The 144179-nt window shown below is 44.9% G+C and overlaps 1 protein-coding gene, 1 long non-coding RNA gene and 2 pseudogenes across 2 annotated transcripts in view; all 4 read right to left on the reverse strand.

The window, feature by feature from the left end:
* Window positions 1-8783: 8783 nt before the first annotated feature.
* On the reverse strand, window positions 8784-115761 carry LOC117860113 (uncharacterized; annotated as a pseudogene).
* LOC140223062 (uncharacterized) lies at window positions 40935-43884 on the reverse strand. The gene is made up of 2 exons (XR_011898483.1): window positions 43612-43884; window positions 40935-42102 (listed from the first exon to the last, which is right to left on the reverse strand). It is a non-coding gene; the product is annotated as an uncharacterized lncRNA (long non-coding RNA).
* Window positions 81098-86664, reverse strand: LOC117861736 (uncharacterized; annotated as a pseudogene).
* Window positions 115762-143660: 27899 nt separating the features above from the next.
* LOC117861738 (probable L-type lectin-domain containing receptor kinase S.5) overlaps window positions 143661-144179 on the reverse strand; it is a gene marked incomplete at its 5' end in the record, with an annotated part of 970 nt that continues 451 nt past the window's right edge. Inside the window, one exon of the mRNA XM_072294723.1 lies at window positions 143661-144136. Coding sequence (XP_072150824.1) covers window positions 143661-144136 — 476 coding nt within the window. The remainder of the gene's footprint in view (window positions 144137-144179) is intronic.

Here is a 144179-nt window from a genome sequence, read left to right on the forward strand (position 1 = left end):
TCTCGTCGGTGCGACTCTCTGTCATGGCTTCGTCAACTTCTTCTTCTTCTGTTAACCAGGTGAAGTCCTGACCTCTACCTTCCCTTAGATCCTAGGAAGAGAATGTCCCTTCTTATTCCTTCTTTGTTTCAGCCTCAACGTCTTAGCCCGGAGCTCGTGCGCGCCATTGAGTGCATTCACTCCGAGGACCCGTTGACGTCGGAGGAGAAGGCGCTGATCCTGGCTCACCGAGAGGAACTCCAAGACCACATTACTACGGAAGCTCGTGTGGTCTTGGATTCTGTGGTGAGTGAAAGTAATCGTCGATCTCCAACCATCAGGAGCCATCATTGTGACGATCTTGAAGATGACGTCGCCACGGCAGCCCGCACGATCTTGGACTTCGTGGAGAGGAACGGCAGCCAGCGACCTCCCACCGACAGGAGCCATCTGCTTCCTCGGCCAGTCGTCCTTGCGGCGGCAGGGACTTCGCGCCTCCGTGCCGTGAACGAGTTGGAGCGGAACGGGAAGGCATCCAAGAAGAAGAATAACTAGTTTCTTTTTGTATTTTTTGTTCTAAGGGCGACTAGTGTTTTGTCGGCCGTGTAACCCATCGCCCGTACCGAATGAATGCAATCGGCCGATCCGGTCGACTATGTATTTGAACCGATTTGCATCAGTTATGCATTTGAACCGATTTGTATCGGCTAAGTGTGGTTGTGTCATGGTTAATTTCCTACGCCCCGACCCATATACTGGGGTAGTATCTTTTTAAGTACCTTCCGTTTAGAGCTCTAGTAAATTCTTCTCCTTCTATTGTTTCCAAAATGTAAGCATTTCCTGGAGCGCATCTGCCGATTTTATACGGCCCTTCCCAGGTAGGGGACCATTTTCCGAATTTAGGATCTTTCGACCCGATCGGCAATACTAACTTCCATACCAAGTCCCCGGGGGAGAATTGTTTGACTTTGACCTTCTTATCGTACCACCTGGCTACTCTCTTTTTATTTTCTTCAATGCTTATTAGAGCCCTCAATCGTTGGCCAGCTAAATCGTCAAGTTCTCTTTTCATAAGTGACGAGTAATCATCGGCCGTTAACTGGTCCTGGACCGAAATACGTCTTGATCCCGCTCTCGATTCCCATGGTAGTACTGCATCGTGACCGTACACCAACTGGTAGGGAGACAACTTGGTAGCCCCATGACAAGCCATCCTGTATGCCCACAGGGCCTCAGTCAAACATAAATGCCACTTCTTTGGCTGTTCTTCGATTTTCCTTTTGATCAATTTGATTATTCCTTTATTGGAGGATTCTGCTTGACCATTGGCTTGGGCGTAATACGGAGAAGAATTTAACAATTTGATTCCCATATCGGTCGTAAATTCCTCAAATTCCCCCGATGTGAACATTGTTCCTTGATCGGTTGTTATAGTTTGAGGGATACCGAAGCGGTAGACGATGTGGTCCCTTACGAAATCAGCCATGATAGCCGATGTCACGGCTCTTAACGGGATGGCCTCTACCCATTTGGTGAAGTAATCAGTGGACACCAGAATAAATTTGTGCCCCTTGCTTGACGGTGGGTAAATTTGGCCGATAAGGTCTATTCCCCATCCCCTGAACGGCCATGGCTTGATGATGGGATTCATGGCCGATGCGGGTGCACGCTGGACATTTCCAAACTTTTGACACTCCTGACAACCTTTATAATATTTGAAACAATCTTCAAGGATCGTCGGCCAATAGTACCCGTTGTTCCTAATCATCCATTTCATCTTATGTGCCGATTGGTGTGCTCCACATACCCCTTCATGGATTTCTCCCATTAGAGTCTTGGCCTCTTCTGTCCCAAGGCATTTGAGAAGGACTCCGTCAATTGTTCGGTAGAACAGGTCATCTTCGAGCAGTATGTATTTGGTGGCATGAAAACGTACTCGTCGCTCTACCTTTTAGACGGATCCTTCAGGTAGTCGGCAATCTCTTTACGCCAGTCATCGGCCGTGAGTTCTAGAGCCATAGTGCCTAGAATTGGCCGATACCCAGATGCATGCTGGGCGAGTTTGTTGGCATCTTCGTTGCGGTTTCTTGGGATGTGCTCGATTACTGCCGATCGGAACTCTTTCAAGAGCTATAAGCATTCTTCGTAATAAATTATTAATACGTCATCCTTGCATTGAGACCTTCCAGTTAGTTGATCCACAATAAGCATAGAATCTCCGAAGACCTCAACGGAATCGCCTTGACTTCCCTCAATAGTTGTAAGCCTTTTAATATAGCTCGGTACTCCGCTTGATTGTTAGTAGCGGCGGTTTCTATCGGCAGAGAAAAATCATAGCTTGCCCCCCGAGGCGATATGAGAACGATGCCGATTCCTGATCCGACCCCACATGAAGACCCGTCGAAAAATAATTTCCAAGGAGCCGGCTCTACGAGGGTAATTTCCGGTCCGCAGTGCTGTGCGACGAAATCGGCCATGACTTGACCTTTGACGGCTTTTGCCGATTCATACCGCAGGTCAAATTCTGATAAAGCTAAGATCCATTTGTCGATTCGTCCTTTCAATATCGGCAGTGATAGCATGTATTTTACTACGTCGTCTTTGCATAGGACTACACATTCTGCCGACAGTAGATAGTGCCTGAGTTTGGTGCATGAGAAGTAAAGACACAGGCACAAATGCTCCACTGGAGGATATCTTGTTTCAGCATCCAGGAGTCTTCTACTGACGTAATAAATTACCCGCTCTTTGCCTTCAAACTCCTGGACTAGAGCCGACCCAATAGCTTTTTCATCGGCTGATAAGTACAGTTTAAACGGCTTACCAGTTTGAGGGGGAACCAACACTGGTGGTGAGACCAAGTATTGCTTGATATCTTCTAGCGCTTTGCGCTGCTCTTCTCCCCATATAAATTCCTGGTTCGGCTTTAGCTTCAGAAGTGGCGTGAACGCCTGAATCCGTCCAGATAGATTAGATATAAATCTTCTGATGAAATTCACCTTGCCGATTAGAGATTGCAGTTCGGTTTTGTTTTGTGGGGCCACGACTTTGTTGATGGCCGCTATGGTCTTCCGATTGATCTCTATGCCTCGTTCGTGTACCATGAATCCTAAGAACTGTCCGGCGGATACGCCGAAAGCACATTTGTTGGGATTCATCTTAAGACCGTGTTTTTTGGTACACTCTAACACTTTTCGCAAATCGGCCAAATGTTCTTCGTGACCTTTAGACTTGACCACGACATCATCGATGTAGATTTCTACCAGAAGGCCAATGAGTTTGTGAAATATGTAATTCATAGCTCTCTGATATGTAGCGCCAGCGTTCTTCAAGCCGAAAGTCATCACCACCCACTCGAACAAACCAAGGTGGCCTGGACATCTGAAGGCCGTTTTGGGTATATCCTCTTCGGCCATAAGTATTTGATTGTATCTGGCATTTCCGTCCATGAAGCTAATGATTTTATGCCCCGCGGCAGCGTCGATCAGTACATCGGCCGTTGGCATGGGATAACCATCCATCGGTGTGGCCTGATTAAGATTCCTGAAATAACCGCAAACGCGTAGCTTCCCATTTTTCTTGTATACTGGTACGATGTTAGAAATCCACTCGGCATAACGACATTGCCGAATAAATTTTGCTTCGATTAGCCGAGTTATTTCAGCTTTTATGTCTGGTAAAATTTTAGGATTGCAGCGCCATGCGGGTTGTTGGTACGGCCGATACCCTGGTTTTATGGGTAACCGATGTTCAACAATGGATCGGTCTAAACCGGGAATCTCATGATACTCCCAAGCAAAACAATCCTTGAATTCCTTTAATAAATTTGTCAATTTACACTTGTATTCTAGATCTAAATTCGCACTAATAAAAGTCGGCCTTGGTTTGGTTCCATCACCTAAATCTATCATCTCTAATGAATCGTCCGATGTGAACCCGTGCCCTAGCTTCCCATCTTCTCGGGCGAACTGATCCATCTATTCTGAGTCTTCGGAGCCGACTGCTCGGATCGGCTGTAGGCCAAAATTGGTGACCTTCAGGAAATCGGTCTCCCATACCCTACCTGATATGCACCTGACGGTTTCGCAGCTCCACTGCTACGTGTCGGCTGCTGCAATGCTGTACGCGGAGTCGGCTTTGACCACCTCGATGTTATCGCTGACCCATTGTACGAGGCACTGATGCATAGTTGACGGGATGCAGCAGTTTGCGTGTATCCAGTCTCGGCCAAGTAGCATATTGTAGGATCCCTTGCCATTATTAATGAAGAAGGTGGTAGGAAGGGTCTTACTGCCGATGGTGAGGTCGACGCAGAGAGCACCGCGAGCGTTTGACACCTTGCCTTCGAAGTCCTTGAGCATCATGTCCGTCTTGTTCAGGTCGTCGTCGCTTCTCCCAAGCTTCCGGAGTACGGCGTACGGCATGATGTTGACAGCAGCTCCTCTGTCGACCATCAATCTGGTAAGGGGGCGACCGTCAACATGCCCTTTAAGGAACAATGCCTTCATATGTTGTCGTTCGTCATCCTCGGGCTTCTCGAACGTAGCCATCATTGGCTCCAAAGCCAACTGTGCTGTTTGTTCTTCTATTGCCGATACATCCTGTTGATCGGCGGGAGTCATGAATTCCATCGGCACTATAAAAACCATGCCGATCTCGGCTGCCGATTCGTCACCCGCCGATTCGTCGTTCCCTTTATCGTTTCTTTTGGGGCGCCACACCCGAGGCCTTCCTTCCTTCTTGTCTGTCGCGCTGTCTTCTTCCTGCTGTTCCCATTGGCGGAGACGTTGGATTCTTCGTTTTTGAGACTTGGTCAATCCGTCGGGACACCATCTAGGGTTTATTGGTCTTCCTTCTGACCTGGCGCGTTCCCACTCCGGTTCGCGTCCTAACGGGTTTTCATCCGTCACCCGAGCATCGGCCATCTCTTCGAGCCGGCTGTGAACGCTGGCTTTGTTGCCTGACTGGTCATGTCGATCAGTCCTGCCCCCCTGCCTATCGTGGCGTCTGTCTTCCGACCGATCATGTCGGTCACTTCTGCCCCCCAGCCGATCACGCACGGGAGGGCACTGGTCATCTTGGTTGCGCCAATTCCTGCTGATCGGTTCTGGCCTTCCGTCCCTGGAGCGACACCTGTTGAACGGCCGATTGCCACGATAAGGACCGTTACATTCAGGGCAAGTATCGGCCGAAGGTAGCCTGAGGTTATTTTCCCAACAATGAATGAAGAATGGGCATCTCCAGTGCTCTTCGTGCCGACGCATTGCTTCTTCTCGGGACCTTGATCGTTCATGCTGGCGTTGGTACTTCTGGAGCAGGAACTAGGAAGTAATGCGTGGCCCTTCTGACTCACCATCATCGTCCTCTATTCGCCGCTTCCCCTTGACGTCTTCAGGCGTAGCTTGATTTCTGGGATCAACGGCGCCACTCTTTTTGGCCGATTCGGACGTCAGCACTTTTGTTTGGAGTGAATTCTTCCCCGTATCAACCATGTTGGTAGGAAAGGGGTGTTGGTCAATCTTCATTGGCTTGGCCGATTTTGCCGGCACTTCAAATTTAAGTCTGCCTTGCTCAATGGCTGACTCTATCTGTTGCCTGAAGATCTTGCACTCGTTGGTATCATGGGATGTGGCATTATGCCACTTGCAATACTTCATCTTTTTTAATTGTTCGGCAGAAGGTATTGTATGGTATGGTGAGAGTTTAATCTGCCCTTCCTGGAGGAGAAGGTCGAAGATCTTATCGGCCTTAGTCGTGTCAAAACCGAACGCTTCCGGCTCCTTTTTGCCGAATGGGCATGATATCGGCTTCTTCCCCTTGATCCACTCCGCAAGTCCGACTTCAACATCTTCCTCATCCTCTAACTCTTCCAGGAATGCCACTTTCTTTTGAAAATTTCTCCGCGGATCGAAAGGATGCACCTCCTGTCCGGACAATCGGTGAACAATCTGGCTCAGACTCTCGAACTCCTGTGAAGCATACCTTTCTTTGATGTGGGGCAGAAGGCCTTGGAAAGCTATATCGGCCAACTGCGCATCGGTTAGAGCCAGGGAGTAGCATTTGTTTCTGGTTTCCCGAAACCTCTGTATATACGAGGATATCGGCTCATCACTCCTTTGCCTGAGGCTGGTCAAATCGGACAGCTTCATCTCATGCACCCCGGCATAGAAGTATTTGTGGAACTGTCTTTCTAAATCGGCCCATGTGATAATTGAGTTTGGCAGCAATGTCGTGAACCATTGAAAGGCCGAACCAGACAGAGATGACGAGAACAACCGTACCCGTAGGGCATCTTGCGTAGCTGCTTCTCCGCATTGGATGATGAATCTATTCACATGCTCCACGGTCGAAGTATCATCCATCCCCGAAAATTTTGTGAAATCAGGAACTTTATACCGATGGGGGAACGGCAATAGGTCATATGTAGACGGGTATGGTGTTCTGTAGGTATAAGTTTGCATTTTCGGCTTCAAGCCGAATTGTTCTTGCATCACCTCCGCAATTCGTGCCGACCAATCTGGCTGTTGCTGGTGAACTGTTGGCTGCGGAATCGGCACGTGCTGGTAAATCGGAGGCTGAATGAACGAAGGCTGATTGAAAGGTGGTATATGAGTGAAAGCCGGCTGTGTAGTAAAGGCCGGTTGTTTGAATGAGCCACTCGTTTCATCATACAGCATGATCTCTGCTGTCTTGTTGACCTCCGGAGCGACAGGCTGGTATGGCGGCACGGTTGGCCGGATAGCAGCCTGGAAGGATGTCTGGAATGGAGGATTCATCTGACTGGCCGATTGATTCTGACCGGCCGTGACTGAAGGTGCCCCCCAGGGTGATGGGTTAATTGGGCTGACCGGAGGGAATGGCGCAGAGGACAGTTGGATGGAGTCATATCCCATAGGAGCTGATGATGAGGAAGCACCGGATCCCCCAACAGAAAATTGGATCGGCTGCGAAGCTGAATTTGAATAAGTCTGATTTGGTGGAATCGGCTGAAAATATGTCGGTCCTCTATATCCTTGAGGTATGCCCCCGGCGAAGGAATTGACAACGGCGTTGTGCACCATGTTTGAAAGCACCGGAGACTGGTCGATGAAGGCGTGATGAATAGATTGTTGAATCATATCGGACATTTTATCCGAATCCTCAGAAATTGTGATCTGGCGGGGAGCGGGGAATGGAGTCTTTTTGATGGTCTCCCCGCTTCTGGAGCGACTGAAAGACTTCAGGCAAGCTTTCCGGAACTGCTCTGTACACTTGTTCAGCTCTTCCTTCTGGTCATCCTTCAGATCTGCTTCCGTCACCTCGATGACGTTATCTTCGGAGACCTCAGCAGCTTTCGACATGATGGCGGTTGTATTTGGTCCCACCGAGCGTGCCAAAAGTGTGTTGGCGCTGGAAATCGGTCAACCGAATCCAAGCGACCGGCACACGACCCGGGAGAATCTGCTTAGCTCCTGTTCGGGTGAATGCCCTGGTGCGGTTCGCGCGGCGTGCCAGCCAATCTAACCTGTTGATTGGCAAGGAAGAACACGTGTCAGGTCCAGAAATTACGATCGGCTAAGTTTCCGATTGAGAGAGTTTATCAGCGAATCGGCCGATTTACTGTGGTAATGAAATCGGCTATAAGACAGCCTGATCTCTGTAGCCTTGTAGACAGGAAATTGTTAAAGTGATCGGTACAAAGCTTATGATAGCAACACTAGGAACAGATCTAATCGGCAATAGATGAATCTAACGATAGAAAATAAAGAAAGCCGATACTACCGATTCCTAGCTGGATAACTGGTGATAAAGACTAGAAAAACAGGTAAAAACCTATGAATCTAGCAAATATCGATAACTAGTGAATAAATCTAAACGAAACAACAGCGATACGCTCGAAGTTAAAGCTTAGATATTACTCGATAAACGGAACTTACAGAATCGGCCGGAGATCAAGATGATGCAGTCCTGCCAACTCGCACGAACTCGTGGAAAAGAGAAAAGTAGTAGCGAAGTCGCTTGAAAGTAAGTACGAGGAAAAAAGTAGCTTGTTGTATTGATTGGTTGATGATTACAGATTTACAAAGGTAGCTATTTATAGCCCCGTACAGATAACTTCTTAACCGACTAGAATTCTATCCCTAATTCAAACAGAAAACGAATATCTACAAGCACAATTCATGCTAGGTTAGTTACTCCACGCTTCGTGGGCTGATTTCCACCTTATCCTTCTATCCCTTTCCAAGCCCATACAGGCCCAATTAGCCCATCCTCCTAATCGGCTGATTCCTTATCGGCAAAAGATTACCGATTGGGACCCTGGTGCATTCGACCCAAAGCGAGACAAAAGTCACCGGCCGATCTCACACTGTAGCACCGTTTGGCCGATTCCCAACTGTGCTTCTCCGATTCCTCCTCTTCCTTGCGCCGATTCTACTAGTGACGAAATCCGGCGTCAACAGGTACATGCTGTCGTTATATGCTTCAACCATATCGCAATGAAATATGTCATGGTTATATGCGTACAGGGTAGTACAACACAATACAGGTCGTGGTTATACGCTCAATGGATATCGCAACGACGGGAAAGCGTCGTTATATGCTTACAAGGTATCACAACGAGGTACCTGCCATCATTATATGCAACAACCATATCGCAATGAAATATGTTGTGGTTATATGCGTACAGGGTAGTGCAACACAGTATGGGTTATGGTTATATGCTCAATGGATATCGCAACAGAAAATATGTCGTCATCATATTTTTTTAATACAATAGAAGATCCAAAACAAAAATTAATGCCACATATATATCATTAATTAAATCAATCCATCATTCACACACACCATTCATGACAAAACAGAATATTTGACATATGAAAATACTTTCATCCACATGACTCCCAATAATAAAGTATGTAGAACACCTATATTATTTGTATGCATCTATAATCTTGATCACTCAAAGCATTCATGATGATCAACTTTGCTTGAAGGTCTGTTTGTAACCTGTAGGCAACCTTGAGTCTTATTGCCCCTCCGTAGCTTCACTAGCCTGCTGAAGTGAAGAGAAACAAACAAGTGAATTAAAACTTGTGAAGCTACTTTGTCTTGGAATCAATATGCAGCAATATTGAAAGCATAATTCCAGTTCGTACCTGTTGTACTTTCCTTTTGCCTTCTCGTGTTTTAGCACCAGATATAAGTTGTTGTGTACTAATGAATCTGGATCCTGCAATAGCTCCTGGACCTTTACCACGATTCTCATTGAACAGACCCTTTGCAACGTTGGCAGTTTTAGCATTTCTGGTTGGTGCCAAAGTGCTTTTTTCGGTTGTGACAATGGTGCTTGGAGCATTCTGGATCATAATAAAGTTCTTGGAACAATGTTAGCTGAAATTTAATGCAAAAAACCATCATAATTGGAATGCTTGTTCAATGTTGTTACCTGGTTTGATGTTTCTTGACTATGCACTACTTGTGTTGCAGCAAGGTTTTCCTTAGTGCTCCCAGCTTCATCGTTAGTTGTTTTATTGTTGGTTTGAGGGGTATGCTGCACAATTTAAAAGTGGGTAGGCAAGGGATTAGCGACATATGTATATATACTTTCAATCACAACCAATTATTGTCGATACCTGGTTCCTTGTTTCTTGGCTGTCTTGTACTGGCCTTGCATCAATGTTATCCTCGGTGGTCCTAGCATCAACTTCAATTGTATTATTATTGTTTGCTGGGGTACGCTGCGGATTTTAAAAGATGGGAGGATAGACATTAGCGACATTATGCAAATTTAGAACACAACAGAAATAAACATGCACAAATTATATTCTGGTTACCTCTCGCAGTAAAGCCTTACGATATGGCGCGATCATTGTAGCAACTTCCCCCATCAATTTTTGTCTAAGTGCGGCTTTAAGTTGTTCTATCTCTTCTTTCTTTTCAGCTTCATGCTTTTGTATTCTTTCCTATAACTGACGTTCTTGTTCTTCGAGCCTCTCTATTCTCTCCTGAATCATTCTCTCCTGAAGGGCTTCCTGCTTTCATTTTGGATTCGACAAGTAACCATGGCCACGTGACCTGCTGTATTTGGCTCCTGTTGTTTCCCTGTACGTTTCCTGGAAAACTTTGTCTTCCTTAGGAGGTCCAGAAGTGTGACTTGTTGGTTCTTCTTTATCTGATTGTGTTTGAGATAATTTTCTGGATGTACTAGTCTAATGGCAAGAAACAATTAATTGTAACATTAATTTGGTCATATTTTCATACCAAAAAATAGCTTGTAATGCTGAATCAATATTATGATCAAATTAGCACTCAGTACTCACATAAATACTTTCAGCCAGGTGATTTGTCCATCTTCCTTCCCTAGTGTGAGTAGTCTTCCAAAGTTTCAAAAGGGGTGGCTCAGCACCAGTTACTGAATCTCTCTATGATTGCAACATTAAATGCCATTAATATATCATTGTGTAATGTACTGAAAGTTGAGAATAAGTAAACAAATCTTTACCTTTTCCCAACTCCACTGCGAGAAAGGTTTGGAACCCCCCGAGTGATTTGTTCTCAGTTGGCTGCGATTAGAAGAGTTCGTGCTGCTCCTACTCTGCACAGTCATCCTGTAAAGTAATGGTTAGCGATGAAAAGTTGAACTCATGATTGTGTTCTTTTACCTACAAAAGAGGGTGTACCTTGAAGTCTTTAGTTCCAAAGTACATGTTCAAATAGTGCCACTCCATAATGTCTATGTCTGCAGGCTTATGTTTCATTCTCTCATCATAACTGTCATATGCCTTGTATGTAGAATGCAAAACGGATTGCCAACTTTTGTAGCGTTCATTGGCAACCTTCTATATCTTTTTGTTCGGACTGTCAGTGGTCTCAAGGTCCCAATGATCCTAGTGGGAAAGAAAACTTGTTATGTATGCTACATTCAAAATATATATTTCCAAGAAAATAGAGGGAACAAGACTAATATATAACATTATAATGCAGCATAAGGTGGCCATTGACATACCATTACAGATTCTGCGATATCATCCTTCACATGCTGACACACATCTTTCGAATTTCTAACTCCAATTAATGGAGCCTTCTGCTTTGTAATTAGAATAAGCTCATCTACAAAGGTATGTCTATTATCTCCACAAGGACCACCCACATTTTCGGAAAATTTGATTTTCAATTTCTGTGAGGAAGTCTTCGATCTCTTGGCCACCGCAACTAGCGCTTTCAAGCATCCTCAGCCCATTTTCTTGCCGCCTACTTACAATCAAAAAATAGAAACTTACATTAAGTCGTGCACAATAAGAGTATAAAAAACTGCAGAAGGTGTGAAGCTTTTAGAACCTGTTGTCTGCTTTGGTTTCCTAGCATGTGTTGGCCATTGTGATGGCGGCGTGGCGCTACTACCATTGCTCTCATCATGTACTTCTGTAGGCTTTGCTTGACCTCTATTATAAGCCACTGAACAAATAAAAAACAAGTGCACTTAGAGGATTGTACAATTTTCATCAAAAATAAGAATTAGTTCAGAGGAAAAAGGATTTACAAATATCTCTCATAAGGCCTTTCTACCTTAACCATTTAGAGTATGTTTTTGCTGTTTCTTCCCTGTGGTCATCAGATAAATCTGCAAGTTACCAACATAATTATGTGAGTACATTGTATAGTTATAGACACATGTGCATAGTGTAGTACAAACAGCATACATACCACAATCTGGGTCTTGGTCTTGAAGCCAATCTTTGTATTCATCAAGTGATTCATCATTACTAGTATCAGCATCAGTACCATCATTAGAGTCATTCGCCCTTGGTCGTTTCAGGGGTGTAATGTTGACAGCTCCAACCAATTCTTGTTTTGATAGTATCAACCTTAGTTTCCTTTCTTCAGATGAATCCATGTACTGAAACATGCGCTCTACATCTTTGGGGTAACCAGTTGACTGATTAGATGCATCAGCATTTCCTATTCTCTTCTTGTAGTAGTAGTAGTCCCACGCACCATATTCAAGTTGATGTAATGCCACAAGCTGACAAAGTCTAATTGTGCCCTATCAATATTAGCCTAAACCAGGTGCACATCTTGTCCTTCCACCCCCAATCTGATCTGTCAACTCATCTAATCTGTATGTCCACATAGATATCAAAACCCCCGCATCAATGAATAAAGATGTAGTACTACTAGTGCTATGTGAAAAACTAATCAGCAATAATCAGATCTGTGATTTATAAAAGCATGCGCCAATGAGGCAACATCAAATCGATTGTACATATTTAATGTGCAGAAATTTTCTGCCCTAACCCTAGAAGGCGTTAAAGGTGGATGCGAACCTGTAATGTTCATCTTCAATATTGGCTTCCTCGACTCTGACCGTACTTTTTCGTGTGCAAGGTTCTCCATCGTCGGCCATGGAAGGAGTTGCCATGGAAGGAGAAGGAGTTGCCATGGATGGAGTCGCTTGGGCAGAGAGGAGCCGTCGCCCCCCTGACGCAGCCGGTGCAGTTTTGGGGGCAAGTGGGGAGGTGGCTGAGATATTTGAGGGTTTAGGAAAAAAAGAATGGAGGAAACATTGCACTAGTACTAAAAATTTGAGGCACAACTTGGCGAGATGTAGTGGGTCCCACAATTGAAATCAAAGGAGAAATGAACGTACCCAAGTGTGGGTACTTTTTATAGGTGCATCATAACACCTATATACAGGGAGGTGTAAGGTGTGCTTAGACACAAAAGCACATTGCGAAAATACAACTCCATTGGATAGACAAAACCTTGTCATGACTACAAGTTGAGCCAAATTAACCACAAACATAGTAAGTTCCATTCATTGTAGAATAAGTAAATATTGAAGCAAATGACAAAATGTTAATACAAGGGGTCGGGTAACACAATGTAAATAAAACCACATGAAAGGGAAAAGTTGTCCGAGAAATTGGAAAAAAGAATCAACGGAATTGGACAACAAATGCGAAATGTAAACACGTTTAATGTTTTCACAATGAATCAAAATTAAAAAAGAAGAACACCATGAACCGAACTAGAGCAGCATATGAACCCGGCACCGACAAGTGGGTCCCACATGTCAGTCACACACCAGTCCGAAACTATGTATAACAAGGTTGAAAACCTAGAAGTGAAACAAAACAACCAGTAACTCAATGGTGTCTGCGACATTAATATAAATCGATGATCCAGCTTCGATCCTTGCCCTGCACCCTTTTTCCTTTTTTTATTTTCTTTCAATTTATATTCCTTCATTTTTCCAAGTTTTTAGTCCAAATTTTTTGCCAATTTAGGTTTATACAAAACCAATATATATTTTCTTAAGTCCTAATACAATGTGCATGATGGAATGCTATCACAAATACAAATATAAGTGTGTCACTAGCTTGGTGTATCACAAATACAAATACAAAGATAAGTGTATCTTGGTTTCACGAACCCAAACCGTGGTAAAGATGCCACGCTACAAAAAGAACAAGTACCTCAATGGTTTGTGCGATAAATCATGTCCTTGAGGAGATCGATTACCAATTTGCACCGAAACATTGTCTTTTAGCTCCCACATGAAATAACCTCAAGGCAAAGAAGGTGTGACATTGAACATGATACACCTATATGATATGTCATATATATGATACACCTATATGATACACATTGAACATAAAAAGATTCCAACTTGCCTATTCATAAGCCCCTAGTACGTTGGACACATTCGAAAAAGATCCATTCATTGTAGAGTAAGTAAATATTGAAGCAAATGACAAAATGTTCATACAAGGGGTCAGGAAACACAATGCAAATAAAACCAAGTGAAAGGGAAAAGTTGTCCAAGAAATTGGAAAAAAGAATCAACGGATTTGAACAACAAATTCAAAATCTAAACATGTTTAACATTTTAACAATGAACCAAAAAAAAAGAAGAACACCATGAGCCAAACTAGAGCAGCATATGAACTCGGCGCCGACAAGTGGGTCCCGCATGTTAGTCACACACCGGTCCAAAACTATGTATATCAAGGTTGAAAAGCTAGAAGTGAAACAAAACAACCAGTAACTCAATGGTGTCTACGACATTAATATAAATCGACAATCCAGCTTCGATCCCTGCAGTCCACCCTTTTTCCTTTTTTTATTTTTGCCGAAAATTGGGTTGGCGCCGGCATGTAGCCATTTACCGCCTAATAACCCGCCCATTATGCAAACAAATCGAATCTTAACCTCCCCACTTCCTCATTATCCTCCCTATCTCCTCCAATTCTTTCCTTTCCCTCCTCCAACTTGGTTTCGGAAGGCGCGCCCGAGGAATACGCTTCCTCATCAGCGCGTGTGGGGAGCTAGACCCACTACATCATATACACATGGGAACCGCATATCACTGGCTCTTCCTATGAAAAGTACTCTACGCTTTTAGAAACAAAATCTACTCATTGTCCCGTCCCATTCCTGGATGCGCCTCGTCTGCATAGTGACTCGTGTCACTATCGAGTGGGCCCAATTGCTACCAGGCATACACGTGAGTGATATCTGGCCTACATAACTGAAGGCGTGGACTCCTGCTTCCAGAGTATGCTTCCATAACTGAATGGCCCCTTATTCTCCGCCCCCTTTCAATGCCCACCTATCTCCCCCAACACGTCCCATCACAATCCCGCACGTGCGCCTGCTCACTCTCCTCCGCTTCCCTTCCCACCATGGCTGAGCGCAAGAAGATGCACAACTCTAGTTGGCAGCTGCGCGACAAAGCCACCGGGTGATTCAAGAAGATGATCCCGGGGATGGCTTCCACCATGGCTGTTGGGGAGAAGAAGGGACTTGGCACCTCCACCAAGTGTTGGCCGAGGCGCTCGATCCCTAAGGAGGTGATGCTGGAAAATTAGATTTAGTATACCACATATTTAATATCTTGATTCGGTGACATGTTAAACTTTATGATCTCATGATAGGCATGAGTAAGCAGTCCGCGCGACCCGGTCCGAGCCCGCCACATCTACACCGAGTCTTTTCCCTCCAAGGATGAGCCATACGTCCAATATGACTGGCCACACATGCCAGCAAGTCTCAAACCAGTATGTGTTCTTTATTTCGAATAACTTCTAACACTATGTGTTGCCATGTCATGATCCTATTAAAACTGAGCAACACTTTATTTAGTTTTGTGACCCTATTTTTTCTGTAATGAAGGTCGCTGGAGATACCTACGAGGTCGTTTTCCTAAAGATGTCATGTACAATGATACTCACTTAGGGGAGCGATTATGAGCTCTCCAATGGCCCTGAGCTGTCTAGTAGGCAGGTGATGTTCCTACCCTTTAAGTTAATCATCAATTGTTTTCTGTTATGTGCTATTTTGATTTATCTAGTCAGTTTATCTTTTTCACATCCTAAGTAACCCCCTTAAAAAATGTCAGGTGCGAGAGAAGATAGAAGAGGTTCGCGTTGCTATCAAGCACAAGCTGCGGAAGGGCCATTTATACACTGTGGAAGGTAAGGACGACTAATGTTGACGAGGGAGTAGTTTTTGTTGATGTTGAAGTATCGGTACTCTTAGTTATAAGAGTTATGTTAGTTGATCATGTCGTCGATGCCTCTTCTTTATTTTGGTAACATGAGAGGCATGACCCATGTTTATTTTGCTAACATGCTAGTTGATGTAGAAGTAATGGATGCCTCTACTTTATTTTGGTAACATAAGAGGCATGCACCTACTATATCAAACTAGATGCAGTTCGTACGAATTAAGTAATTTTTATGTATGAGAGCTCTATCTCGTCTGGTTTAGCATTTGATAAAGTTCATGGTTCATGGTATATATAATATCTTAATGTTTTCCAGAAATCAAATGCACATTAGTTCACGAAGTAAACTTTGCAACTCCAAATTACACAAAGAAAATATCTTTGTCTTCTCCAGGTATATTGACTGGAGCAACAACTCCATCACTAATGTAGGTGTCATCAGAATCATCTTCGTCTTCTGATATGTCCGCATGATCTGGTTCAGGCATGGGCACCACCTTTTGAAGTACAGATGCATCACCGGTTAACCCTTGCATGTCTGGCCTAATCCAGTTTGTCAAAGCCTCCTGCTGGTCCTCAACATTAATTTGTTCCACTCCTGTGATAACCGAGTCCTTATTGGTATCACCAACACTGCCCTTAACTTCGGCATGGCAAACAGGGTCCTAGGTTTAATTTTGAGGACACTGCACCATTTAGTACCTTTCTTCTCGCCTTTCACATAGCACACTTGCTCCGCTTGTGTTGCCAGGATGTATGGATCATCTGAGTAGCGAAACTGAGTGGTATCAATATTGATAATCCCTAATTTATCTTTACTATACCCTCTAGATTTGCTCTTAGTTGGTGCAGGAACATCATACCAGTCACACTCGAACAATGTGACTTCATGCTGGTTAGGAAAGTCAAGGATGATGACTTTTTTAATCACTCCATACCATTCCATGCCATCATTGCCCTTGACGACAACACCACTATTCTGTGTTGATAGATTTTTCTCTACATCTAATGTTCGGAAGAAAAACCCATTGATGGAACACCTGTTCCTCACACTAACTATTTGTTCTGGACCATGAGATAGAGAATAAATCATTTCATCTGCTTTTCCCTCTGCATGTAGGTTCCTGATCTACACTCAGAAATGTTTGGAAAATATGTTACGAACAAATATATTCAAGTGTGATGAATAAAATTAAACAGAAATATATATGACTCACTTTATGCTTGAACCAATGTACAAATTTAGCCTTGTGCCTTCTATCAACATTATGCGAGTTGGTGTTCCTCAATTCGTCCATGTGCTCACTGATGAAACAATAAATTTATGTCAGTTAGATAGTGAACACAATATAAAAGAACACATAGGATTACATGTAGCTTACTTTATCCATGGAGTGGCCTCATCACAGTTGGATATTATGTAGTGCCTTATCCTGCACAAGTCATCAGGAGAAGGTATCTCCATATTATGTCTATGACTACTTTTCTTTCTAGTGAAGTCCATGCTCGCAAATACACCTAGACCAGCAGGTGGTTCACTAACATTGCTCCTTTCATGACGCTCTGGCTGATTCAGCTTTGTACTAACACCTTCAAAGAACCGAGAACAGAATGTAAGGCACTTCTCCGAGATGTACCCCTCTGCTATTGAACCCTCTGGGCATGCTTTGTTCCTCACATAGTCTTTGAGGGTACATAGGCACCTCTCAACTGGATACATCCATCTATAGGAAACAGGGCCCCCGAGTTCAGCCTCCCAAGCAATATGAACTAGTAAGTGCATCATAATATCAAAAAATGCTAGAGGGAATATCATCTCAAACCGACAAAGAGTCTCTCCAATCGATTTGGTAAGTTCTTTCATCTTAGTTTCCTCAAGCTCCTTTGAACATACCGAACTAAAAACCTGCTGAGCTCGATAAATGGTATCACTACTTCTTCAGGCAATATTTGGCGCACCACCAAGGGTAAAAGTTTTTGTAATATAACATGGTAGTCATGACTTTTAAGTCCAGCAACCTTAAAAAACCATTGACATCAACACATCTCTTGATATTTGACGCACAAGCATCGGGCATCTTAACAGAATTTCCTTCTGATCATCACCTAACTTGTACAACGCTGGTGGCAAAGTGTATTTTCCTTTATTATTGAACAATAGATGTTGATCCTGCCTTATACCCAATTCTTGCATATCGAGTCTAGCCTTCTCACCATCCTTACTTTTACCAGCCAAATCAAGCATAGTCCCTAGCAAGCTCTCACATATATTCTTCTCAATATGCATCACATCGAGATTATGGCGTATAAATAGATAATCCCGGTAAGGAAGGTCAAAGAAAATACTCTTCTTCCTGCAGTTGTGCCATCTATTATCTTCATCACGTTGCTTCCTCTTCCTCAAAGTAGTCGCTCCAAAAGTGACTTTCTCGAAACTCTTGTACTGCTCCACTACTTGTGCACCACTGAGGGGCACTAGAGTCTCCCTCATTTCTACCTTGTTATTGAAGCTGACCTTGTTCCTCCACCACCTATGGTTCGTAGGCAAGAAACGACGATGGCCCATGTAGCAATGCTTTGAACCATATTTTAACCACAAGTAATCAGTATCCTTGTGACAATATGGACAAGCAAACCTGCCTTTTATGCTCCAACTAGACAACATCGCATATGCAAGAAAATCATTAATTGTCCAAAGTAGCATTGCACACAGAGTAAAATTTTCCTTTTTATCCGCATCCCAAGTATCAACTCCATTGTCCCATAGCTCTTTAAGCTCATCGATCAGAGGCTGCAAATATACATCAATGTTAATTCCTAGAGATTTACGCCTAGGAATTAGCATCGACATCATCCAATATGTTTGTTGAAGCACAACCAAGGAGGCAGGTTATAAGGAATTAGAATCACTGGCCATGTAGTGTAAGTCACATTCAACATCCCAAATGGATTGAAGCCATCCGATGCAAGTCCCACCCTAACATTATGTGGATCACTTGCAAATGCACTATACTTGGCATCTACGTGCCTCCATGCCTTTGAGTTAGCTGGGTGCCGCACTTTCCCATCTTTAACCAATTCTTCCTTGTGCCAACGCATATGCGCTGATGTGGTCTCGTTCATATATAATCTCTACAGTCAAGGAATAAGTGGAAAATACCTCAGTATCTTACGAGGTAAGAGCTTCTTCTTTACTCCACCAGTGCCATCACCACCACACTCTAAATATGTATCTTTCCACCTACTCTCCCCACATTTTGGACATGCGTTCAGCTTCTCGTACTCTTCTCCACGGAATAACACACAATCATTAACACAAGCATGAATCTTTTGGTAGTCCAAGCCAAGGTCTCGAACTACCTTTCAAACTTATCCAGGGTATCTGGCACACAATGGTCCTTGGGGAGCACATGGCAGAATAATAACAGTACTTGCTCTAGAGCATTGTTGCTAATACCGAACATGCACTTAATCTGATATAGCCTCACAATAAAAGATATTTGGGTAGCCTCCTTGCAACCTGGGTATAGTTCTTTCCTAGCTTCTTTCATTAAGTTGAAAAATTTTCTTGCTGACTCATTTGGCTCCTCAATATTACCACCTCTAATTTCACCATGTATGGCTCCACCAATTAGCGATGAAAGCAGTTTAGTGGATGAGACGCCATCACCATGATCACCTTCTTCACCTTAACAAACGTCCCGATCATCATCGTCCACAGCAATACATTTAGTAGATCTGCCAGTATGATGCTATTTTTTGTAATACGAATCAAACCCTCTGGTATTCAAGTGCAACTCAACAACTTCTTTATTTTGATATGCCATGCGACGACATCCTCTACATGGACAGGGTGCAGTCTGTCCTAGAAAGGTGCCATCAAAGGTATCTTCAATGAATTTAGCAACTCCGTGTTGCCACACAGCATCTGTATGTGACAATTCCATCCAACTATGATCCTCATGATCATGTGCCATATTGCAAAAAATCCAACTAATAATTTAAGCACATGTTTGCACTACTATACAACTCTTGAATAACCTGCATAAAATATAGGTTCCTCTATCAGTATTCTTACTATCAACAAGTATTATAAAAACTGAATGACTATATATACTAATTGAAGAACTCAAGTTTATCAGCATGCACATTAATTGCGATAGGTCTGGATCGATTTTATACCTTGCATTGAGAGGATGGAATCGGACAACGGCTGTGTCATCCCGCGTCGAGAGATCGTGGAGGATAAACAAGGGGACTCTTCCTTGGCACTCGGCAACTCGCGCGCTAGGGAAGACGACGGCAGGCGGCGATCGCGTGATGAAGGCAGCATGATGCGAAGAAGGGGAGGAGTCTTGCGAAGAAGGAGGGCAGGCAACGAGATCGTAAAGGACTAACAAGGGGACTCTTCCTTGGCACTCGGCAACTCACGTGCTAGGGAAGACGACGGCAGGCGGCGATCGCGCGACGAAGGTAGCATCACGCGAAGAAGGAGAGGAGTCGTGCGAAGAAGGAGGGCAGGCGACGAGATCGTAAAGGACTAACAAGGGGACTCTTCCTTGGCACTCGGCAACTCGTGCGCTAGGGAAGATGACGGCAGGTGTCGATCATGCAACGAAGGCAGCATCACGCGAAGAAGCGGAGGAGTCGTGCGAAGGAGGAGGGGAGGCAACTCTAGGAGATAGATCAGGATTAGACCTCTCAGCACGTGAAAGAAAGGCCTGCCATATGTGTGGGCCAAAATAAAGGCCCACCAACATAACCAAGCTGGCGACACCCACAAACTCATCTATTGCAACCATGCGTTCCCCTACATTGCAATGACTATATATTATTGCAATAGCTAGCACCTTCTGTCTACCAACAATTCGAGTGTTTGTTGTCATAACCAAGATTACTTTTACAACAATACCATTTTCGTTGCTATATCTAATACTAGCTGCAACGATTCATATTAGTGTTGCACTATCTAAGACTCATTTGCAACATTTTCTATTTTCATTGCTACAACCAAGATTTCTTTTGCAACAACACCATTTTCGTTGTAATAACCAAGATTTCATTTGCAACAACACTGTGTTCGTTGCTATATCTAAGACTTTTTTGCAATGCACGATGGTACTTATCACAACGTGTTATAATCGTTGCAATATGGACAACTATTGCCACCACTATAAAATAGCGTGGCAATAACGTCGCTGCAATTACAACCAACATATATTCATTGCGATATAGCGTACCTATTGCAACCACTAAAATTGTACTCACAACACTACAAAAACGGTGGCAATATGGCACCCTATTACAACCAACAAGGACTCTTGTCGTAATAATCCCTATGTATTGCAATGAAAATCGTCTGTTGCCAAAAAAAAACCGTGGCATTAGTGACAAAACCTTGTAGTGGTCATCACCCATCACTCGTCGTTGCGACCAAGAGGTGAAAGTGTCAATGTGAAGATGTGTAATCCAGGCCCCCATCTTCCCCTAGTTTGAGGGCCGTACCATGGTCTTGTGCTCCTCCATATATGGAGCCACCAGGGATGATTGTTGTAGGACCGTGAAGTCTGCTTTACAAAATGTACTCTCATCAATGTCCATCCGAGCTTTCCTCCCTAGTGTGCCCTTTCGCTTGAGTTTCCCTTCATGGCGTGATCCAGGGACTCAAATAGAACTCAAGTCGTCAATAAAGTCAACACAAAACTCAATGACCTCCTCTGTTCCATATCCCTTTGCGATGCTTCCTTCTGGACTGGTACGATTATGAACATACTTCTTCAGAACTGACATAAACCTCTCAAAAGGGAACATATTGTGTAGAAATACAGGACCGAGAATAAAAATCTCTTCAACAAGGTGGAGTAGAAGGTGGGTCATGATATTAAAGAAGGAAAGTGGAAAGACCGTCTCAAAGCTGACAAGGCATTGCACCACATCAATCTGCAGCTTTAGTAGATTGTTTGGATGGATTGCCTTGTGAGAAATCATGTTGTGGAATGCACATAGCTTCACGATTGCCATTCTCACATTCTCTGGTAGAATACCCCTCAGTGCAACAGGCAGCAATTATGTCATCAGGACGTGACAGTCATGGGCCTTTAGATTTATGAATTTTTTCTCTTTAATATTTATTATTCCCTGTATATTCAAGGAGTAGGCTGATGGGACCTTTATACTATTCAAGCAATCAAACATGTTTTCCTTCTCTTCCTTGCTATGAGTGTAACTGGCAAGATGCAAGTAATGTCCATCATCTCTCTTTTCTGGATGTAAGCCATCTTGTTGTTTCATATGTTTCAGGTCTCGATGTGCTTCAATTGTATCCTTTGCCTTTCCACATGTACCTAGGAAGACAAGCATGTTCGCGGAAAGATTTTTTGTCAGGTGCATCGCATCGATTGCATTACAAACCTCAAGGACTTCCCAATAAGGTAGCTCCCAAAATATAGACTTCTTCTTCCACATGGGTGCATGTCCGTCCTCATCGTTTGGAACTGGTTGGCTACTAGAGCCATTGCCAAATACTACCCTCACATCCTTTATCATAGAAAATACACGTTTACTATTACGGTGAACGGGCTTAGTACGTTTTTCTTCCTCCCCTTCGAAATGCTTCCCTTTCTTTCTTAACTGGTACCTTAGAAGGAAGAAATCGACGATGACACATATACACAACCTTCCTCTAATGTTTCAAATACATGCTGCAAGTATCATCTAAACAGTGCGTGCAGGTGTTCTTATTTCTTAACGTTCATGAATAAATTCGCAAGTGCACAGATATACCATTATAGCACTTCACCTGGAGAGTATTTAGGGTATCGCTATAATATTTTTCCAAAGGAACATATGTGTAAAAGTCTCCTAGCTAGTTCGTCCAAGGACAACAAGAGTTAGGTAGGTGAGGATAGAGAGGATTCCTATGGCTTTAGGGTCTTAGGATCAGATAAACTCAACCTCTATTGCTTACTTCAGGCACCAACCTACACCTGGTTTGCCATGTGTGTCCGGGTATTAGCTCTACGTCGAACCTAAACATGGAGGGATACAAGAGACGAACAAGACTGTCACCACTTGCAGCCTACCTCTCAGACCGTGGGGGAAGGTAGCAAACAAAGGCAACCTGAAGCCTAGACACAACGTCTATGGTATCGATTACTACTCTAGCTCAGGCCACACTCCGTCTTAGACTCAAGTCCTTAAGCTACAGCACCCGTTACAAGAACGAACGATGAACCCGCAAGCAGAAAAAGGATAGAACCTATCTTATTAAGAGATATTTAAGAAGTTGATGGTCAGATATGATATTTAAGGAGCGTCAACAACACCCCCACATTTAGCCCTTTGCTCATCCTCGAGTGAAGGTTGAAGGACTAAGGTGGAACATCTCCTCGTTTGGTATGATACCTGCATATAAGTTATTCCAAGCCTCACCTGTGCTTGTGAACTTTGAAGTGTCTACTATGCCATCTTGGGTGGTTGAGGAATGGAATGGATTAAAATCAAGTCACCTTTACCTCTCCTGCTCAGATAACTTGGGTTTTTGAAAGATTTTCAGACTATAACATAGCCTTGCTCCTCATATGATTCTCTCAAACCACTCAATGTGTATGGTTCCTTACCAAGGCTTTGATTTGCCTCTTTTCTTCCTACTTCTAATAAGGCTTTTTGTAGAGCTGAGGGTAGGGGATGAAAAAAAAGCATACTTGTATTACATATTTTGCAAAGTCAAAAACTAGATCCAAGGAGAAAACAAGTCATACAATCAGATCAAGATTGAACCTCATCCCACACACGTACACCTTCTTCCTTCCATAACACTAAAAGTTCATCAACCAATGGTCTTAGGTAAACATCAATGTCTTTGCCAGGTTATTTTGAGCCTTGGATAATTACTGGCATCATAATGAACTTCCGCTTCATGTACATCCGGGGCGGAAGGTTGAACATACATAAGGTCACAGGCCAAGTGCTAGGACCACTACTAAACTCATCAAATGGATTGAATCCATCTGTACTTAAACCAAACCATATGTTCCTTGCATCCTTTTAAGACTCCAAAAATTCTCTGTCAACTGTTTTCCACTCAAACCCATTAGCGGGGTGTCTGATCATTTCATCTTGCTTACGTTGTTCTTTGTGCCAACACATCAACTTTGCATGTTCCTTGTTTTGAAACAAATGCTTCAAGCAAGGTACTACAGGGAAATATCACATTACCTTTCCAAGAACTTTCTTCTTGCTAGCCTGCCCCTCAACATCACAGGGTCATCTTGCCTAATCTTATTGTTGGGGAAACCACCTTCAGAATCTCCTTCGGAGGGAGAAGTCCTCTCATCACTAACCATGATGGCTTGTTTGATTGTGGCAAACTTTGAGTGCAGGGTCGGGGAGGACAAAAACAAGGATCCTTAGGTGTAAGAAGGGTTCTTCGGGACACAACGGTGGCGGGATGGCCCTCAGGACTTCTTCGATGGAAGCTGCTGCATTTGGCCCATTTTCAGCACTGGTTGTCCAAAGAAGGAAGAGCAAGGCTACCCGACAGAAAAGCCTTTGACCTCCGAAGGAGCCAAGCGCGCATTGGAAGAGCACATTGGCCACCTTGTGGAATGAAGGAGCTGTACGAGGAGTCAGCTGGAGGAGTCCGTACGAAGGCCGTATTCCTTGTTGTACCCCGGAATATTCCTCAAATCTAGCTGTTGGGTAATGGTATTTTGTAATTATACTTTGTGGCGGTTGATCTCCTTATAAATAGAGGCGCCACTATAACTGATGGGACGGTTGGTCCGAAGTAAATGAAAGTTAAGGCCATTTATTGTATTTCTTTATATTTCTGTTGACGCCACATTTTGACATGAGTAAAATCAGCGTTATGAAAAGAAGAGATTGGAAGATGCGGCGAGAAACAAGGGCGATGATGGGAAATCGGCCGATTGGTGGTACAGTCAAGGATCGGCCAATTGATGCTACAGTCGAGGATCGGCCGATTGATCCTTGGAGTTCCGCCTCGCCCGACCCTGAAGCTTGGGATCGGACGCGCCCGACCTTCCAAGGGAAAATCTCTACCTCGCCCGACCCCTGGGGTTTGGGATCGGACGCGCCCGACCCTCCAAGGGAGGATCTCCGCCTCGCCCGACCCCTGGGGTTTGGGATTGGACGCGCCCGATCCTCCAAGGGAGGATCTCCGCCTCGCCCGACCCCTGGGGTTTGGGATCGGACGCGCCCGACCCTCCAAGGGAGGATCTCCGCTTCTTCCGACCTTAGTCCCCGGGGTCGGGATGAGTCTGAGCCCTCGATGTATGGGTCCTCATCGGTTACCCCCTTGCCAAAGAGGTGATCGGCCGATTAGGAAGTTGGAATAGTTGGGCCAGTGTGGGCTTAAAGAGGATTATAAAGATGAGGAAGAGGTCAGCCCATGAAGCGCGTGAAAATAGTACGAATCGTACTTGTAAATATTCGTTTTCTGTTTAAATTTAGGGATAGAGTTCTAGTCGGATAAGAAGTTTTTCTGTTTGAATTTAGGGATAGAGTTCTAGTCGGATAAGAAGTCGTTTGTAACAGGCTATAAATAGCCACCCGTGTAGATCTATAAACACAATAAACTCAACACAACAAACTACTTTTTCCTCGTACTTACTTTCAAGCAGGCGACTTCGCCAACACTTTTTCTCCTTTTCCACGAGTTCGTATGGGTTGGCGGGGCTGCATCAACTTGACCTCCGGCCGATCTTGTAAGTTCCGTTTATCGAGTAATTTCTAAGCTTTAACTTCGGGCGCATCGCTGTCGTTTCGTTTAGATTTATTCATCATTTATCGATACTTACTAGAATTCTAGGTTTTACCTGTTGTTCTAGTTTTATCACTAGTTATCCAGCTAGGAATCGATGCTTTCGGCTTTTCTTGTACTTTGCTGTTTAATCTACCTATTTCATGCATAGCCGATTAGATCTGTTCCTAGTGTTGCTACTCTAGCGTTGTTTAGATTACTCTAGGGCCCCGTTTGGGTCCAAGGAATTGGAATCTATTTAATGGAGTAGGCTAATTTATGTTGGAATGTGGCATTCCACAACTTTCCAAAGTTTAGATATAAGCCTATCTTATATTTATGGGGTGGGAGATGGAAATTGATTCTATAGATTATGGTTATTAGATGGAATTCAATTCTTATAGCACGCTCTTAGACTCGCTTCTCTATAGTAGAAGTGCAGCATACAAGTATCTCTCCCATATCACCAACTATAATATACAACTATATTCCACATACAATTATATTAGCTTAATTAATTTGTGTCTAAATTATGATTATTAGGATGGAATTCAATTCCAATGATCCAAACGGGGCCTAGTAGTTTTCTTCATAAACGTTGCCTGGTAATCGGTTGCACCATAGCCAATTTCCTTATTACTGCAAATCGGCCGATTCGCTGATAAGCTTTCTCAAGATCGGAATCTTAGCCGATCGCAACCCCAGGCAACTGACACGTTTATTTCCTTGCCAATCAACAGGTCAGATTGGCTGGCACGCCGCGCGAACCGCACCAGGGCAATCATCCGAACAGGAGCTAAGCAGATTCTCCTGGGTCGTGTGTCCGACGCTGGGAATTCGATCAGTGATTTCTAGCGCCAACACACTTTTGGCACGCCCGGTGGGACCAATACAACCGCCACCATGTCGAAAGCTGCTGAAGTCTCCGAAGATAACGTTATCGAAGTGACAGAGGCAGATCTCAAGGATGACCAGAAGGAAGAACTAGAGAGGCAGATGGCATACTACCGGAAGACATGTCTGCAGTCCTTCAGTCATACCAGGAGCAGGGAGACTATCAAAAATGGTCCGTTTCCAACTCCCCGCCAGATCACAATCACCGAGGACTCGGACAAGATGTCCGAGATGGTTCAACAATCCGTTTATCACGCTTTCATCGATCAATCCCCGGTGCTTGCTAATACGGTGTACAATGTCGTCATCAGCTCCTTGGCTAGCAGTGTATCTCAAGGGTACCAGGGGCCGGCATATGCTCCGCCGATTATGGCTCCGAACAAGAGTTATCCGAATTCGGCTTCTCAGCCGATCCAATTTCTAGGTGGGGGTTCTGGCGCTTCCTCATCATCGATCCCTATGGGGTTTAATGGCACGCAACACCTCCAGCCACGTCCCATTCAGTTGTCCTCTGCGCAATTTCCTCCGGTTAATCCAGCGCCTTGGGGGGCACCATCAGTGACAGCCATCCAGGATCAATCGGCCAACCATGGAAGTCCCCAATTCCAGGCGTCTTTCCAGGCAGCCGCTCGACCAACCATGCCACAGTACCAGCCTGTCACACTAGAGATGAGCAAAGCAGCAGAGCTCATACTATATGATGAAACAAGCGGTTCGTTCAAACAGCCGACCCTGAATACGCAGCCGGCTATGACACATCAAATGCCACATGCTTTCACTTAGCATCAAGTCATCCCGCCGCCAATATACCAGCACGTACCAGTACCTCAGCCGACGGTTTACCAGCAACAGCCGGACTGGTCGGCACGTATAGCAGAAGTGATTCAGGAACAATTTGGCTTGAAGCCGAAGGTGCAGACCTACACCTACAGGACACCATACCCGTCTACATACGACTTACTGCCGTTTCCCCATCGGTATAAAGTTCCTGATTTCACCAAGTTTTCGGGGCTGGACGACACCTCAACCGTAGAACACGTGAACAGATTCATCATCCAATGCGGAGAGGCAGCGGCGCAGGATGCTCTACGGGTGCAACTTTTCTCATCATCCTTGTCTGGGTTGGCCTTCCAGTGGTTCACAACCTTACCGCCCAACTCGATAACTACATGGGCCGATCTGGAAAGGCAATTTCATAAGTACTTTTACGCCGGGGTTCATGAGATGAAGCTGTCCGATTTGACCAGCCTCAGGTAGTGAAGCGACGAGCCGATATCCTCATATGTGCAGAGATTCAGGGAAATCAGAAATAAGTGCTACTCCTTGGCCCTAACTGATGCACAGTTGGCTGATATAGCCTTTCAAGGTCTCCTACCTCACATCAAAGAAAAATACGCCTCACAGGAGTTTGAGAGCTTGAGCCAAATCGTCCACCGATTGTCTGGTCAAGAGGTGCGTTCTTTCGATCCACGAAGAAACTTCCAGAAGAAGGTGGCATACTTAGAAGAGGTTGAGACCGAAGAAGATACAGAAATCGGCCTTGCGGAATGGATTAAAGGGAAGAAGCCGATATCATGTCCGTTCGGCAAGAAGGAGCCGGAAACATTCGGATTTGACACGTCAAAAGCCGATAAAATCTTCGACCTCCTCCTCCAAGAAGGACAGATCAAGCTCTCGCCATACCATACGATTCCTTCTGCCGAACAGCTCAAGAAGATGTATTATTGCAAGTGGCACAACGCTACCTCCCATGACACTAATGAATGCAAAATCTTTCGGTAGCAGATACAGTCGGCCATTGAGCAGGGCAGACTCAAATTTGAAGTGCCAACAAAACCAGCCAAGCCGATGAAGATCGACCAGCACCCCTTCCCCACCAACATGGTTGACACGGGAAAGAATTCGCTCCAAACCAAGGTGCTGACATCCGAATCGGCTAAAAAGAGCGGCGCAGTAGACCCCAGAAATCAAGCAGTGCCTGAAGACGTCAAGGGGAAACGGCGGATGGAGGACGACGATGACGGATAAGGGGGACCACGCATTACTTCCCAATTCCTGCTCAACAAATATCAGCGACAACATGAACGATCAACATCACGGGAAGAAGCAACGCGGCGACATGAAGATCACTGGCGATGCCTGTTCTTCATCCACTGTTGGGAAAGCAACCTCAGGTTGCCTTCGGCCGATAATTGCCCGGAGTGCAACGGCCCATATCGTAACAATCGGCCGTTCAGTAGGTCTCGCTCCAGAGATGGAAGACCAGAGCCGATCAGCAGGAACTGGCGCGACCAAGATGACCGGCGCCCTCCAGTACGTGATCGGCTGGGGGCAGAAGTGACCGATATGACCGGTCGGAAGGTAGGCGCGATGATGGGCCGGGGGGCAGATTTGATCGACATGATCGGCCAGAAAACAGGGTCAGCGTCCACAGGCGACTTGAAGAGATGGCCGATGCTCGGACATCGGACGAGGACCCTTTAGGACGTGGACCGGAATGGGAATGTGCTAGACCACAAACCAAACCGGTGAACCCCAGGTGGTGCCCCGATGGATTGACCAAGTCTCAAAAACGAAGAATCAACCATCTTCGCCAGTGGGAACAGCAGGAGGAAGAACAACAGTACACGATGAACGAGAAGAAAGAAAGGTCTCAAGTATGGCGCCCCAAAAGAAACGACAGAGGAAGCGACGAATCGGCAGGCGACGAATCGGCAGCCGACATCGGCATGGTTTTCATACTGCCGATGGAGTTCATGACTCCTGCCGACCGACAGGACATGTCGGCAATGGAAGAGCAGATGGCGCAATTGGCTTTGGAGCCAATGACAGCCACATTCTAGAAGCCCGAAGACGACAAACGGCAACACCTGAAAGCTTTGTTTCTTAAAGGGCATGTCAACGGCCGACCCCTCACTAGATTACTGGTAGACGGAGGGGCTGCAGTCAACATCATGCCATACGCCGTGTTCCGGAAGCTTGGGAAGAGCGATGATGACCTGACCAAGATAGATATGATGCTCAAGGACTTTGAGGGCAACGTATCTCCCGCTCGCGGCGCTCTCTACGTCGACCTCACCATCGGCAGTAAGACCCTCCCTACTACTTTCTTTATTATTAGTGGCAAGGGGTCCTACAACATGCTTCTCGGCCGAGACTGGATACATGCAAATTGTTGTATTCCATCTACAATGCATCAGTGTCTCGTACAATGGGTCAGCGACAACATCGAGGTGGTCACCGCCGATTCCGCATACAGCATCGCGACAGCCAACACACAGCAGTGGAGCTGCGAAACCGTCAAGTGCATATCCGGGAGAGTATGGGATACTGACTTCTTGAAGGTGTCCGATTTTGGCCTACAGCCGATCCGAGCAGTCGGCTCCAAAGACTCAGACTAAAATGGATCAGTTTGCTCGAGAAGATGGGAAGCTGGGACACGGATTCACGTCGACCGATTCATTAGAGATGATAGACTTAGGCGATGGCACCAAACCAAGGCTGACATATATTAGTGCAAATTTAGATCCGGAATACAAATGTAAACTGACAAGTTTGTTAAGAGAATTTAAGGATTGCTTTGCTTAGGAGTATCATGAGATGCCCGGATTAGACCGATCTATCGTTGAGCATCGGCTACCCATAAAACTAGGGTATCGGCCGTATCAACAGCCTGCACGGCGGTGCAATCCTAAAATCCTACCAGATATAAAAGCCGAAATAACGCGGCTAATCGAAGCAAAATTTATTCGGCAATGCCGTTATGCCGAATGGATCTCCAACATTGTACCAGTATACAAGAAGAACGGAAAGCTACGCGTATGCGTCAATTTCAGGAACCTCAATCAGGCCACACCAATGGACGGATACCCCATGCCGACGGCCGATGTGCTCATAGAGGCCGCCGTGGGACACAAGGTTATTAGTTTCATGGATGGCAACGCTGGGTACAATCAGATACTTATGGCCGAAGAAGACATACCCAAAACGGCCTTCAGATGCCCAGGTCACCTTGGTTTATTCGAGTGGGTGGTAATGACTTTCGGCTTGAAAAACGCCGGTGCCACGTATCAGAGAGCCATGAACTACATATTTCACAAACTTATCGGCATACTAGTAGAAATCTACGTCGACGACGTCGTAGTCAAGTCAAAAGGACACCAGGAGCATCTGGCCGATTTACGACGGGTGTTGGAATGCACTAAGAAACATGGGCTGAAGATGAACCCGAATAAGTGTGCCTTCGGCGTATCCGCCGGACAATTCTTAGGATTCATGGTGCACGAGCGGGGAATAGAAATCAATCAGAAGACCATAGCGGCCATCAACAAAATCGTGGCCCCACAGAATAAAACCGAGCTGCAATCTCTAATCGGCAAGGTGAATTTCATCAGGAGGTTCATATCTAATCTATCTGGGCGAATCCAAGCCTTTACATTGTTATTAAACTTGAAGCCCCACCAGGAGTTCATATGGGGGGAAGAGCAACGCAAGGCTTTGGAAGATATCAAGCAGTACTTGGTCTCACCACCGGTATTGGTCCCTCCTCAAACTGGTAAGCCGTTTAAACTATATTTGTCAGCCGATGAAAAAGCTATTGGGTCGGCTCTGGTCCAGGAGTTCGAGGGAAAGGAACGAGTAATCTATTATGTCAGTAGAAGACTTCTGGACGCTGAAACAAGGTATCCTCCAGTGGAGCGGTTGTGCCTATGCCTTTACTTCTCATGCACCAAACTCAGGCACTATTTGCTGTCGGCGGAATCTGTGGTCGTGTGCAAGGATGACGTGGTAAAATACATGCTGTCACTGCCGATTTTGAAAGGACGGATCGGCAAATGGATCTTGGCTTTGTCGGAGTTTGACCTTCAATATGAATCGGCAAAAGCCGTTAAGGGTCAGGTCATGGTTGATTTCGTTGCCCAGCACTGTGGGCCAAAGACTACCTTCGTGGAACCGGTACCGTGGACCTTATACTTTGATGGATCGTCATGTGGGGTCGAATCAGGAATCGGCATCGTCCTCATATCGCCTCGGGGGGCAAGCTATGATTTTTCTCTGCCGATAGAAGCATCCGCCACTAACAATCAAGCAGAATACCGAGCTGTACTGAAGGGATTACAATTGCTAAGAGAAGTCAAGGCCGATTCTATCAAAGTTTTTGGGGATTCCATGCTTATCGTGGATCAAATAACAGGGAAGTCCGAATACAAGGACGATATGCTGAGGATTTATTACGAAGATTGCCTGCAGCTTCTGAAAGAATTCAAGTCGGCAGTTATTGAACACATCCCAAGGAATCACAACGAGGATGCCAACAAGCTCGCTCAACACGCATCTGGGTATCGGCCGATTCAAGGCGCTATGGCTCTAGAGCTCGCGGCCAATGACTGGCAAAAAGAGATTACCGATTACCTGAAAGATCCATCTAAGAAAGTGGATCGGCGGGTTCGCTTCCATGCTACCAAGTACGTGTTACTGGAAGATGACTTGTTCTATCGAACAATCGATGGCATCCTACTCAAGTGTCTGGGAATGGAGGAGGCTAAGACTCTGATGGGAGAAATCCATGAAGGGGTGTGTGGAGCCCACCTATCGGCACATAAGATGAAATGGATGATTAGGAATAATGGGTATTACTGGCCGACGATCCTCAAAGATTGCTTCAAATATTATAAAGGATGCCAGGATTGTCAGAAATACGGGAATGTCCAGCGTGCACCCGCATCAGCCATGAATCCCATTATCAAACCATGGCCGTTCAGAGGATGGGGAATAGACCTCATCGGCCAAAATTATCCTCCGTCAAGCAAAGGGCACAAGTTCATTCTGGTGGCCACTGATTATTTCACCAAATGGGTGGAGGCAATTCCGTTAAGGGCCGTAACATCGGCCGCCATGGTTGACTTTGTAAGGGACCATATCATCTACCGCTTCGGCATCCCCCAGACTATCACAACCGATCAAGGGATGATGTTTACGTCAGGAGAATTCGAGGAGTTCACGGCCGATATGGGAATCAAATTGTTAAACTCCTCTCCGTATTATGCCTAGGCTAACGGCCAGGCCGAGTCCTCCAACAAAGGGATAATAAAGTTAATCAAGAGGAAGATAGAGGAGCAGCCAAAAAAAGTGGCATCTATGTCTGACTGAAGCCCTATGGGCATACAGGATGGCTTGCCATGGGGCCACCAAGTTGTCCCCTTATCAGTTGGTGTACGGACACGATGCAGTACTACCATGGGAATTGAGGGCGGGGTCGAGACGCACTTCGCTCCAGGACCAGTTGACGGCCGACGACTACTCCTCGCTCATGAAAAGGGAACTTGACGACTTGGCTGGCCAACGATTGAGAGCTTTGATAAGCATCGAAGAAAACAAGAAGAAAGTGGCCAGGTGGTATGATAAGAAGGTTAAAGTCAAACAATTCTCTCCGGGGGACCTGGTTTGGAAGTTAGTATTGCCGATTGGGTCGAAAGATCCTAAATTCAGTAAGTGGTCCCCTACATGGGAAGGGCCGTATAAAATCGGCAGATGTGCTCCAGGAAACGCTTATATTCTGGAAACGATCGAAGGAGAAGAGTTTACTAGGGCTCTGAACGGAAGATACTTGAAAAGGTACTACCCTAGTATATGGGTCGGAGCATAAAGGATCGACCACGATGAACAACACACAGCCGATACAAAAAAGTTTGGCTAGACAAAACACGTAATCATCCAAATCGGTCGATATATTTCATTCGGTACGGACGGTGGGTTACACGGCCAACAAGGTACAAGTCGCCCTTAGAACAAAAAATAATTAATCACGCTTTTTCTTACGCTCTCGCTCAGCCCGACCTAGTTCTATCAGAAGACGGATGTACTCTTCTTCTATCTCTTTCACCGCAGCCTCCGCTTCGACTTGACGGGGAAGAGGGTGGCTCCAGTCTATTGCCGGGCGTGATGTTCCTGTTGCTGCATCTTCAAGGACGATTTGTTGAGGAAGCAGATGACTTCCATCGGCTTGAGGTTGCCGGCGGACGTTGCCGTCCAGAAAATCCCAGATCCGTCGGATGTCAGCAGGGACATGCTCTTGGAGTTCATCACGATGAGCCCTGATTAAGTCCTTGTCTTCTTGCGGCAACGGTTCGTCGGAATGCATGAGTTCGATGGCTCGTTTGAGTTCAGGGCTAAGGCGCCGTGGCTGTGGAAAGCAACGATCAAAAAGGTGATTCCCTTCAAAAGATCTAAACTAAGAAAAAGGATGAAGGCAAAACTTTCACCTGATTAACAGAAGAAGAGGAAGTGGATGAAGAAGACATGACTGAAAAGTGCGCCGACGAAAACGAGGCATGGATCATCTGGATATTTTTGAATAAAACGAGACATTTTGGAATCAAAAGTCAAGGAAAAGATTCCAAGGTACCATTTATTTCAAAAGCAACGAGAGGTACAATGGGGAAGATGGATATACTGAAAATAAAGTTAAGGAAGAGATAGGTTTACAAGGATAAGTATGTAAGGAAAACATTAAGGAGATAAATGAACAGGGGATGAGAGAGCAGCAATATCACTAAGAAATCAAGGAGGTGTATTGCATCAAACAGGTAAGATCATTCATCAAGAAGGAGATGCATGATCAAGATCAAGCAGTGATCAAGGAGAGAGGAAATAAATAGACAAGGATTGAAGGTCTAACATTTCCAAGACAAGAAGTGCAAATGAAAAGAGCTCAAGTTATCAAGGAGGATTTGAGAAAAGAAAATGATCAAGGAGTGAGAATATTTTTCAGAAAGGTCAAGGATAAGGCAGGAATTGTTTATATAGTAAAACAAACCTTAGAAAATGACCATTGCTATCTAGGCTTACGTCCTACAGTCGATACGGCTCTGATACCACTTCTGTCACACCCGGTTTTAAAGGCAAAACCGAATGCTACCTATATGTATGCCAGGATCAAGTTTCATACATATAGTGACATCATAAGTGAATAACAGCAACAGTATCACGTAAAAAGATACAAATAAAGACTTACGAAACCATCAGAGATATACAGCTTAATTATGGAAACGGAGGCTCCAAACTTCACAGGCAATCGACTGGGGGTTGCGTACGCCTAGGACTCAGCACCATCTTCACAACAACTTCATAGCAGCTTCTTCTTCTGAGCAACGTTTTTATAGCAAGGGTGAGCACTTGTCGTACTCAGCAAGTGTGAGGAGAATATGAATGCAAGGGTTAAACAAGGAAAGGCTGACTGGTTGACTGCATTAAGCATTTTTAGTTGGTCAAATTTTATTAGCACCTGATTACTAAGGTATAAGTATATACCAACCCACAATTAATATAAACATAAATATAAGCCATAAGCATATGGCACAACCATAACCATAGCATAAACTACAATTTAAATCCATCTTCAAGTATATTAATCATGTGAGGGTCCAGGCTGCTCTTAACCGTGAGCACGGCTGATCGATCAGTTTTACACTCTGCAGAGGTCGTACATCTTTACCCACAAGTCGCGTAAAAGCTCAAAAGAACTTTAGACCCAACCACGCTTGTGCTGATCAGGCACAATACCACACTTCCGAGGTGTGATTGCATAGGGACGCTACGAGGCCTTTACAAAGATTCATTAGTCAGTGGTAACCCGCTAAGGTTTCGGTGTCTGGCGTGCACCACCCATCCCAGGTAAAATGCAACGACTCAGTCCCCCCTCTTGCCTCATCACGAGTAAGGTCACCCCAGACTAAGGTTTCTAATTAATCAGCCAAGACCAGAGCCATTTAGTCTTGTGGTAGCACTGTTTTCCTGGGTGGTTCTCCATGTTCCAATTAAATATTGTAATCTTGTATTAACAAAAGGTGTAGCATAAATAAAATAAGTTCATCATCTTTGTTCATTAGAACCACCGTAACCCAAGTATAGCAGCTAAGCATAGCTACCCAACAGAAAAGTAAACCCAGGTTGGCAAGGAATAATCACAAAAACTAGGCAAACCTTAATAAGACCCATCAAATTTAATGCAAGCATATGCAATAGTGATTAAACAAAGTTATTAGGACAAAAGCACAAGGACACACTTGCCTTTCTCCAGCGACAAGTTACTTCTTACTGCTCTTCGGCTCTTGCTCTCTTGAAACTCTTAATCTTCAAAGCTTTCGAACAGTGATCCTTCTACTCGAAGCAAACATCGGCACAAACATGCAAGCAACAAACAAGTACAACTAAGAGCAGTACGCCAAAATAAAAGACAGGCTTTAAAAGAGCGTACTAACGACAAGGCTCGATCTAAGGTCACGCGAACGTAAGGAACGCTTAAAACGGAACTATGGTGGAAAAGATAAAGCTATCGAGAGTTTTGAGTTATAAAAGAAAAATAAGAGCTACAAGCTTTATTTATTTTAGTTGAGAAAAGCAATGTAAAGATATTTCAGAGAAATATCCTTAGTTAGAATTAATCAAGTCATATTTATATTTTCATGAGAAAAGACGGTGTAAAGCTTACTCCAATTTTATTTATAAATATTTGAGTACAATTTATGCAAATTAAACATTTAATTTCAAAAATAAGATACATGTAGACATCTAAGCGTATAGCTTTACATCTCGAGTTCAACTAAGTAGATTAAATTAAAAACACATTCATATTTATGTTAGCCAAATTAATATTTAATTATGAAAACTCGAGATATAACCTATACAGATTTTATTTAGAAAACAAATTGAATAGACATTAATCAAATTGAATTTAATTTATGAAACGCCGAGGTATAACTCTAAGTGGCTTTTAATTGGAAGAATTATTTAGATAGGTATTAACCAAATTAACTTTAGTTTATGAAAAACCGATATATAACCTAATTGGCTTTTATTTAGAAGAGGGTATGAAGTAGGCATTAATCAAATTAACAATTATTATGAAAAACGATGTTTAACACTAAATAGATTTTATTTAGAGAAGAACTCGTTTGTCAGGCATTAATCAATTTTAATATAAATTTTATTTTCAAAAACATGTGTGAAGGAAAACATTACCACTAACGTGTAATTTACATCATTATGAATCTAACGCAACTTGAACGGACAAAAACGGAATTAAAACGTAGAATCTATGGGTTAAACAACGTTGCAGGGGTCTAAACGTAATTAACCGTAGACTTGGAGGGTTAGCAAGGAAAATTTGCAAGACACCAGGAATAGTGCTCGCAAATAAAAGAAATAACAGGGTTAGATCCAAAAGATTGTGAGGCTCGGTTTAAATTGAATGGGACCGGAAAGATCGAGGGGTTTTCTGTGAAGTTGCCAAGACACAAGAAATAAGCTGAAAATTTGAGTTTTCCTCAAGGGCCTAAAAGCAAAATCGCCATCTCATCTTCAACCACCGGCCCTCCCGGGCTTCCCGGCGGCACTGGCCGGCGACGGCGGCCGGGGCCGGGCCAGGCCAGGGGCGCGGCGGCGCTAGGCGCGCAAGACGCGGCGGCGGCGGCGGGCAGCTGCAGCGCACGGCGGGCGAGCAGGGGCGAACCAGGCGGCAGCCATGGTTACGTACTGCTCGGTTGTTTACAGAAACAGAAAAAGAAACAGGAGAGAGAAAGATGGGAAAAGCTGGAAACGAAGCCCGATCTCGCGCATGAACGGCAAAATGGAACGATATCGACGAGGCGAACAAGATGGTGTGCTCACCTTCGGCAAGAGATGAACAATGGCGGCGGAAAAGCTCGCCGGAGTTGGGGAAGACGACGGAGCCGACATCAGATTCATGCAATCCACCACACCACGGCGTAGAGCTCGAAGAGAGGAACTCCATGGTGGTGTCGGTTTTCGCCGGAAGTCCACGGTTTCGCCGGAAAAGCTCGCCGGAGTTTGACGAAGACCGAACTTTGACTTCAGATCTACGGAGTTAGGAGAGGCAACTCGTGAAAAGGTTTGTAGATCTGTAATCCTCGCGTCGAGACGAACGCGGTGATGTATATATAGGCCGGACTCGGAAAAAGATATTTTCGAGTTGACTTTTTATTTTCGGAATTTCTGAATTTATTTATCTGCGCGAAAACAATTCCAGAAATAGCCGGACTCGTTTTCTAAAGCGAGAAAAATACCTAGAAAATTCCGAAAAATCTGAGATAAATCTCAGAGATGGATTGGGATGCAAGGAATCCAAATAAAATACTTGGAGCTCGTGAAAAGGATTTTAGAACCTTCTGAAAATTAGATTTAGCTCTAGGAAAAGGAGAATAATTTCCGGAAAAAGATGGAAAATCCTCACAAGGGTCTGGGCAACGTCTAAACGCATTTTTCAAACTTTTGCACTCAAGAAACACCAAGATGCAACGACATGAATGCACAGACATAGAACAACATTATTTAATTTAGAAAAGCAACAATTATTTTTCCTATACTAAATTTCCTGTAAAGAAAATAAATGTTTGGAAAATTTTAAAATTATGAGAAAATCGTTGTTCAATTACTCTTTTTAATCACATCCTGAAATTCGAAAATTTCAGGGTGTGACAACACTACCCCCCTTAACAAGAATCTCGTCCCGAGATTCGCAAAGGCTAGCAAGAGACAAAGGTTTAGGTGGGTAGCATCCAACACTTGTTAGCTTCTTCCCAGATCGTTCATCCTTACATAAGCTTCTCAATCATGCTTCTTTATACTTCACAACATCACATATAATACTTCAGGGTTACTTAGTCTAATTCCTCTTTTAAGTATCATTTCCTTCCCTCTGCTACTTTGGCCCATCTTTGAAGAATTTTCTTCATTTCTTGGTAAAGTGATTTGAATAGAGCTGAATTGCTCCCCTCTAGCTCGACTGTCATCCTTCAAGTCTTCATACACATCCTTTAGTCTTCTTCTCCATCTGGTCCAAACGCTTCTTGGAACATTGTCTGATGAAATGTCTCTCTTATTTGCGGTAGAAACATGTTATTCTTGCTTTGGTACTTTGGCAACTAGATGTGGTATGGGAATTGGGCATTGGAAATTGGTGGCATTCTTTCTTGACTGAGGCATCCTAATTATTTGTCCTGACAAAGAGGCCAACTGATGTTGTCGGTTTGAATGCATGGCTATTGGATCCTTGGTCCTGGGGTTGATCATCCTTCTCTTTTGCATACCGACTAATCGAGATGTCTATTTTCTCCACACTAGAGGCAATACAATTTGGCTCCAGCGGACTTGGTCAACTTATGCTTTATTGGACAGTTATTGGCATAATGGCCTTCTTCATCGCATCTGAAGCACAATACTTTTACACATCCATCTTGGTTTTCTTTCTGCTCTCTAGTAACTCTCGGTGGAATAACTAGTGCATCAGGATCCTTATTGATGGGGTTACCATGTGGATGGTGAACAACTTTAGGCTGTGGTTGGTGGAAACTAGGCTGAGTATTGTTATCTGCCAATGGTTGTGGTAACTTCATCTTCTCTTGACTTGCTTTACTAGTTGGCTTCTTGGCTCGCCTACTCCTCCAGGGCTGAAATTCTTTGAAAGAGATACTCCAACCCTCAAGGTTAATAGTGTGAGTACTATCTTCATCTTGAGTGACTTCCTCTTGGTCTAGCCCTTGGGCATACAACTTCCTCTTCTTATTGATGTCCAAATAATAATGTTGTCTGGCTTCAATTGTCATTAAGCTATCTTCTTCCTGGAGACATGGAAGACCATGGTGTTCACAACACTAGCACGTTCCCGGAATCTTAACATCCTCATATTGCCTCTCCATTTCTAGCTCTGGCGCTATATGGCTTGGCTTGTTCCTTTGACGGTTCCATGCTTCAGCAACTTGCCTCTTTAGTGGTCCAGTAGAAATTCTAACCTTGGTCATTTCCATGTTATGAGGGGATGATGTGTCAGTCTGTATACTTCCTTGTAAGACTTGATCCTACATGGTTAATAGCTTCTCGTTGTCGAACGGTGGTGGAGCAAACGAAACGTGATGGTCATCACTGGTGATAGGGTTGTGGTTCCGAGGGAGTGAGGCTTGCTCTGTGATATACTGATGGATATTGACCATGGTTTGAGACATTGCTTGTAAAACCTGAGTTTGTGGTTCCATATACTCTAACATCTTGCGTTCGAATGATGCGACTACAGGTGGAATGTTAAGATCTCCTTCATTGGCTCTATCTTCATGATTTTCATTGGGACTCGCCATTCGGTTGGGTGATAAAGATAGGATCAGAAGAAAATAGGAAATGGATAAAATTGTAGAACAAGGTAGAGCACTTCATGATATCATCGTCTTTTCATGGGTCGTCATCTGAGTAATGGTAGAAGGAAGGATGGAAAGCAACAAGGTGGCAAGAAAACTAGGCTAGGGCCTTCTTTTCTTCGGCTTGCTTCTATTTCGACGGTGATGGTGGCGATAGCCTCCGCTTGTTGGCATTGTTGTTGCCTTCACTTTCTTTCTTGATGTCCATCAGAATTGGGAGATAGAATGAAAGATAGCAAGGATGTGGGAGGCACAAGCAGGTTCTAAGAGAGAAAAAAAAACAAAGAGGTGGGAGACAACAAGTTCCTTATGGCAGAGTGGATAGTCTTTCATCTTTACTTGTCGCGAGTAGAATCTCCCTGCTTTCTTCATCTTCTTTGGTTCTTGTAATCATCATTAGAGTAAGACGGAGATCAGAGTAAAGCCTTCTATTCTTCAATTTGCTTCTAACGAGACAGTGGTGGTGATGTTAACTTCTGCTTGTTGGTGTTGGTGTTGACTTTAATTCCCTCTTTTCTGATGTCCTTCATTGGCTCGGGTAGAAGGGAATGGATGACAAGGATATGGGAGATTCAAAAGAAGAACCCAGCTAGGCAACTGATGTCATTGTAGATAGAAGACCCACAATACACCAACAATCATTACAAAGAAACAAATCGGACAATTTCATCAAAACAAGCATCATAATGCAAGCACAAAATTTCACCAGTCAACACACAATTAGGGAACGACGCTAAACGTTGTTAGTAAGGCTGCAAGGGGGTACTTCCTAAGAAGGTGTTGTTTGGTAAGGCTTCAACATGCTTTGTGTAGGCATCCTTCAGCTTGCCCAGCATTGACTCCAACTGTTTGGTGCACGTTTCAGTTGCTCAGGTTTGAATTCTAGTGGTGAACTGGTAACTCCATTCTTCAGATGTCTTGCACAGGCTTTAAGACATGTGGCATGGATCATCTGGATATTTTTGAATAAAACGAGACATTTTGGAATCAAAAGTCAAGGAAAAGATTCCAAGGTACCATTTATTTCAAAAGCAACGAGAGGTACAATGGGGAAGATGGATATACTGAAAATAAAGTTAAGGAAGAGATAGGTTTACAAGGATAAGTATGTAAGGAAAACATTAAGGAGATAAATGAACAGGGGATGAGAGAGTAGCAATATCACTAAGAAATCAAGGAGGTGTATTGCATCAAACAGGTAAGATCATTCATCAAGAAGGAGATGCATGATCAAGATCAAGCAGTGATCAAGGAGAGAGGAAATAAATAGACAAGGATTGAAGGTCTAACATTTCCAAGACAAGAAGTGCAAATGAAAAGAGCTCAAGTTATCAAGGAGGATTTGAGAAAAGAAAATGATCAAGGAGTGAGAATATTTTTCAGAAAGGTCAAGGATAAGGCAGGAATTGTTTATATAGTAAAACAAACCTTAGAAAATGACCATTGCTATCTAGGCTTACGTCCTACAGTCGATACGGCTCTGATACCACTTCTGTCACACCCGGTTTTAAAGGCAAAACCGAATGCTACCTATATGTATGCCAGGATCAAGTTTCATACATATAGTGACATCATAAGTGAATAACAGCAACAGTATCACGTAAAAAGATACAAATAAAGACTTACGAAACCATCAGAGATATACAGCTTAATTATGGAAACGGAGGCTCCAAACTTCACAGGCAATCGACTGGGGGTTGCGTACGCCTAGGACTCAGCACCATCTTCACAACAACTTCATAGCAGCTTCTTCTTCTGAGCAACGTTTTTATAGCAAGGGTGAGCACTTGTCGTACTCAGCAAGTGTGAGGAGAATATGAATGCAAGGGTTAAACAAGGAAAGGCTGACTGGTTGACTGCATTAAGCATTTTTAGTTGGTCAAATTTTATTAGCACCTGATTACTAAGGTATAAGTATATACCAACCCACAATTAATATAAACATAAATATAAGCCATAAGCATATGGCACAACCATAACCATAGCATAAACTACAATTTAAATCCATCTTCAAGTATATTAATCATGTGAGGGTCCAGGCTGCTCTTAACCGTGAGCACGGCTGATCGATCAGTTTTACACTCTGCAGAGGTCGTACATCTTTACCCACAAGTCGCGTAAAAGCTCAAAAGAACTTTAGACCCAACCACGCTTGTGCTGATCAGGCACAATACCACACTTCCGAGGTGTGATTGCATAGGGACGCTACGAGGCCTTTACAAAGATTCATTAGTCAGTGGTAACCCGCTAAGGTTTCGGTGTCTGGCGTGCACCACCCATCCCAGGTAAAATGCAACGACTCAGTCCCCCCTCTTGCCTCATCACGAGTAAGGTCACCCCAGACTAAGGTTTCTAATTAATCAGCCAAGACCAGAGCCATTTAGTCTTGTGGTAGCACTGTTTTCCTGGGTGGTTCTCCATGTTCCAATTAAATATTGTAATCTTGTATTAACAAAAGGTGTAGCATAAATAAAATAAGTTCATCATCTTTGTTCATTAGAACCACCGTAACCCAAGTATAGCAGCTAAGCATAGCTACCCAACAGAAAAGTAAACCCAGGTTGGCAAGGAATAATCACAAAAACTAGGCAAACCTTAATAAGACCCATCAAATTTAATGCAAGCATATGCAATAGTGATTAAACAAAGTTATTAGGACAAAAGCACAAGGACACACTTGCCTTTCTCCAGCGACAAGTTACTTCTTACTGCTCTTCGGCTCTTGCTCTCTTGAAACTCTTAATCTTCAAAGCTTTCGAACAGTGATCCTTCTACTCGAAGCAAACATCGGCACAAACATGCAAGCAACAAACAAGTACAACTAAGAGCAGTACGCCAAAATAAAAGACAGGCTTTAAAAGAGCGTACTAACGACAAGGCTCGATCTAAGGTCACGCGAACGTAAGGAACGCTTAAAACGGAACTATGGTGGAAAAGATAAAGCTATCGAGAGTTTTGAGTTATAAAAGAAAAATAAGAGCTACAAGCTTTATTTATTTTAGTTGAGAAAAGCAATGTAAAGATATTTCAGAGAAATATCCTTAGTTAGAATTAATCAAGTCATATTTATATTTTCATGAGAAAAGACGGTGTAAAGCTTACTCCAATTTTATTTATAAATATTTGAGTACAATTTATGCAAATTAAACATTTAATTTCAAAAATAAGATACATGTAGACATCTAAGCGTATAGCTTTACATCTCGAGTTCAACTAAGTAGATTAAATTAAAAACACATTCATATTTATGTTAGCCAAATTAATATTTAATTATGAAAACTCGAGATATAACCTATACAGATTTTATTTAGAAAACAAATTGAATAGACATTAATCAAATTGAATTTAATTTATGAAACGCCGAGGTATAACTCTAAGTGGCTTTTAATTGGAAGAATTATTTAGATAGGTATTAACCAAATTAACTTTAGTTTATGAAAAACCGATATATAACCTAATTGGCTTTTATTTAGAAGAGGGTATGAAGTAGGCATTAATCAAATTAACAATTATTATGAAAAACGATGTTTAACACTAAATAGATTTTATTTAGAGAAGAACTCGTTTGTCAGGCATTAATCAATTTTAATATAAATTTTATTTTCAAAAACATGTGTGAAGGAAAACATTACCACTAACGTGTAATTTACATCATTATGAATCTAACGCAACTTGAACGGACAAAAACGGAATTAAAACGTAGAATCTATGGGTTAAACAACGTTGCAGGGGTCTAAACGTAATTAACCGTAGACTTGGAGGGTTAGCAAGGAAAATTTGCAAGACACCAGGAATAGTGCTCGCAAATAAAAGAAATAACAGGGTTAGATCCAAAAGATTGTGAGGCTCGGTTTAAATTGAATGGGACCGGAAAGATCGAGGGGTTTTCTGTGAAGTTGCCAAGACACAAGAAATAAGCTGAAAATTTGAGTTTTCCTCAAGGGCCTAAAAGCAAAATCGCCATCTCATCTTCAACCACCGGCCCTCCCGGGCTTCCCGGCGGCACTGGCCGGCGACGGCGGCCGGGGCCGGGCCAGGCCAGGGGCGCGGCGGCGCTAGGCGCGCAAGACGCGGCGGCGGCGGCGGGCAGCTGCAGCGCACGGCGGGCGAGCAGGGGCGAACCAGGCGGCAGCCATGGTTACGTACTGCTCGGTTGTTTACAGAAACAGAAAAAGAAACAGGAGAGAGAAAGATGGGAAAAGCTGGAAACGAAGCCCGATCTCGCGCATGAACGGCAAAATGGAACGATATCGACGAGGCGAACAAGATGGTGTGCTCACCTTCGGCAAGAGATGAACAATGGCGGCGGAAAAGCTCGCCGGAGTTGGGGAAGACGACGGAGCCGACATCAGATTCATGCAATCCACCACACCACGGCGTAGAGCTCGAAGAGAGGAACTCCATGGTGGTGTCGGTTTTCGCCGGAAGTCCACGGTTTCGCCGGAAAAGCTCGCCGGAGTTTGACGAAGACCGAACTTTGACTTCAGATCTACGGAGTTAGGAGAGGCAACTCGTGAAAAGGTTTGTAGATCTGTAATCCTCGCGTCGAGACGAACGCGGTGATGTATATATAGGCCGGACTCGGAAAAAGATATTTTCGAGTTGACTTTTTATTTTCGGAATTTCTGAATTTATTTATCTGCGCGAAAACAATTCCAGAAATAGCCGGACTCATTTTCTAAAGCGAGAAAAATACCTAGAAAATTCCGAAAAATCTGAGATAAATCTCAGAGATGGATTGGGATGCAAGGAATCCAAATAAAATACTTGGAGCTCGTGAAAAGGATTTTAGAACCTTCTGAAAATTAGATTTAGCTCTAGGAAAAGGAGAATAATTTCCGGAAAAAGATGGAAAATCCTCACAAGGGTCTGGGCAACGTCTAAACGCATTTTTCAAACTTTTGCACTCAAGAAACACCAAGATGCAACGACATGAATGCACAGACATAGAACAACATTATTTAATTTAGAAAAGCAACAATTATTTTTCCTATACTAAATTTCCTGTAAAGAAAATAAATGTTTGGAAAATTTTAAAATTATGAGAAAATCGTTGTTCAATTACTCTTTTTAATCACATCCTGAAATTCGAAAATTTCAGGGTGTGACAGTACTCTCGGAAAGGGGACCTAGGCCGGCGTTTATAAGAAAGGAAGGCGTGGATGTTTGGTAGGACGCATCCCATCGGAAATGAAAAAGGTAATAAATAAAGGGGGTGCCGCGAAGGACGGTCAAAGGGAGCATTAAATGTTCGTACAAAACACTGCCATTACTTTTACAGGTCACCCAGAAGGGCGTTAATAATTGTAATCGCTCGGCGCCGGATCTGATCGGCAGAGTCCAGGACGCGTTGGTCATCTTCTGCCGATCCGGGGACTTCTGACATATTGCGGTGGAGTTTGAGGGCTTCGTGAGCCAGGTGCTGCCTCTCCCATTTCAGATCGGCGATGACGGAAGGGAGTTCTTGAAGCCTCTTCTCTTCGGCGTCTATTGCCTTGGTCACCTGCTCTATCTCCTTGGCAAGCTCTGCCCTTCAGTGTTTAAGGCGATCTATCGTGCCGACGATCCCCGGGCGAGAGTCCTCCAGAAAGTGAATCCGTTGATGCACTTCTTGAGCTTGGCGCTTGTACGTGTCCTCTTCCTCACGGGTCTTGGTCAACTTGGCACGCTCGGCCATATGGCGCAGGGCTTTAAAGACCGGAATCCTCATTGACTCGATATACGCGGCCGGCGCCAAGGCCTCTTCCGCTTCTTCTGGTACTTGCCCACTGACGTCACCAAAGAGTTGCCAAATTGGCAAGGCGTCTTCTACTAATCGGCTGATGTCCTCTTGAAGAAGGGATCGGATGCTTGCGAGTTTGGCACGGACATCATCAGGAACGGAGGTCAAGGTGACCTGGCAAGAGACGACTTCCTCGTCATCGGAGAGTGCGACCGCAAACGAGAAGTGGCTGTTGTTGGGGGTGTCCTGCTCCTGTAAAATAGTAGGTCAAGAAGAAGAACAACTCAGCCGATGATGATAGCAAATCGGCCAAATAAGGGGGAGAAGTCTCTTACCTCCTTAAAACGAATTTCTTCAAGTTGCGTTCGGGAGGTTGTTATCCTCGATTTAGGGGCTGGTTCCATTGGTTCGTCATGAGTAGAAGATTCCACCATGATTGGTGCTTTGCTCGGGCCGGCTTCCTGAAAGATGACCGATTGGGTTGCTGCCAATTGTTGCGAATCCACAGGAGTAATTTGTGCAGTCTAAAATAAGATGAGTTAGTATGAGGATAGCAATTGGTAGGATGAGACAACAAGTTTACCTGCATAGCCTCCACCAGTAATGATGCAGCGGCCGCCCTAGCTTGCGTGATGACTTCAATATCCATTTCTCCAGCAGGTGGAAGGGGTGGTGTGGCCAAAGTTTCTGCCGATGTGATCATAGGGGGGTCGGCCGGTTCTATACGAGTTCGTACTCGGCGACTGGTCTTCTTGGTAACCTTCTTCCGCGCCTGCTTCGATCGGCCGGCAATCACATCCACGGAAGGGGCATCATAGCTGATAAGGGGGAAGATGGTGTATGGGTGATGATCCTCTATCGGCCGGCCACTCTGACTATGTGTTGGGGGAACGCGGTTTTCAGACTGAAAGAATAGCAAGATGTTAGTGTACATATTTAAATGCATTAATAAAGGAATGAAGGTCGGCTAGGGGAAAAATACCTCGGCGTTCGGATCAATGTTGGTTGGATCCAAGAGATTGCAGTATGTCAATGCAGAGGCGAAGAACAGGTACTGTTTCCATTCGGCCCACCATAACTTGAATTGTTGGACAGCAAAGGGGGCTACTATCCAGTCATTCAAGTCTATGGTACTGGAGTCTGGTATCTGATCTCGCAGCCGACTATAGTCAAGACCCTTGGTGAGCTCATCTCTGAATTTTGCTCGGCCGATGAAGTATGCCTGAATCAGCAGTTGACCCATGCCAAATTGCCGTGCAGCAACAGAGGGGTTGTAGAATTCATATGTAGGGGCATCTTTTCCTGAGAAGAAGTTGGCCGGTAAGATCCCCGGTTTAATTAACTCGTCTGTAAGATGTTCGTCAAATCGGCCGGTGGTTGAGTTGAAGCAAGAAGGGAGTTCAAAGATCGGGTCTCCGATAAGGGAACCAGACAGTTGCATCTTCATTGAAGCCATTATAAAAACACAAGAAGTATTCGGCCACCTTGGTCGCAGAGTATGAGCAACCAGAGAAGGCCGATGCCGCTTCGCCGAAAGACATACACCGGCGTTGGACAGTAAGGTTCTCTTCTGATTCGATGCTGGGGAAAGTCATATTTTCCACTCGCTGCTGAGAGATCTCGCTCATATACAAGTTCAGCCATAAGTTAATGAACCACCAGGGCCCACCTGGGTTTCCAATCGGCTCCCCTTGGGATAGCTTGATGCCGATTTGGTGAAGCATGTGGTAGACTGCTCCCAGTAAGTGTTTTCCAAGAGGCACAGAAGTCCCTATTGACAGTGCTTCGGCCAGAGCTTGGGTATTGGTAGATGGACCAGCTGCCCTTTTGTTGGCGGGGCTGCATCAACTTGACCTCCGGCCGATCTTGTAAGTTCCGTTTATCGACTAATTTCTAAGCTTTAACTTTGGGCGCATCGCTATCGTTTCATTTAGATTTATTCATCAGTTATCGATACTTACTAGAATTCTAGGTTTTACCTGTTGTTCTAGTTTTATCACCAGTTATCTAGCTAGGAATCGATGCTTTCGGCTTTTCTTGTACTTTGTTGTTTAATCTACCTATTTCATGCATAGCCGATTAGATATGTTCCTAGTGTTGCTATTGTAGCGTTGTTTAGATTACTCTAGTACTTTTCTTCATAAACGTTGCCTGGTAAACGGTTGCACCATAGCCGATTTCCTTATTACTGCAAATCGGCCGATTCGCTGATAAGCTTTCTCAAGATCGGAATCTTAGCCGATCGCAACCCCTGGAAACTGACATGTTTATTTCCTTGCCAATCACAGGTCAGATTGGCTGGCACGCCGCGCGAACCGCACCAGGGCGATGACCCGAACAGGAGCTAAGCAGATTCTCCCGGGTCGTGTGTCCTACGCTGGGAATTCGATTAGTGATTTCTAGCGCCAACAATTTCATTTATTGTTTTGGTGATCTTTGCATTGGTACATTAGAAGAAGAATGGATGGACACTTGATGCACTTCTCCCTACGAAGGGGGCCTTACACCTTCGGAGGAAGAACTCTTAGTCTATTGTGATAGAGTTCACTTCGGTACCATTTTCAACAAACAATTTTGGCACCCACCTCGTGGTAGCTTCACGGCCACATGGCTCCATCAAAGAATAAGGTACCAACAAGACCTGCAGACGAAGGAGCCATCGTCACTCACCTGGATGCCAGAGAAGAGTCAGAACAGGAACTGAGGTTGAGCACACAGCGGACGACAAACTAGAAGTAGGCCTAGAGAGTTTGGGAGGCGTGGCTGAGGACATTGTGGCAGTCAGGAGAATCGAGGCCACGGTAGCCAAAGCAGCAGCAAGTACACAGATAGCAGCGACGGCTCACTTGCCAACCTCTCAGGGGTGCACAAGGCAGTTGAAGGGCAAGGCGCTAGCTGCATCCAACGAGGCCGAAGAAGAAGAGTTACAGCAAGCACAACAAAGATACAGAATACTCTAGAATCAAATTGCAAATAGAAAGAAACAGCTCACCGAAGCAATACATTATGAAGAAGAGCCTTTAGAACCGTCGTCCGAAGCATAATTGTGGCAGTTCATATAGGAGATGCAAAGTAGACTGAACGAGCTCCAGCAAGGCAATCGTGCTCAAGAAGTACAACAACCACTTCATCAGGCGAGGGTGAGCTTATGGGCACAAAACAGGATCGTGAATGCTTTGACCACTCCATTGTCCCTCGAGTTGGAGGAAACACCATGGCCTCCGAGGTTCAACGCGATGACTCTTCCGCAATACGACGGTGACTCTGATCCGAAGGAGTTTTTGATGAAATACGAAGCAGTCATTGAGTCTAATGGATTTGAAGCAAAGGCCCACACAAAGCAAAGGCCTTTGTTATGGCTTTGAAGGGGCCCGCACAATATTGGTACACAAACATATCAAAGAGGCAGATATCTTATTGGTTTCAGCTTCGAAACAGGCTCTTGTCCAGTTTCAAGGGAATGCAAATGGAGGACCTCAATTCAAATGACTTTGTCCATGCATGTGTTCAGGGAGAGAAGGAAACACTACATGAGTACATGCACAGAGTTGTCAGAATGACAACTAGAGCTCCGAGGGTGTCAGAAGATAGTATAATTGATGCAACAATAGGAGGCTTGAACGTAGGACCCTACTAGGATCTTTTGGAGAGGCAACGGCCAGACACAGTTCAAGAGCTATTCAAAGTGATGCAAGAATACTGCAAGTTAGACAGGGGATGAAAGCGAAGAATTGATAACCTCGTCGCTCGAAAGAGGCACAGACAAATGCAGAACCATTGGGAACAGCCGAAGCCTTGGTAAAACAATACCCCAAGACAGCAGGGCAGGCCAATCAACAATGTCACAAGGGGGCACACTACTAGATTTTTGGTCTAATGCAACAGCGTAAAAACATTGCAATATGCCCAAAATCGATGCAATATCTAGCAATTGCAATGGCAACTGGTTGGTTGGCAGGCGTGGCAAGTACTGGCATGGCAATAGCTCTTTGCAACGTTTTTTGTCGGCCGTTGCAACTTATGGTAATTGCCACGCACATTTTTGTTGCATTATAGAGTATGGCAATGGAGGATTTCGTTGCATTATCATGTATTGCAAAGCAAGCAATCATTGCTATAGTACGTAGTTGCAACGTACAAACTCTGTGGTATTATGCTTTTTCGCAACGATTTACATGGTGGTAAGAGAATATATTGCCATGGAAATTTGACGTTGTGACATATCCTATGGCAACTAAATTTCTTTCGTGGAAATACACTATATTGCAACGGAACCATTTTGGTGGCAATAATTAGTTTTGCAACGGAAACTATTACGTGGGGACTGTTTCTATGGCAACACAACTGCTTTCGTAGCAATAACTTATATTGCCACAGAAACATGTTTGGTGGCGATAATTTGGTTTGCAATGGAAAATATTACGTTGTGACAGATCATATGGCAACACAATTGGTTTTGTCGAAATAAACTATATTGCCATAGAAACATATGTGGTGGTAATAACTCATTTTGCAACGGACAATATTTAGAAGCAAGACGATATGTTGCAACGAATTAGCGGTGAAGGTTATTATGTATTTTTGCAACTTTTATCTTCCGTGGCAATAAGTTGTTGTGCAATTGAAAGTATATAGATGCAATAAAAGATGTTGCAACAAATTGGGGTTGCTGCATTATTTGTTTTTGCAACAGGTGGATGTATTTCTTTTCGCAACTGGAAGATGTTTTTCGCAACAAAATGGTTTCACCAAAAAATGAATTGCATCATCATGAATATAAAACCAAGGCATCTCGACATTCATAAAGTCAAAGTGCCAAATACATATTCCAAATCGAAAATAGTTCATAACTAGTGTTGGTATATCAACAATACTAAATCCTTGTAATGTAGGCTACAAGAATCATGCAATACATTGATTTTCCTTGAGTGAACCATGTCACGACTCTGTGCCCATGTGATCCATTGAAGAAGAATGTTCCTATCCAAAAAAAAAAAGAATGCAGTGCATCAGCTAAAGGGTCTCATAGTGCAGTAGTATGTACTAAACAAACATGATCTTGGTAATTTGTCTTGTGCTTGTGGACACGTGGCCTGGCACAGAGCATATTATTCGCACACAAGAGACTGCTCTAAGTTTACTGATGCACTTAAACATATATTATAAATCAGGTTTACTTCTGCATACATGTTGGCTTCTTGTGTCACACGTTTTGTAGCAGCATTCAGTAGTTGCCGTGTACTAATATATGCTCCTGCAACATTGTTGCTTTTGCTATTTTGAAAAAGACCTCGAGACACTGTGCTAGTTCTATGTTTGCTAGCATTTTTCTCAACTGTTGGCGTAGCATCACTTCAGATGATGCTCCCTGGGTCAGTCTGCATAGGAAAAACAGGTGGAAGTAATTTAGGGACAAAACACTTTCCAATATGCTAATTTGTGTAATAAATATCCAAATTGTCTTTACCTGTAGTAATGGGGTTTCTCTCTGTTCAGCAAACTTTGATAACATCTCTTTCATGATATCTTCCCTAAGTGCTTGCCTTTTGTTATTTTCCTCTTCTTGAATCAGTAGCAATTTTTCTTCCAATATCCTTTCCCTTTCAGCCTTTTCATTTGCAAGTTGTTCTTCTAACTTGTCAACCTTTTGTTGGAGCGCATTATTTTTCTGGTTGGCCGCTTTTGTAGCATGGGCTTGCTCTTGGATTTGAGCTTTCAGCAATTCACTGCATGATGGAGTTTTAGACAAGTAACCATGACCATGTGTTCTGTGGGTTTTGCATCCTGTACTTTGCTTGTAGCATATTTGGAAAACATTGTTTTCCTCTGTAGTGGAGATGGGATTTGTATCATCATTGCGATCTCTCTCGGAAAACCTTAGGCATGGATTGTCCTAATTTAAACAGCAGCATTGGTGTCGGTATTGGACATTAAAAATAATAAGAATAATGTTGTTAACAGTGAACTATGTAGATTACTTACATACACAGCCTTAGATGCTTCATCTGACCATTGCCCATTCTTCATATGAGTACTCAACCAAAGATTTAAATCACTTGGTTCTTCTCCCGTATCCGGGTCTCTCTAAAGATGGCATGAATGAAGCACATTAGCTTGACATGTCTGCAAAAAGATCGTACCGTACAGCAAGTCTAAGCAGTACCTGCTCATGGCTCATGTTGGAAAATGATCTAGACCCCATGACATAGTTCGTCTTTGCTTCTTTACGGTTCTTGGAGTTTTGGTTGCTAGCTTTCTGTACAGGGTGTAAGCAAAAAAGTACATCAGTAGTGCATTGATCGAACTAGTAATAAATACATGGGATATATGGAATGATGAAAAGGAAATGCTAAGAGACCTTGAAATCTGTAGATCCAAAATACAAGATAAGGTAGTGCCATTCTGCAATGTCAAGGTCTTCTGGCTTGTGTTTCATTCTTGCTGCGTAACTGTCATATGCCTTGTACGTGTCACTGAGTGATGATCTCCATCCTTTGTATCGCGCCATCGCGATGGCCCAAATCTTTTCCTTTTCATCATCAACGTCTACAAGCTCCCACCTATTCTGTTTATGTGATAACACATTCAGATGGGGAAGTATTTGGTTATTTGAGGATTATTATAGCAATCATGCAACAGAATTAAACATCGTACGTACCAGTATGTTGGATGCTATATAATTTTTCACATTTTCATGTATGCCTTTCCATTTGTTGACTCCAATAAGAGGAGCCCTTTCCCTTGTAAACATTAGAATTTCATCCACAAAGGACCGAGTGTTAGGGCCTACGGGACCTCCCAGCGTTGTGGAAAATTTGATTTTAAGTTTCTGTGAGCTGCTCCTTATCCTCTTTATGGTTGATGACAAACCCACCACGTCCTCCTTTTATCACTTTTTTGTCACGGTAAGCATGAGTTGGCCTATCTGATGGTGGTGATTGCATGGCTGCAAGACCTGCGTCATCAGGAAGGTTTTTAACTTCATCATTGTCATCTTGATCTAAATAAGATACTGCATCTCATACAATGGATCCACATCAGTCTATACATTTTTTGTTCACAAGTAATATTAACTTTGATTGCTGAATGAATGAATAGAAATTACCAATGTCTTGAAGATACTCTTTACATCTTAACCATTCTTTATATGTCTCGATGGTTTTGTGTAACAGCTGCCATTTAAGGCATTAAAGTGACTTTGAGAAATTAGAAAGAAATTCAAGAAGAAAAGAAAAAAAAGAAATGGGCCAAAAATCAAATTCGGGTCAAATTTGGCCAAAAATTTGAATTTCAAATTTGAAATTCAGAAAAAATTTGTCAAACATGTGGAATACAAGTGTAAGAGTGTTTAGGACTGAAGGATCAAAAATTTGGAATTGAAGCCGTGCTAATTATCTCAAAGGAATCAGTGAAAAGAAAAAGAAAAAGGATGTTTACTGTTCACCGTCCGAAAACAGCAGTCCAGAAAAACAGCAGCAGAGTCTGTTTTCAAAATTGATTTCTGGAGAATTTTTCAAACAAATGCACCAGAACAACTACACTACACTGAAGTATGAACCTTGGACTACAATATTCATGTGTTGTTGGCCAGGAACAGTGAAGGGAGGGAAGTCAAACTCAAGCTCAAAGTCAGCACAAAATCACAGTTAACTGAAACTCTGAATTTGGTTAAGTCTGAAACAGCAGCAAAGCATCAACTTGGGACTCGAATTCAGAGCAATGTAGATCAAAAGGGATACTTGTTCATGAGCAAAATGGAACATTGGGACATTGTAGAACATGTTTGGGAAGAAGTTGGACTTAAAGGAAGAGAATTGGATTACTAAACTCGAGCACAAAGTAAGATCAGTGGCACTGTCTTAACTGACGAACTGAATTTTGATTCAGTCGATATTCAGATAAACCCGAGCAACATCTCCAAAATTCAGTTGGTTTGATGTTTATCTCGGGGTAGAGTTAAAATAAAAGTTGGAGAGCTCGAGTTTATCCGCAATTTTGGTTAAAACACCAATGCGCCGTCGGATGGGAGATCGACCATATTTCGACTCTGAAGATCACGGGCGTTGAAGAGCGGTGACAGAGCACTAGACGTGTCGCCGCCGCCGTCGTCGGTCGACCGCCAGAGCGTCTAGCTAGGCAACATCCTCACCACGTAAGCCTACGGGTAGGCCACGGTGTCGTCCATGCGGGGGGTGAAACGCTTGAATATTTACTGCTCCCGCGCCGCCGTTTCACCGTCTTCCTTTTTACCGCCGCCAGCACTCCTCTGTCGAGCACCGCCGCCGAGCAAAATCCCACCGCCACGTCTCGCCTCCCGTCGATTCCTCTCGTCCACTCCCCCACAGACACCCTAGCTACACCCCGGGCCAGTTGTTGTCCAACCTCCATGCCGGAGTAACTGTGCTCGCCGCCGCTTCTATCCGCCGCCGTCGCGCCGCCCGCTCACGGTGAGAACCACCTTGCGCTGCCTCTCTTCCTTCTTGAGTAGTTGTAATCGAGTCCTTAGGGTCCTTGGATGGTGTAGGGGTAGATGTTTGAGTAGATTAGGCTGTCGTCGTGAGAAGCCACGGCCGGCCGAGGGAGTCGCCGCCCATCGCCGTGGAGGGGATGGCTCCGGCCATCTCCCGGGGAGCTGTTGCCGCGCGCAGGGCCGTATAGGTGTAGAGGTGGTGTTGCGACCTAGTCCCACCGCCGGGAGGGCGCCGGCCGGCGAGCCGCGCCGCCCCCTGTCACGGGCGAGTTTTGGCGGGAGGTAGGAGAAGGTGCTGGCGACTACGGGCCCGCGCGTCAAAGGAGAAAGAGGAGGAAGGAGGCCGGCCGGGCGAGGCAGTAGCAGGCAGGCCGGGCGCGCGGTCGGTTGCTGGGCCGCGACTTGAAGGCCCAGCGGCGCGCGCGTGAATAAGTGGAAAAAGAAAAGGCCGAAGGCCCAGTGGGAGCCGGCCGGTTTCGCGAAGAAAAAGGAAAGGAGGAGGAAGGCCCTTGGGCCGGTGTTGGGCTGGAACCGAGTTAAAGAAGGAATCGGCCCAGTAGGCCCAGGAGAGGAATTTAGGGCCGGCGGGTAAAAGGAATAGGAAAAGGTGGGGTCCGCGCCGTGGGGCCCAGTGAGCGTGAGAGAGGGTAGAGCAGGGCCGAGTAAGAAAAGTTTTCCGGGTGATTTTCGGGAAAAATTAGATTTCCTTTAGGTAAATAATTCGTTTAAATCCGTTTTACACCATTTTAATCACAGAAATTTATAGGAGTGTCCAAAATTAGTGAAACTAATTTTGTTAGGCTTGTTTTATTTTCCTTTATGCATTAAAATTTTTACACCCTAGAAAAATAATACAATTTTGGGTATTTATTTAATGCCTTCCTTTTAAGGTAATTAAATAAATACTTAATATTTATAAAATGTATAAAATATAAATAACACTTTATTAATCACAAATAATTCTTAACTCATAGGAAATTAGGTTTTCAAGTTAGGAAATAATTACCACTTTTTCTAAAAATAAAAGAAAAAGCTATAAGAAGGGTTATATAAGAAAAAAAAATTGTAAGTTAATCTTTTAAATTTTTGTGTGTTGGCTTGCAACTTTATCATGATAAGTCGTATAGTCCTTGTTGGCTTGCAACTTTATCATGAAGGAAAGTTGTATAGTCTGTTATTTAAAAATTTTGCATTCTAACCCCCTGCATGTATTTATGCCGTAGATCCAGAAGCACCGGAAGGAGATTATTAGGAATTCTCAGAAGGACCCTCGGAGTCCGAAGAAGTGTTTGAATTTGTTCCCTGTGAAGCCAATCCGTCAGCTTCTACTAATCTTTTTAGTGAACAAGGCAAGCCCCGGTGCATTTATACCTATCTATTTTGGAGTCGTTATTTCATGTGACTAGTTATAGGTTATTTGCTATATGTATGCATTAAGTTTAGGAGTTGCTTGAAACCTATTCTTGTGTATGATCATGCCTTGTTTTAAGGACATCTTTGCCACTTGTTCAAACCTTAGAAAATACCCAAGTCTAGAATTGCTTACTTGCTTACATGCTTGGTTTACCAACCTTAAGGAAAACTCTTAAGTCATACATGTTACTTATAAAGGATAACTTAGAAAGTGAAAACGAACAGAAGCTAGAAATGTAGTTCTATCTGCTAGATTAATTTGGTTAAGGCCCGATTCGTTGTCTTAACCTTTGATCATGTGATAAGCATCTGATCACTTACTGGGTATGGGACCAGTAAAGCCCAGTAGATTAGTAAATTCTATGATCAGGAACACTTCGTACCCGCGCTTGACGTGCTGGAGATTGGCAGGGGTGTAGCCTGAAACTCACATGGTGATCGGGCCAGACGTGGGGTCCCATGTGGGGGTGCATCCCTGGGTCCGGGTAGTCGTATTCCTAATCATTGAATTTGCTAATCGAGAGGTTGTTAGATACGACCTGGACAGTCGTATAACGCTGGTGATCAGGGTACTCTCCTGCAGGATGTAATTAGATCCGGATCGCCGCAATTCTCGGTTATGAATGCACTTGATCACTGTTGAGCATCGTAGTATCAATTCATGCAATATGTATTCTCCTGTTATCAATTGATGTATGATTTAACAGCTATGATTGTTTTTACTTCTGTTATCATTTAGAATGGGTAGGTAATAACTTAACCCAAATAAAAGATAAAACTAAGGCATTACTCTTAGTAAGCTTTTCAGCAAAGTGGTGTCAACCAAGCACACCCAAAAGCTAGCATGCATCTCAAAGAAAACTATTATATTGGTTAGTCGGGTAAGACTTGCTGAGTACCCCGTACTCAGGGTTTTCCCCTTGTGGCTATCTTTCAGAAGCTCCACAGGAGGCTACAGAGGAGGAGACCCCGAAGCCCTAGGGTATTGACTTGAGTCTTACAATACCCTAGAGAAAAGTTTACCTACGCATCTTCTCCTGAACTATTTATGTTTAAATCTTAGAGCTTGTCTAACACTGCATCACTAAGTTTGTTTCAACTTATGTCCTGTAATAACTCATACCTCTTAAATATGTATGTAAAACTGTAATGTTTGTTGATATTATCCCATCGCGGATATTATCCTGATGTATGGTTATGAGACACGCCGTGGATCCTTCGAGGAGTCCTAGGGACACTCGACGGACTACCGGACTTATGCTGTTTTAGGTGCGTTTCGGATAATTGCCGTTCCGACGGCGATTAGGCGCACTTAAACCAGCTTAAGTGGGGCGGTCCCGCCACAGCTGGTATCAGAGCTGATATTACCTTTTAAACACTGAGACTCTATTTTAAATAATAAAAGCAGGAGTCACAGGTGGCAGTAGTGTTAACTGGTTGTTTGTTTTGTAGATGCTAACTGTTTGCTGCGTGTCACTAGTATTCGGTAGTTTATTATTTAGGGAGAGATTACGATGCCACCAATTTTTCTACGAGTGTGTATATGAGTTTGAAAGTACGTAGGAATCGTTGCATCATGTTTGCATTGCATGTTTTAAAACTTTTGGGTTTGGTGAGTGCCGTTAGACCTGACCCCGTTACTTTTATAGGATGTTTGAAGAAGGCTACACTGATAAGGATGGGTGGACCCGCGGTCGCTACTTGGATAAACCAGGATTCGTGCAGTTGCTTTGGAAGACGTTACAAGAGTCGGGTTTTCATAATCCCCCGGAGTACTATTGGAGAAAAGAAGATACCGGCCACAAACAATATTGCACTGTGTACGTGCATATCCCGGATGATGACACCCGTCCTAATTGGCATTTGGAGGAGGTGATGGAGTCGGGTTTTGAATTCAACGACACCATAGAAAGGGCGGCCATGACTGCTCTTACTGAATTATGTGAGAACCACAAGGTGGAGGTAGGGTCGAGCTCCGCTCGATTCTATCCAATCAAACATCAGGATGACGGGGTATGGAAGAGGAGGATTAAAGCCTTGAAGAACACTTCCCGAGTAGAGCACGATGTTTTGGTTGCTGCTGCTTCTGACTATATGACAGCAATGTACAACTTGCATCAAGCCTGCATCAGAGAATATTATAATCAGAGGCAGAAGAACGAAGATGCTAAGATGGAAGTGATGGGTGCCCGATATGACAAGGAGATGTACAAGAAGGTAGCAATGGCAAGAGAGCATGAGATGGAAAAGGCAATGCGAGAGCAATCCAGAAGGATTGAAGATTATGAAGAAAAACTTAGGGTAATGCAAGGGTTCATCGAAGCCAGCAGGAGCATGGCGGATAGAGCAAGGGAAGAAGCTGAATCCAATGTCCATAGGCTGGAGGCGGAAAGGTTCCAACAGCTAGACGAGATTCTGTCACTTCATCTAGCCCTGGAAGAAATGCAGGCTCAGGCACCTGCACAAAATATTGTCAATGTCCCACCACCTCCACCACCAGAAGAGCCTCAACCACCGAACTCGGAGGAAGCGGATCAACTAGTACCTGTGATTGAAGTGGAAGAAGATCCGGTGCCACCAGCAGATCCTGAAATAGATCTATATGCTCATGAGAATCTGGAGGGGTTTGACGTGGATATGGAGGACGACCAGGGTGAAGTCCCTGCGGGAAATCAACAGTTCGCTTGGGCCAATGCCAATGCTGATGGACTAGATCCTCAGGGCTATGGACCCATGCAGCAATGGGGAGAAGAAGAACCAGAAGGCGGAGAAGAAGAAGAGGATCCGGAAGAAATGGAAGGAAACTCTGGAATTAGCACCTCTGATACTTCCCGCACTTGGAGCGACTTCGGGTCGGAGTCCGGGAGTGAAAATTCTGTCAATCAAGCCCCACTTGTTGCTCCCCCAGGACAAACATTGATGACCGTGGACCAAGACATCCTCCAGGAAGCCATGGCTCGACTGGGATTAAATGCCGAGGAACTAGGCATTTTCCCCTACGATGGTTGAAAGTGAACCTTGTTTAAGAAATGTTGTAATATATTTTTGTAAATATGTGTGTTCGACAAGTGGCACGAAGGGGTTTTGTAAAAATTAACTCCTGGGCATGTAATATAAATAAGTATGTATATAAGTATGGTTTGTGTGTGAGCATGCTGTGATGTGTGACATGATAGTGCGCAGGAAGTTGTTGATAAAATGCACCTTAGATATTAATATCCTGTTTACTCTTGGCAGCATGACGGATCCCAGAGAACCCCGAGCTTCGGGTTCCGGAGGTCAGGAAGAAAATTTACCCAGAGCACCCATGCTGGCTGACGCCATAGCCAGTCTGATGAACTCTGGGGCAGAACAAGCCCGATTACTCCAGATGATAGTACAGAACACTAGCAACGGTGGACGTAGGTGAGATCAGGAGCAGGGTGTGTCCTACACCCAATTTCTGGAAACCCGTCCCCCAGTATTCTTGAAGGCCGAGCATCCATTGGAAGCTAATGAGTGGCTTCAAGCCATGGAACAAAAATTTCGAGTAATCCCCCAATGTACTGCCACTCAGAAGGCCGAATTTGCAGGGCTTCAGCTTCAAGGTCCCGCAGCAACTTGGTGGACCAGCCATCTGGCCAGGCAGCCAGTAGGGAGGGAAGTCACGTGGGAAGATTTTAAGGAAGCCTTTCGGACGCAGTTCGTGCCGGAAGGTGTCATGAGAATGAAACTGGAACAGTTCTTAGGACTGCAACAAGGAACTCGCAGTATTCTGGCATATACCAGTGAGTTCGACCACTTAGCCCAATATGCGCCAGAACATGTCAACACTGAATCCAGAAAGAGAGATTGTTATCTCCGAGGACTTAACGCAAGAATGCAGGAAAAGTTATCTACCTGCACTTTCGTCGATTACAGCTCCACGGTGAGTACAGCCATTACCGCGGAAGAAAAGATGAAAATTTTGGATGAAACTTTGAAGAAAGAAGAAGCATTGAAAAGAAAGAATGTCCCTTCTGGAAACTTTGGGAATGCTCCCCAGAGAATGAGGATGGTATATAGAGGTCCTCCCCGACCCATGTATCGCCCTTCATTCCAACAACGGCCTTTCCAGTCTTGGAATGCTAGAGCTCCCAGTGCTGCCCCTCATCCTGGAACTGCACCACCTCTCGGGTTTCGTAACCCTACTCCTTCAGGAACTCCACAGGTTTGTTTCAACTGTGGGAAGCCAGGACATTTCGCCCGAGACTGTCGTTTTCCCAAAGTTGGGGGAAACGCAAACTTAAAGGCTCAAACCTCGGGCCAAGGCACTGGACAAAAGTTTGTCCGTCGCAAGTTCGTCAACACCAAGATGGGACAAGCTCACTATATGACTGTAGAAGAAATTTCAGAAGGAGAGCCTATCCTAGCAGGTATGTATCTTGTTAACAATTATCCTGCTATGGTTTTATTTGATTCAGGCGCATCGCATACCTTTATAAGTAGAAGGTTTGTTACACAACATCAACTAGAGGTTCATACATTAAATGTCAAGTATGCTATTCAAGCTACTGGGGTCATGCAGAATACGAATCAAGTAGCTCGCAATGTGATTTTAAACCTAGAAGGAAATAAGGTGGGAGCTTATCCTTTAATTCTGGAAGATCAAGGAATAGATCTTATTTTGGGAGTAAATTGGATGAAAGAACATAAAGTTCAAATCAATATGGTTACTCGGGTCGTTAGCATGAAAGATGATCAAGGCCATTCTTTCGAGCTCCAATTACCCGCTCATCCTTGTTTGGACCAGATGGTCAAAAAGACTAGAGCAGTGACTCTAGAATCTATTCCTGTGGTTAATGAGTTTATAGATGTATTTCCAGAGGATTTACCTGGGCTACCGCCTGATAGAGCGGTAGAATTCACTATTGAGTTAGAACCAGGCACCGCTCCTATCTCTAGAAGACCATATCGGATGCCACCTAAAGAGCTAGCAGAATTAAAAACACAACTCCAAGAATTGTTGGATAAGGGTTTCGTCCGACCTAGCACTTCACCATGGGGCTGCCCAGCTCTATTTGTTAAAAAGAAGGATGGCACGTTAAGGCTATGTGTGGATTACCGCCCTTTAAATGCAGTAACCATTAAAAACAAGTATCCGCTGCCACGGATTGACTTGTTATTTGACCAGTTGTCCGGAGCTAAGGTCTTTTCAAAAATCGACCATCGGTCAGGGTACCACCAGATTAAGATAAAACCTGAGGACATACCAAAAACAGCCTTTTCAACCCGATATGGACTATATGAGTATTTGGTTATGTCTTTCGGACTGACAAATGCCCCAGCGTATTTTATGTACCTCATGAACTCAGTATTCATGCCAGAGCTAGATAAATTTGTGGTCGTCTTTATAGACGATATCCTTGTCTTTTCTAAAAATGAAGAGGAACATGCGCAACACTTGCGCATTGTTCTAAATAGACTCCGGGAACACCAGTTGTATGCCAAGTTCAGTAAGTGTGAATTTTGGCTAAAGAAAGTTCCATTCCTTGGGCACATACTATCCGAAAAAGGAATCGAAGTAGATCCCGGAAAGGTCAAGGATATACTAGATTGGAAGTCACCAACCTCTGTTCATGAAGTAAGAAGTTTCTTGGGAATGGCCGGCTATTACCGTAGATTCATTCCCAATTTCTCAAAGGTTTCTAAACCAATCACAGAATTATTAAAGAAGGACATAAAATTTGAATGGACCTGAGTGTGAGGAATCATTCCAAGTCTTGAAGAAATTACTGACTACAGCCCCAGTGCTAGCTCAACCTGACATAGAGAAACCCTTTGATGTATACTGTGATGCCTCAGGAACAGGCATAGGGTGTGTTCTGATGTAAGAAGGCAGGGTTATTGCTTATGCTTCTTGTCAATTGAAGCATCATGAAGAGCATTACCCTACCCATGATTTAGAACTTGCTGCCGTAGTGCATGCATTAAAGATATGGCGACACTATCTTCTAGGTAGCGAATGTCGTATCTTTACTGACCACAAAAGCTTGAAATACATCTTCACTCAAATGGACCTGAACATGAGGCAAAGACGGTGGCTGGAACTGATTAAAGATTATAAGTTAGAAATCCATTATCATCCTGGTAAGGCGAATGTGGTGGCCGACGCCTTGAGCAGAAAGGCCCAATGCCACTGCACTACCATCCAGTCTAACCTGAAGACCTTGTGTGAAGAAATGGAAGAATTAAGTTTGGAAATAGTTAAACCAGGCACACTTCAGAATATTATGGTTCAAGATACCTTAAAAGAAAGAATTATAACAGCCCAGAAAGAAGATCCATGGATTAAGATGCTTTATCAGCAAAAAGCCGAGGGGAAGATTTCCGAATTTAATCAAAAAGAGGATGGAGGACTGTACTTCAAGAACAGGATAGTGGTTCCTAAAGATGGGGACCTAAAGAAATTAATCTTAGAGGAAGCACATTTGTCCAAGCTCTCCATTCATCCCGGAACCAATAAAATGTACCAAGATTTAAAGCAAAGATTTTGGTGGGCCAAAATGAAACCTGAAATTGCAAGATATGTAGCAGAATGTGATACTTGCCAGAGAGTTAAACCCATACTACAAAAGTCGGCAGGTTTGTTACAACCTTCAGAGATCCCTGTCTGGAAATAGGAAGATATTTCTATGGATTTTATAGTGGGACTGCCTACCACTTCAAAAGGATATGATTCCATCTGGGTTATTGTCGACCGCCTTACTAAGTCAGCTCACTTTATTCCAGTCAAGACGACTTACCCGGTGTCGACATATGCCAAGCTTTACATAGCCCAGATTGTATCCTTGCACGGAGTGCCAAAAACCATTATCTCCGATCGAGGTTCCCAGTTTGTTTCCAGATTCTGGGAACGATTGCAAAAGGATATGGGTACTACTCTAATTAGAAGTTCTGCCTATCATCCTCAAACTGGAGGACAGACAGAAAGGGTCAATCAAATTCTGGAAGACATGTTGAGAGCATGTGTCCTTACCTTCTCTAAGCTATGGGATGAATGTTTGCCCCTAGCTGAATTCTCCTATAATAATAGCTATCAAGCTAGCATTAAGATGGCACCTTTCGAAGCCTTATATGGTCGAAGATGCCGAACTCCTCTAAATTGGTCAGGAGTAGGAGAAAGGACACATCTGGGATCGGACTTGGTTATGGAAACCGAGGAGAAGGTCCAGAAAATTCGCAAGCATTTAGAATTAGCCCAGTCCCGGCAAAAGAGTTATTCAGACAAAAGAAGACGGTCCTTGGAATTTTATGCCGGAGATTTTGTATACTTAAAGGTATCCCCAATGAAAGGCATACAGCGCTTTGGAGTAAAAGGTAAGTTAGCCCCGAGGTATATTGGTCCCTACGAAATTCTGGAACGAAAAGGTCCAGTGGCATATAAGCTGTCATTGCCAGACCAACTTGCTTCTATACATGACATATTTCATGTATCCCAGCTTAAGAAGTGCTTAAGAGTCCCAGAAGAAATTTTAGAAGATCCAGAAATTGAGCTTGAGCCAGATCTAACCTATGAAGAAAGACCTGTTAAAATTCTGGATCAAAAGACACGAGATACTCGAACTCGAAGTATCACGTTTTATAAGGTGCAATGGAAAAACCATACTCCGGATGAAGCTACTTGGGAAAAAGCTGAAGACCTAGAGTCTAAGTACCCGGAATTATTTGAAACCATCAGGAACAGATGAACAAAAATCACCACCCCACTATCCTTGTACAGAAAAAGAAAGAATAAGTAATCTGACGCAGTTTCCTTTCCATTCCAAAAACCAAGGATTTAACCCCGGGAATCTCGGGACGAGATTCTGTTAAGGGGGAGAGGCTGTAACAGCTGCCATTTAAGGCATTAAAGTGACTTTGAGAAATTAGAAAGAAATTCAAGAAGAAAAGAAAAAAAGAAATGGGCCAAAAATCAAATTCGGGTCAAATTTGGCCAAAAATTTGAATTTCAAATTTGAAATTCAGAAAAATTTGTCAAACATGTGGAATACAAGTGTAAGAGTGTTTAGGACTAAAGGATCAAAAATTTGGAATTGAAGCGATGCTAATTATCTCAAAGGAATCAGTGAAAAGAAAAAGAAAAAGGATGTTTACTGTTCACCGTCCGAAAACAGTAGTCCAGAAAAACAGCAGCAGAGTCTGTTTTCAAAATTGATTTCTGGAGAATTTTTCAAACAAATGCACCAGAACAACTACACTACACTGAAGTATGAACCTTGGACTACAATATTCATGTGTTGTTGGCCAGGAACAGTGAAGGGAGGGAAGTCAAACTCAAGCTCAAAGTCAGCACAAAATCACAGTTAACTGAAACTCTGAATTTGGTTAAGTCTGAAACAGCAGCAAAGCATCAACTTGGGACTCGAATTCAGAGCAATGTAGATCAAAAGGGATACTTGTTCATGAGCAAAATGGAACATTGGGACATTGTAGAACATGTTTGGGAAGAAGTTGGACTTAAAGGAAGAGAATTGGATTACTAAACTCGAGCACAAAGTAAGATCAGTGGCACTGTCTTAACTGACGAACTGAATTTTGATTCAGTCGATATTCAGATAAACCCGAGCAACATCTCCAAAATTCAGTTGGTTTGATGTTTATCTCGGGGTAGAGTTAAAATAAAAGTTGGAGAGCTCGAGTTTATCCGCAATTTTGGTTAAAACACCAATGCGCCGTCGGATGGGAGATCGACCATATTTCGACTCTGAAGATCACGGGCGTTGAAGAGCGGTGACAGAGCACTAGACGTGTCGCCGCCGCCGTCGTCGGTCGACCGCCAGAGCGTCTAGCTAGGCAACATCCTCACCACGTAAGCCTACGGGTAGGCCACGGTGTCGTCCATGCGGGGGGTGAAACGCTTGAATATTTACTGCTCCCGCGCTGCCGTTTCACCGTCTTCCTTTTTACCGCCGCCAGCACTCCTCTGTCGAGCACCGCCGCCGAGCAAAATCCCACCGCCACGTCTCGCCTCCCGTCGATTCCTCTCGTCCACTCCCCCACAGACACCCTAGCTACACCCCGGGCCAGTTGTTGTCCAACCTCCATGCCGGAGTAACTGTGCTCGCCGCCGCTTCTATCCGCCGCCGTCGCGCCGCCTGCTCACGGTGAGAACCACCTTGCGCTGCCTCTCTTCCTTCTTGAGTAGTTGTAATCGAGTCCTTAGGGTCCTTGGATGGTGTAGGGGTAGATGTTTGAGTAGATTAGGCTGTCGTCGTGAGAAGCCACGGCCGGCCGAGGGAGTCGCCGCCCATCGCCGTGGAGGGGATGGCTCCGGCCATCTCCCGGGGAGCTGTTGCCGCGCGCAGGGCCGTATAGGTGTAGAGGTGGTGTTGCGACCTAGTCCCACCGCCGGGAGGGCGCCGGCCGGCGAGCCGCGCCGCCCCCTGTCACGGGCGAGTTTTGGCGGGAGGTAGGAGAAGGTGCTGGCGACTACGGGCCCGCGCGTCAAAGGAGAAAGAGGAGGAAGGAGGCCGGCCGGGCGAGGCAGTAGCAGGCAGGCCGGGCGCGCGGTCGGTTGCTGGGCCGCGACTTGAAGGCCCAGCGGCGCGCGCGTGAATAAGTGGAAAAAGAAAAGGCCGAAGGCCCAGTGGGAGCCGGCCGGTTTCGCGAAGAAAAAGGAAAGGAGGAGGAAGGCCCTTGGGCCGGTGTTGGGCTGGAACCGAGTTAAAGAAGGAATCGGCCCAGTAGGCCCAGGAGAGGAATTTAGGGCCGGCGGGTAAAAGGAATAGGAAAAGGTGGGGTCCGCGCCGTGGGGCCCAGTGAGCGTGAGAGAGGGTAGAGCAGGGCCGAGTAAGAAAAGTTTTCCGGGTGATTTTCGGGAAAAATTAGATTTCCTTTAGGTAAATAATTCGTTTAAATCCGTTTTACACCATTTTAATCACAGAAATTTATAGGAGTGTCCAAAATTAGTGAAACCAATTTTGTTAGGCTTGTTTTATTTTCCTTTATGCATTAAAATTTTTACACCCTAGAAAAATAATACAATTTTGGGTATTTATTTAATGCCTTCCTTTTAAGGTAATTAAATAAATACTTAATATTTATAAAATGTATAAAATATAAATAACACTTTATTAATCACAAATAATTCTTAACTCATAGGAAATTAGGTTTTCAAGTTAGGAAATAATTACCACTTTTTCTAAAAATAAAAGAAAAAGCTATAAGAAGGGTTATATAAGAAAAAAAAATTGTAAGTTAATCTTTTAAATTTTTGTGTGTTGGCTTGCAACTTTATCATGATAAGTCGTATAGTCCTTGTTGGCTTGCAACTTTATCATGAAGGAAAGTTGTATAGTCTGTTATTTAAAAATTTTGCATTCTAACCCCCTGCATGTATTTATGCCGTAGATCCAGAAGCACCGGAAGGAGATTATTAGGAATTCTCAGAAGGACCCTCGGAGTCCGAAGAAGTGTTTGAATTTGTTCCCTGTGAAGCCAATCCGTCAGCTTCTACTAATCTTTTTAGCGAACAAGGCAAGCCCCGGTGCATTTATACCTATCTATTTTGGAGTCGTTATTTCATGTGACTAGTTATAGGTTATTTGCTATATGTATGCATTAAGTTTAGGAGTTGCTTGAAACCTATTCTTGTGTATGATCATGCCTTGTTTTAAGGACATCTTTGCCACTTGTTCAAACCTTAGAAAATACCCAAGTCTAGAATTGCTTACTTGCTTACATGCTTGGTTTACCAACCTTAAGGAAAACTCTTAAGTCATACATGTTACTTATAAAGGATAACTTAGAAAGTGAAAACGAACAGAAGCTAGAAATGTAGTTCTATCTGCTAGATTAATTTGGTTAAGGCCCGATTCGTTGTCTTAACCTTTGATCATGTGATAAGCATCTGATCACTTACTGGGTATGGGACCAGTAAAGCCCAGTAGATTAGTAAATTCTATGATCAGGAACACTTCGTACCCGCGCTTGACGTGCTGGAGATTGGCAGGGGTGTAGCCTGAAACTCACATGGTGATCGGGCCAGACGTGGGGTCCCATGTGGGGGTGCATCCCTGGGTCCGGGTAGTCGTATTCCTAATCATTGAATTTGCTAATCGAGAGGTTGTTAGATACGACCTGGACAGTCGTCTAACGCTGGTGATCAGGGTACTCTCCTGCAGGATGTAATTAGATCCGGATCGCCGCAATTCTCGGTTATGAATGCACTTGATCACTGTTGAGCATCGTAGTATCAATTCATGCAATATGTATTCTCCTGTTATCAATTGATGTATGATTTAACAGCTATGATTGTTTTTACTTCTGTTATCATTTAGAATGGGTAGGTAATAACTTAACCCAAATAAAAGATAAAACTAAGGCATTACTCTTAGTAAGCTTTTCAGCAAAGTGGTGTCAACCAAGCACACCCAAAAGCTAGCATGCATCCCAAAGAAAACTATTATATTGGTTAGTCGGGTAAGACTTGCTGAGTACCCCGTACTCAGGGTTTTCCCCTTGTGGCTATCTTTCAGAAGCTCCACAGGAGGCTACAGAGGAGGAGACCCCGAAGCCCTAGGGTATTGACTTGAGTCTTACAATACCCTAGAGAAAAGTTTACCTACGCATCTTCTCCTGAACTATTTATGTTTAAATCTTAGAGCTTGTCTAACACTGCATCACTAAGTTTGTTTCAACTTATGTCCTGTAATAACTCATACCTCTTAAATATGTATGTAAAAATGTAATGTTTGTTGATATTATCCCATCGCGGATATTATCCTGATGTATGGTTATGAGACACGCCGTGGATCCTTCGAGGAGTCCTAGGGACACTCGACGGACTACCGGACTTATGCTGTTTTAGGTGCGTTTCGGATAATTGCCGTTCCGACGGCGATTAGGCGCACTTAAACCAGCTTAAGTTGGGCGGTTCTGCCACATTTTGTCCCTGTAATCATCTTTAAATTCTGCACGTAACGAATATGTAAGTGCAATGGATAATACAACACATAGCTTATATAAATTGTTACTGGTGGAATTGTACCTACCTGTGTCCGGTTCATCCTGCTGCAGGTTTTGAAGCCATATCTTGTAAGCATCTATTTGTTCTTCTGTCTGTCGTCCTTCTATAGTTGTTTCCCTTCATCGCTTCAAGGGAGTTATGGTTACCTGCAAGTTAGTTTGTTGATCCCTTGTTGGGAGGATCCTGATTTTCCTATCTTTTGAATTGCTTTGTAACATGGCTGGGATTTGGTGGTCATAATCAAGAGGGACGAGGGATGCTGTGTTCCTGCAACATCGCTCCTTATAGTACAAGAAGGCACATCCACAGTAGCTGAGCTTTGACTTCAAACAAACCAAGTTAAAAAATTTGATATTAGCCCTATCACAGGTGAACTGGGCAGTTTCATGACCCGAAGGTGCCCCAACGCAATCGATAATTACACACCACCTCTCACCAGTGAGTCTGCAATCAAACTCATATGCAATCATTCACTGACCAAGGTAATGTCCTTACTCTTACACAAGAATATTAATTTATAAATTCAATAGAGGACTATATATAACCCTAGCACTAGAAACTAGGCATGTATCAAGATCTTCCAATTTGAAATAGGAATATAACCCTAGGCATGTATCCAGATCATCCAATATCACATAGGACTATAATCCTATGCGAATTTTTGATTGGATTTGCAATAGCCTGAGAAAACATACTTGGTTCGGGGAGGTTCAAACAAAAACTCATGAGGACCATCATCTTCAGTCGCCATCTCTTGGTCGCTGGCGGTGTGGGGTGGAGTCGGCCTCCTGCCGTCGAATCCAGTCGCCATCTGTTGGTCGCCGGCGGTGTGGGGTGGACTCGGCCTCCTGTCGTCGTCTTTAGTCGCCATCTCGACAAGGAACTGAGAGTCGTTGGGTCGCGTCACCCCCCTCTCCCCCACGAACATCAAGGAAACGTGATTAATGGCGCCAGAATTTTAGTAGATGGGGATTGGTAAAAATATATGGAAGGGTTATTTCGGCGGGGCTAGGGGGAAATTTGGGCAGGGCAAGCGGGAAAAATTTGGCTGGGGAGGAGGAGGAGGTGTTTTGGTATATATCAACATGTTATGTTTCATGCGTGTTTAATTGGAACATTTGAGCAATGTGTTCAATATTGAAATCACTATGCACATTGCTTCATCTATACATGTATATATTCACGTGGCACACAATAAGCTCCCATTTGGCATGGCTCATCCAAATAAAACGGCTTCACCGGTGAAGCTAATGCCTGTGAAGCCAATAAACATAAGGCATATCCCTTAGTGAGAGAGAATGCATTAAGATTGCATTGGAAAGTATATATCGATTATCATGGAATAGAGATGAACAATCTAATGAAACTAAGTTGACACCATAAAGTTGAGATACTTGACTCTCCAATATTCTTGGAATGACTTACAATTAGGTACTTTGAAACTCCAAGTTTCTTGGAATGACTTATAATTTGGTCAAAGTAGAAATACTTGACTCTCCAAGATTCTTGGAATGACTTACAATTTGGTCAAACTTGAGATACTTGACTCTCCAAGATGGAATTATCTTCTAGTAGAAAAACAAGCATAAGCACTTAAGGTCGAGAACAAGGGATAGACTAATGCATAGTATGAAACTACACCATGAAATTTTCATCTAGATGAAACCATGTATGCACAGTTACCAACACAGTTTGTGTCTTGCATGTACTAATGCATATGAAATGCTTCTTAGGTGCAGCATCACCACTAGCTACCTCCTTCTCACTTGAACCAATAGGTTTCCATCTACTCTCTCCACATGTTGGACATTTATCCAAGTCAGCATATTGTTTTCTAAATAAAACACAATCATTGATACATGCATGTATCTTTTCATAGTCCAGCCCAAGATCACGAACTACCCTTTGCACTTTATCCAAACTATCTGGAACACAATGGCCTTCAGGGAGCACAAGCGAGAATAGCTAAAGCACAGCCTCCAGAGCACTGTTACTGAGACCAAACATGCACTTAATCTGAAATAGTCTGACAATGAATGAGACCTTAGTAGCCTCCTTGCAACCTGGATATAGTTCTTTCTGCGCCTCAGTTAATAACTTAAAGAATTTCTTAGCGCTTTAATTTGTCTCTTCAGTTCGGATTTCTCCACATATTGCACCACTGATTAGTGAGGAAACCAAATCATTCATAGATGGACCATCCCCTGATTCACCATCATTGCCAACTCCTTCAGTGATGCTCGCATATGAATCCTTTTCTTCTCCTTCCCCTTGGATGAAACATTCAGAAAATCCCCTAAAAAGCAAATAATTTCTAATTTCCTCAACTATTTTGTATGACATGGAACGGCATCTTGTACATGGACATGGTGCCGTATCTCCATCTATATATAATTACCTCCACGTCATCCGACGTCCGACCGTCGCCGCCCTGCTGCCACCGAAACTAGACCCTGGTGTCGTCGCCGCCCTGTAATTACCCTAGGGCAACGACAAGGGTAGCGACGCCAAATATTAAGCACGATTGCAACGACCAGGGTCATAAGATTAAGCAAAGCCCAGCACCACGAAAAAACTAAAGCCCAACCCAACCATTTTTGTTGGGATACGAGGTAGGCTACACTAGCGCAAATCAAAATTTCTACCGCGTATAACCAGGAAGAACTGCCGTATAAGGATCACGGGATTACCACTCGACGCACTACTGGTGCGGAAGATGTAGATATGCGTCGGTGCAGTGAAGACGATCACGTAGTCGTACGTAGTCGATCACGTCCAGCAGCTCCTCAGCAGCTCGTCTACGTGCAGCAAGATCATCTCCGGTGCCGCGGCTCGTCGTCGGCTCGTCGTGGCTCGTCGGCGGCTCGTCGATGGCTCGTACAAGTGCTGCAGGCGCAACACCTCCAAGGTATCCACACGTGCAGGGAGGAAGCGTTGCAAGCTAGACTGCTAGATCCGCGAGATGCAACAGGCGAGGGTGTGGGAGGCGCGGCAGGTGTGTTTCGCCAAAAGGTGTAAACCCTAGGGCACCCCCACCCCTCTATTTATAGAGGTTCCTGATGGGCCTCTGGATCCGAGGCCCATTAGTACTCCTAAACCTAATCCAACTCGGATTAGATCCGAATTGGGCTTCCAGCCCCTTAAGTGTGTGACCCTATGGGTTCGGATACGTATAGACATGGCCCGAGTACTCCTACTCGGCCCAATAGTCGGTAGCGGCCTCTAGCAAGACGTGCCAACTCCTATACGCACACGAAGATCATATCAGACGAACCATGACAACATAATATACATGCTATTCCCTTTGCCTCACGATATTTGGTCTAGCTTCAAGCCGACCGCTCTTTCTCGATCCTGTGATTCGGAATCCCTTTGTAGGTTAACTCTTAACCGTACGTAGCATGGCCATGCATTTTCGGATCCGATCACTCGAGGGGCCCAGAGATATCACTCTCAATCAGAGAGGGGCAAATCCCATCTTGATTGACCATGTCTCATAGCATGCTTCTTGACAAACCCGAAAGCTACCTTTATAACTACCCTGTTACGGCGTAGCGTTTGATAGCCCCTAAGTAGGTCGATCCACATCTAGAATACATGCGACAATCTCAGGTCTAAGGACAAAGCGTATATGTTGTTTAAAGAGAGAACTACTTCTCGTGTTGGGTCAGTCCTAACACATGTCTCCACATGTGTCCACATTATTAGTTCAACATCTCCATGTCCATGACTTGTGAAACATAGTCATCAACTAATACATGTGCTAGTCTAATATTCATGTGTGTCCTCACATGAACTCCGACTAGGGACAACTTTAGAATAACCATACAAGTAAAGAGTTTCACATACAATTCACATAATTGCAAATCAATTCAAGTAGCCTTTAATGGATATTCAATGAACACAATATACATATCATGGATACAAATGGAATATCATCATCTCTATGATTGCCTCTAGGGCATACCTCCAACAATTTTTTCCTCCGACGCCTCCCCTCCCATCCTCGTCCAGTCCGCCTCCTCTCGTCGAGCCCAAACCTCCTCCCCATCCTCCTCCAGTCATCCTCCGCCAAGATCCACACACCTCCCCCTAGATCCGGTTGCCTCCCAAGTCCCCGCCGCTCCCCATCTGCAATGCCCGGGTCAATGAGGGAGTACCATCACGACGCTAGGGGTTGTTTTGCCTGGGGCAACAAGCTCATAAAGTTGGAGACGCCGTCGAAGGCCCACACCGCGGGAGGTTGGGGCCGCCGTGGCGACGCTTCTTCCTCACGTCGTCAACAATTACACAGCGCCATCAACAGGCAGCCTACCATGCGGTCAGTTTCGAGGGGGTTTACCCTAGGGAAATCTTTTCAGGTCAAGATAACTGCCGACTCCAACTACGAAACCGAGTCCGACACAGAGACGGATGATGATATTGACCACATGTGCGAGCAGTGCATCGATGAAATCGTATTGTTCTTACTTTCTTATATGTTTTTATCTATGTATCCCTCATTTGTACTACAATTCAAAGATGGTTAAGATAGTCATTGAACATGATAGGAATGTGAATAGGGGAATGTCTATGTTCTTACCTATATATCTATGTCAGAATGTCAGTCATGCATAAACCCCTGAAACATTAATCATTGAACATTAAAATAATTTGAACATTGAATGTCAGAATGTATTGCAGACTGATTTTATTTAACTGTTTGATGTATTGCAAACTGATTCGATGAGTTCAAATCTGCTTTCAAGAAGTACACGAATCATGCCAACGAAAAGTAACAAAATGGTGCGGGAGTGCCATGACCTTGCCAAAAAGCTTGACATAACTAAAGAGAAGGCAAAAACATTAGTCGCAGCAGTTAAGAGGCTTGGCAAGAAGAAGGTAGACATTAAGTAGGTCTTGGTTCACAAAGTGTTTAGTTTCGTCTGTAACATAACCTCTAGTGCTATGATTCCCATCTGTCATGTTCTTTTGGACTGCCTGTGTGCATGGTGGAAAAACGTTGCTTGATAAGCCTCATTTTGAACAATGTCTTTGCTATGATCCCCATCTATCATGTTACGTTTGATCAATCTATTGATCTAGCTGACAAATACATTTACAGTATTAAATTACTGATTGAATGAGGTTACTGGAGTAACTGTCAAAACCTTGCAACATTGCCTACCTATTGCAATGAATTTTCATAGAATTTATTTCTGTAACTAACATAGAATTTATTTCTTTTACTTCGGCTCCTATCCATCACCCAACTATTGCATAGCGTGGTGGTGAGGTGCTCGAGTCCAAACTTTGTAGACACTGGTTCGATTCCCTCATTGCGCATCTTTTAATTTTTTCATTAAGTAAAACTCGCAACCATTTTTCAACTCGTCGCGACAACACCATCTATTGCAACAAATTTCTTGTTGTTGCCATGGGCTATGTGGCAACGTAACAAATTCGTTGCAATATTGCTTACTAGTTGCAACATTACGTATTTCGTGGCAATAAGCCTTACATATTGCAACACGAAAAAAACTTTATAACAACGCAAAAAAACCGTGGCAATTTGTTCAGCAACTCGCAACCATTTTCAACTCGTTGCGACAACACCGACCTATTGCAACAGATTTTCCGTTGTTGCCTTGGGCTATGTGGCAACGTGACAAATTCGTTGCAAAAATGTCAAAGCTTTGCAATATTGCCTATTTCGTGGCAATAACCTGTCGATATTGCAACGAAAACAATTAATTATTGCAACGAAAAACACACGTGGCAATATCGCCTACCTATTGCAACGAATTTTCAAATGGTGGCAATAACGCCTACCGATTGCAACGAAAACTCAAAATCGTTGCAATAACCCCGACCTGTTGCAACAAAATTTGTGTTGATGGGATGATGGCCGTGGCAATAGTCCTAAAATCTAGTGTTGGCAAAACGAAGGCACCAATGGATGATCCGGCGGCACATTTTTATAAAGCGTCAGATTATCAATGGAAAAGAGGCAAGCAACGTCAAAGCATCGGATGATCCGATGCTAGGCAAATGGAGAGCATCGGAATAAGCACATTTACTTTGAAATTGTCCAGATAGGTTTTGGGCAAAATCTAACCATGCAACACTGGATGATCGATGCCCCATCGGACAAAGCATCAGATGAATCGGTGGGGGTATTGGATGAGTCAATGGAATGCATCGGTGAAGTTTTTGGGCAAGGAGGCCAACAGCTATTTGCGTCAGCAAGGGCACTGGATGATTCGATACCCACCCAAAGTGACCATTGGATCATCCGATGCTCACTGATTTTACTAGCCGTTGGAGCAACAGCTCTTTGAGGTCCTTGGAATATTTATACCCCCTCTAGTCACCCATTTGGATTGTATGGAGTGTCCAGGAGTGCATTCAAGACTGAGACTCATCGAGAACACATCCATACAAACAAAAGTGCAAAAGTGATAATCCAAGGCTTAGCACATGCTTAAAGAGTGATTAGTGCTAGGATAGGCCTAGAGAGAGGGAGTGCAAGGTGTTGCTACCTTGGTGGCTCACCAGCATGTCTTCGACCCTCCAGCTTGGTGTGGAGCGACGACGACGACCGTGTGCAGGGGACAAGGAGACCCATTCCTTCATGGAGAAGCTTTGTAGTGGAGACGGTGTCATGGTGACCGGAAGAGAGGAAGTGGTGAGCCTTGCCTTTGTGGCAATCTTCTCATCCAGCTTGGTGAGAGCCTTTGTGGCGAGTCCAAGACCTTGACCGGGAGAGACTCGATGATCGGAAGAATATCATCAGAGGAGCTCCAACGTGGACTAGGGGTGGTATTTGCCTACTGATACCACGGGCCACGAGAGAAATCGTCATGCCGAGTTTGCATCCTTCCTAATCTCATTTACGTATCCACATTTCATACTTGCAACTTGAATTCCTCTAATTTTTATAGTAGTATTTTGTTAGGATTGGCTCTAGGTTGCAATACTCTTTGTGGGTGCCAAGTTTCACTAGATCAACCATAGATGCACATTTGGATAGCATGATCTAGTTTATGTTTCGATGGAAGAAGAGGAAGCCATAGGTTAAGGATTTTAAGATTGCCTAATTCCACCCCTCTCCCTCTTAGGCTACGTGCACCGATTCCTTACACAATGCATTTGGTTATCTGTGCAACTAAAATTATTGTCTACAAAATTGCATCCATAACATATCAGTGTAAATCGGCAGTACAAAATTAATTTCTTTAAACTGTTTAAAATACTTGTAGGCTTTAGATTCAGTACATACCTAGACTAGCTTCATCCAGCTTGGATCAAATGTTGCATATCCGTTGTTTTTTCACCTTTGTACAAGATTTGATAAGATTTTTTTTCCCATAAGTACTGCTGGGCAATCAGCTTCACCATCTATTCACCACAACTGCGGTGACCTGCATTAGAGGTTCATGTGAAATTGGCTCAACCCCTTTCAAGCCCTTTTCATTTTGGCTGTCATTTTTGCTTCAAAAGTTTCAGCAATATGTGTCTCTACTATGCAGTAATTAAACCAACACATATGGGCACAGAAATCTTTGTGTTGTATGTATTTCCTGTTGCCCATAGACTGAAAGCCTGCGACAGTGTGCAGTAGTGCTGCTAGAGACTCATGTGGTTTGTTAAGTTTCCATGGATGTTCAACTGAACAAAAATTAGTCCTTGTGGTGTCTGTCTGTTTGAAGCCATGGCGAGTTGCATAATGATGCTTAGAACAATCTCATCAAAAGTGTATTTAACAAATGCTGCTAGAGGATCATGTATAGAAAAAATTCGTTATGGTTTATACGGCAAAGTTATCAGATAAACTGTATAGAATTAGCAAACTGTGGTCTTTACCGAGTCTTTCTGATAAGAAAACTGTTAAAACTACCAAGATTTTCTGATACAGAAACATGTACGTTGTTGAATGTTGCCTAGGAATAACTGTAATTGTGGTCTTTACCAAGATTCACTACTAGGGAAAGGGTCTTCTGTACCGGTTGCGAACCCCCTTTAGTACCGGTTTCGCAACCGGTATTGCTATTTTGATACAAAGACCCCTTTAGTACCGGTTGAAATAACCGATACTAAATGGGTATTAAAAAGTAAAAAAAAATGAAATCCACCCGCCAGCCCTGCCCTCCCCAGCCCCTGCCCCGTAGCCTGCAACGACGACGGAGGGAGTGGCGGGGCAGCAGCGGCGGCGGAGGCGGATGGGAGGGACGGAGGCGGAGGGGAGGAGGAGGCGGCAGGGAGCAGGAGGGGTGGGGCGGAGGCGGAGGCGAAAGGGAGGAGCAGGCAGCGAGGTGATGGGGAGGGGTGGAGGTGGAGGAGCAGGTAGGCGGGGCCGGCGGGGGTTGGGGGATTTGTTTTTGTTAATTTTTTAGTACCCTCTAGTACTGGTTATTCCAACCGGTATTAGAAGATCCCCTCTATTACCGATTTGCTAGTACCGGTTGTGCTACCGGTACCAGAGGGGGTTCCCAACCGGTACAAGAGCCGCTTTTTTTTAGTAGTGTGTCGTCGGTCTACTTAGTGACTTCAATTGTTTGTGTGCAATTCTGGCAGCAGCGACTTTAATTTGGCGATATGAATTTTTTTTTCACAAGGATGAGATATTTATATCTGTTTTTTGAGTGTCGGCTTGCTCGTATGATCTGGGCAGTTATATATGCGGCTTTTGGTATTTCACAATCTCGTAGTATTGAAAACATGTATGGCACGTGGCTCACGGGGATTAGTCATAACCTTTAGTGTTACTTGGAGGAGCGGCTACATGTTGGTCCTTGTGCTTATGCAGAAATGGCGTGATATTTGAGAACAAACAACATTATTTTTTGCAGTTTATCTTGTCAATGACACACTGATTTCGTACATGGGCTATCCTCCAGAAGCCTACAGCTTTGGAGCAGCATAGGACTTGGTTGTAGCAGCATCTCATTGCTTGGTGCAAATCAGGGGCGGATTCAAAACGGGGCTGCACCCCGGGCTAAGTTGCTGAATCACAGCCAAAACAGTCTAATCTTACCTCATAAACCTCCTTTTGTTAGGCTAAATACCACATATGTTAAAGGGACTACATGGACTCGCCCCGGGCTGCAGCCCGGGCCCTATATCCGCCCCTGGTGCAAATGGCCCAGGCACATAGGTGACGGTCTAGTCTTTGGATTGAAAGTCATTAGCGTGCCTACCTTCGTGTTTCTTTTTATAAGGCTAGGTACCATTTGGTAGAGGGAGGGAGCTCTTCAAGTTGATCTGTTGTATCACCTTGATATAACATTACATGAAATTAATAAATCTTCCCATAAAAAAAACATTTGCAGGCTTGGGAATATCCAATGCTGGAGTCAATGTTTGCATGATGCACATAAGATTTGTTTGCATCATGCTTGGGAATAATATCATATTCTAACTGATGGAAATGTCCACCGATACGAACAACGTACCCTCGTTCATATCGGAAATATAATGTCTATTGTCAATTGCATAGGCGTTCGAGTTCGAGGTAGTGTAGGATAAAAAGAATGTTACAAATATATAGCCAAAAAATATAAAAGATTGTTACAATTATATAGCAAACAAAATATATTTGCACATCGCCAGCACAATAGCACTGTAGGTTATAGTTGTCCACGTGGGACCAGAGGGCTCTAAGCTAGCGAGCCTTTTGGTGGTATTGTTGGGGAGATGAATAAAGATGACTCCTGGATGGTTTGTAGAGGGATGACGAAGTACCCTCTGTCGTCGTCGGAGAACTTGAACAATGGAAAAGTTGTAGTCGATCTGTCCATTGGGCAGATGCAGTCATCCTTGTCAGAGCCGGAGGATTTGCTCCATGGTTTTGCGTGGAAGCAGGAGAGCAGTGAGCACATGATCATGAGTAGGATGGCGGTGCGGCGACGATACCGGACTAGTGGTAGCGGAAGAGGAAGCTTATGAACCTCAAAGCAGACCATCCTCAGCAGCTAGCTTGCAGTACCTTGCTTACTTAGAGTATGATGATGCACGTACAAGTTTTATAGATGCATGGCATGTAGATAGGCGTACTTCGTGGGAAATGGACACGTTGAATACTACTACATCCATGTATGCAATTGAACAATTCCATGCGCATGGACCCTGATCGTCAAATGGTCATTGAATCACTAGTAGAGAATTGACCTTTAGTCCCGGTTGGTAGGGTGCAAATCTCCCGAAAATGCATCCAGGATAAACCAACCGGGACAAAAGGGGGGGTCTTTTATCCCGGGTCACTCAACCGGGACAAAAGACCCCCTTTTATCCCGGTTGGTAACCAACCGGGATAAAACGAGACACCATGGTCGGCGCTGCAAAAAAAAAGAAATCCCAAGCTCCCAGGAGGCCCCCCACACGCCCACTTCACAAGTCACGAGTCACGCGATTTTTCACGCGAAATATGCGCGTGCGCGCTGCGTGGGATTCGAACCCACAACCTCCAACCTCGCGCGTAGCTTCCTTGCCATCCCACTTACACACCACATCTGACTATTGAGGAGATGCTATCCTTTTGTATTAACTCGTGGGGGACCCTTTTATCCCGGTTGGAAACACCAACCGGGATGTTTCCAACCGGAATAAAAGACCCCCTTTTATCCCGGTTGGTATTACAAACCGGGATAAAAGGTTTTGAGGGATTTAGTCATGTTCCAGTGACCTTGTTGGGGACCCTTTTATCCCGGTTTGAAATACCAACCGGGATAAATGACCCCCTTTTATCCCGGTTGGTATTACCAACCGGGATAAAAGGGGGGTCTTTTATCCTGGTTGGTGTTTCAAACCAGGATAAAATGCCTCTCAGGATCTTTTTTTCACACTAGTCTTTGCAACCGGGATAAAAGGTCCCGGTTGGTGAGCCCCCCACCAGTGACCGAGCTTTAGTCCCGGTTGGTGAACCTTTTGTCCCGGGCCAACTTTAAACCGGGACAAAATGGGATGCATCGAAAGCCAATTCTCTACTAGTGAATTCTAGGCCCACACACGGTACACTACAGCTCTTTTGGGCAGCTGTGTGGCGACCTCTCTGTAAGAACCAGAGTCAAGTTCACTAGTTATATATAGTTGCGATCTGCCAAATCAAAAGCGCTGCTGCCAGAATTGCACACAAACAATTGAAGTCACTATGTAGACCGACGACAGATCGCCATAGAGTGCAAGAATATATCCTTTATTGGTAGTTCAAATAAATAATGGGCAAACGTAGGCCGACCGGAGTTTGAATTGTCGTACAAGCTAAACACGTCCGTTACGTTGCAGTTGGATTACGGTCGTACATCAAATTTCTCCCTAATGATAGTGAACGTCTGTCTCCAAGCTTGGGAACATTCAACCCCTTGGTGTACGCTCGAGGTCAGTGGTCTATATGACCAGAACAATACGTCAGCTCCATTATAATTATACCTGACGTGATGAGTTTTGCACTGTGACATAGTGAGAGTTTAATTATAAATACGTAATTTAGTGAATGAACGTTGTTTGTGATAACTTTCTAATATTGACGAACCAAGTGAGCTGAGGCAAAAGGGGCTTTACGAGAATGTTGTCTTTTGTCTTGTCCATGTACACCAGACCAAGAAATCCTTAGTGGGTAATTATGGCTAGGAGACCTTTTGTAAAGGTTTCATAGTGCTTCCTAGCAAACTTTCCTCAAGACCGTTTACGAGGGCTCGAGACCCTGGAAAATGTGGAATGTAAATCATGACTCGTGGGTAAAGTGGTACAAGTGAAACCTTTTATAACAGTTATTCTAATGGTGATGAGCAGTCAAGACCTTCACCTAGTTAGAATGGTCGATCGCTTTGGTTGGATGCTCGAATTACAGCAGTGGTGGTGACTGTGGTTTCGCTTGTCCCTGGTGGTGATGACCAAGGCAAGGGAAGTGATGTTACCACAGGATATTTTTACATAAGTTCCGGACAAGTGGAGGCCACATGTGCCTTGTAGTTTTGATAATACTTGTTTCTTTTTTCTCAAATAGCACAGGAGAATCGCATGTCGTTTTACTGAGAAAAGGATGAAAAATATAGAAAGATTAGTTTTGGGCTAACTGTAATTATAATATCTCTACATTCTTAATTAAATTTGATTAGCACTAAATAAAGCTTTTACTTGCCTTAAACTTCGCATGTGATGTTTTCGTACACCTGAAGAGTATATATAGGTGTACTAACACTTCCTCTTTGATCCCCTTACCGCGTGAACCCGTCCCTCTACTTCTCAGATAAGATCAAGAGTAAGGAACTGCCCCATGAAGCCTACTCTAACAACTACCAAGTTGAAGAGGGAGTCTACACTGCTGCTGGTTGATATTATCAAGGTTTCAAGATGACATTTGTTCTGTTATTCACTAATGAAGTTACGAAACTTGATCACGGGCATACATATGATTAGTATTCGGCTTTGAACTTAAAATTTTAAATCAGGCATGACAAAGAATTAAACAGGGAGCCATGTGGGACGCCGAGGCTGTAACAAGATGCACAAGCTCAAATATATTATCATTGCTATTGACGACACTGGAAAGCCTACTGAACCCTTGTTGATACTTGATAGAATGGCTCCCTTCCAAAACACATGCTGCATTATTGTTATGGATCATGTATACCTATCAGTTTTGAGAGGTGGCGTCCCAAAGGAGGCCTAGAGCGTGACGAAAAGGCGTCACTCAGTTGCTCGTGGGACTCTCTATGGACTGATGTAACACTAGTGTTCACATTCAAGGATGGTTGTGTTACAAAATTAATAAATACATGAAAGAGTGCGAAGATGACAATTTTGATTAGTTTAGGTTCCAAATTATTCGTAAATTTTTAATACTAGCTAATGTCTCTTTTAAAAAATAGTTTGTCTAAAATTGCTAGCTTGTACAATAGCTTGTATTGATAGACTAGTTACCTTAATCATCAGTAGCTGAATGGCTTCATGACCAATCTTGACTTCAACAACACGGGTATTATACCTATCATTTTTAGCAATCAACACGGGGACGGGGGCCAGTAGAGGAAGGTACGTCCCTGGAATATTTGTAGCAGGTACGATGCGAAGTTGCGACCTGAAGAGCTACAAGTACGGACCTAGGGAGAAGACTAGGTGTAAGGAATCGATGTTTGAAGCAGGTGGAGGGGGTGAATTAGACAATCTTAAAATCCTTAGCTTACAGGTTCCACTACTTGTATTAAAACATAAACTAGATCATACTTTCTAAATGTGCAACTAAGGTTGATCTAGTGAAACTTCCTACCCCAGTTTTGTAACGTAGAGCTAATCCTATCAAGATACTACTCTAGAAGTAAAGGCACTCAAGTTGCAAATATGAAATGCAAAAATGTAAAGAAGTGAGTTAGGAATGATGCAAACTCGGGCACGACAATTTATCCAGTAGCACTACAAGAAACCTGTTAATCTATGACGAACCAAATCTATCACAGATTGCTGAAAAATCGTCATACAGCAGCATCTGTGATGATTTTTTTATAATGTCATGTATTGAGCATCACAGATTAACGCAGGTGACGTTTTCTTCGCTCCCTTCATTTTCATCACAGATTAGCACAATCTATGACGATTTTAAACTGTCACAAACCACCCTCAGGCTCGTGTAGCCCAGCCCAGGCCCAATATTTTGTGACAAAAATGAATGTCACATATTGTTGCCACGTGGCAGCCAACGTGGCTGTGACTAGTGACGTGGACGTGTGATGTGGACGCTGACGTGGATGATGATGTGGACAATGACGTGGGTGCTGATGTGGACATGTGATGTGGACGATGATGTGGCATTCACAGTGACGTGGCAGATGATGTGGATGCTAACGTGGCAGATGACGTGGCATTCACGGCCCATTTTAGAATTGGGCCACTCAATTGGGCCATTTTGCAGCCCACAAATATCACAATGACCATTTCAGCCCATAGATATCACAATGACCATTTCAGCCCACAAATTCAATCTAAGCCCATATATCACAATGATCATTTCAGACCATAATACATAGCAAATTATATCAACCCATCAACCAAAATATAATAGGTAGCATACAGTTGGCTTCCAGAAACAGTTAGCATGAACAGAAGGTACCAAGAATAGCATACAACTCAGCATACATTTGTATAAACAGTTAGAATAAACAGCAACTACCAAAAACCAAAAATCAATAGCACCAACAGTTAGCTTGGTCGATTTTGACCCAGAATAAGCTGAAGCTTGGCCTCCAACTCAGCTTGCTTTTTGCTCATCTCCTCTTTGTCCCTTATCCTTGTCTGCTCAGTTTCATGCAGTTGCTTTGACAAGTCTTCCATTTGTGCGTGCTGGTTGCTGACAATCGATTGAAGCTCAGCATTTTCCCTCTTCTTCATTTCCAGTTGTGCACTCAACCTTGGTCGCTTAGTCTGCATTCCCACATTGTGAAGGAACACACTCTTTTTGTTGTTATGCTCAAGCACACCAGCTACAACCTAAGCTGCAGACTTGGGTTCTTCATCTTCTTTAGGTTGTGCAGCCAGTTGGTTTTCCATTTCAGTTTAGCAAGCAAGCAGCTAACATGATTCAGGATCATGGGGCAGTTTAAAATATCCAAATGAAAATGGCACCATTACAGAGCAGACTTACAATAACCGATTGCACAGCAGGCATAAAGCCTTTCCTTTTCTTGCTAAAGTGGCACGCTTTGAACAAATCAAACACATCAGGTTCCTTATCCTCGTACTCATCTCCCTGAAAAATTTAGTGTATGTACTTCACGATGTGTATAATGAATAGTGCACTACAGCAATGTAAAACATGAATAATGCATATGGCAAACAAATGTAGTTGTTCAAGACATCTGCCAGCATCAACTCAAATCCATGATGAACATAGGAATATACATATATCAAATTTGAGCACAAAACAAAAGGCAGTACAGAAGCATAGCATCAACATGAATAGCCAAAGTTGAGATAGCCATCTATTCTTCAAAATCAGTATTTACTGCTACTGAACTGAACTTAACATCATTAGCAGAGATAAACTGGTAGCTTGCATGCAATGATATAAATAGAACAGGAGAGCTTACTACTACGAAACTGAACGTAACACAATTAGTAGAAATTCCACAACTCACGGAAGGTAACCAAATGAACAATCCTGATGTAGATTCACCACGCAGTCACCATATCAAATCAGCAAGAAAACTCACCGTGTCTCAACATCCGCCCATGTGGCCACACGCCCATGTTCCTCAAACAGGTTAGTACAAGAGTTAAGACTATGCATATGCAGCAATGGAATTTATTGGATTTCAGCAGTAGAAATTATTCTGCCCACAAGGCAAGCAGTCTGGGGTCAGTTCTTAATGGAGATTAGATCCAGGGTATGTGTTAACTGCAATTAGTCGATGTCACATGCACCTCCTTGTGCCAACCTAGAACTACATAGCAGCACACTAAGAGATGCTGCTACCAGACCAGTAAGACTAGTTTACTCCATTTTGTATAACCACAAAGCAATCAAGTCAATTATATACTAGTCAATGGTTGAGGAACTTGTTTAGACACACTGATGTTTCACAATCCCAGTTTCTAGTAATATAAGTGAATGGTCTTGCCACATCAAGCAAGAATGTACGCATATCATTATGAAAAATAATCTACAGCAAGAACTAATGATCTCCAGCAAGAACTAATAATCTGTAATTATACAAACTGATCTATGCAGTTACTACCAAGAACTAATAATATGCAGCAAGAACTAATGATCTACAGCAAGTACTAACAAACTGCAGCAAGAACATCATTTGCTAAAATATGATAGAGCAGCATGACAGAATGGATATGCAGTTAACATTATTGAATGCTTAGGCAATACACCACACCCTAAGAGGAGGGGGGTGACCTTTCATGTATAGATGCCAATAAGCTGATAGTACAACAGAAAGCTGTATAGGTTGGATGTACAAAAGAGAGAGGGAGAGTACAACTTTACATATCTAATAAATATGACAGAACATCGACATGGCAAACTTACCATATTTTCTACAAAAACCGGGTAGCTACGGGAGCCAGTTGTTTGATGTAAGGAAACATTGCCTCGGTTGTCTTTGTTCTTCTGACATGCCTCCTACATCACATATAGAATACATGTTAGACAAGTGGCAAAGTATCATGTACAGGGAAAGAGTAGGTTTTTGGGCAAAAAATACCATTTTTTTTGGGAGTCTTCCATAATTCCACAAGCTCAATCCATTCTTCATTACTTGTTTATTTCACAAGAGAAGTCTTTGGAACCAAATGCAGTGGAAAAGGATCAAAATATTGTTGTTTCAGCTTGTGTCGCTGTTGGCGAACTGCAGACTTCATCATTTCAAGGCAACCGTGTTTAACCATATCATCATTTGTGTCAATGTTGAACTTTGCTTATTCAGATAGAAGAACATATATAAGAAATCAATATCTGATAAAATGAATAGCTTTCAAGACATTTATGACCAGATCCTATAGGATCAAACCATGTAAGGAGCAAATCAAATCTGTAAATGGCAATAAAATTACTATACAACATCTGTTTATGCTTATAATAATGCATAGTTTCATGTACTAGGCAGCAGGGTAGTATGCATGCATGGTTCAGAACAGGGAGATGGGGAAAGGCCTTGGAGAATGTACTTACACGAAGTATTCCCAAAAAAGTATCAATCACTGCAGAGCGTCTCTTGTACTCCTTCCAGTGTGTGAGTACAGGCACATGGTTCCTGACCGCAATGTTGCATTCACTTGCAAACTTTGTAGCAACAAGAGGTATCAGGGGCCTGATATTCCCTTCAGGTATGACAATTGGCAGCTTGCCCCGATGAGATCGGTTCATCCTATGGAGACCATGTCCCATATTAACTCCTCGCTTCCTTCGCTCATGTTGTCCTGGTTGTAAATGGTCATTGAAAATGCAATTAGCATACACCAACCAAAGTTGTAATGCAATATCGAATATGGCAAAACATGGTAGACAAACAAACACCTTCATTGGTCCTTGGGTTGCCAGCAACAGGTTGGGCAATGACATCAGTTGTGTCAGCCATGGTGTTGTTGTCATCATACAAGTCAAAACCATCTAAAAATGGTAGGCAGTAAGAACACATTCACCATGCAATCAAAGGCATTTGAATGATAGTTAGAAAGGCTCACCTTCATTGGGCAAATTGTTGTGACCATCACCTGGCAGAATGACATCAACTCCATCATCTAAAAAACAGCAGGAAGTAAGAGTGGATTCATCAGAAAATCGAAGGTAATAGGATGAAAAAACATGGTAGTAGAACTAGCCTTGAGCATCAGCTTGCAGAATGGCATCAGCCCCATCATCTAAAAGATAGCAGGAAGTAAGAGTGCATTCAATAGGAAATCAAAGGTAATAGGATGAAAAACATGGTAGTAGAACTAACCTTGAGCATCAACTTGCAGAATGGCAGCAGCCGGTTCAACAGCTTGGCTCACATCAGGGTGTGATGGAGGTGGCACATGGTTGTCACTTGGTGCAAGACTAGCCTATGGAGGTGGCACATGGATGTCACTTGGTGCAAGACTTGCATCAGGCTAGGAAATGCGTCTATTTGACTTTGGCTGTGTAGTAGTTGGGGCAATTGATGCATAAACTCTCTTACGAGAGCGACACGTGACTCTAGTAGGTGGTGCATCTGATCCCTGGTAGAAATGGAAGCCTGGATTAGTGAATAGAATTTCTAGATAATTATATTGCATTAACAAAAAGATAGCAATATAAGCCCTGACAAGATGGAAGAATTATCACCTTAGCAATGTCATCATCAAACAAATCTTGTTCATAGTCGGATCCAGAATCTTCTCTATTTCTCTGTTTTGTCTTGTTCTTGTCTTGAGAATTTGTTGTTCTGCTTGCATGAATGGGATTGTAAGGAAGAAGACCAAGTTGCTCCAGCCTTGCATTGTTCCTCATGCATTGTCGGAAGTGCAACTCTTCATACGGATGGAGCGGTGCTAGGAAGATGTAATGTAACAAAGATTAAAAATGATGGGTCCAAATATTATGCATTGTCGGAGCCTAATATTATGTTCCACAAGCATATATCTGTCCAAATAATACCTAGGACTGAATGTAAAAAATAAAGCCCAAGTACCCTACTAATTCATCTAGGCTGAACTAGCATGCCCACAATATGAAGACATGAGGGGCTGCACAACCAGATAATGGATGAAAAAACTGTGGATGACAGGTAGATGGGAAAACTAGATGAATTACCAGATAATGGATGAAAAAACCTGCAAATTTTATTATGGGTGTAATCAACTCAGACATGCAAACTAGAGCACATATTTTAAGCATATCGCAGCACTCAAAAATATTGCAGCACTCATTGACATATATCTAGAGCACAATAAGCATTGACATTAAAATATCAGTAGAAACAAAACTTGCTGAGCAAACACTGTTAGAGAAAAAGGGAAAGCTAGTGCTGCCAAATTCCAACTAGATTAAGTGCTATAACAAGAGCCTATCCACATAAGAACAACTCACTTAAGGATAATCTTCAGCCTTTTACTACACACAAGAAGCGACTAACAAACACGTGCAGTAAGCTTCTTAACAGAATAATAGATAACCATAACTTAAACTTGGACATGAGCATTCAGAGATTACTAGTTCTACTGCAGAAAGAAGAATTAGGAATGCCCGCACCATGTCACAGATAGCACTACTAAGCAACAAATGTGGACATGAGCACATATACCTGGCGTCCCAAGTCCTTTTGTTTTCTTGGGCTGACCGTTCATCGGCATGGTTGGGTGGTGGCTAGGGCTTGGCTTGCAACGGCGTAGTGGCGGATGTGGTGGCGGCTAGGGTTTGGCTAGGAGTCGTGTCCGCCGCGCCCATGGAGGTGAAGGGAGGAGATGAGGGCGCGGCGGTCGGCGGAGGAGGAGATGGGGCGAGGCGATCGGCGGTGTAACAACTCTACCTAAATTAAGTGCTTTTAACTATAAACCAGTGGTTAATCCCTAGTTAAAGAGGTGAAATGACCATTATAACCCTACGAAGCTCTTTTTGGAGTTTGAAATAAAACTTGGAATTTTATATACAAACTTAAGTTTCTGCCCAAATAAGAGTTGTAAAACTTTTTAATTCAAACAACTTTTGTTAAAGGCACCTTGACTAATTCAGAGTGGAAGGAAGCTAAAAACAGCAATCAAAACCGGAATACTAAAGAACTCTACAAGCTTTTATCTCACGAATTCCTATCTAAACTCGAGTGAGGCCCTTAATGAAAGTTGTAGTACCTCGAGTGTGTTCCAACTTTGTTACACTGACCCAGGTCCAAATCGGGCCAGAACCTGTTCAAAACCTGGCCAATGGCGCCGCTGGCCAATGGCCACCTTGCCCACGCACCCTCCACTACCGGCCTTATCCCTCCCCACCGGAGCCCCGCCTCGACCCTCCACTCCACCATGAATCTATAAAAGGGGGCCCCTCACCGGCAACGCCACCCCTTTGCCACCACCCGCACACGCGCCACCGCTTTCTCCTCTACGCTGCTGCTAAGCTCCCATGGAGCTCACCCCTCCGCGCCACCCCGCACTCCGGCGACTTCGCCGCCCGCTTCGTCACCTCTCCGCGCACGTCTTCGAGCAGTCCGTCACCTTCCTGACGCCGTCGGTGCGCCGAAACGCCACCCGCACCGCCGCCAGCCAAGCTCCGCCGCCGCCGCCACGTTCCGCTTCCCGCCGGCCATCTCTGTCGCCCCAACTCCGCCAAACCGAGCTCAGGTGAGCCCTTGCGCCCTCCTGGCCACCTGTTGTCCCATCATCGCCGGCAAACCGCCGGGAATTTTTCCGTCGCAGCCGCGCGCACCCTGAGGGACTGCATTGCTTCGTCCCCATTCTTTCCAGGGGCCTGGCCGCAAAACTCAGGGACCCTTGCGTAGTTTAACCTTAAACCCAGGGGATAGCTTGCAAGTCTGCCACGGCTTTTCTTTTAATAATAGGCAGAAAAAGGATTTAACTTTGGAAATGCCCAGTAAATTATAGAAAAATCAAAAAAATACCAAACAACTTTTGTTGGAATCTTTGATCTGTCTAGTTTCTAAGAAAAATAAGTTTGCTCATGTTACTATGGTAAATAATATCCTATGCTTTTAATCTTGGTTTAGGCCTTTTAAACCCTAATAAATAGAAGAAAAGTGGGAAAAATATGAAACCAACTCTGTGATGCTTGTTTATATGTGTAGAAGCTCAGAAAAATGGTTAGGGCTCTGGTCTAACACTTTAAGTCACTGTTTTGACTTTAAATTGGTAATCTAAGTATAAATCTTCCTTTTTGCATAATAATTGTTCCAAAGCTCAGAAAAATATGAAACTAGTTGCGGTAATTTTGTTTTGCTGAGAACTTTGCAAGAAAAATGTAAATTTTTATGCAAATCAGAAAGAAGAGCACCTTCCTCATTAAGCATGTGTAATTACAATGGAAATAGAATAAATAGTTAATCTTCTCCAAAATTTTTGAAAAATTCAACAATGCTCCTGTAATCCAACCTTAATACACTGGTTAAGTTTCACCCCCTTTTGCACAGTAACTTTAAGGATAGAAAAAGTTAAGTTCATTTTACCTTAAATAAAGAAATGCTTATAACTCCTTTTTAAGTCATCCGTTGGCCCCCAAACTTTTACGGTGACCTAGTGATGGCTTAAAAGAGATACGGTAATTCTATCAATACCTTTAACTACTGTTTGAATAGGATGTCATTTTTGGTTAATTAATCAACCTAAAAGAATAAGAAGGAAAGCACACACTCTAATACGATAAATGAATGGAAACCGAAAGAGGTACATAAAAACATTCAGAAGTAAGTAACTATGCTAATGCACCCAAACCACCCAAATGCGACCCTTCACTATCTTTATGCAACTCTAAAATGCGAGAAACTATATATGTACACAATCGCCATTCAACGCGAACTCAAGTTTAAAGCGACCACTTCCGTTGAAGTTAAAAGAAAGTAAACCTCGCCTTGTTAGGGCTGTTGTAACTCTTGTGTTCAGCCATGTCTTGTGTCGTTGTTTAAACGCGCAAGTCCAATTAAATGTTTGCATGTGCATATCGTATAGAAGCAAATCTCATCGACGGAACTTACGAGCTCCACCTGGCACCAGAAGAAGACTCCGCTGCGGAGCTTCACCCCTTCGAAGGCGAGCCCGAACCGGAGCAAGACCTCGAGGACCCACTAACTTTCCTTGAAGGCAAGCCCCGGAGCATAAATTCCTATCTTGAATACTTGCAATACTATTGAATGCTTTGATTGCGCATTTACATTTCTAGGAGTTGTAATGAAACCTTAGATGCATGAACTTAGTGCCTTGTTGAATACTAGTTGCTAAAGTCGAGTAGTTGCAATGCTTAATAGGCTTCGGTAAAAGTCGAGTGATTTCCTGTCACTCGCGAGTTATAGGAGTTGAATGTTTTATTTATGTTGCAACTATAAGGACGACGAACGGGGTCGGGCTTATGTTCGATACTTGGTGGTTTTCCCTGTTTGTCTAAATGAAATTGATCTAAGGTCGAAACGTGTCGGCGTTCGTGATCAAGTGTTTGAAAGTACTAATCTCATACCTAGTATAGGATGGGGAAGCCTAGTACCTTATTGAACTGGAGCGTGGCATACCCTCCGGTTGTCCTTGGAACATCATTCCCATGGTGCATCATGTGGTTGCAAGTGCGGTCATAGTACGACAGAGGCCAGGATTATGGAGCATTGCATGCCAAAGGCAGTTGGCCCTGACACGTGCCTAAGGGATCGATGGGGACGACTGACAAATGAAGCGACCCCTCGTGGTGCGCGGATGTCCTGAGATTAGGTTCGCCATGCATGGTTAATAAATTCGAATCGATTCGTCTGCGTCTCATAGTTTGGGACAACTTGATCGCTATTCTGCACTGAGTAACGATGAAACATGCTTACGAGATTAAGTTGATGCTTGTCATAAATTGCTTGGAAACTATACTTGCCTAGTATAAGTTGCTAATCTAGACTGGTTAATGAACTTAGAACTTGAGCTAAAATATTGAAAGTAAGGACCGACTATATACGCTTTTGGCAAAGCAAACCCAAAGCCAGAAAGCCTTTCATGTCTAAGTTTTAGTGATAATAGCTATCACCCGACGGGTCAGTCTTGCTGAGTATTAGTTGCTCAGCCTTGTTGTGGCTTAATCTTTTCAGGTGATTTCAATAGTTTGGTTGCTAGTACCACTTGGCCTACCCAGCTCCCTCCGGGCTGGACAGTCGAGTGGGATCCCTCCTCGGATGGCGAGATCAGCTCGGTCGTGATGTCATGTATCGACGTTTAGCTTCCACTTGTTTTATTTGACTTTTCAAACCTTGCATCTTATTTTGACTTTCAAAACTCTAATGTAATAATTTGAGAGACTAAGATATGTGATGGAATGTTGTAATCTCTGTGCTACTCACCTTCACATGAGCGATGCTTCTCGATCCTATTCAGGTGGTTAATCGGATGAAATCCGACGGTCGACCAGGTTGACTTGCTTAAAGTGCATAATCGCATGTTAGGCAACTTCAATGCATTTTAGTCAGGTTAATTTGGGCGGTTCCACCACAGCTGGCATCAGAGCTCGAAGCACGGTACGGAGAACAACAAACCTTAAAACTTCTTTTCTAACTAAAATTTGCAAGAAATAAGTCAAGAAATTCGTAAGTTCGTTAAGGATGAGTTTAGTTCGAGGAGCCCTAGGGGAATTTTGGGTTGTTTTTAAGGTGGCTAATAGTTATTGGTTATCCTCTAACTTCTAGCACTGGTTGCCACGTCTATCATACGTGTGCTGAAATCTGCATCGCGAGTATGTGAAGGGTGATAGGAATTCGATTCCAACGAGCCTATCATCACGGTTGTTTCGCCCACGTCTATTATATGTGCGTAGGTTCCATATGTTAATGCATGCGAAGGATGGTATGGTTTGATTCCAATGAGCCTATCATCACGGTTGTTCGCCCACGTTTATTATACGTGTGCATGATTCCGCATCACGAGAATGCGAAGGGTTATATGATTCTATTCAAAGGAACCTATTTTCACGGTTGTTGCGCTATCCATGCAGCGTTAAACGCATGGGTGCCGTTTCTATAGTGAACGGTAATGATTGTGGACGCTTTCATGAGTGCTGGCACGGAAGGTTCAAGCTGTGATGTGTTTTTCTGCAGGTACACTAACAACGTTGCGTACGAAATGATGCCTAGTAATTCGACTAGTTATTATAGTGAGAGTCGTATTGTTGCCTTGCCACCGGCACTAACCACGTAAGTCCAAAGGTTTTTGGCAATTATTTTTGGTTGAGAGGACGACTAGTACGTGCATGCATTAAGAAATAAAAATCGCAACCTAAGGAAATAAAACCAAACTCGAGTGCGTCGTAAAAAGAAATGCACCGCGTTAAGGATTGTCTAGCTGTCCTTTTTCCGCTATGCACGGTAAAATAAATATTTCAGGTGAATCCGCATGATAACTCCAAAAACATTATATAAAAAAGTTGTGTTAAATCTCCCAAGTAAACTGCTGAAAATTTTTCACAAAGTACTACCGTTTGGGTTGAGAGTTGTGATCAATTTTGTGACCCCCTGTTGACTGTTAGCCCTGAGTGCACACCAGCAGAGTTTCTGCTGTTTCGACCACCTTAAGGACTTTTCTGCTAGTAGTCCTTTAAGCAAAGTTTCTCAGAACTTAGTAAAGAACTTACTGGTAAAATTTCAGCTTTATTAGGTCTCTGGTTTTGAATTTATGTTCAGTTTATCTTGACTCGCTCTGAAAAAATTTCCAGCATGTACACTTAATGGGAATCTGAGATTATCACCTTGTTAGGTTCTGTTCTAGCCCTACCGTTGAATACCAAACTTGTTACAAACTATCTAAAGAACATTCTGGTAAAATTTAAGAAATTTTGGATGAATACTTGCTGAGTTATGAGCTTTTCTCTAACTGCTAGAAATCTGTTTTGATTTCCAAGTGTTAACTCCATCTCTCACTTGTCCTTTGGTTACAGATGTCTCAGCCCGTGCACGTTGCAGCCGGTACAGATGGCACCACCTACTCACGGTGACTTCACTATGAGGGTTTCCCAGCCGTGTTGTGGGACACCCTGCGCTCTTTCGGGTACTAGTCGCCGCCGGTTTACGCGGGACGTGCGTACTAGGACCGCGGGATTCCGCGGAGCCGCGTGCACGTACGGGTGCCCCCGCCTCTGGATCAGCCACAGTGGCCGTTGTTGGAGGTGGTGGCCGAGGGACACACGCTCCATGACACCTGGGAGTTTGCAGCCTTGCAAACTCTGACTCAGTTCTGCCGGGCACACCCTCTTGAGATCGTGCTGGCCCCGATTGGGTTATTCCCTGCCCGGGATACGAGGGACCCGGACTGGTTGGATCGTATGGAGCACATGGACTTGCTCGGGCTTATGGATCCACAGTGCACAATTTTTGTTTCAGCTCGTTGCCTGAACGTGTTCTACAGGATGGTCGAGCTGCAGAGCCGAGCGATGGCTACGGTGATCGGGATGGCAGTGGCCAACCAGGTCGCCTTGTCTACCGTGCAGAGTAGCATGGTGGACCAGTCACTCGAGCTGGTACAGAAGGATGTCCAGATTGCTGAGATGCAGTTCAAGATTACTCGTTTGGAGGAGGAGATCGTGGATATGGAGCACGATATGGAGATCTTGGCTGACTAGTTCTATGATGTGAACATGGAGCTGGTGAACGCCAATGAGCACCTGCAGGAGCATCACGATGAGCTTAATACCATCCACGCTTTAGAGATACAGCAGGATGAGCCGATGGCCCAGGAGGAGGAGCCCGAGGAGATCGAGGACTTTTCGAGCATGGACTATGAGGAGGCCTCTCCGCAGCCTCCAGTTGGCGATGCTCACTCTCCGGTCCTTAGCTTTGCCTCCGTGGGCAACCTCGACGACTTCTAGTTGTGTTGACTTGTTGTTGAGCGGTTCTCTTTTGTTTTTACTCCTCAACAACCTATATTTTGGCCAGTGATGTAATAGGTTAACTTGAGTTGAGTATTTGGATGTTGAAAAACTGATGCTATGTAGGATTGTCAATGCTACCTCTAGTGTAATGTGTGAAATTTATGGCAGAATTGCAGTGACTGTTTCTCCTCAGTTTTACCCCTGTCTCCACTCGTTTTTGAGCCAAAGTTCGAATACAAAAGTTGTGCGAAAACTTCTGTTCTAACCACTTGTAAATTTTCAGCTCCTTCGGATCTGTCCAACACCCGCTAGAGCCAAAACCCCACTGCTCAGCTTGCTGAAAAATCAGCCGGACAGCAACCTACTAGAACCTCTAAACGACCTCTTTCCCTTCCTTTTCGGTCAACAAGCGTAACATGAAAGTGGTTGTGTACGACACATGCTAACCCTCGCTTAAGGATGGGAACCATGTGCACTTCGAAGAAGAGATATGCACCTACTCAATAAAGTTTGATTGTTGCTTTTGCACCATTGGCAAGACTAGCATTTATCATTTCCGCACACAATGTTTCCTTATGGTTAAACAAGGTTTTGGGGCTATGTGACTAATGGAAAGGTGAATCTTGCAGATGGCGCATCGCACACGTTCCGGCTCCGTTCCCAGTGGCAGCGAGGTGCCTCCCCCACCTCCGCCTCCGACCACCCTCGAGGCGATCTTGGCGGCTCAAACCGAGCTGCTGAGGCACATCGCTCAGGGGCAGCAGCAGCAGCCCCAGGGAGGAAAGGCCCATCAGCAGCCTCATGTTGCTCGCTACGAGGACTTTTTGGGGACCCAGCCTCCTCTGTTCCATAAGACGGAGGACCCGCTTGACGTCGATGTCTGGATTCATGCTATCGAGTCCAAGTTCTCCCTTCTCACCGCCCATTGCCCAGATGAGAACAAGGTTCGGTTCGCCGCGCAGCAGTTGTGTGGTTCTGCTCTCCTGTGGTGGGATCACTACCACGCCATGCAGCCAGCCGACCACGTTGTCGGCTAGGAGGAATTCAAGACGGCGTTCAGGGGCCATCACATCCCTGAGGGTCTTCTGGAGCGCAAGCTCAACGAGTTCCTAGCTCTCACCAAGGGAGGCCGCGATGTCCTGCACTATGCGCAGGCTTTCAACGACCGGTGTCGCTATGCAGGCTATCATGCAGACTCTGATGAGAAGAAGAGGGACCGCTTCCGCAGAGGCTTGAGTTTGGAGCTCAAGGAAAGGCTGAATCCCATCAAGGTGGATTCCTACAATGAACTGGTGAACCTGGCAATTTCCCAGGAAGATTGGATGAGGGCCCTCAAGGCCGACATGAAGAGGAAGGCCCCAATGCCGGCACCCGGCCCACCTGCCCAGAAATACAGAATGGTTCCCCCACAAGCGCCTCGCAGGCCCGCACAGCCTAGGAGATGGGTTGCTCGACCTCCACCACAGGCCGCACCTCGTTTCCCCGGATTCCAGCCGCAAGGGCCCCAACCTGCTCTCCCTATGCCGCCGCGCCCAGTCACTGGAAACCGCTGTTTCACCAGCAGGAACCCAGGACACTTTGCCAAGGACTGCCCCCGCAACAAGAATCAACGACCCGGTCAGAGCAATACACTGGGGCAATAGGGGGAAGAAGCCGAGGGTTCAGGTCCGACATGGCCGGCTGAACTTCACCACCCTTGCTGAACTTCCAGAGGGCGCACCAGTGATGACAGGTACCTTTCTATCTATAACCAACCCATCCTTATTCTGTTTGATTTGGGAGCATCTCATAGTTTCATTGGGACTAGAATCAGTGCTAAGTGTGGGTTAGAATTCTATCACACCAAAGGTACCTACATAATCTCTACCCCGGGTGGGAAGGTAGCTTCACACCAAGTGAGCCGCAGAGTACCTATCAAGTTGGGGAGAACCCTTCTTAAGGAAGACTTGCTTACCCTTGGGATAGAAGGAATAGATATTATCTTGGGTATGGATTGGATGACCCAACACCGAGTGACCCTAGATATCCCTGCCAGAGCAATCCATATAAATTCACCCAAGTATGGTAGCTCAACTATACACTTACCTCCCTGAGAGTGCCAAACTTCTTGTGCCTATCCCGTGTCTGAAGCCCATTTGGAAGATATCCCAGTGGTGTGCGAGTATCCCGATGTGTTTCCAGATGATTTGCCGGGTATGCCGCCTGATAGAAATATTGAGTTTGCCATTGAGTTGCAACCAGGTACTGCCCCAATTTCAAAGAGACCATACCGGATGCCACCAGCCGAACTGGCAGAAATAAAAACTCAGTTGCATGATTTGTTGGAAAAGGGCTTTATTCGTCCAAGCACATCACCTTGGGGTTGCCCCTCCTTGTTTGTGAAAAAGAAGGACGATAGTCTACGCATGTGTGTGGACTACCGACCTCTCAATGCGGTGACGATAAAGAACAAGTACCCACTACCCCGCATTGATGTTCTATTCGATCAGTTAGCTGGAGCTAGAGTGTTTTCCAAAATTGACCTTCGTTCTGGCTACCATCAAATCAAGATCCACCCGTGCGTATTCCCAAGACTGCCTTCTCTACGTGGTATGGACTCTACGAGTACTTAGTCATGTCGTTTGGGCTTACTAATTGTGGCGGAACCGTCCAACTTAAACTGGTTTAAATGCGCCTAATCGCTGCTGATGCAGCAATTATCCGAAACGCACTTAAAACAGTATAAGTCCGGTTGTCCGTCGAGTGTCCTTAGGACCCCTCGAATGATCCACGTCATGTCTCGTAGCCATAAATCAGGACTGTATCCGCGATGGGATAGCATCAACAAATATTATATTTTTACATACATACACGAGGTACGGGTTATTACAAGACATAGTTTGAAACAAACTTAACAGTGCAGGTTAGACAGATGTTCTAGGATTTTAAACATAAACGGTTCAGGTGGGGATGAGCATTTAAGATTTCTTCTAAAGGTATTGTGAGACTCATAACAATACCCTAGTTTTTTGGGGCTTCCTCCTCGGTGGATTCCTGCGGTGCCTCTGAAAATAGCCACAAGGGATAACCCTGAGTACGAGGTACTCAGCAAGGCTTACCCGACTAACCAATATAATAGCTTTTCTTGGAACTATATGATAGCTTTTTCAGTGTGCTTGGCTGACACATTTTTGGCAAAAGAGCTTACTAAGGGTGAGACCTTAGTTTTGTCTTTTATTACCTAACCATTCTAAATGATGAGAAAAGATTAATTGCAAACAACAAGGTATTAAGTCATACACCAAAACATTAGTGGAAGATATAGCATTCATGAATTTATGCTACGATGCTCAACAGTGATCAAGTGCATTCATAACCGAGAATTGCGGCGATCCGGATCAAATTACATCATTGAGGAGAGTACCCTGATCACCAGTTATATACGACTGTCCAGGTCATACGTAACGACTTTTCGATTAGCAAATCCAATGATTGGGAATAAGACTACCAGAACCCAGGGACGCACCCCCACATGGGACCCCACGTCTGGCCTGATCACCATGTGAGTTTCAGGCTACGCCCCTGCCAATCTCCAGCACGTCAAGCGCGGGTATGAAGTATTCCCGATTAGAGGGTTTACTAACCTACTGGGCTTTACTAGTCCCATACCCAGTAAGTGATCAGATGTCTTTCACTTGATCAAAGGTTAAGACAACGAATCGGGCCTTAACCTAATTAATCTAGCAGACAGAACTACATCCTTAGCTTCTATCCGCTTCTTAATTTCCAAGTTATCTTTCCATAATTAACAGGCATGACTCAATATTTACCTTAAGGTTTGGTAAACCAATTATTTAAGCAACTAAGCATTTCTAGACTTGGGTTACTTACTAAATGTTTGAACAAGTGGCAAAGATGTCCTTAAAATAAGGTATGATAATGCACAAGAATGGGTTTCAAGCAACTCCTAGACCTAGTGCATTCACATAGCAAGAACCGATAATTGAACACATGAAATATTGACTTCAAAATAATAGGTATAATGCACCGGGGCTTGCCTTGTTCTACAAAAAAGTTAGCACTGTCTGAAGGATTGGCCTCGTAGGGAACCAACTCAATGATCTCCTCGAACTCCGGAGATCCTTCTGAAAATTCCGAGAAATCCCCTTCTGGTGCTTCGGTGTCTATAACACAACATATGCAGGGGTTAGGAATGCAACTTTTTGAATATAAGACTATACAACTTTCCTTCATAATAAAGTTGCAAGACAACAAGGACTATACAACTTATCATGATAAAGTTGCAAGCCAACACACAAAAACCCGAAAAGATTAACCCAACAATTTTATTTCCTTAACTAACCTTACCTAGGGCTTTTTCTTTTATTTTTAGAAAATGTTATAATTATTTTCTAGCCTTAAAATCTAATTTCCTATGAGTTAATAATAATTTGTGATTATGAAAATTTTATTCCATATTTTATGTATTTAATAAAGATTAAGTATTTATTTAAATACCTTAAAAGAAAGGCATTAAATAAATACCCAAATTTTTATTATTTTTCTAAGGTATAAAAATTTTAATGCATCAAGGAAAATAAAATGAGCCTAACAAAATTGGTTTCACTAATTTTGGACACCCCTAGAAATTTCTATGATTTAAATGGTGAGATTCGAATTTAAAATATTTATTCTATAAAGGAAATCTAACTTTGTCCTGAAAAACACCCCGGCCTACTTTTCTCATGCGCCTTAACTCTACCCCCTCTCTCTTACACTAGGCCCGGGGCTCGGACCCACCCCCTTCTCCTATTCATCCTACCCGCCGACCACTTCTCCTCAGCCGGGCCCTACTGGGCCGATTTTCTTTTTTTATTTTCCTTATCTCGGACTAGCACCGGCCCAACGGCCCATTACTTCTTTTCCTCTTCCCGCGCAGCTCCTGGCCCACCTCCCTGGCCTACAGGCCTGTTGGACTCATGGGCCTCTGGCCTTCTTTGCTCCTTTGACTGCCCGCACCGGCACCTGGGCCTCCAGGACTGCGGCCCATCCGACGCCCTCGCCCAGCCGGCCTCCCTTTTCTCTCTTCTTCTCCCTGACGCACGAGCCCGCGGCACCAGGACCTTCTTCTTCCTCCCGCCAAAAACTGCAACGACAGGGGGCGGTGCGGCTCGCTGGCCGGCGCCTCACCGGCGACAGGGCTAGGCCGGGGAAGCATCCCCATGCCCTAACGCACCTGTGCGCGGTGATAGCTCCCCGGGAGATGGCCGGAGCCATTCCCTCCACGGCGGCGGGCGGTGGCGCCTACGGCCGGTCGTGACTAAGCACGACGACAGCTTAGCTTACCCCGACGAGTACCTCTACGGCTTCCTAGCATCCCAAGGACTCACCTATGACTACCCATAGGGAAAGAGAACAGCGGCAAGAAGGTGCTCACTGTGAGCAGGAGGCGCGGCGGTGGCGGACGGAAACGACGGTGCACGGGTTGTTCGGCGAGGATGCTGGGCAACGAGTTGCAAGGGTTGCTGGTGAGGTGTGAGTAGTGGTGTGGACGGAGGGAATCGACAGGAGCTGCGGTGTGGTGGGGGAATTTCACCTGGCGGCGATGGCGTGACAGAGAGGGCGGCGGCGGTAAAAAGAACGGCGGTAAAAGGGGCGGTGCGGGAGCGGTAGATATATGAAAGACTTACTGCAAGCATGGGCGACACCGTGGCCTAGAGCTAGGCTTGCGTGGTGAGGAGGTGGCCTAGCTATTTGAGCTGGACAGCGGCAGAAGCACCAGCGGCGACACGTCGAGCTCGGCTCTGTCACACCCCCCCCCCCCTCTTTGTTTTCTGACGCCCGAAAATTCAGAGCTTCACCACGGCCGATTTTGAATCCGACGGTCCACAAGTCACTTAAGCAAAGTTGTAGATAAACTTGAATCCTTCAACTTTTATTTAAGCTTCTACCCGAGATAAACATCCAAAGGTTTTCAAATTTAAGTTTTTCTCTTGCAAGTAACTGAATCCTTCTATACATCCCATTCAGTGCGTCAGTCTTTCGGGCAGAGTCATTTACCCGACTTTGTAAATGATTTCAAAGATCCAAATCCCTTCCTTTTAGTCCAACTACTTCCCATTTGTGTTCTACAACCTTCAAGTATTACATTTTGCCCATAAACACTTCCACCTTTTGCTCTACATTCTTCTGAAATCGGCTCCAAACTCGGCTACATATTGCTGTTTCAGACTTGGACAGATTCAGTAATGCAGTCTACCATGACAAGGTGCTGACTTTGAGCTCAATTTTGAATTTGTCCCCCTTACTGTTCCTGATCAACAACACCCAAATCTATTTGTCCAAAGTTCATACTTCATCACTGTATAGTTTCCTTGGTCCACTTATTTGAAAAATTCGGCAGAAATTAATTTCCAAAATGGACTCTGGTGCTGTTTTTCTGAAATTCCTATTGTCGGACGATGAATAGTCCACTTTGGTTTTGATTTCTTTCTTTGATTTTCTTGAGGTATTTAGGACCAGATCTTGTCCCCAATCTTGATCTTCAAGTTCTAATCATTCTTATACTTCCACTCCATATTTTTGCCAAATTAATTTGAATTTCGAATTCAAAATTCAAATTTCGGTCAAATTTGACCCAAATTTGATTTTTAGCCAATTTCTTCTCCTTTTCTTCATGAATTGCTTCTATTTCTTCAGAGCTAATTTGATGAATAAATAGCAGGTGTTACACTAATGCACCGGCTTATTTCATGTATCTCATGAATTCGGTGTTTATGCCCGAACTCGACAAATTCATCGTGGTATTCATGGACGATATCTTGGTGTACTCGAAGAATGAGGAAGAACATGCAGAGCACCTACATAATGTACTCCAACGTTTAAGAGACCACCAACTCTATGCCAAATTCTCTAAGTGTGACTTCTGGCTGGATAGTGTTAAATTCTTGGGACACACCATATCCAGAGACGGTATAGCAGTAGACCCAAGCAAAGTGCAAGAAGTAATGGACTGGAAGCCGCCCACTTCAGTTCATCAGATTCGAAGTTTTCTTGGTTTGGCAGGTTACTACCATCGCTTCATCCCTGACTTCTCAAAAATAGCTAAGCCAATGACGGAACTGCTGAAGAAAGGAAGTAAGTTTGTGTGGAGCGACAAATGTGAAGAAGCTTTCCACACCTTGAGACAGTTATTGACCTTTGCGTCGGTTTTAGCTCAGCCCGACACCACCAGGCCGTTTGACGTATATTGTGATGCCTCTGGTACTGGACTTGGTTGTGTTCTTATGCAAGACAGCCGAGTCATTGCCTATGCCTCGCGAGCATTACGACCACATGAGTTGAATTACCCTACCCATGATCTCGAGTTAGCAGCAGTCGTTCATGCTCTGAAAATATGGAGGCATTATCTTATGGGGACCCGATGCAACATCTATACAGATCACAAGAGTCTTAAGTATATATTCACTCAAGCAGACCTCAACATGCATCAGAGAAGATGGTTAGAATTAATGAAGGATTATGACCTGGAAGTGCATTATCACCCAGGAAAAGCCAACGTAGTTGCAGATGCTCTCAGCTGCAAAATCCATTGTAACTACTTATCGGCGATTAATTATGCCGAGACCCTGTGTCATGAAATGGCTAAACTCAACTTGGAAATTGTTCCCCACGGCACCTTAAGTCATATTTCTTTGGAGCCCACCCTGCTTGACCGAATAATTCTAGCACAACTAGAGGACGAAGAGATAAACCTTATCAAAGAGAAACTTGCACAGGAGGATGAGGGATATAAACGTTTCCGATAGGATTGGAAAAGAGTGGTACATTATGAGGCTCGACTTGTAGTTCCGAATGATCCCAATCTTAAGAAACAAATTCTGGACGAAGCACACCTTTCCAAATTCTCGATTCACCCTGGTAGTACCAAGATGTACCACGACCTCCGACAAAATTTTTGGTGGAGTGGGATGAAACCCGACATTGCAAGATATGTTTTAGAGTGTGATACCTGTCAGCGAGTCAAAGCAAGCCACTGGAGGGTAGCTGGCCCCTTGCAGCCGCTGCCTATTCCCTCGTGGAAGTGGGAAGACATAAGCATGGACTTTATAGTCGAACTACCCAATACCTCCCGCAAGCATGACTCCATATGGGTTATAGTAGACCGACTAACCAAAACAGCACATTTCCTTCCAGTGCACACCATCCACGCCATACAGAAATATGCAGAACTGTACCTAGACCAGATTGTTTCCTTGCATGGTGTACCTAAAACGATCATCTCTGATCGAGGTAGTCAGTTTGTAGCACACTTTTGGGAGCAGTTACAGTTTTCACTTGGCACTAAATTGATTCGTAGTTCCACATATCATCCTCAAACTGATGGGCAAACTGAAAGGGTTAATCAGATTTTGGAAGATATGTTACGCGCCTGTGCTATTCATTATGACAAGAACTGGGACAAGTGCTTGCCATTTGCAGAATTTTCCTACAACAATAGTTACCAAGCTAGCCTAAAAATGGCACCTTTCGAGGTCTTGTATGGACGTAGATGCCGAACCCCGCTAAGCTGGTCGCAACCCGGAGAGCGAACAGTGTATGGGCCTGACCTGGTCATGGAGGCCGAAGAGAAAGTGAGAGTTATCCGCGAAAATCTCAAGGCCACCCAGTCTTGACAAAAGAGCTATTCCGATCAAAGAAGAAGACCTATCCAATTCGAGGTTGGGGATTTTGTATACCTACGGGTCTCACCGACCAAAGGCGTACAACGCTTTGGGGTAAAAGGAAAGTTGGCTCCGCGCTATATTGGTCCCTATGAGATTGTAGAAGTGTGTGGACCCGTAGCGTATCGAGTTAAACTTCCAGAGAAGATTGCAGTGATACACGATGTTTTCCATGTCTCACAACTCAAGAAGTGCATCCGGGTTCCAACTAAAATCATTGCCCCGGAAGAATTGGAGATCGAACCCGATTTAAGATATAAAGAGTATCATGTCAAGATCATCGACCGGAAGGAAAGACATACTCGTCGGCAAATGGTAAAAATGTACAAAATCCAGTGGAGTAACCATACGGAAGACGAAGCGACATGGGAGACGGAAGAGTATCTCAACGCTAATTTCCACGGTTTTCTTTTTGACCAGGGAGGTACGTTGCACAAGCCACACTAGTTCTTTCTGCACTTGAATCTCGGGGCGAGATTCCTTTAAGGGGGGTAGGCCGTAACAACTCTACCTAAATTAAGGGCTTTTAACTATAAACCAGTGGTTAATCCCTAGTTAAAGAGGTGAAATGACCATTATAACCATAAGAAACTCTTTTTGGAGTTTGAAATAAAACTTGGAATTTTTTTTTTGAAGGAAACAGGAGGGGCGAGCCCTACTGAAATATATTAAATCAAATTCTTAAAAAAGACAATACAAAACACAACCGAAAAAAAAAACCAAAAAAAAACAACAGACAAAAGAAAAAGGTCAAAAGGGGGATTCAGAGGGAGAGAATCCAATCAAAACAAGTCTGACTTAAAAGAGAGTTCATCCTATGCGAAGCCACTAACGAGAGTTCAGACAAGAACTTAGATCGAGTTCCTGCAATCGAAGGATCCAAATTGTTAAAGGTCCAGTCATTCCTTGTGGTCCAGATACTCCAAGTCATGAGAATGATGACTTCCATGAAGAAGGCAGTGTTCATCTGCCTTCTTATCTGATTGAAGATATTCAAAGATGATCTTGTAGAGACATAGGATATCCCAACCGAGTTCCAGCAGGCTTTTGCAAAGCTGCATCTTAGAAAGAGATGAGTTATCGTCTCCCTTTTTTGACGAATACACATTTCGCAGACGTTTGAGTCCAAAGGCATCCCCCTTCTTTGTAGCACATCTTTTGTGTTTAACCTGTCGACAATCAGGAGCCAGAAAAAGATTTTGTGCTTTTTCTGGCATTTCGATTTCCATATCCATCGATGTATTGGATGTGTTTCCCTTTGTCCTGTTAAAGCCTTGTAGACTTTACTGACTGAGAAGGATGAAGATCCCCAGATGTATGTCCACGAATCAGAGCTTTCCTGAGAAACTGAATTATGCATAAAATCCTGCAACATAAGAAGCTCCGAATGGGCTTCTATGGATAAAGGTAAGTGAAATAAGACACCGAGATCTGACGTGCTGATCGCCTTGTGATACGATATATTTTTGTTTCTGGCAAATGAAAAGAGGTGGGGAAGTTCAGATTGTAGGACATGATTATTCCACAAGTCATGCCAGAGCAGCACAGTACTTCCATCCCCCACCCTAGCAGAAGCAAATCCTTTGAATTTATGGAGCAGCTTGATAACATCCTTCCACCAGAAAGAGCCCTTCCTCTGAACACCCGGAAGAGTACCATTGCTGTACAGCTTGTCCCATAAAAGATGAACCCAAGGTAAGTCCGTTTTGGAGAAGAATTTGTGTAGGAACTTTAAAAGTAAAGCCTCATTCTGTGTAGATATGTTGAGCACCCCTAATCCCCCTTGGGACTTGGGTAAGCAGACTAAAGGCCAAGCCGCTTTAGACGGTTTGGTGGATGTTAGATCTGACCCACGCCAGAGGCAGTGCTTGCGAAATTTATCAATCTAATGAATGACTCCTTTAGGTAACTTCAAAGTGGCCATCTGAAACATAGCTGATGATGTTAACACAGAGTTCACCAACTGTAACTTCCCTCCTTGCGAGAGCATAGATGATATACCTCCTAGTTTCCCTTCTATTCTCTTGATCAAAGGAAGAAAGTCTTGTAAATTCGGTTTACGGAGCCCCAGAGGTAGACCCAGATAGGTGAAAGGGAGAGTTCTTGCTTGACAATTTAGAATCCCAGTCAAAAGATCAAGCTTGTCCTGCTGAATGTTTACTAGGATCATCATGGATTTGCTGTAATTAACTCTTAGTCCAGTAGACTCCGCGAAAATGTCCAGAAGGTGTTTTAAGTGGATTAGCTGAATTGGGTCAGCCTCCATGAAGAGCAGCGTATCATCCGCATACTGAACGATGGGGAAGTCATTACTTGCTCTCAAAGGTATAGGAAGAGAGAGGTGTCCATCATCCTTAGACTTATTGATAATGGATTGGAGTAAGTCAGCGGCAAGCACAAACAGAAGAGGTGAAAGAGGATCCCCTTGTCGTACCCCTCTTTTACAGTGAAAGGTTTTACCTGGGACACCATTTAGAAGTACTGACGATGTGCCTGAATCCAGGATGGTCTTAATCCATCCAATCCATTTCTCTCCAAAACCTTTATATTTGAGGATCTCTAAGATAGCCCTGTGTTCAATTCTGTCAAAAGCCTTTTCAAAATCCAATTTTAATAAGATGATGTCCTTCTTTGAAGATTTGCAGCAGTACAGATATTCAAGAGCCCAGGCTAAGCAATCATGTATGGTCCTGGATTTGATAAAACCATATTGATTCTTATGAATAAGATTAGAGATGACCTTTTGAAGCCTCAGCGCTAGAATTTTTGTGATGAGCTTTAGAGATGAGTTTAACAGTGATATTGGCCTGTAGTCGTTCACCCGTAAAGGGCCAGTTTTTTTCGGAATAAGGGTAATGAAAGATGAGTTGATGCTACGCATACAGACTTCTCCATTGTGGAAGTCATCACATAAAGCATAAAAATCTTCAGCCAAATCCTGCCAGCATCTTTTGAGGAATTCCCCATTGAAACCATCCGGGCCAGGAGATTTATTTACTGGTAACTCTTTGATGACTCCATCTATTTCCTCTTTGGAGAAAGATTCCTCCAAGCCTTGTAACCCTTCTGATGGAGAGAGAGTAGAGCTTAGGTCAATATACATGTGGCTATAATCCGACCTGCCCATTCTGTTTTTGTATTCCACCCAAATGAGGTTTGCTTTATCCTCGTGTTCTTTGACAATCAATCCATTTTGATCTTGTAGGGACGAGATGTGATTGATCTTGTTTCGTATGGAAGCCTTTGCATGAAAAAACCTAGTACTTTCATCACCCATTTTAGCCCAATTGATGGAGCATCTTTGTTGCCAATACATTTTCTGTTGCTGTAGAAGATTCTTTAGATGATTCATGATAACCTCTCTTAAATTCCATTCTTGTAGAGATAGATCTCTAGATTCTTCTAGAATGTCTAGGAAAAGAATGACCTCCTTTGTATTCTGAATGGTTTTTGCCAGACTTGGTAACCCTGCTTTCCAAATTTTAAGCTCTCTTCTTAATTTTTTGAATTTTGCACCAATGATTTGGGCTCTGTCAGAAAAAGAAACCGGAGAAGTCCAGACATTATGCAGTATGTCATTGAATTGTTCATGATACATCCAATAATTTTCAAACCTGAAAATCTGAGGGGAGGGCATAAGATTTGATATAGAAATGACACATGGATTATGGTCCGAAGAGTCTCTTGAAAGGGTTGTTGCCCAAGTATTTGGATATACTGAAATCCAGGCAGAAGATGAGAAGAACCAGTCCAACCTTTCCAACAACGGGTTAACCTGTTTGTTTGTCCAAGTGTATTTTCCTCCTTTGAGTTGGATCTCGGTTAGCCCCAAGCGGCTGATGGCTTCATTAAACATCATCATTTCCTGCTGATGACCTCCAGGTTTATTTCGGTCCGAGGGGCGTCTTATCAGGTTGAAATCCCCTACCACTAGCCACTTTCCATCATCCGGCATCCTAATTCTCTTGAACCAATCCAGAAAATCAAATTTACCTTCAGGAGTACATGGAGCATAGATGTTTGTTAGAATCCACTTTTCCCCTGACAACTTACATTGTAATTCCACTGAATGAGCGAATCTATTTTGAAAGATGGGTTGTCCATGAAACTTATTATCATTCCAAATTATAATCGCACCACCTGAATTGCCTATAGACGGTATGAAATCAAAATGGGTGAAAGGAGAAGGACAGAAATTCCTGAGGTAAGCGTCAGAGAAGGTCTCTCTTTTAGTCTCCTGTAAACAAAGGATGTCTGCATTTGATTCCACAATTTTGCTTCTTATCGCATTCCATCTGACCGATGAATTAATACCTCTCACGTTCCAGGATAAAATATTCCATAATCGTTTACGACTCATGATCAAAATAGAGAGAACTTCGCTTCCAAGGGTCCCACAAGCCAAGAAGACAATAAAACCCAACCAAAGAACCCTTCAAAACCAGGAAGAGAAAACCATGGCAGCCCTTGAACAAACAAGCACTGAGAAAGAAATAACATGAGAACCGAGTAACCAATACCAACGATCCAGCAAAAGAGTCCCCTAAACAGCAACCGAAGATAGTTCATATCTGACATAAAGAGTGAATTGTAACAGGACATGATAACCAACAGACAAAGTCTAAAAAATAAAACAGCCTCCATAGAACTTTCAATATCCAGAATTCCGTCCTTGGTGCTTGGGCTTCTTGGCCTTCTTTGGTGACTCCTGGGATGAAGAGGAACTTCTGGGGCCTACCACCTTCATGGGGTTGGTCTTGGCTGCTAAGTTAGCAGAGGATATTTTGGACGAGTCAATACTGCATACCTTTTCGCCCAGTCCTTGAATGTGAGTTGAAGATAAGATGGGAGCTTTGGAGTGGCAGGCCAAGCAATTATTGTTTTGACAGGTAGCAGCGCGAAATCCTTCATTTCTAGCCTTGATTCTGCTACTCCTTCTGACAGATGATTCACAATCCGGAGTCACCAAGCTCCCAAGTCTTGCCCTAGCTTTCTTCATAGGAGTTGTCTTGGGAGTCTTATCCACATATGAGTCTGAAGAGATAGCATCTTCTCCTTCGTGACTGAGACAAGGCAAAGGACTAGATCTGGGGCAGACTGGTGGGATGTTGAAGGCCATCATCGCTGGATTGTCGACACAGCTGATCATGAAGTTCCAAGCAGAGGAAGCAAGAAAATTTTTGGCCCAATCAAAATGCTGAGGTGACAGAAGCATGGTGATGAAGAAGGAGGCCCAATCCGCTGGGATGAGGGTTGCTTGTTCAGGGCAGCCTACAGGAGAGAAATGCTGGGCCCAAAGCCGAAAGAGGTTGGGGTTCTGAAGAGCACCCGAATCCTTTATATTTGACTCCACAGAGGGGAAGGGCGTTTCTGGAATAATCACACCTTTGTTACTCTTTTGTGCCAACACTGGGTCCCTATGCCACTGAGCTTCTGGTAACAGCACCAGATTAACATTGATATTTCCCATGGGCTGGCCTAAAGCAAACTGGTTGGCTGGCAAGACCTGATCTGGTTGGTTGTTAGCAGGCAGCCCAAGAACAATCTCCGGCTGGACCAAGGGTCCATCTTGCATGGCAGCCTGCTGTGCATGAATATCCATTGCTTGACTCATTGGATGTACTGGTGCCTGTTCAAGAAGTTGATCAATTGGATTGAAGACAATTGCCTGGGGGATCCCTCCTGAATATACTACTATTGGGAGGGGATCAAAGTTTTGCTCAGAGGAGCTCGAGGAAGGTGGTGGTGGTGAGACATTAAGGTTGAGGTCCAAGATGACCTGGGGTTCCTCTTCCTCTTCTCCCTCTTCCTCTTCATGAATGGCCTGAGCCTCCTCAATGAGCATATCTAAAAGAGCATCCTCATCCATTCCTTCCTCTTCTTCCTCTTATTCCTCTTGTTCAATGGCCATGTTATTTTGATCTGGATTGTCATTTAGATCTGGTAACTGACCCCCAGGACCCTCCGGATCAACATTGTGGTTCTGTGGCTGGTTTTGTTGCTGTTGAGCATTTAAATGAAAGCCTGGAAAAATAAAATCCCCATCTGGTCCTCCAGGTGGTATATCCTCATCCTGTAATTGGGCTCCTAGCATGTTCTGTTGTAGGATTTCACACTGCACTGTATAAGAGACACCTTCAAAATCATCCCCTTCTGACAGAATTAAGTAGTGAGGAATATCCACAAGGTCCGTGACTCTAGCCTTGATAATAACTCTGGCCAAAACATCATCCTTCTGCCAGAGAATCATCCTGCCAAAGGATCTAATGGAGTCCTCAATTTCATGGGAAGAGCGGTTGTCAATAGGAAACCCAATAAGCATAAGCCAACATTCTCTGTTGAAGTTGACTCTACGGGCATTGGAGGCACGATTATGTTGAACAAAAGTGAAACTCAAACCATTATTGAAAAGGGGGCTTCTAGCGATGAGAGCATCTCTATCTGAGGGTCTCCCCATTCTGACAAAGGCTTCTCCCCTACCAAAAGGACTTCTTTGAACCTCTCGAACTTCCAGACCCAACTCATGAACCAGATAGTTGAAGATTACATTTCTCAAAGGACCGAAAGGAATCTCACGGGGGGAAGATTCCCGATAGTGACGATTGCCAGGTCTTCGTTTCTTGGTAGCGCCCTTGGAACCACCACCCTAGTGTACTGCTGCCTACCTTGAACCATCACCCGGTGGAAGCCGGCAAGCATGAGGGGCTGGGGATCAATGTTGAGGAAGGCCATTGTTTGAGCTTGGTTGTTTTCGGGGGGTTGATGGAGATCGGCTCTCGAGTCCGGTGGGGTGTACTGTTGCAAAAGGGGGAAGTTGGGTGGAGACGAAGCGGCAGGCAGACCGGCGGTTGGGTTACTGGGTGCTCTTCCAGTTACACTGCCATGAAGGAAGGATGCTAGATCCTCGAGATTAGCAACGATCCTTGGGCCGCTTGTGCCTGTATCCCTCTTATCAGGTGGGCCGGCCTTGAACCAAGAAGAGGAGCAATCCAGAGGCCAGTCCGAGGCTCTGATGCCTGGGGAAAACCCACAGCCGAAAGTAGAGCCGCAGCGCATGATGAACGCTTGGAGACTGTGAAAAGGTTTGCAGTCATTAAGCGTGTGTCCCGCCCTTCTACAGTGCCAGCAGGAAATCTTGCTTCTGCAGACAGATCTCCTGTGACCTGGTGACAGGCATCGGGAACATAAGAAGCTTCTGCCCCTGGTCGCATTTTGGTCATTAACCTTCTTGAAAGGGGGTCCACTGGAATTCAAAAACCTGTTGACCAAGAGTTCTTTCTTTCCTGACTCAGTTCTGAGGGAGAGCCTATCGAACACCGATCTCTTCGTCTGTGGATGAGAAGAAGAAAAACCCAACAGACCAACATTCAAAGGATTCTTGATGAGTGCCCGATTTTCTCCTAAAGGGGTAGCGTTGGCCCCTGTCAGATTTTGTGCAGAACCAGAAGGAGCTCTAACAACATCAACGAACGAGCGAGGCTTGAAAGAAGGATATCCAGATCGAACAGATGAAGAACCATAAGTCTTCTGATAAAACCGATGATGCCCCGAAAAGTGACTTTTAGCATGAGATGCTGCTTTTCCAAATCTGGGGCGAGGAAGCTCCCAGTGATAAGCAGGTCCAGATAGTTTTCGAGCAAAAAAAGACGCCTTAGACAGTCCCGAAGCATTAGAGAAAAAGAAACCCATATTGAACGCATCACAAGAGAAATCCTTGAGATCTTCGCACAAGAAACCCACATGCTTCGAGGCCACAAAAAACTTGAAGACTTGTTGAGAAATTTGAGATACCCGAAAACCAGCAGCAGTACCTCCCAAAACCTTTTGCAGACTAGAAGCAACTGAAGACAAGTCCAGTCTGAAGGAATTCCTGCTAAAGGCAGCCAGCATAGCGAAACCAGGAGAATGCTCCGACGAGGGAGAGACGGAAGAGTTGAGAAGATCCGGGACTTTGGCCGCGAAAGCTATCCCATGACTCTGGACTAGGCAGAGAGGTGCCATCGAGTCTTACCTGAGATGAGACCACCTCGAGAAACAGGGGAGGAGGGAAGATGTGGACCTTGGCGGAAGAGAAGTTCACCGGGACCAGGGTGGTCACCGGCGAGGAGGAGCGCCTCCTAGCGCGGGAGACCCCCGAGCGCCCATTCTTCCCCGGTATCTCTTTTCTCCCTTTGCTTTCGCACAAACTTGGAATTTTATATACAAACTTAAGTTTCTGCCCAAATAAGAGTTGTAAAACTTTTTAATTCAAACAACTTTTGTTAAAGGCACCTTGACTAATTCGGAGTGGAAGGAAGTTCAAAACAGCAATCAAAACCGGAATACTAAAGAACTCTAAAAACCTCTTAAGTCCTGGAATTCGAGTTTTCCTCCAACTTTGCAAGCTTTTATCTCATGAATTCCTATCTAAACTCGATTCAGGCCCTTAATGAAAGTTGTATTACCTCGAGTGTGTTCCAACTTTGTTACACTGACCAAGGTCCAAATCGGGCCAGAACCTATCCAAAACCTCGGTCAAAGTGAGGTAAAACAGTCAACTCACCCCTGATGCCTTAAAATCCTAAGTCTGGAAAACTGAGCAGAGTACACCTCTTGGCGAGGGTGTTCCTCCAATTTTCTAAGCTAAGCTCAAGAAATACCCTAAATAAAAGTTTAAGTCCTCAGTTTGTAGAGCAACTCTTTCAATAACACCTTGGTCTAATTCGACTTGGAAGCTGCCCAAAAATCGACTCAAACATGGCTAAGTCCCTGAAATCCTACCTCTCCGGCCAAATTTGGCTAAGTCTGGAATTCCAGATTTTTAGCAAACTTTGGCATGAGATACCTTCAAATCCTTTCACAATTTAAACCGACATCTTAAACAAAGTTTAAAGCATGTTCCGAGTTGAGCAAGTTTGTTTAAAAGAGTTTTGGAAGTTGTGTTGAAACATCTGGAGAAAGATCTCCCCAAAGCTGGTCGGGCTTGCTGCCCGAAGGGAGCCTTGACACCCACGCGCCAGAGCACGTTCGCTCGCGGGCCGTGCGCCGCGTGGCCGCCGGCCACCGGCAGCTCGCCGGCGCCCTATCACCGGCGCGACAGTGACAAGGCGAGGGCCACGGCGCCCAACCCGCGCCTGCGACAGGACGGGGAGAACGCCGGGCTAGCCAACCGCCGGCCGCGCGCGTGTCATCTTCCTCCTGCCACGGCTCTGCTCCGCCAACCCCATTCCGCCCGTCCGCCGGAGACGCTTCCACTCCCACGGCGTCCCGCGCCTCCGCCTGCTCGCCCAACCCCCACGGTAGCCCTCCGCCTCGCTCGCCCAACAGACCGGAAGCCCCAGACGCGCGTCGCCCAAGGCCAATCGCCGCCGGAGACCACCCGGAGCTCCGCCTCCTCTGCCCAATGGCGCCGCTAGCCAATGGCCGCCTTGCCCACGCACCCGTCGCTTCCGGCCTTATCCCTCCCCCACCAGAGTCCCGCCTCGACCAGGCGGAGGCGCCGCCTCGACCAGAACGCCACCCGCACCGCCGCCAGCCAAGCTCCGCCGCCGCCGCCGCGTTCCACTTCCCGCCGGCCATCTCCGTCGCCCCAACCCCACCAAACCGAGCTCACGTTAGCCCCCACGCCCTCCCGGGCACTTGTTGGCCCATCATCGCCGGTGAACCGCCGGGAATTTTTCCGCCGCCGCCGCGCTCGCCCCGGGGACTGCATTGCTTCATCCCCATTCTTTCCAGGGGCCTGGGCGGAAAACTCAGGGACCCCTGCGTAGTTTAACCTTAAACCCAGGGGCTAGCTTGCAAGTCTGCCACGGCTTTTCTTTTAATAATAGGCAGAAAAAGGATTTAATTTTGGAAATGCCCAGTAAATCGTAGAAAAATCATAAAAATACCAAACCACTTTTGTTGGAATCCTTGATCTGTCTAGTTTCTAAGAACAATAAGTTTGCTCGTGTTACTGTGGGAAATAATATCCTATACTTTTAATCTTGGTTTAGGCCTTTTAAACCCTAATAAATAGAAGAAAAGTGGGAAAAATATGAAACCAACTCTGTGATGCTTGTTTATATGTGTAGAAGCTCAAGAAAATGGTTAGGGCTCTGGTCTAACACTTTAAGTCACTGTTTTGACTTTAAATTGGTAATCTAAGTATAAATCTTCCTTTTTGCATAATAATTGTTCGAAAGCTCAGAAAAATATGAAACTAGTTGGGGTAATTTTGTTTTGCTGAGAAGTTTGCAAGAAAAATGTAAATTTTTATGCAAATCAGAAAGAAGAGCACCTTCCTCATTAAGCATGTGTAATTACAAAGGAAATAGAATAAATAGTTAATCTTCTCCAAAAATATTGAAAAATTAACCAATGCTCCTGTAATCCAACCTTAATACACTTGTTAAGTTTCACCCCCTGTTGCACAGTAACTTTAAGGATAGAAAAAGTTAACTTCATTTTACCTTAAATAAAGAAATGCATATAACTCCTTTTTAAGTCGTCCGTTGGCCCCCAAACTTTTACGATGACCTAGTTATGGCTTAAAAGAGATACGGTAATTCTATCAATGCCATTAACTACTGTTTGAATAGGATGTCTTTTTTGGTTAATTAATCAACCTAAAAGAATAAGAAGGAAAGCACACACTCTAATACGATAAATGAATGGAAACCGAAAGAGGTACATAAAAACATTCAGAAGTAAGTAACTATGCTAATGCACCCAAACCACCCAAATGCGACCCTTCACTCTCTTTATGCAACTCTAAAATGCGAGAAACTATATATGTACACAATCGCCATTCAACGCGTACTCAAGTTTAAAGCGACTGCTTCCATTGAAGTTAAAAGAAAGTAAACCTCACCTTGTTAGGGCTGTTGTAACTCTTGTTTTCAACCATGTCTTGTGTCGTTGTTTAAACGCGCGAGTCCAACTAAATGTTTGCATGTGCATATCGTATAGAAGCAAATCTCGCCGATGGAACATACGAGCTCCACCCGGCACCGAAAGAAGACCCCGCTGCGGAGCTTCACCCCTTCGAAGGCGAGCCTGAACCGGAGCAAGACCCCGAGGACCCACTAACTTTTCCTGAAGGCAAGCCCCAGAGCATAAATTCCTATCTTGAATACTTGCAATACTATTGAATGCTTTGATTGCGCATTTACATTTCTAGGAGTTGTAATGAAACCTTAGATGCATGAACTTAGTGCCTTGTTGAATACTAGTTGCTAAAGTCGAGTAGTTGCAATGCTTAATAGGCTTCGGTAAAAGTCAAGTGATTTCCTGTCACTCGCGAGTTATAGGAGTTGAATGTTTTATTTATGTTGCAAGTATAAGGACGACGGACGGGGTCGGGCTTATGTTCGATACTTGGTGGTTTTCCCCGTTTGTCTAAATGAAATTGATCTAAGGTCGAAACGTGTCGGCGTTCGTGATCAAGTGTTTGAAAGTACTAATCTCATACCTAGTATGGGATGGGGAAGCCTAGTACCGAATTGAATTGGGGCATGGCATACCCTCCGGCTATCCTTGGAACGTCGTTCCCATGGTGCATCATGTGGGTGCAAGTGCGGTCATAGTACAGCAGAGGCCGGGATTATGGAGCATTGCATGCCAAAGGCAGTTGGCCCTGACACGTGCCTAAGGGATCGATGGGGACAGCTGACAAATGAAGCGACCCCTCATGGTGCGCGAATGTCGTGAGATTAGGTTCGCCATGCATGGTTAATAAATTCGAATCGATTCGTCTGCCTCTCACAGTTTGGGACTACTTGATCGCTATTCTGCACTGACTAACGATGAAACATGCTTACGAGATTAAGTTGATGCTTGTCATAAATTGCTTGGAAACTATACTTGCCTAGTATAAGTTGCTAATCTAGACTGGTTAATGAACTTAGAACTTGAGATAAAATATTGAAAGTAAGGACCGACTATAGACGCTTTTGGCAAAGCAAACCCAAAGCCAGAAAGCCTTTCATGTCTAAGTTTTAGTGATAATAGCTATCACCCGACGGGTCAGTCTTGCTGAGTATTAGTTGCTCAGCCTTGTTGTGGCTTAATCTTTTCAGGTGATTTCAATAGTTTGGTTGCTGGTACCACTTGGCTTACCCAGCTCGCTCCGGGCTGGACAGTCGAGTGGGATCCCTCCTCAGACGGTGAGGGAAGGGATTTTTGATGTCATGATCAGCTCCGTCGTGATGTCATGTATCGACGTTTAGCTTCCGCTTGTTTTATTTGACTTTTCGAACCTTGCATCTTATTTTGACATTCAGAACCCTGATGTAATAATTCGAGAGATTAAGATATGTGATGGAATGTTGTAATATCTGTGCTACTCACCTTCGTGTGAGCGATGCTTCTCGATCCTATTCAGGTGGTTAATCGGATGAAATCCGACGGTCGACCAGGTTGACTTGCTTAAAGTGCATAATCGCGTGTTAGGCGACTTCAATGCATTTTAGTCAGGTTAATTTTGTCGGTTCCGCCACAGGCGGAGGGGCGAAGCGGTCGGCGGAGGAGGAGGAGATGGTGTCGCGGCGGCGGCAGCCGAGGAGATGCGGTCGGCGGTGGGAGAGAGAAACTGGGAGAGGTCTGTGTGGTGGCCTGGTGGGTGGAGGTGTCGGATTAGATTTAGGGCGCGGGTGGTAAGAGGAGGAGATTATCGAGATACCCTAAAAAATGTGGTGGGATTTTTGGAGGAGGAGGGTATTAGCGTCAATTGGCTCTACGAAAAATTTTAGGCTGGCGCCATTGGGCCGAAGAAGGAGGCGGGGTGGCCAACTGAATTCAGCCCAGCACCTTATGTGAAGCAATTTTTTTAAAATTCAAAATTAAGGTACAACCCAGCGCCTCGGCAATTGAGCCTTCTGGCCGTGCCCTATTCCTCACATAGCACTTCAAAGTGTACAACCGCCTTTCAATTGGGTACATTCAACCATATTGCACAGGACCTCGGAGTAATGCCTCATCAGGTAAATGGACAGCAAGGTGCATCATGACATCAAAGAAAGCAGGGGGAAAAAATTTCTCAAGCTTCACCAAAATAATAGGGATCTCTTTCTTCATTTCAGCCAATACATCCTTGTTAAGTATTCTGCTGCATAATTCCCTAAAAAACTTCCCTAACTCCACTATTGCTTCATAAATGTCCTTGTCCAAAAATCCTCTCATGGCAGCAGGTAAGATTCTTCGCAAAAGAATGTGACAATCATGTGTTTTTAACCCTTGTACCTTGGTTCCATTAGAATTTACACATCTTGAGATATTAGAAGCAAATCCATCTGGAAACTTCACCTCATGTAAAAATTTACAAAAGGCCTCCTTTTGTTTTGTGGACAAGGTATATCGAGCACGAGGCATCTCACCATCCTCTCTAAATTGCAGCTCCTCTCTAATTCCCAAATCTTTCAAATCAAGTCTGGCTTTAGCTGTATCCTTTGTCTTCCCAGCTATGTTCAGAATTGTCCCAATGAGGGCCTCACATATGTTTTTCTCAATATGCATAACATCAAGATTATGTCTCAACTTCCAATTTTTCCAATATGGTAACTTCCATAAACTAACCATCCGGCTCCAAATTCGCCGCACATGACCCCCTTCCATGTTAGAACGCTGCCTCTTCCCACATTCTTGTTGCTTCCCAGGTCCAACATCTTTAACTTTCTCCAGTTCAACCAACAGCTCTTCTATAGAGAATTGACTTGGTTGGTCATTGCTTTCATGAAGTCCAGCAAATTCATTGTTTCTCTGCAAACGATGTCCTTTTGGAAGGAATCGAAAATACCCAATATACCCAATTTTGCTCCTCCTTAGTCTGTATGAAAGAGTGTGGTTGTCACAATGAGTACATGCAAAATAGCCTTTTGTGGTAAGCCCTGAAAGAGTACTCAAAGCTGGGTAGTCATGGATGCACCACAGAACTAGCAGCATGAAGGCTAAATGTTTGACGAGTATTAGCATCATAAGTACGCACACCCTTCCAAAGCTCAAGTAAATCTTCTATAAGAGGCTCTAAAAATGCATCAAAGTCCTTCCCAGGTGATTTAGGTCCTGGAATAAGCAAAGCCATCATGAAGTTTGACTCCTGCATGCATGCCCAGGGTGGAAGGTTGTATGGCACAACAAATACAGGCCACATGTTGTATCTTGAGTTCTGTTCTGAAAAAGGATTGAACCCATCAGTAGCAAGTCCAAGTCTAAGGTTTCTTGCATCTTTTGCAAAATCTGGATATACTCGGTCGAAATGTTGCCATGCCTCGCCGTTAGCTGGGTGGCTTATTTCCTTCTCACTAGGCTGCCTTTTTAACTTGTGCCATTGTGCTTCTTCTGATGCTTCTTTGGTTGCAAACATCCTTTTTAACCTATGTGCCAATGGAAAATGCCGCAACACTTTCTGTGGTATCTTCTTCCTTTCTGGGTCTTTCCATCTTGAGAGACCACAAACAGGGCAATTGTCATACTTGGCATATTTCTTTCTGAATAGCACACAATTATTTTAGCACACATGTATTGATTCATATTCGAGACCTAATTCTTTTAGAAGACTCTTTGCATCATTATATGATTTTGGGAGTGTATTGCATTCCGGGAATGCCTCAGCCAATAGCTTCATTACTGCAGAAAAAGTAGAATTGCTTATCCTATATAATGACTTCATATGAAGCAGCCTTACCACAAAAGAACCTTGAAAATTTGGTAAAACCAGGATAAAGTTGACCCTTTGCCTCTCTCATGGGCATTTTGAAAAATGAATCTTGTTCCTGAGGTTCTGCATTACCTTCCTGAATTTCTCCATCATGTCTTGTTTGTTCTTCTGCAGTGTGTAGGTCTCCTAAAACCGCTTCTAAAGGATCAACACCATAGTTGTCATCCTCTGTCAGTTCTACATCATGTACAGAACAATCATCTACATCATGCACATGAATAGGATCATGAATAACATCTACATTCAAGTTCTCTCCATGATGAATCCATCAAGTATAAGTACTGTCCATTCCATTCATCAATATGTGCTTCTTCACTCCAGCCTGACATAGGTATTTTTGATTAAGGCATCTACCACATGGGCATAGAATTTCAACATTGTCACTGAATTTTCCATGAATGAAGCTCATAAATTCTTTCACACCAGCAATATAGTCAGGGGAAAATAATTTTTTATGCACCCAAGATCGATCCATCTGTTTAACCATAGCACAACAACCAAAATGAACAAGTCAATCTACACCCATTCAAAAGCAACACTCAACACAGCTTAAAAAAAATTACAGATACCTTTGTCAAGGCTGTTGTTGAGGTGGGGGAAAGGGTATGCCTCGAACCAATAGGGTCGCAAGCCTGTGATGCCGTCGCTGTTGTGCTCCTGAGGCCGTTCATGCTAAGACGGCAATGGTGGGAAGCGGCCGTGCGGGATGAGGCGGCAGCAATGGCGGGGACTGGTGCTGCGGATGGCGTGCCAATGGTGGGCGGCGGGAAGGGGACGGAGTGGACGGTGGTGACCCTGCTGGTGGATGGTGGACAGTGGCAATGGCGGGATGCTGGGGACGGAGTCCACGACGGCACAGCAACAGGAGGTGGAGACGGTCGATAGATATCAGATCTCGATCCAATCAATTTTCCAAGTCGTGTGTAGTTTAACCAACGAGGCAAATAGTATATATAAGTGAATTTCATCTAACGAACACAAGAGAACAAGTAGCTCAGCAGTTAGGCACGCAGTCCGCTTCCTTGAGGTCCCGGGTTCGAGCCTTTTTGGTCCGCACCTTTTTTTTGGGATTTAAAATCAGCAGCAGGCCCAAGAGCAGCAGCGACCGTCGTGGCGGAGCGGCCGATGTGGCTGTTAGATGACATGGACTCAAACACAAGCACTTTTTAACAAACCAGAAACAGTCATAACATCACATGTAGGTTAACGGTGAACATGTGTGCCTCTCTCACATGAGATCTTAGGTTCAAATCTATTCTACGACACTTATTTCCTTTTTTTTCCTATTTTCGGATTCAAATATTATATTTGTTTTTCTTTTTTCAGTTACCCTCATTTTTTTCCAAAAATTCTAGTGTCATGACAATTCTAAATTGAATTGATAATCACGACGAATTTATTATAACGTTACAGATTTTGGACCACTTCGTGATGAATTTATTATTACATCACAGGTTTTGGGCCGCTTCGTGACGAAATTGAAAAAACGTCACTGTATTACGGGTCTCATATCCACTCTGACAGATTCATGACAGAAAATTGAAAGTCGTCACAGATTGTGTACAGTTAGTGACGTTCTCTGAAATCATCATAGAAAATTCGTCATCGATTAACAGGTTTCTTGTAGTGTAGTATCGGTAGGCAAATGCTACCCCTAGTCCATGTTGGAGCTCCACCAAGGATATGCTCCCAGTCACCAAGTCTCTCCCAGTCAAGGTTTTGGGCTCACCACAAAGGCTCTTGCCAAGCCGGATAAGAAGCTTGCCACAAAGGCAAGGCTCACCCCTCCCTCTCTTCCAGTCACCTTGATGCCGTCTCCACTACGGAGCTTCGCCATGAAGAAAAGGGTCTCCTCATCGACTGCACGAGGTCCTCATCGCCGTCCCACACCAGGCCGGAGGATCGAACACTTGCCGACGAGCCACCAAGGTTCCAAGGCGCTGACGCACCAAGCTTACAATGGTAGTTCACTCCTTGAACCAATCACAAGGTAACAACACCTTGCATTCACTCTCTCTAGGCCTATCCTAGACATAATCACACTCTAAGCATGTGCTAATTGCCTTTTGATGATCACTTTAGCACTTGGGTGGCATGAATATGTTCTTGATGTATCTTGCACTCCTATGAACTCTTGCACACTCCAGCATCTTTGAATGGGCGAGTGGAGGAGGTATAAATAGCCCAAGGAATAAAAGAGCCATTGCTCCAATGGTTAGTTAAAGTGTACCTTCAGATGTTCCGACGGTATGCACTTTGGTAGCATCGGAACATCCGGTGCTACTAGCCATTGGCCTCCCCGCTCCCAAAACTGACTCAATGCAATGATTGATACGGTGGTTTGTCCAATGGTGCATCGGATCAATCAGTGCATGTGGACTTCACCAAAAACATCTCTGGAACTTCTCTGAAGTAAAAATGTTTGCTCTGACACCCACCGACCCATAGCATCGATCATCCAGTGCTTGGTTGTTTTTCTTCTTCAGCTCAGAAATTTATCTGATGTTAGTAAATAATTGGCCATCGGATCATCCAATGGTATGACTTGACTTGGCCTTCATCATAGTTGTACCCAAACGTCCAACTTTTGCATCGACGCTTCCACAGGGGCCATTGGAACATCCAATGCTGTCAGGTTCCACAGTGCGCTGCAGCACCAACTGATTCGATGGCATTCTCTCTCCTCACCGAATGAGTCAGTGACTTGCTCAACCACTTCCTTGATACTATCACCGATTGATACGGTGGCATACCCTTGCTTCCATAGTATAGATCGGTACACCGATGCATAATTTTTCCTTTTCTTTCCTTGTCTTTGGTTCTGGTTGCCTCCTTAGAACCTAAAATACTCTAAGTACTTTGTTAGTCCTAATGTTCGTGTTTTCACTTAATCACCAAATCACAAACTAATGGCCTAATGGGGCTATGTTCGCTACAATCTCCCCCATTTTTTGTCATTGATGACGACACAATCAAAGCAAGAATAAATTTCTAAGAATTTACCGATTGAACCACTTACACTTTGTAACGACTCAGGTTCCTCAGCCGGGATAATTCTAAGACAAGTTTCCTAATCTGCCATCTCCATCAGCCGACCCCTGACACCCAGCTTAACCGCCGGTTCCCCTCTAAGTCAAACGGTGTTCCTCCAAATCTTGGAGCTATGGGAGAACCAGTGTGGCGTCCCGCCCCCCAGGGGCCGGGCCCGCTTACACCTGGCAGCTCTCTAGAATATCAAGAATTTCCTCACAGACCAATACAAGTCTTTTCTGCGCACTTTGTCCTCACTCGTGCGCACCCGGGAAGAACTTCCCGGTCGGTCACCCATCCCGAAATTGCTCCGGGTCAAGCACGCTTAACCCCGGAGTTCTTTAAGGATGAGCTTCCGGAAAAAAAGTTACAACTTGTTGGTATGAATATTCTATCAATCCTATTAAGCCTTGGGCCAGGATGTCACATACTCACCCCCTTAGAAGACCGACGCCCTCGTCGGTCAACCCCAAGCCAGGAACGTCTCCTCTTGGCCACGTCCGTGTGTCCAGTACCAGCGCATGTGCCATGCTGTGTGACCACTCTGGGCCCACACCAGCCATGCACACCATGCCTGCGCAACTGCGACCGCACGCGCCCGTGAAACCGCGAGAGTTGGCTCTGATACCAACTGTGGCGTCCCGCCCCCCAGGGGCCGGGCCCGATTACACCTGGCAGCTCTCTAGAATATCAAGAATTCCCTCAGAGACCAATACAAGTCTTTTCTGCGCACTTTGTCCTCACTCGTGCGCACCCGGGAAGAACTTCCCGGTCGGTCACCCATCCCGAAATTGCTCCAGGTCAAGCACGCTTAACCCCGGAGTTCTTTAAGGATGAGCTTCCGGAAAAGAAGTTGCAACTTGTTGGTATGAATATTCTATCAATCCTATTAAGCCTTGGGCCAGGATGTCACAACCAGAGACTGAGTGGTGGACCCACAACCAGATCCCCGGTTTTCTTAAGTCAAACGCGCCAGAGCCAGCGTGCGCCCCGCTTCAGAGATTCCCCGCTGCGTGGCTCGATCTCTCCGACGCGCGTCGCCTCGCCCAGTCGCCGACTACAACAAGATAGATCAGCGCGTTTTCCTTCCAATCGCAGTGGAAGCCCCTGCAGCCATTCCTGCCTCGTCTCATCTCGCTCTCACCCTCGCCGGCCGCACCAAGGCATCTTGTCACCACCTTGGCAGAAGTTTTGCCGCTGCCGCACCAGACCGCCTCGCATCCCGCACCTATCACCTCGCACGGATCCTCGACCGCGCGCCCCGATGCTTTCTGGCTTTTCCGCCTCTCCAAAGTTGCGCCGCCCACGAGCGCGCTCCACGACGAAGCCACCCTCGCCAACCATGGCTTCGGTAGAGACAACTTCTTTTTCCGCCTCGCTAGTGATGTGCCCCGGCAAGCCGCTGTTTTGCGCTCACTCGTGCCACCGCTTGCCCTGTCACCTCGCATGTTGCGACCTCACTTGCAGTGCCTTCCTTCCTGTCACACGCTAGTCAAGTCACCGCCCACAGTCCGCCGCTTGACACGACCAGACCCTACTCGCCTCCGCCAACTCTAAATCCTGCTAAAACCGCGCCTGTGCCGGCTTTGTCTCCAGTGCCCAAGTACCAAAGACCCTGTCCCCAAAGCTCTGCTCCGCTGCCCATCGCCGCTCAATCACCGCCAAGGTAGAGCACTCCATCCTTTTCTTTCCGATCTTCGCGCTGCTCAAACTCTCCCTCTCTCTCTCTCTCTCTCTTTCTCTCTCTCTCTCTTCCGCGCAGCTATAAAAAGGAGTACCAAAGCCCCTACCGGAGTTTCCTTCACCATCGCTGTTTTGCCGCACCATACTCTGCTCGCACTTGAGCACTGCCGCTTGAGCTCTTGAGAAGTTCCCCTCTCCGCTCAAACCCGCTTCTCCCCAACCCACCAGCCGCTTGTTCCTCCACACGGTGCTAGAGCTTCCTTATTGTCCACAAGAAGCACCGTCGCCGCCGCAGCACCGTCGAACCTCGCCACCATCCAAGCCATAGCGCTTTAGTCTTTCCGCCTGACTCTGTTCCTTCCCGACCCCAAGAATTCACTAGTAGAAATAAAGGTAAACTGCCGACCCTGTCTGGTTCGCCCGACCCCTTTTTCCGTCTCGCCCGACCCTGCCTGTTTCGCTGACCCTTATCCACTTCGCCCGAGGACTCGGCTGTATCTTTTTGTTTGATCCGAGGGTATTTGTGTAAAATTTTGGGGACTTCTCTGTGTTAAGTCTTAAGACCTCGGTACAGTTATTCCTTAAAGTCTAAGGGTCAGATCATAAGTTTCTTCCCATCCGACCCTTTTATCCTGTTCTCCACCAACTGAAGTTGGACTCCCCCACCTTTCCTGTAGCTTTGCTACAAGTCCTGGGCTAAAGCTTGCAAGTGTTGTTGAATTAACCGCCTAAGTGCTAACTCCTACATTTGCATTCGTGTAGAGCTACATCTCGCCGACGGCACCTACAAATTGCATCTAGCGCCAGAAGACGTAGCAATAGTTGAGCCGCCGATCGTAGGAGCTGAAGCAAAACCTGCCGAGGACCAGTTTGCCTCCACCCTGCTTGAAGGCAAGCCCCAGAGCATGAACCCAACTTCTAAACTTGCACATGCCTTCCTTCTTATTAATGTGCATTTATGTATAGGAGTTGTTTGAAACCATAGATGCATGACTTAGTTCCTTTGATCTTAACACTAGTCTGTTGGGTCCGAGTAGTTGCAATGCTTAATAGGACTTGATAAAAGTCGAGTGACTTCCTGTCACTCGCGAGTTATAGGAGTTGGTTGTTCCCCTTCTGGTTACAACTATAAGGACGATGGATAGGGCAGGGTTTGGTGAACTCTTTTGGTGGTCAGTTGCTCGCCCCGTCCGTTTACTTGAATCTGTTTAAGGCCCGACAGTGGTAGTGTTCGTGATCAAGTGTTTGAAAGTACTAATCTCATACCCATTATGGGATGGGGAAGCCTAGTACCTGATTGAACCTGGACGTGAGCGGTTCGATCCACTGTCTCTGGAATGGAGTTCCCCTGTGGCCGCATGTGGTGGCAAGTGTGGTCACGGAATGGCAGAGCCCGAGTCTGTGGAACCTTGCACCAAGGGAAGTAGGCCCGACACGGGTCAAGGAATTAATGGGGACGGCCGACACAGGAAGCGACCCTTGGTGGTGCGCGGATGTCGTGATCTTAGGTTCGCCATGTATGGTTAAGGAACTCGAATCGATTCGTCTACCTCTCACAGTTTGAGACTGCTTGATCGCTATGCTACACTGAGTAAAGAAGGAATCTGATGATGACATGGACTTGATGTTGAGTTTATACACATAATGTTTGGATCTATGCTTGTTTAGTATAAGTTGCCAATGTAGACTAGTTAATGAACTTAGAATCTGAGCCAAAACCTTGAAAGTAAGGACTAACATAGTTGCTTTTAGCAAATAAAACCCCTCAGCCAAAGAGCCTCGCATGTCTAGAAGTGGTAGAGTAGTTTTTCTCACTGGTCGGTTAAGTCTTGTTGAGCTTAGATGCTCAGCCTTGTTTGTGGCATCTCTTTTCAAGTGAAGTTGAAATTTTCGAGCTTGCTGCTATTGGCACTTGGCCACCCCAGCTTCCCCTGGGTGGACGGTCGAGTGGGATCCTTCCTGGGATGGCGAGCAGTGGGATCACTAATATCCTGTTTGGCCTCACCAGGGACATCCGACCTCGGCGCTAGCTTCCGCTATGTTTGGTCTTCCGTTGTTTTTGAACCTTGTAAAACTTTGATTTCAAACCAGTGTATAATGAATTGTTGAACTAATTGTGGATCTATTGTATTCTCTGGAACCACTCACCTTCGTGTGAGCTATGATAACTCGGTCCTGTTTAAGTGGTTAAATCGGATGAAATCCGACGGATCGTCGAGTTAACTTGGTTAAAGCAGGGGATTTGCGTGTTAGGCGACTTAACCGTGCTTTAGCTAAGTTAATCCGAGGTATTCCGCCACACACTCGGTGTCAGATTTAGTAGCCTGGTAGTCCACCAGGGGGTTACCCAAGTGGTTGATTTGTAGGTAGGGAGGATTGCGAGACCAAGAACTCAAAGGTGATCATGAGAACACGAAGGTTTAGAAAGGTTCAAACCTCCGAACAGTAATACCCTACATCCTATAATCTAGTTTGTATTGCTTTGTGCTCGTGTGTGGAATAGTTGAGATGCGATGGGAGGCCCTCGGGAAGCACCCTTGGCCGCCTTATATAGGCTGGTGACCTAGGGTTACAAGTCGGTTTGAATCTAATCTAGTCAGTTGTTATTTGGAAGGTAATCTGAGTCGGATTACAACACGTATCCCGTAATATCCGGGCTGATTTGAATCGCCCGGCCTCCTTGACTTGTGCTCCAAGTATCTTCATGTCCTTGGCCCACACGTTCTGGATGAGCGGGCCCACTAAGACCAGCCAGTTCCTGATCAGTGGGAACCTATGGGGTACCTATATCCCTTACTTGGTTGGATGCTTACTATCATCCAACTTGAACTTGATCCCTTCCCCTTGTTCATCCTCATTTTGTTTCTCTTCTCTCCCCCTTGACATATTGCTCCCTTTTTATTGAACTTCTCCCCCTATGTATACCTTTTTTGCTTTGATTCCACACTTCTCCCCCTTTGGAATCAAATCACCTACATGATAGCTCCAAGTACTTGCAAATATAGCTCAAAGGGAAACATTAGTAGCCTAGGGAGATAGCTCCATGAACCACGATCCACAAGAGGTGACATAAATAAAGATATCGTTTGAGGCTCTACAAGGATGGATCAACAGTTCATGAAACTAACATGACATGAGTGAAGCTCCCCGTAGATGTGTGCACAACATGATAATGTGAAAATCAAGTGCACAACTAGATATGTGAACCAAGGAAGCTTAGGTCAAAACATGCATGGAGGTAGCTTATAAGATCAAAGAATTGACATTAATACCAATTTAAGTTTGTGCACTGCATACCTCCGTGGGTTGTTTACCTTGATGGCACCACTTGAGACATACCAGTTTATAATAGGCAAACAAGAAAATCACATGAGGTACCACAAGGCTATCAAATATATGAGTACATTGCCTTTGAACTTATATATGAGATGTAAGCTCGCAATGACTTGATTCAATAAAGCATGAAAGCACAATTATTGCTATAATCACTCTTATAGAGTTGTTATTTCACATTGAGAGTGAATAACATTCTCTTAGAGTGATACACCAGGTAAAATGCTTTATCGAGATACTACATAAGATAAGCTTGAAAACAAGTTAGTCTCTAGAATCAAAAAACATATGATGAGCTCCAACTAAATGTGTGCATTTAGTGTTTGAATCACCAACCAAGTGTATCCACATTGCTATTGACAACAAAAGGGAAGCTCACCCTATAGCTTGTGCTCATGATACAAAAGATACCAAATAAAAGAGCATGTATCGTGAAAGAAATAAGTGTAGCTTTCCTACACACATATAAAACCATGTACGTTGCTCATGGGTTTGGATGAGATACGCAAGCAACCTACCATATGAAAGAACAACTAGGCATTGCAACAAGTATTACATGAGAACAAGATGCAATCTTAGACATAGAAATGGTGCTACATGATGCTTGAGTTGAGTTCTAGCTACTATTACCTTTGTATGGGGGATTTGGGCAACATATGTCCAATCATGTGAGCTTGGCTTCTTGACTCGCCTTCTCTTCTTCTTGTGCGCCAAGCCTCCAAATCCTCCGTAGCTGATCATTGGCCTTCAAGTATCCTTTTGAACCCAAACCATTTGAGGTCCTTTCATGTTGGTGATGACTTCCTTCAGCACCCAAATGGGTCAGTTCCAACCCCATTCCTTCCTCCCAACCTTGTGGGAAACCATCTTGCCATTGCTCTTCTTGATGAGGGAGTTCTTGATGGTGAAGTTCATCTTCTTCTTCTCATCTTTGCTCATCTTCTTGACTTGAGGGCATTGATAGGACTTGTGGCCTTCTTGATGACACTTGAAGCATGTCACGGTTACTCCCTTCTCAAGCTTCTTCACCATGTGATCACAGTTATCTTGAGAAGGTTGGACATTGCTCTTCATGTTTTGCGGAGTTTGTACATTGGCCTTCTTGTCCTTACCCTTCAACCTTGTCAACTTCTCCTTGAGCCATTGCACTTCTCGCTTGAGCTCATCATTTTCCTTGGCAATGAGATCATCCCATGTTTCTACAACAACATCCTCAAAGCATTTCTCATTCCAAGGTGAGCAAGATTCATCAATCAAATCAATGCAAGAAGTTGAAACATCTACCTTATTGATAGGAATCGCACAAAGGATAGATAGTTCATTTTGTTCCAAGGAGTCCTTAGTTTCATTCTTAATTCTCTCAATTTTAGATTTGAGCTCTTCATGCTCATTGTTAAGCAATTTTAATTTGCACAATAAAATTTCATAATTTGTAAAAGGGTAGCACTAAGATCACTGAGAGCATTGAGTTGTTTTAGTTCTTTAGATTGTTTCTCAAGGACTCCTTGTTGCTCACGGATTACTTCAAAAAGATTATCAATGGAAGGGGATTCAGATTCATCATCACTTACATGCTTTCCATACCTTTGGCCATTAGGCACATGTGTGATGATGATGACGAGGAGCCTTGCATGTTGAAGCATGTGGTGCAGTTCTTGCTTGATTCATCACTTGAGCTACAAGAACTTAATTCTCCACTGCTTATCCACTCACGGACAATGGTGAGTGCTTCATGCTTGGGCTTTCTATCCTTCTTCTTCTTAACCTTCATTTGTTGATGATGACGCCCATCTCTTAGGAGAACCTTGTACCCCATCATGTTGATCTTCTTCAAGTACTTGAACATCTTCTTTGTGTATTCAACAAGCTTGGGATTCATTTCTTCATAAATTTAGGATCCTTCATCATCATCCTCATCTTCTTCTTCATTTGAGCTTCCATGGATGGCCATTGTACGGGATCGCCCAAAAATTGAACAACCTCGAGCATTGTTTGTAGGCAAAAACACCCTAACCTCGCTAGTTCTAGATCAACAAACAAAAATCATTTAACCTCGCTAGTTCTGGATCAACGAACAAAACTCGTTTAACCTCGCTAGTTCTGGGTTAACGAACAAAACTTAATTAACCTTGGATCTTCCTTTCTACTTTGGGATTTCAAAGCTAACAACTACTGATTGATAACTAAGCTCCAATTGAACAAACCCTCGAGTGTTTGAAGGTAGTCTTGAACACCGGGCTTTCATCTTCTCTACCCTTTACTCAGGAACGGAACCTGAAGGGAGACATCGTGAGGTTACAAGCTCTTGAACTAACATAACGGACCAGGTGCCATGAGGTTAGGCATCCTTCTTGGGCCAAGGGTGAAGGCACAAGGTTGAAGATTTCACCCGGCGTGAGGGTGGTGATACAAGGCTGGAAGCTTGATCTGGCGCGTAGGAGAAGTCCCGAGATTAAGAGGATGAAGGCATGAGAAGCATGATTACACAAAGGCATGAGAAGCGTGACTGTATAAAGTCGTGAGAAGCGAGACTGCGTAGAGGAATTCAATTTGTACATGTTACACCAATCACCTTTACGTACGGCATATCCTAGGAATGTAGTGGTTGAGAAAGGACATTTTCGGAATGTAAAGTGGTTCACGGGTCACTATAAAATGGGAGCCCTACCCCATTTTAAAGGGAGATTCGTTATTTTTTGAGAACTTACAAGTGTTTTTCCCTTTCCAATCACATCTGTTGGTGTCGAACTTCTTTGGGACCAACAACCATCTTCCTCAACTTCTTCTCTTGCTCGCTTGCAATTGCAATGCTTTGGGTTGGAGAAGATGGTTCTTTGGGTTGCTCATTGGGCTTGGTGTAACATCCGCAAAAATCACCACCTTAAATCACCCGTTAGAAATTGCTTTTAAAATCTTTTTACCGCTGAGGTCTCGGAAATCCAAAATCTTCCCAGCAATTTCGCCGTCCCGGCACCCAAGCCGACAGCCATCATTTACCCCTTCCATAATTTTCGCCACGTGCCGGTCGACAGACCGCCGCGCGCGCTCCGACCGCGTGCCGCAATCGCTGCCGGTTTCCTTTTTTTCTCTATTTCCCCCTCTGTTTTCTTTTTCTTTTTCTCCTTCTCTTTCTTCTTCCTTCTTCTTCTTCTTCTTCTTGCTTCCTTCTTCTCTTTCCTCCTCCTTCCTGGTGCACCGCATGCCCAGCTCCTGGCGCCATCTCCTCGCTGGCCCCAACGCCATTAACTTCCGGCGCCCACTTCCTCCTGGAGCCATACCGCCGGCTGCCTCGGACCCGCACCGCCGGGCCCCATACCGCCCGCCCCTACCCGCCCCTGCCCGCCGCCGGCCCGGCCCTGCTGCTGGTGCCATGCCGCCTGCCGCGACACCGCCCCTTGGAGCCCGAGCCCCTACCGCCGCAGGCTCGGCCTGCCCGGCCCCCCACCTCCCTGCCGCGCGTCGCCCGCCGGCCGGCCTCTGCTCCTTGCCGCCGGCAGTCGCGCCCCCTCACAGGCCTATAAAAGGCCTCGACGCCCGGCCTCCCTTGCCACTCCACCACTGCCCCAGCTCGCCACCCAACCTCCACCCTCGCCAAGCGCCACCGCCACCAGTGCCTCCGCCGCCTGTGCGCCAACCGCCGCCGCCGCCACCGCTTTGACCACCGCCGGCCGCCCCCTTCCATTCTCCAAGCCCCAAGGTAATGGGCAAAATGGGATATCCATCCCTTCCTCCACCACCCCTGGCCCTCGGCTCACCGCCGGCGAGGCCCGGCCGGCCGGCCGCCGCCGGCCACCCTCCATCTCTCTCTCCCTCTCCAAGTTCATGGAGAAGAGGATAAGAATGACCCAGATTTTCGATCTGACCCCCTCTTTCTTCCTATTCGCAAATAAGCTCTTCCACCACTCTCAGGTACTTCTCTTGGATAAGCCCCTCCACCTCCAGAAATATTTATAGAAAGGTCCCTGGTTCCTCGCAAATCAGTCCTAAACCTCCTTTTTAAGCCCTTAATCCACGTTTAACTCGTCATTTCATGCGCCAAACTTCCACCAATTAGTCGCAAATTCGACCACGTCATCCTCCAGTATACTTCCGCCGATCCATATCCAAATTTCCCAAAAATACTCTTTGTACCTATTTTCCGTTCGCGTTTTCTGTTCGGAGCTCAACGGGTAAAAACCGATTTTCTTTTATTTATTTGTGTGCCTGTTTGTGCGTGCCGTAGATCGCGGAGTACCCGAGGAGGAGCACGAGGAGGAGTTTGACCGCGAGCTTGAGCCCGAGGACCAGCAGCACGAGTCGGAACTCCTGGAAGGCTTTGAAGACGGCAAGTCCAATCTCACCCTTTGATGCATATTTACTCCTAGTTTCTCAAACACAACCTATTGGCCTGTTTTATAAAATGCATATTATTTTATTTCAATACATGGTTGGATAGCCACCCCTTGATTGTTATGATTATTCCTTGTTGTCCTGTAATTATCTGTAAATATGGCTTGCTCTATTTGGATGATAATTACTGCTAGAATGCTTATGACCCTCTTATTATGACTACAATGGTTTATTTAGAGAATAAATGTGTGAGTGTTTTCAAATGAGAAAATGGGTTTTCAGCTGTAAAGGCAAGGAATGCTTAGATGAGATGGATGGGTGTTTCTTGCGTGAAATGCCAGAATGTTGGGCTCGTACCTTAGTGGTTGAGCAAAGTGGGGAGATATCCACCTTGTCATGGTTAAGGACCGAGTTGATGTGTCATCTTGCCTAATTCAACCATCGTGCAACCACTCGACCGTTGTATGGGCAACGGCTTAGCATATATCCCACTAGCTAAACTGTTAGTCTTCGTGTGTGCTGGTGAGGAACGGGAGCCCATGGAAAAGGAGTAAGATCTTTGTGACTTAGGTCTCGGTTACGGCCTCGTGGATAGGTCGTTAACCCCTTGGGTGCTCCCATGTTGGCTAGTCAGTCTTGGCTAAGGTGGGTAATAGCTTTGTTGGGATCCGCACCGGCACTAAGGTGATCATGCTGCGGTACCTTACTTGTGGGAAAAGTGTACAACCTCTGCAGAGTTAAAACCTATCCAGTAGCCATGTCCACGGCATTGGACGAGTTACGGCTTGGTCACATAACTAACACTTGGGGATGGATGGTTTCATGTGTGTGTGTGTGTTGGATCTTGGAAGTGTCCGGCAGTTGTGCCGTGAGCTATGGCGGACGGGGAGTCCGATAGCAATAAAATTTGGATCCTTTGTGTAGGATCAACCCCACTCAATGTTTCGGTTACTAAAGAAAAGCTTTACAAAAACTCTTTGAAAACAAGCCCGTGCATGTGTTGAAAATCTAGCTTTATTGCAAATCAACCTTAGCCTACCCTTGTTATATCCTGTGCATATACTTGTTTGTATCCCCCTCCGTGGATGGGGTTGGACTTGTTGAGTACTTTTGTACTCACCCTTGCTTCGTTACTACAGAGGAAGACCCAGACTTCGCCACCGAGGACTTTGAGTAGGAGGTTGTGTCTGCACCCAACGCTGCCTGTGGTGTTGGCCTTTCCAAGATGCTTCTGCTGCCGTGTAGTCCTGAGTGCTGTCTTTTGGTAGTCGCTTGGTTAGCCGCTGTTATTTATTTGCTTCTTATCGCTGCGTGGCTGTCACGCCCGCTCCCTCGGGAGTTGTACGGTAACTGAATTATCTATTGTATAAATGTGCCATCAGCCTCCTGGGATTGATATTTGCAACACATTTAGTCTCTACTTATGTGGGGATGCTTTAGGTGGTATCAGACTCATCGTTGGCTGTAGGACGCGACCTTAGAACCAGAATAACCCTTTTTGACCAAAATAAATGACTTACAAAATTTCTTCCTACCTCTACTCTATTGCAAAACTAATTTGCACCCCGGTTCTTTTCCAAATGGCCGAAGAAGGATGGGTCAACAGCCACTGCCTGGAGGAGCCCGGTTTTCCCAGATTGTTGTTCGCCTACATGGACCGCCTTGGAATTTATGAGTGCCCAGAGTACACCGGTAGGGAGTATGAGGACCGCAGGACCCCTCGATGTGAGATGATTATCTACATCGGGTGGAGTAGCCGCTACACCGACATCTAGCCATGGAATGTGACTGCCACCGGCTTCCACCACAAGGACACTTATCAAGTGGTAGCAAGGAAGGCCCTCTGTTTCCTGTGCTAGATCTACGAGAGGCACATCGGCCGCACTCCGATGAGGTTCTACTCGCCCGTCAATAAGAACCGCCCAGTCTGGCTGGCCCGGGTGAGGACTTTGGAAGGACGTGGACAGCGCGAGGATGGCCCTACCGTGCTCCACATGGCTGCCTACCTTCTCACCTTGGATGAGCTCTACGACGAGCAGGCTGCTAAGCTGAAGCAGCAGACTCGTAGGGCCGAGGATGCAGAGGTTATGGTGAGGAGGCTTCAGGTGAAGCTAGCCGCCGCCGAGGCACGAGCCGCAGCCGCCCAAAGCAATGAGGCTGTTGCCGTTGAGGCCCTCAAGGAGGCCGAGGATCGGCACTCCAAGGAACTAAAGGACGCCCACCTCACCATTCGAGCCAGAAGGAGGATGGTGGCAATCGAGGATGAGGAGGTCCCGATCCTTGAAGGAATTCCCATCGCCCAGGGATCCGACAAGCGGAAGACCCCGGATGCCACCCCAGCACCACCGCCTTCGGAAAGGAACTCTGAGGTGTCCGATGGAGAGGCGCCAGAACCCCCTTCAATGTTGGGTTATCATCCAAATTCTTGGGCCAAAGTGAAGCGGGCCGAAGCTAACTGGCCCATTAGCGTTTGGAGGGACTACACCATCTATTAGTACCATATTGCTAATAGACGAGGCTGTGGGGGTTTTTCCTCCCTATATATATGGACCACCTCCCTCATGGAAAAGACGCACCATAGACTTCTATACGGGAAGGCCCCAAGTTAGGGTATCCCCAAGTTGTAAATCTCCATTGTAACCACACCCAGATATAGTGAAGATTGTTGCTGGCTGGCGCCTGTGGTTTTTCCCTCTTGCATTGGGAGGGTTTTCCATGTTAAATCTTGTGTCTCTCTGCGATTGATCTTGTTTACTTCGTCGTTCCTCCGCCATCACGTATAACAAGTGGTACCAGAGCTGAGTTTTTCAGATCAGGGCAACGCGGTGGTGTCGATGAAGTTTGATCTACCGCTACTCGACTAAAAGATGAGATTCTCGCTGTGGCAAGTGAAGATGAGGGTGATACTCGCCCAATCACAGGATCTGGATGAGGCGCTTGTTTGCTTCGGGAAGAAGAAGAAGGAAGAATGGACTCCTGAGGAGAAACGTAAAGATCGTAAGGCTCTGTCGCTCATTCAACTTCATCTTTCTAATGATATCTTGCAAGAAGTGCTGCAGGTGCAAACTGCTGCAGAACTTTGGTTGAAACTGGAATCGATCTGCATGTCAAAAGATCTCACCAGTAAGATGCACATGAAGATGAAGTTGTTCTCGCACAAGTTGCAGGAAGGAGGATCGGTGATGAATCACATATCGGTCTTTAAGTAGATCGTGGCCAATCTGTTATCCATGGAGGTAAAATGTGATGATGAGGATTTAGGTCTTTTGTTACTATGCTCACTGCCCAGTTCATATTCAAATTTCCGTGACACCATATTGTTAAGCCGTGATGAACTAACCCTAGCGGAGGTTTATGAGGCGCTCCAAAGTAAGGAGAAGATGAAAGGTATGATGCAGGGTGAGTCGTCGTCCTCCAAGGGTGAAGCGTTGCAGGTCAGAGGCAGATCTGAGCAGAAGTCCTACGACAACAACAATCGCGACAAGAGCCAGCATGGTAGAGGACGTTCAAAGTCCAGGGATAAGAAGTTCTGCAAGTACTGCAAGAAAACGAACCACTTCATCGAGGATTGCTATAAGGTAAAGAATAAGGAGAAGAGGATTGCCGCATATCAACAGAAAAATAAAACTGAAGGTAATTCCTCTATGGTCTCTGGTGCTGATAGTATTGATTCAGGAGATTGCCTTGTCACATTTGCTGGTTGTGTTGCTGGTCATGATGAATGGATACTCGATTCGGCATGTTCGTTTCATATCTGCATTAATAGAGAATGGTTTAGCTCTTATAAGCCTGTGCAGAGTGGAGATGTCGTACGCATGGGAGATGACAACTCATGTGAGATCGTGGGCATTGGATCAATTCAGATCAGGTCACATGATGGCATGGTTTGCACGTTGGACGATGTGCGATATATACCAAGGATGGCAAGAAATCTCATCTCCCTCAGCACACTTGATGATGATGGGTACAAGTACTCCGCTTCAGGTGGAGTTTTAAAGGTATCAAGAGGTTCTCTCGTTTACATGGTTGGTGATATGAATTCTGCCAAGTTATATGTGCTTAGAGGAAGTACTTTGCATGGTTCCGCTATGGCTGCTACTGTCTCTGATAATAATACTAACCTCTAGCATAAGCGTCTTGGGCACATGAGTGAACTTGGTATGGCAGAATTGATGAAGAGAAACCTGCTGAATAGCTGCACTCAAAGTAAGATGAACTTCTGTGAGCACTGCATTTTTGGTAAGCACAAGAGGGTAAAGTTCAATACTGCAGTACTTCGCTCCAAAGGTATACTTGAGTATGTACATGCAGATTTTTGGGGACCTTCTCGTAAGACCTCGTATGGTGGTGCAAATTATATGCTAACTATCATTGATGATTACTCTAGAAAAGTATGGCCTTATTTTCTGAAAGGTAAAGATGATACATTTGCTGCTTTTAAAGAGTGGAAAGTAATGATAGAAAGGCAAACTGAGAAGAAGGTAAAGCTGCCTCGTACTGATAATGGTGGTGAATTTTGCTTGCATGAGTTTAATGATTATTGCAGGAAAGAAGGCATTGTGCGACATCGCACCATTCCGTACACTCCGCAGCAGAATGGTGTGGCTGAGCGCATGAACAGAACCATCATATCAAAGGCTCGTTGCATGCTGTCCAACGCGAAGATGAGCAAGCGTTTTTGGGCAGAGGCCGCCAACACCGCATGCTATTTGATCAACAGGTCACCTTCTATTCCACTCAACAAGAAAACTCCTATTGAGGTATGGTCTGGTACGCCTGCTGTTTATTCACAGTTGAGAGTTTTTGGTTGCACTGCTTATGCTCATGTTGATAATGGAAAATTGGAGCCTAGAGCTATTAAGTGTCTATTTCTTGGTTATGGTTCTGGAGTAAAAGGATATAAGCTATGGAATCCTAAAACAAGAAAGACTTTCATGAGCAGGAGTGTTGTTTTTATTGAATCTGTGATGTTTAATGACAGTTTGCCCATAGATATTGTACCAGACAGATCTGATGATGAGCAGCAGAATGTGAGCGTGCAGGTGGAGCACATGGATGATCAGGAAGATGAATTTGTTGATGACACTATTGATACTATTCAGCACTCACCTCTTGTTTTGCAGCAAGACGATCATCCTATTGCACTTCACAGAGCAAAGAGGAGTTGTGGCCCTCCATCCAGATTGATTGAAGAATGTAATATGATTTATTATGCTCTTAGTTTTGCTGAACAGGTGGAGAACACTCATCAGCCGGCTACGTACACTAAAGCCATTGTTTCTGGAGATCGTGAGAAGTGGATCTCAGCTATGCAAGAAGAGATGCAGTCCTTGGAGAAGAATTGCACATGGGACATGGTGCGTTTGCCTAAAAATAAGAAGACCGTGCGTTGCAAATGGATCTTCAAGAGGAAGGAGGGTATATCTCCTAATGAGCCTCCAAGATTTACGGTAAGGTTAGTAGCTAAAGGTTTCAGTCAGATTCCAGGTGTTGATTACAATGATGTGTTCTCCCCAGTTGTGAAGCATAGCTCAATCCGTACATTCTTTAGCATTGTTGCTATGCGTGATCTTGAGCTTGAGCAGCTAGATGTGAAGACAGCATTCTTGCATGGAGAGCTTGAGGAGGAGATATACATGGACCAGCCAGAAGGGTTCATAGTGCCTGGTAAGGAGGATCATGTTTGCAAATTGAAGAAGTCCTTATATGGTTTGAAACAGGCTCCTCGTCAGTGGTATAAGAGGTTTGATTCATTTATGTTGTCAAATAGCTTTAAGAGATCTGATTATGATAGCTGTGTCTACATTAAATTTGTTGATGGATCACCTATATACTTGCTGTTATATGTTGATGATATGCTGATTGCTGCCAAGAGTAAGAAAGAAATCACTGCATTGAAGGCTCAGTTGAGCAGTGAATTTGACATGAAGGATCTTGGTGCTGCTAAGAAAATTCTAGGTATGGAAATTACTAGAGACCGTGCTTCTGGTTTATTGTTTCTTAGTCAGCAAAATTATATTCAGAAAGTACTTCATGGTTTCAACATGCATGATTCAAAGCCTGTTAGTACTCCCATTGCACCTCACTTTAAATTATCAGCTTTACACTGTCCTAGCACTGATGAGGAAGTTGAGTACATGTCCAGAGTTCCGTATGCTAGTGCTGTTGGGTCTTTGATGTATGCCATGGTTTGCTCTCGTCCGGATTTATCTAATGCTATGAGTATTATGCTATGAGTATGGTCAGTAGATATATGGCTAATCCTGGAAAAGAGCATTGGAAGGCCGTTCAGTGGATTTTCAGGTACCTGCGAGGCACATCGGATGCTTGTTTGAAGTTTGGCAGGACTGAAAAAGGACTCGTTGGCTATGTTGATTCTGATTATGCTGGTGATTTGGATAAGCGAAGATCGCTCACAGGTTATGTTTTTACCATTGGAGGTTGTGCTGTGAGCTGGAAGGCACATTTGCAGGATGTTGTTGCGTTGTCCACCACTAAAGCAGAATATATGGCTATTTGTGAAGCAAGTAAAGAGTCAGTTTGGCTAAAAGGTTTGTTTGCTGAAATTGCTGGAGTTGATTCTTGCATTAACCTGTTTTGGGACAGCCAGAGTGCAACTTATCTCACTAAAGATCAGATGTTTCATGAGAGGACAAAGCACATTGAGGTTAAATATAATTATGTTAGAGATATTGTTGTAAAGGGCAAGCTAAAGGTATGCAAGATTAGCACTCATGAAAATCCTGCTGATATGTTCACAAAGCCAGTTCCTATTGCTAAGTTTGAGATTTGCTCAAGCTTAGTTGGTATTACTGTTTAGCCCAAGAGGCTATTTGGCGTCGAAGGTGTTTGCTTTGTTTGTTTTAGGGTGAAGGTTCATTTTATGCTACAAGAAGGAATTTGTCTCAAGGTGGAGTTTGTTGGGTTATGATCCAAATTCTTGGGCTGAAGTGAAGCGGGCCGAAGCTAAGTGGCCCATTAGCATTTGGAGGGACTACATCATCTATTAGTACCATATTGCTAATAGACGAGGCTGTGGGGGTTTTCCTCCCTATATATATGCACCACCTCCCTCGTGGAAAAGACGCACCATAGACTTCTATACGGGAAGGCCCCAAGTTAGGGTATCCCCAAGTTGTAAATCTCCATTGTAACCACACCCAGATATAGTGAAGATTGTTGCTGGCTGGCGCCCGTGGTTTTTCCCTCTCGCATTGGGAGGGTTTTCCACGTTAAATCTCGTGTCTCTCTACGATTGATCTTGTTTACTTCGTCGTTCCTCCGCCATCGCGTATAAGATCCAACAGGCGGGACTCTAAAGGATGAGGTGCTGACCCTCCTCATTCCGCTAGAAAACCACTCCGACCAGGGAGAAGACTCACCCCGTGAGTAGTGTGCCCAGCCCAGAAGTTGCCCAAGGGAATGAAGCCGTCACAGTCCGCAGCCTAGAGTTGTACCCTTTGGTGGTGTTGTTGTACCCGGTCGTGTAGTACGTGTTTTGGCCTTACCCCAGAAGTGTTGTACCCCCCCCGGTGGCAAAAGGAATAAAATTGTTTGTGCTTGTTGCTTGTTAGTCTGTGTGCCTGTCGACAGAAGGTGGATTCTGTCTCTTCAAAAATACAAAATAATTACCTTAAAGATCACTAAAATCCAAATCCTATTCTCATGAAGTCTCGCTCAATTTGTAGATGCCACCCAAGTGTGACACCAGGACCTCCCTGAGTCAGGCCCATGCCACCCCCAGTGCTGAAAGGCAGCCAAAAAGGCAAGAATCGCCTCCGGCAGTACTTCCTGAGGAGCAGGAAGTAAGTCAGCCCGAAGGCAGGGGAGAAATCCAAGTGGGAGCACAGCGGCCACCGCCCCCACCAGTCATTAACCTGGTTCAAGTGATGAACAACCAGACCCTTCTGCTGGAAGCTCTGGCCAATGCCATCACCCGCCAGAGGCCCCGCGGACAAAACATGAATGAGAAGTTGACGAACTTCCTCCGGACCAAGCCACCCACTTTTGGTGGGTCCGTCAACCCACTGGATGCAGATGACTGGTTGTGAGTCATTTAGAGAAAGCTGGAGCCATTTGGATGCAAGGGCAGGGACAAAGTCCTCTTGGCTGCCCACCAGCTCACTGGAACTGCTCTAGCTTGGTGGGAGAATTACTGCTCTGCCACCCAGGATGCCTCCACTATCACCTAGGATGAGTTCGTGATGGAGTTCTGTCGCTATCACATCCCCGCAGGTACCATGAAGTGCAAGGTGGATGAGTTCCATGAACTCCGCCAAGGCAACAGATCTGTGGAGGAGTACACCTTCCAGTTCATGGAGCTAGCCCGTTACGCTCCAGAGGAGGTGGACAAGGACGATAAGAAGCAGGACATGTTCAAGAAGGGCTTGAACGCGGAATTGAGGACCCTGCTCACTCCCCAAATCTACCCCGACTTCAACACGCTGATGAACATGGCCATCTTGACTGAGAGGGCCAAGGCAGAAGAGCGGAGGGACAACAAGCGCCGGTTCCATGAGAGCAAGACTCACCAGCAGGACCGATTCCAGAAGCCGAGGAGCTTCGGTCACCCCTTGCCCAGATCCCAAGCTCCCATGCAGTACCGGACCCAGTCCCAAGCATCCGGTTCCCACCAGACTGCTACCCCATTCAGGAGCTAGAACCCTACCAAGGCCCCACAGAGCAGCCCCAGCCAAACCACTGGCAATAGCAGGGCATGCTTTAACTGCCGAGAGCTAGGGCATTTCATCGCCAACTGCCCCTACGCCAACAAGCCAGCAGCATCGGCCTTCTCCAACTCGGTAGCTGGACCAAGGGCAGCATTATCAGGAGCCAACCGTGTGCCAGTCCGCGGCAGCAACAACCCCAGCAACAACAACAGCCAGCAAATGAGGCTGCCCCAGCAATCATTCGGACGAGCCCGCGTCAACCACATCAGCGCGCAAGAGGCTCGCGAAGCTCAGGGCGTGGTACTCAGTGAGTTTCTAGTTGGCTCAGTCTTGGCAACAATACTTTTTGATTCTGGAGCATCACATTCCTTCATATCCTCAAGTTTTGTGGAAGAGAACAATATACCTATAGTACTACTAAAGTTACCCCTATTAACCTGAACTCCTAGAGCCGACATTCGGTGTCAACTAGGTTGTTCTCGGGTAAGGATCAATTTAAGTGGGGTAGAATTTTTAGCGGATCTAGTAGTACTTAAGTCTAACGGGATAGATGTGATTCTTGGAATGGATTGGTTAAGCCTGCATGACGGTCATATAGGATGTGCTGATAAGATAGTGCACTTGACCAATCGGGATGGTGTACAAGTGACCTGTCACACTCGAGGAAGTGGCCTAGACCCCATGGTTTTTAGCATGGAGACCAAGACCATAGAAGAAGTCCCGCTAGTGAGTGAATACCCATATGTCTTCCCTGAAGAACTACCTGGAATGCCGCCAGATAGGGATATAGAGTTCGTAATTGACCTTGTCTCTGGAACCTCTCCTATAGCCAAGAGACCCTATAGGATGGCAGCCTCAGAGTTGGCTGAACTGAAGAAACAGTTGGGAGAATTATAGCAAAGTGGTTTTATCAGGCCTAGCTCATCCCTGTGGGGAGCCCCAGTGCTCTTTGTCAAGAAGAAAGATGGGAGCATGAGGATGTGCGTGGATTATCGCGCACTGAATGAGGTCACCATCAAGAATAAGTATCCACTCCCCATAATAGATGACCTATTAGACCAGCTGAAGGGAGCCAAATATTTCTCCAAGATAGATCTGAGGTCAGGGTACCATCAGCTCAAGATCAAGGAGAGCGACATCCCGAAGACGGCCTTTGTCACCCATTATGGCCAATTTGAGTTCACTGTGATGTCTTTTGGATTGACCAATGCACCTGCTTATTTCATGAACCTCATGAACAAGGTGTTTATGGAGGAGTTAGATAAGTTTGTCGTAGTCTTTATTGACGACATACTTATTTACTCCAAGAGTGTTTAGGAGCATGAGCAACATATACGGGTGGTGTTAGAGAAATTGAGAGCCCACCGACTCTATGCTAAATTCAGCAAGTGCGAATTTTGGCTTGAGAAAGTGGCATTCCTTGGGCATATCCTAAAAAAGCGGAAGGAGTCGCAGTTGATCCGGAGAAAGTTGAAGCTGTCTCCAACTGGCAACAACCCACCAATGTTAGTGAGATGAGAAGCTTTCTGGGTTTAGCTAGGTATTACAGGAGATTTATTGAGGGATTTTCCAAGATAGCACGGCCCATGACAGAGCTGCTTAGAAAGGATAAGAGGTTCACCTGGACAGAGTCATGTGAGAGAAGTTTTCAAGAGCTGCAAAAGAGGTTGATGACAGTTCCAGTGTTGACCTTGCCAGATATCCAGCGAGACTTCATCATCTATTGTGATGCATCCCGACAAGGATTAGGATGTGTCCTCATGCAAGATGGGAAGGTTGTGGCATATGCTTCCCGCCAACTCAAGCCTCGCGAGCAGAACTACCCAACCCATGACTTAGAGTTTGCAGCCGTAGTGCACGCCCTCAAGATTTGGAGGCATTATCTGATTGGGAACAAGTGTGAGATCTACACCGACCATAAGAGCTTAAAGTATATCTTCACCCAACCCGTTCTGAATTTAAGGCAAAGGAGGTGGTTAGAATTGGTAAAGGACTACAACCTAGAAATCCATTACCACCCCGGCAAAGCTAATGTTGTAGCTGATGCCTTAAGCCGGAAATCCTATAGACAGCCCGGACCCAAGAATGCCCGTCTACAAGAGGAAATGGCCTGGTTGAATGTGCACATTATTCCTCAGATACTAGCCGCAAGCTAAGTGTCCAGCCCACCTTGGAGGATAAAATCCGAGAAGCCCAAGGTTCAGATCAAGACTTAGTAAAAATCCGCAAGCAAACCGGAGAAAATAAAACCCCGGATTTCAGAGTGGATGACAAAGGAACCTTGTGGTACAAGGATAGAGTTTGTGTCCCCAAGGACGGAGAATTCCGGCAGACCATCATGGATGAAGCCCATAACTCGGCATATTCCATTCATCCCGGATCCACCAAAATGTATATGGACTTAAAGCAGAAATACTGGTGGAATGGGATGAAAGCAGACATAGCTTAGTTTGTCACCCATTGTGATACTTGCCAAAGGGTCAAGGCCGAGCACCAGAAGCCCGTCGGCTTGCTACAACCATTGCCTATCCTGGTTTGGAAGTGGGATGAGATCGGCATGGATTTTGTAGTGGGCTTGCCCAGAACTTAGAAAGGAAATGACTCCATATGGGTAATCGTGGACTGACTTACTAAAGTTGCTCACTATCTGCCCGTACGGACCACCTACGGTGGAGAAAGGCTAGCCCGGCTCTATGTCGACAATATAGTGAAGCTGCACGGTGTGCCCAGCAGAATCGTCTCGGATAGAGGGACCCAATTCACCTCTAGGTTTTGGAGGAGTCTGCATAAAGCCATGGGCACTAAATTGGACTTTAGTTCAGCCTATCACCTCCAGATCGATGGCCAAACAGAGCGGGTAAACTAAATCATGGAAGATATATTGAAAGCATGTGTCCTCACCTATGGCAAGGATTGGGAACGGAGTTTACCCTATGCAGAGTTCTCATACAACAACAGTTACCAAGCCAGCTTGGGCATGTCGCCATTTGAGGCACTCTATGGGAGAAAGTGCAGGACCCCTTTGATGTGGTCGGAAGTAGGAGAATGCTCCTTAGTCGGACCTGCTTTCATCAAAGAAGTAGAGGACCATGTGGCGGAAATCCAAGAAAAACTGAAGGCCGCACAGTCCAGACAGAAGAGCTACTCGGACAAGAGGAGACGGGAATTGTGCTTCAATGAGGGAGATTTTGTCTACCTCAAGGTTTCCCCAATTCGGGGTACTCGGAGGTTTCAGGTACAAGGAAAACTAGCCCCTCGGTATATTGGACCATACCAGGTGTTAAAAAGAGTTGGAGCTGTAGCATACCGTATCCAACTGCCCGAAGAAATGTCGGATATACACTCTGTATTTCATGTCTCTCAACTAAGAAAATGCTTGAGAGTACCGGAGGAACAAGTACCAGTGGAAACAATAGATTTGTAGAAAGACCTTCGGTATCAAGAAGTGCCTGTAAAGATTTAAAATACCGTCACCAGGAGGACAAGGAATTCAGTAGTCTGGATTTGCAGAGTGCAATGGAGTAGGCATGGCAAAGAAGAAGCCACGTGGGAACGCGAGGACACGTTAAAGAAGGAATTTCCCCACCTTTTCAGGACTCAGCTGAATCTTGAGGATGAGATTCAATTTAAGTGGGGTAGGTTTGTAACATCTACAAAAAACACCACCTTAAATCACCCGTTAGAAATTGCTTTAAAAATCTTTTTACCGCTGAGCTCCCGGAAATCCAAAATCTTCCCAGCAATTTCGCCATCCCGGCACCCAAGCCGACAGCCATCATCTACCCCTTTCGTAATTTTTGCCGTGTGCCGATTGACAGACCACCGCGCGTGCTCCGACCGCGTGCCGCAATGCCCGCCGGTTTCCCCTTTTTTTTCTCTTTTTCCCCATCTCTTTTCTTTTTCTTTTTCTTCTTCTCTTTCTTCTTCCTTCTTCTTCTTTCTTCTTCCTCCTTCCTTCTTCTCTTTCGTCCTCCTTCTTCCTGGCGCACCGCACGCCCGACTCCTAGCACCATCTCCTAGCCGGCCCTAATGCCATTAACTTCCAGCGCCCACCTCCTCCTAGCGCCATACTGCTGGCTGCCTTGGACCCGCACCCCCAGGCCCTGAACTGCACGCCCCGGCACCGGCACCGCCCGGTCCGGCCCCGCCAGCCCAGCGCGCCCGGCACGCCGCCGCTGGCCCCTACCTCCCCTGTGCCGCCGCCGGCCCGGCCCCGCCACCGGTGCCGTGCCGCCCGCTGTAACGCCGCCCCTCGGATCCCGAGCCCCTACCGCCGTCGGCCCGGCCTGCCCGGCCCCTACCTCCCTGCCGCGCGCCGCCTGCCGACCGGCCCCCACTCCTTGCCACCGGTTGTCGCGCCCCCTCACCGGCCTATAAAAGGCCTCGACGTCCGGCCTCTCTTGCCACTCCACCACCGCCCCAGCTCACCACCCCAACCTCCACCCTCGATGCGTTGTCTCAAGACCTCCTCTCTCCCACGGTCAGATTCACCATGGTAGATCCACCTGGTGTAGTCTGACGTAAATCTATTCTTCACCAGATGTTTGCCCATGTCTAGCTTGGTTTGCCGACGCATGTTTCCACATTTGCTACACGGACACCAAGTCGATCGAGCTCCATTGACACTTGCAAACGCCTGTTCCAAGAAAGCATCCGTCTTTTCAAGCCATTCATTGTTCAACGTATTCTGGCTGGTGCGACCCGTGTACATCCACTGACGATCCTCCATCCTCTACCATTTAAGCGAGTAATACAAAATTCACATTGTATATACACGTTCCTATATTGTCTACTAGGTAAAGATAGGTCCTAATCCCACCCGAGGATGTGTAGGTGGGTTTAGTATCCATGGTCTACTCCGACCCGAGATAAAATTTCGGCAGCACCTCCCCGCTGTTCTCCAAATACACGTCCTTGATAGGGATTGTGTATCTGGAGAACAACAGGGAGGTGCTGCCGAAACTCTATCTCGGACCGAAATAGATCATGGATACTGAACCCACCTACACATCCTCGGGCTGTCCAAAAAATGTGGACAATTCGAAACAAATACGGTTATAGATATGCAAAAATCTGCATATTTCCAACCGTATCTATTTCGAACGGGAGACGCCTAACTAGGTTACGTGATATACGAACATTATACGGAAAGAAAGGTGTAGGATGCCTCACCTTGCTATCCTGCAAAGTGACGACTGGAGGACGGTAACGTACGCTCTCCTGAAAAAAAAATACTCCTGTCAAGTTAAAATTTCGATAGCACCTCCCCTGCACGGGGAGGTTTCCTACACCTGCATCAAATAAAACAGCTCAACGGCCGACAATCACATCTACAACATCACAACGGCACGATGGCCGACTCTACAACAAGCACTGATACATAATGCATGACAATATTTCAAGCATGATAATATTGCATCAACTCACCCAGTGCTGGGACCGGGGACGGTGCGTCGTGGCCGGTCGGGGGTCGGGATCGATCCGGGACGGCCGGGGGCTAGCCGGGGGCCGGTCGGGGGTCGGGGGCCGACCGTGGGCGGCCGGGGGTCGATGCCAGCCGGGACGGCGCGGGGCGGCTGGGGCAGGCCGGGCGCGGCGCCGGGCGGCTGGGGCGGGCCGGTGCGGGGCGGCCGGGGGCGGCCGGGACCGGCCGCGGGCGGCGCGGGGTGGGCCGGCGGCGAGACGCCCGGGGCCGACGCGGCGTGGGCTGGGGCGGCGCAGGGTGGGCCGGCGGCAGGGCGCCCGGGGCCGGCGCGGCGCGGGCCGGGGGCGGCGTCGGGCGGCCGGGGTGGCGTCGGGCTGGGGAGGCGTTGGGCGGCGCGGGCGGCGAGCGGGGCGGCGGCGCGGGCGGCGGGTGGCGTGTGTGCCTGTGCGTGTGACTGTGACTGTGCCTGTGTGCCTGGGACTTGGAAAAATTAAGATCCAAACCTTTGTCGAGTGCCCCTGATCTAGCACTCGGCAAAGGCATTTTCAGCCTTTGCCGAGTGCTAGATCAGGGGCACTCAGCAAAGGGTACTTCCCCTGCAAATTCCTGACTCCCACTGGCACGTGGACCCTTGGCGGGCTTTGCCGAGTGCCCCGGGGTGACACTCGGCAAACAACGTATTTGCCGAGTGCCCTACTACGACACTCGGCAACAAGGTACCCATATTGCATGTGCAAAGCACTTTTAGTAATTAAAAGTATGTAAACTTTGTGTAAACCTAGTTAAATTCACTAAACTTTGCGTATACCATTTTTTAAGTAATATTGTTCCATTATTTCATGGATTTATAGCTCATATTGAATTTATATCTATTAAATTCATATACTTGCAATTAATAAATAAAAATTATCAAATGGATCCGAAAAATCCCCAAAATTTGACATGAACCAATCTATGTTCTCTATGGCCTGTAAAAATAAATTGGAACTCAATGACAAATTCAAGTATCGATTCGACTCAAAATCTTACCGGATCCTTCCAACTTCTACGAATCCTCTCCGGAGATGCTTCGAATTCTAAGCATCATATGTCAAAACTTATGTGAAACCTTGTCAATTTTTTACCACAGCCTCTGCATATGAAATCATAGCATCTTGCAAAATCTCGTGATTTTCAAACTTCGTTTATATTTTTGAGAATTAAAAAATCATTTGGCCACACGTTCGTAGTCGTGTTTCCTTAACAAAATGTTCGAAATTTCTTTTCATTTTCTGGGTAAGACCTCAATTTGGACTCACTAACATGAATATGATTTTTACACTCATATTATTCCATTATTCCAATCACCTGCAGTTCAAATTTGACTTAAATCAACAAATTACTCTAAATGAAATTAATTGATTAAATATAGCAAACAGGTCAATAAATAGTCCACCTTGTACCATGCAGTGCCAAATGTCATACATGTGGAGTATAAAAAGTTTGGAGGGGGGAGGAAGAAATGTTTTTTTTGTTTTGCCGAGTGTGCCAGAAAACACTCGGCAAACCCTCAGGTTTGCCGAGTGCCCCACTGAGACACTCGGCAAACTCTCAGGTTTGCCGAGTGCCCCATAGAGACACTCGGCAAACATGGAGTTTGCCGAGTGCCCCCCATCGACACTCGGCAAATCATAACGTCCGTCACGGACTTCGCCCAGCACGGCACGTGGAAGTCACGTGCTCAAGTATTTGCCGAGTGGATTTTGTTTGCTGAGTGCCCCGTGGGAGTTTGTCGAGTGTTTTTTTTGTGGCACTCGGCAAATCGTGTTTTCGCCGAGTGTATTATTTTTGCCGGGTGTTACTAGGAATACACTCGACAAATGGGTCCTTCGTCGAGTGCCCGCAATAATACACTCGACGAAGAAATTACACTCGGCGACTTTGAAGTTTCCCGTAGTGATATATATCAGTCAGTGTGATAAGTGGAGGAAGGATCCCGCAAAAGCCGTCCTCTCGGACGCTGCTGGAAACTGTTGCCTCCGTTGTTACCACAAGTCCACAAGCAGAGGCGTGTCCTCCTGCAGCCATCTCTACCTCGGTAATCAGACTGCTCTCCACAATACTCAGCTCTGTGTTGTAACCAGAGCTTAGCGAATGCCCTTCTTCTGGTGGCCATACAAACCTTGGTTTCTCAAGAGGCACCTCTGGTGGTGGTGCCGATTTGGTTATTATATGCAATGCCTCCATCATGGTTGGCCGGTCCGATGGGTTGGGACTGCTGCATGCCAAACCCAAAAGTAGTAGGCGCTTGGCATCGTGGGCCTCAAACCCGTTGGTTGTCAATATGGGGTCAACAGCATCAAGTAGTGTATCTGCTTCCTGGTGAAGTTGCCAGACCCAGTCTGTAACATGGCTAAATTGCATATTAACTGCCGTCTTTCCTGT

This window comes from Setaria viridis, chromosome 6 (genome assembly GCF_005286985.2).
Source record: "Setaria viridis chromosome 6, Setaria_viridis_v4.0, whole genome shotgun sequence".
Taxonomy (NCBI): domain Eukaryota; kingdom Viridiplantae; phylum Streptophyta; class Magnoliopsida; order Poales; family Poaceae; genus Setaria; species Setaria viridis.